The sequence below is a fragment of the Hippichthys cyanospilos genome, unplaced genomic scaffold (assembly GCF_059441005.1).
Source record: "Hippichthys cyanospilos isolate Australia breed blue-spotted pipefish unplaced genomic scaffold, RoL_Hcya_1.0 HiC_scaffold_26, whole genome shotgun sequence".
Taxonomy (NCBI): domain Eukaryota; kingdom Metazoa; phylum Chordata; class Actinopteri; order Syngnathiformes; family Syngnathidae; genus Hippichthys; species Hippichthys cyanospilos.
The window spans coordinates 289,988-434,166 of record NW_028283382.1 but is presented as its reverse complement, the minus strand read 5'-3'; positions in this window follow the sequence as shown (position 1 = coordinate 434,166).

Genomic DNA, 144,179 nt, shown 5'->3' with positions numbered 1-144,179 from the left:
TGCGCTCCACTCGGGCTGAAAACGCTGTTGGGGACATTTCATTAATGTTGACTATAAATCATAAACTAAGCATTTTTCAGCTGAAATAATGAATGTAGTCCTCTTAATTCTTGCTTCTAAAGCATACGCAAGCAGAAATTTCAATGTACAATGATGTTTTTAAAAAAACGGTCAAAATGTGCTCCACTCGGGCTGAAAACGCTTGTTTGGGACATTACATTAATGTTGACTATAAATCATAAACTAAGCATTTTTCAGCTGAAATAATGAATGTAGTCCTCTTAATTCTTGCTTCTAAAGCATACGCAAGCAGAAATTTCAATGTACAATGATGTTTTTAAAAAAACAGTCAAAATGTGCTCCACTCGGGCTGAAAACGCTTGTTTGGGACATGACATTAATGTTGACTATAAATCATAAACTAAGCATTTTTCAGCTGAAATAATGAATGTAGTCCTCTTAATTCTTGCTTCTAAAGCATACGCAAGCAGAAATTTCAATGTACAATGATGTTTTTAAAAAAACGGTCAAAATGTGCTCCACTCGGGCTGAAAACGCTTGTTCGGAACATTTCCTTAATGTTGACTATAAATCATAAACTAAGCATTTTTCAGCTGAAATAATGAATGTAGTCCTCTTAATTCTTGCTTCTAAAGCATACGCAAGCAGAAATTTCAATGTACAATGATGTTTTTAAAAAAAACAGTCAAAATGCGCTCCACTCGGGCTGAAAACGCTGTTGGGGACATTTCATTAATGTTGACTATAAATCATAAACTAAGCATTTTTCAGATGAAATAATGAATGTAGTCCTCTTAATTCTTGCTTCTAAAGCATACGCAAGCAGAAATTTCAATGTACAATGATGTTTTTAAAAAAACGGTCAAAATGTGCTCCACTCGGGCTGAAAACGCTTGTTCGGAACATTTCCTTAATGTTGACTATAAATCATAAACTAAGCATTTTTCAGCTGAAATAATGAATGTAGTCCTCTTAATTCTTGCTTCTAAAGCATACGCAAGCAGAAATTTCAATGTACAATGATGTTTTTAAAAAAAACAGTCAAAATGTGCTCCACTCGGGCTGAAAACGCTGTTGGGGACATTTCATTAATGTTGACTACAAATCAAAAACTAAGCATTTTTCAGCTGAAATAATGAATGTAGTCCTCTTAATTCTTGCTTCTAAAGCATTCGCAAGCAGAAATTTCAATGTACAATGATGTTTTTAAAAAAACAGTCAAAATGTGCTCCACTCGGGCTGAAAACGCTGTTGGGGACATTTCATTAATGTTGACTATAAATCATAAACTAAGCATTTTTCAGCTGAAATAATGAATGTAGTCCTCTTAATTCTTGCTTCTAAAGCATACGCAAGCAGAAATTTCAATGTACAATGATGTTTTTAAAAAAACAGTCAAAATGTGCTCCACTCGGGCTGAAAACGCTGTTGGGGACATTTCATTAATGTTGACTATAAATCATAAACTAAGCATTTTTCAGCTGAAATAATGAATGTAGTCCTCTTAATTCTTGCTTCTAAAGCATACGCAAGCAGAAATTTCAATGTACAATGATGTTTTTTAAAAAACGGTCAAAATGTGCTCCACTCGGGCTGAAAACGCTTGTTCGGAACATTTCCTTAATGTTGACTATAAATCATAAACTAAGCATTTTTCAGCTGAAATAATGAATGTAGTCCTCTTAATTCTTGCTTCTAAAGCATACGCAAGCAGAAATTTCAATGTACAATGATGTTTTTAAAAAAAACAGTCAAAATGCGCTCCACTCCGGCTGAAAACGCTGTTGGGGACATTTCATTAATGTTGACTACAAATCAAAAACTAAGCATTTTTCAGCTGAAATAATGAATGTAGTCCTCTTAATTCTTGCTTCTAAAGCATACGCAAGCAGAAATTTCAATGTACAATGATGTTTTTAAAAAAAGGGTCAAAATGTGCTCCACTCGGGCTGAAAACGCTTGTTTGGAACATTTCATTAATGTTGACTATAAATCATAAACTAAGCATTTTTCAGCTGAAATAATGAATGTAGTCCTCTTAATTCTTGCTTCCAAAGCATACGCAAGCAGAAATTTCAATGTACAATGATGTTTTTAAAAAAAACAGTCAAAATGTGCTCCACTCGGGCTGAAAACGCTGTTGGGGACATTTCATTAATGTTGACTACAAATCAAAAACTAAGCATTTTTCAGCTTAAATAATGAATGTAGTCCTCTTAATTCTTGCTTCTAAAGCATACGCAAGCAGAAATTTCAATGTACAATGATGTTTTTAAAAAAAACAGTCAAAATGCGCTCCACTCGGGCTGAAAACGCTGTTGGGGACATTTCATTAATGTTGACTATAAATCATAAACTAAGCATTTTTCAGCTGAAATAATGAATGTAGTCCTCTTAATTCTTGCTTCTAAAGCATACGCAAGCAGAAATTTCAATGTACAATGATGTTTTTAAAAAAAGGGTCAAAATGTGCTCCACTCGGGCTGAAAACGCTTGTTTGGAACATTTCATTAATGTTGACTATAAATCATAAACTAAGCATTTTTCAGCTGAAATAATGAATGTAGTCCTCTTAATTCTTGCTTCTAAAGCATACGCAAGCAGAAATTTCAATGTACAATGATGTTTTTAAAAAAACAGTCAAAATGTGCTCCACTCGGGCTGAAAACGCTTGTTTGGGACATGACATTAATGTTGACTATAAATCATAAACTAAGCATTTTTCAGCTGAAATAATGAATGTAGTCCTCTTAATTCTTGCTTCTAAAGCATACGCAAGCAGAAATTTCAATGTACAATGATGTTTTTAAAAAAAGGGTCAAAATGTGCTCCACTCGGGCTGAAAACGCTTGTTCGGAACATTTCCTTAATGTTGACTATAAATCATAAACTAAGCATTTTTCAGCTGAAATAATGAATGTAGTCCTCTTAATTCTTGCTTCTAAAGCATACGCAAGCAGAAATTTCAATGTACAATGATGTTTTTAAAAAAAACAGTCAAAATGCGCTCCACTCGGGCTGAAAACGCTGTTGGGGACATTTCATTAATGTTGACTATAAATCATAAACTAAGCATTTTTCAGCTGAAATAATGAATGTAGTCCTCTTAATTCTTGCTTCTAAAGCATACGCAAGCAGAAATTTCAATGTACAATGATGTTTTTAAAAAAACGGTCAAAATGTGCTCCACTCGGGCTGAAAACGCTTGTTCGGAACATTTCCTTAATGTTGACTATAAATCATAAACTAAGCATTTTTCAGCTGAAATAATGAATGTAGTCCTCTTAATTCTTGCTTCTAAAGCATACGCAAGCAGAAATTTCAATGTACAATGATGTTTTTAAAAAAAACAGTCAAAATGTGCTCCACTCGGGCTGAAAACGCTGTTGGGGACATTTCATTAATGTTGACTACAAATCAAAAACTAAGCATTTTTCAGCTGAAATAATGAATGTAGTCCTCTTAATTCTTGCTTCTAAAGCATACGCAAGCAGAAATTTCAATGTACAATGATGTTTTTAAAAAAACAGTCAAAATGTGCTCCACTCGGGCTGAAAACGCTTGTTTGGGACATGACATTAATGTTGACTATAAATCATAAACTAAGCATTTTTCAGCTGAAATAATGAATGTAGTCCTCTTAATTCTTGCTTCTAAAGCATACGCAAGCAGAAATTTCAATGTACAATGATGTTTTTAAAAAAACAGTCAAAATGTGCTCCACTCGGGCTGAAAACGCTTGTTTGGGACATTACATTAATGTTGACTATAAATCATAAACTAAGCATTTTTCAGCTGAAATAATGAATGTAGTCCTCTTAATTCTTGCTTCTAAAGCATACGCAAAAAGAAATTTCAATGTACAATGATGTTTTTTAAAAAACGGTCAAAATGTGCTCCACTCGGGCTGAAAACGCTTGTTCGGAACATTTCCTTAATGTTGACTATAAATCATAAACTAAGCATTTTTCAGCTGAAATAATGAATGTAGTCCTCTTAATTCTTGCTTCTAAAGCATACGCAAGCAGAAATTTCAATGTACAATGATGTTTTTAAAAAAACAGTCAAAATGTGCTCCACTCGGGCTGAAAACGCTTGTTTGGGACATGACATTAATGTTGACTATAAATCATAAACTAAGCATTTTTCAGCTGAAATAATGAATGTAGTCCTCTTAATTCTTGCTTCTAAAGCATACGCAAGCAGAAATTTCAATGTACAATGATGTTTTTAAAAAAACAGTCAAAATGTGCTCCACTCGGGCTGAAAACGCTTGTTTGGGACATTACATTAATGTTGACTATAAATCATAAACTAAGCATTTTTCAGCTGAAATAATGAATGTAGTCCTCTTAATTCTTGCTTCTAAAGCATACGCAAAAAGAAATTTCAATGTACAATGATGTTTTTTAAAAAACGGTCAAAATGTGCTCCACTCGGGCTGAAAACGCTGTTGGGGACATTTCATTAATGTTGACTACAAATCAAAAACTAAGCATTTTTCAGCTGAAATAATGAATGTAGTCCTCTTAATTCTTGCTTCTAAAGCATTCGCAAGCAGAAATTTCAATGTACAATGATGTTTTTAAAAAAACAGTCAAAATGTGCTCCACTCGGGCTGAAAACGCTGTTGGGGACATTTCATTAATGTTGACTATAAATCATAAACTAAGCATTTTTCAGCTGAAATAATGAATGTAGTCCTCTTAATTCTTGCTTCTAAAGCATACGCAAGCAGAAATTTCAATGTACAATGATGTTTTTAAAAAAACGGTCAAAATGTGCTCCACTCGGGCTGAAAACGCTTGTTTGGGACATTACATTAATGTTGACTATAAATCATAAACTAAGCATTTTTCAGCTGAAATAATGAATGTAGTCCTCTTAATTCTTGCTTCTAAAGCATACGCAAACAGAAATTTCAATGTACAATGATGTTTTTTAAAAAACGGTCAAAATGCTCCACTCGGGCTGAAAACGCTTGTTCGGAACATTTCCTTAATGTTGACTATAAATCATAAACTAAGCATTTTTCAGCTGAAATAATGAATGTAGTCCTCTTAATTCTTGCTTCTAAAGCATACGCAAGCAGAAATTTCAATGTACAATGATGTTTTTAAAAAAAGGGTCAAAATGTGCTCCACTCGGGCTGAAAACGCTTGTTTGGAACATTTCATTAATGTTGACTATAAATCATAAACTAAGCATTTTTCAGCTGAAATAATGAATGTAGTCCTCTTAATTCTTGCTTCTAAAGCATACGCAAGCAGAAATTTCAATGTACAATGATGTTTTTAAAAAAACAGTCAAAATGTGCTCCACTCGGGCTGAAAACGCTTGTTTGGGACATGACATTAATGTTGACTATAAATCATAAACTAAGCATTTTTCAGCTGAAATAATGAATGTAGTCCTCTTAATTCTTGCTTCTTAAGCATACGCAAGCAGAAATTTCAATGTACAATGATGTTTTTAAAAAAAGGGTCAAAATGTGCTCCACTCGGGCTGAAAACGCTTGTTTGGAACATTTCCTTAATGTTGACTATAAATCATAAACTAAGCATTTTTCAGCTGAAATAATGAATGTAGTCCTCTTAATTCTTGCTTCTAAAGCATACGCAAGCAGAAATTTCAATGTACAATGATGTTTTTAAAAAAACAGTCAAAATGTGCTCCACTCGGGCTGAAAACGCTTGTTTGGGACATGACATTAATGTTGACTATAAATCATAAACTAAGCATTTTTCAGCTGAAATAATGAATGTAGTCCTCTTAATTCTTGCTTCTAAAGCATACGCAAGCAGAAATTTCAATGTACAATGATGTTTTTAAAAAAACAGTCAAAATGTGCTCCACTCGGGCTGAAAACGCTGTTGGGGACATTTCATTAATGTTGACTATAAATCATAAACTAAGCATTTTTCAGCTGAAATAATGAATGTAGTCCTCTTAATTCTTGCTTCTAAAGCATACGCAAGCAGAAATTTCAATGTACAATGATGTTTTTAAAAAAACAGTCAAAATGTGCTCCACTCGGGCTGAAAACGCTTGTTTGGGACATTACATTAATGTTGACTATAAATCATAAACTAAGCATTTTTCAGCTGAAATAATGAATGTAGTCCTCTTAATTCTTGCTTCTAAAGCATACGCAAACAGAAATTTCAATGTACAATGATGTTTTTAAAAAAACGGTCAAAATGTGCTCCACTCGGGCTGAAAACGCTTGTTCGGAACATTTCCTTAATGTTGACTATAAATCATAAACTAAGCATTTTTCAGCTGAAATAATGAATGTAGTCCTCTTAATTCTTGCTTCTAAAGCATACGCAAGCAGAAATTTCAATGTACAATGATGTTTTTAAAAAAAACAGTCAAAATGCGCTCCACTCGGGCTGAAAACGCTGTTGGGGACATTTCATTAATGTTGACTATAAATCATAAACTAAGCATTTTTCAGCTGAAATAATGAATGTAGTCCTCTTAATTCTTGCTTCTAAAGCATACGCAAGCAGAAATTTCAATGTACAATGATGTTTTTAAAAAAACGGTCAAAATGTGCTCCACTCGGGCTGAAAACGCTTGTTCGGAACATTTCCTTAATGTTGACTATAAATCATAAACTAAGCATTTTTCAGCTGAAATAATGAATGTAGTCCTCTTAATTCTTGCTTCTAAAGCATACGCAAGCAGAAATTTCAATGTACAATGATGTTTTTAAAAAAACAGTCAAAATGTGCTCCACTCGGGCTGAAAACGCTGTTGGGGACATTTCATTAATGTTGACTACAAATCAAAAACTAAGCATTTTTCAGCTGAAATAATGAATGTAGTCCTCTTAATTCTTGCTTCTAAAGCATACGCAAGCAGAAATTTCAATGTACAATGATGTTTTTAAAAAAACAGTCAAAATGTGCTCCACTCGGGCTGAAAACGCTGTTGGGGACATTTCATTAATGTTGACTATAAATCATAAACTAAGCATTTTTCAGCTGAAATAATGAATGTAGTCCTCTTAATTCTTGCTTCTAAAGCATACGCAAGCAGAAATTTCAATGTACAATGATGTTTTTAAAAAAACGGTCAAAATGTGCTCCACTCGGGCTGAAAACGCTTGTTCGGAACATTTCCTTAATGTTGACTATAAATAATAAACTAAGCATTTTTCAGCTGAAATAATGAATGTAGTCCTCTTAATTCTTGCTTCTAAAGCATACGCAAGCAGAAATTTCAATGTACAATGATGTTTTTTAAAAAACGGTCAAAATGTGCTCCACTCGGGCTGAAAACGCTTGTTCGGAACATTTCCTTAATGTTGACTATAAATCATAAACTAAGCATTTTTCAGCTGAAATAATGAATGTAGTCCTCTTAATTCTTGCTTCTAAAGCATACGCAAGCAGAAATTTCAATGTACAATGATGTTTTTAAAAAAACGGTCAAAATGTGCTCCACTCGGGCTGAAAACGCTTGTTTGGGACATTACATTAATGTTGACTATAAATCATAAACTAAGCATTTTTCAGCTGAAATAATGAATGTAGTCCTCTTAATTCTTGCTTCTAAAGCATACGCAAGCAGAAATTTCAATGTACAATGATGTTTTTAAAAAAAACAGTCAAAATGTGCTCCACTCGGGCTGAAAACGCTGTTGGGGACATTTCATTAATGTTGACTACAAATCAAAAACTAAGCATTTTTCAGCTGAAATAATGAATGTAGTCCTCTTAATTCTTGCTTCTAAAGCATACGCAAGCAGAAATTTCAATGTACAATGATGTTTTTAAAAAAAACAGTCAAAATGCGCTCCACTCGGGCTGAAAACGCTGTTGGGGACATTTCATTAATGTTGACTATAAATCATAAACTAAGCATTTTTCAGCTGAAATAATGAATGTAGTCCTCTTAATTCTTGCTTCTAAAGCATACGCAAGCAGAAATTTCAATGTACAATGATGTTTTTAAAAAAACGGTCAAAATGTGCTCCACTCGGGCTGAAAACGCTTGTTTGGGACATTACATTAATGTTGACTATAAATCATAAACTAAGCATTTTTCAGCTGAAATAATGAATGTAGTCCTCTTAATTCTTGCTTCTAAAGCATACGCAAGCAGAAATTTCAATGTACAATGATGTTTTTAAAAAAACAGTCAAAATGTGCTCCACTCGGGCTGAAAACGCTTGTTTGGGACATGACATTAATGTTGACTATAAATCATAAACTAAGCATTTTTCAGCTGAAATAATGAATGTAGTCCTCTTAATTCTTGCTTCTAAAGCATACGCAAGCAGAAATTTCAATGTACAATGATGTTTTTAAAAAAACGGTCAAAATGTGCTCCATTCGGGCTGAAAACGCTTGTTCGGAACATTTCCTTAATGTTGACTATAAATCATAAACTAAGCATTTTTCAGCTGAAATAATGAATGTAGTCCTCTTAATTCTTGCTTCTAAAGCATACGCAAGCAGAAATTTCAATGTACAATGATGTTTTTAAAAAAAACAGTCAAAATGCGCTCCACTCGGGCTGAAAACGCTGTTGGGGACATTTCATTAATGTTGACTATAAATCATAAACTAAGCATTTTTCAGCTGAAATAATGAATGTAGTCCTCTTAATTCTTGCTTCTAAAGCATACGCAAGCAGAAATTTCAATGTACAATGATGTTTTTAAAAAAACGGTCAAAATGTGCTCCACTCGGGCTGAAAACGCTTGTTCGGAACATTTCCTTAATGTTGACTATAAATCATAAACTAAGCATTTTTCAGCTGAAATAATGAATGTAGTCCTCTTAATTCTTGCTTCTAAAGCATACGCAAGCAGAAATTTCAATGTACAATGATGTTTTTAAAAAAAACAGTCAAAATGTGCTCCACTCGGGCTGAAAACGCTGTTGGGGACATTTCATTAATGTTGACTACAAATCAAAAACTAAGCATTTTTCAGCTGAAATAATGAATGTAGTCCTCTTAATTCTTGCTTCTAAAGCATTCGCAAGCAGAAATTTCAATGTACAATGATGTTTTTAAAAAAACAGTCAAAATGTGCTCCACTCGGGCTGAAAACGCTGTTGGGGACATTTCATTAATGTTGACTATAAATCATAAACTAAGCATTTTTCAGCTGAAATAATGAATGTAGTCCTCTTAATTCTTGCTTCTAAAGCATACGCAAGCAGAAATTTCAATGTACAATGATGTTTTTAAAAAAACGGTCAAAATGTGCTCCACTCGGGCTGAAAACGCTTGTTTGGGACATTACATTAATGTTGACTATAAATCATAAACTAAGCATTTTTCAGCTGAAATAATGAATGTAGTCCTCTTAATTCTTGCTTCTAAAGCATACGCAAACAGAAATTTCAATGTACAATGATGTTTTTTAAAAAACGGTCAAAATGTGCTCCACTCGGGCTGAAAACGCTTGTTCGGAACATTTCCTTAATGTTGACTATAAATCATAAACTAAGCATTTTTCAGCTGAAATAATGAATGTAGTCCTCTTAATTCTTGCTTCTAAAGCATACGCAAGCAGAAATTTCAATGTACAATGATGTTTTTAAAAAAAACAGTCAAAATGCGCTCCACTCGGGCTGAAAACGCTGTTGGGGACATTTCATTAATGTTGACTATAAATCATAAACTAAGCATTTTTCAGCTGAAATAATGAATGTAGTCCTCTTAATTCTTGCTTCTAAAGCATACGCAAGCAGAAATTTCAATGTACAATGATGTTTTTAAAAAAACGGTCAAAATGTGCTCCACTCGGGCTGAAAACGCTTGTTTGGGACATTACATTAATGTTGACTATAAATCATAAACTAAGCATTTTTCAGCTGAAATAATGAATGTAGTCCTCTTAATTCTTGCTTCTAAAGCATACGCAAGCAGAAATTTCAATGTACAATGATGTTTTTAAAAAAACAGTCAAAATGTGCTCCACTCGGGCTGAAAACGCTTGTTTGGGACATGACATTAATGTTGACTATAAATCATAAACTAAGCATTTTTCAGCTGAAATAATGAATGTAGTCCTCTTAATTCTTGCTTCTAAAGCATACGCAAGCAGAAATTTCAATGTACAATGATGTTTTTAAAAAAACAGTCAAAATGTGCTCCACTCGGGCTGAAAACGCTTGTTTGGGACATTACATTAATGTTGACTATAAATCATAAACTAAGCATTTTTCAGCTGAAATAATGAATGTAGTCCTCTTAATTCTTGCTTCTAAAGCATACGCAAAAAGAAATTTCAATGTACAATGATGTTTTTTAAAAAACGGTCAAAATGTGCTCCACTCGGGCTGAAAACGCTTGTTCGGAACATTTCCTTAATGTTGACTATAAATCATAAACTAAGCATTTTTCAGCTGAAATAATGAATGTAGTCCTCTTAATTCTTGCTTCTAAAGCATACGCAAGCAGAAATTTCAATGTACAATGATGTTTTTAAAAAAAACAGTCAAAATGCGCTCCACTCGGGCTGAAAACGCTGTTGGGGACATTTCATTAATGTTGACTATAAATCATAAACTAAGCATTTTTCAGCTGAAATAATGAATGTAGTCCTCTTAATTCTTGCTTCTAAAGCATACGCAAGCAGAAATTTCAATGTACAATGATGTTTTTAAAAAAACGGTCAAAATGTGCTCCACTCGGGCTGAAAACGCTTGTTCGGAACATTTCCTTAATGTTGACTATAAATCATAAACTAAGCATTTTTCAGCTGAAATAATGAATGTAGTCCTCTTAATTCTTGCTTCTAAAGCATACGCAAGCAGAAATTTCAATGTACAATGATGTTTTTAAAAAAACAGTCAAAATGTGCTCCACTCGGGCTGAAAACGCTGTTGGGGACATTTCATTAATGTTGACTACAAATCAAAAACTAAGCATTTTTCAGCTGAAATAATGAATGTAGTCCTCTTAATTCTTGCTTCTAAAGCATACGCAAGCAGAAATTTCAATGTACAATGATGTTTTTAAAAAAACAGTCAAAATGTGCTCCACTCGGGCTGAAAACGCTGTTGGGGACATTTCATTAATGTTGACTATAAATCATAAACTAAGCATTTTTCAGCTGAAATAATGAATGTAGTCCTCTTAATTCTTGCTTCTAAAGCATACGCAAGCAGAAATTTCAATGTACAATGATGTTTTTAAAAAAACAGTCAAAATGTGCTCCACTCGGGCTGAAAACGCTGTTGGGGACATTTCATTAATGTTGACTATAAATCATAAACTAAGCATTTTTCAGCTGAAATAATGAATGTAGTCCTCTTAATTCTTGCTTCTAAAGCATACGCAAGCAGAAATTTCAATGTACAATGATGTTTTTAAAAAAACGGTCAAAATGTGCTCCACTCGGGCTGAAAACGCTTGTTCGGAACATTTCCTTAATGTTGACTATAAATCATAAACTAAGCATTTTTCAGCTGAAATAATGAATGTAGTCCTCTTAATTCTTGCTTCTAAAGCATACGCAAGCAGAAATTTCAATGTACAATGATGTTTTTTAAAAAACGGTCAAAATGTGCTCCACTCGGGCTGAAAACGCTTGTTCGGAACATTTCCTTAATGTTGACTATAAATCATAAACTAAGCATTTTTCAGCTGAAATAATGAATGTAGTCCTCTTAATTCTTGCTTCTAAAGCATACGCAAGCAGAAATTTCAATGTACAATGATGTTTTTAAAAAAAACAGTCAAAATGCGCTCCACTCGGGCTGAAAACGCTGTTGGGGACATTTCATTAATGTTGACTATAAATCATAAACTAAGCATTTTTCAGCTGAAATAATGAATGTAGTCCTCTTAATTCTTGCTTCTAAAGCATACGCAAGCAGAAATTTCAATGTACAATGATGTTTTTAAAAAAACGGTCAAAATGTGCTCCACTCGGGCTGAAAACGCTTGTTCGGAACATTTCCTTAATGTTGACTATAAATCATAAACTAAGCATTTTTCAGCTGAAATAATGAATGTAGTCCTCTTAATTCTTGCTTCTAAAGCATACGCAAGCAGAAATTTCAATGTACAATGATGTTTTTAAAAAAAACAGTCAAAATGTGCTCCACTCGGGCTGAAAACGCTGTTGGGGACATTTCATTAATGTTGACTACAAATCAAAAACTAAGCATTTTTCAGCTGAAATAATGAATGTAGTCCTCTTAATTCTTGCTTCTAAAGCATTCGCAAGCAGAAATTTCAATGTACAATGATGTTTTTAAAAAAACAGTCAAAATGTGCTCCACTCGGGCTGAAAACGCTGTTGGGGACATTTCATTAATGTTGACTATAAATCATAAACTAAGCATTTTTCAGCTGAAATAATGAATGTAGTCCTCTTAATTCTTGCTTCTAAAGCATACGCAAGCAGAAATTTCAATGTACAATGATGTTTTTAAAAAAACGGTCAAAATGTGCTCCACTCGGGCTGAAAACGCTTGTTTGGGACATTACATTAATGTTGACTATAAATCATAAACTAAGCATTTTTCAGCTGAAATAATGAATGTAGTCCTCTTAATTCTTGCTTCTAAAGCATACGCAAACAGAAATTTCAATGTACAATGATGTTTTTTAAAAAACGGTCAAAATGTGCTCCACTCGGGCTGAAAACGCTTGTTCGGAACATTTCCTTAATGTTGACTATAAATCATAAACTAAGCATTTTTCAGCTGAAATAATGAATGTAGTCCTCTTAATTCTTGCTTCTAAAGCATACGCAAGCAGAAATTTCAATGTACAATGATGTTTTTAAAAAAAACAGTCAAAATGCGCTCCACTCGGGCTGAAAACGCTGTTGGGGACATTTCATTAATGTTGACTATAAATCATAAACTAAGCATTTTTCAGCTGAAATAATGAATGTAGTCCTCTTAATTCTTGCTTCTAAAGCATACGCAAGCAGAAATTTCAATGTACAATGATGTTTTTAAAAAAACGGTCAAAATGTGCTCCACTCGGGCTGAAAACGCTTGTTTGGGACATTACATTAATGTTGACTATAAATCATAAACTAAGCATTTTTCAGCTGAAATAATGAATGTAGTCCTCTTAATTCTTGCTTCTAAAGCATACGCAAGCAGAAATTTCAATGTACAATGATGTTTTTAAAAAAACAGTCAAAATGTGCTCCACTCGGGCTGAAAACGCTTGTTTGGGACATGACATTAATGTTGACTATAAATCATAAACTAAGCATTTTTCAGCTGAAATAATGAATGTAGTCCTCTTAATTCTTGCTTCTAAAGCATACGCAAGCAGAAATTTCAATGTACAATGATGTTTTTAAAAAAACAGTCAAAATGTGCTCCACTCGGGCTGAAAACGCTTGTTTGGGACATTACATTAATGTTGACTATAAATCATAAACTAAGCATTTTTCAGCTGAAATAATGAATGTAGTCCTCTTAATTCTTGCTTCTAAAGCATACGCAAAAAGAAATTTCAATGTACAATGATGTTTTTTAAAAAACGGTCAAAATGTGCTCCACTCGGGCTGAAAACGCTTGTTCGGAACATTTCCTTAATGTTGACTATAAATCATAAACTAAGCATTTTTCAGCTGAAATAATGAATGTAGTCCTCTTAATTCTTGCTTCTAAAGCATACGCAAGCAGAAATTTCAATGTACAATGATGTTTTTAAAAAAAACAGTCAAAATGCGCTCCACTCGGGCTGAAAACGCTGTTGGGGACATTTCATTAATGTTGACTACAAATCAAAAACTAAGCATTTTTCAGCTGAAATAATGAATGTAGTCCTCTTAATTCTTGCTTCTAAAGCATACGCAAGCAGAAATTTCAATGTACAATGATCTTTTTAAAAAAAGGGTCAAAATGTGCTCCACTCGGGCTGAAAACGCTTGTTTGGAACATTTCATTAATGTTGACTATAAATCATAAACTAAGCATTTTTCAGCTGAAATAATGAATGTAGTCCTCTTAATTCTTGCTTCTAAAGCATACGCAAGCAGAAATTTCAATGTACAATGATGTTTTTAAAAAAACAGTCAAAATGTGCTCCACTCGGGCTGAAAACGCTTGTTTGGGACATGACATTAATGTTGACTATAAATCATAAACTAAGCATTTTTCAGCTGAAATAATGAATGTAGTCCTCTTAATTCTTGCTTCTAAAGCATACGCAAGCAGAAATTTCAATGTACAATGATGTTTTTAAAAAAAGGGTCAAAATGTGCTCCACTCGGGCTGAAAACGCTTGTTTGGAACATTTCATTAATGTTGACTATAAATCATAAACTAAGCATTTTTCAGCTGAAATAATGAATGTAGTCCTCTTAATTCTTGCTTCTAAAGCATACGCAAGCAGAAATTTCAATGTACAATGATGTTTTTAAAAAAACAGTCAAAATGTGCTCCACTCGGGCTGAAAACGCTTGTTTGGGACATGACATTAATGTTGACTATAAATCATAAACTAAGCATTTTTCAGCTGAAATAATGAATGTAGTCCTCTTAATTCTTGCTTCTTAAGCATACGCAAGCAGAAATTTCAATGTACAATGATGTTTTTAAAAAAAGGGTCAAAATGTGCTCCACTCGGGCTGAAAACGCTTGTTTGGAACATTTCCTTAATGTTGACTATAAATCATAAACTAAGCATTTTTCAGCTGAAATAATGAATGTAGTCCTCTTAATTCTTGCTTCTAAAGCATACGCAAGCAGAAATTTCAATGTACAATGATGTTTTTAAAAAAACAGTCAAAATGTGCTCCACTCGGGCTGAAAACGCTTGTTTGGGACATGACATTAATGTTGACTATAAATCATAAACTAAGCATTTTTCAGCTGAAATAATGAATGTAGTCCTCTTAATTCTTGCTTCTAAAGCATACGCAAGCAGAAATTTCAATGTACAATGATGTTTTTAAAAAAACAGTCAAAATGTGCTCCACTCGGGCTGAAAACGCTGTTGGGGACATTTCATTAATGTTGACTATAAATCATAAACTAAGCATTTTTCAGCTGAAATAATGAATGTAGTCCTCTTAATTCTTGCTTCTAAAGCATACGCAAGCAGAAATTTCAATGTACAATGATGTTTTTAAAAAAACAGTCAAAATGTGCTCCACTCGGGCTGAAAACGCTTGTTTGGGACATTACATTAATGTTGACTATAAATCATAAACTAAGCATTTTTCAGCTGAAATAATGAATGTAGTCCTCTTAATTCTTGCTTCTAAAGCATACGCAAACAGAAATTTCAATGTACAATGATGTTTTTAAAAAAACGGTCAAAATGTGCTCCACTCGGGCTGAAAACGCTTGTTCGGAACATTTCCTTAATGTTGACTATAAATCATAAACTAAGCATTTTTCAGCTGAAATAATGAATGTAGTCCTCTTAATTCTTGCTTCTAAAGCATACGCAAGCAGAAATTTCAATGTACAATGATGTTTTTAAAAAAAACAGTCAAAATGCGCTCCACTCGGGCTGAAAACGCTGTTGGGGACATTTCATTAATGTTGACTATAAATCATAAACTAAGCATTTTTCAGCTGAAATAATGAATGTAGTCCTCTTAATTCTTGCTTCTAAAGCATACGCAAGCAGAAATTTCAATGTACAATGATGTTTTTAAAAAAACGGTCAAAATGTGCTCCACTCGGGCTGAAAACGCTTGTTCGGAACATTTCCTTAATGTTGACTATAAATCATAAACTAAGCATTTTTCAGCTGAAATAATGAATGTAGTCCTCTTAATTCTTGCTTCTAAAGCATACGCAAGCAGAAATTTCAATGTACAATGATGTTTTTAAAAAAACAGTCAAAATGTGCTCCACTCGGGCTGAAAACGCTGTTGGGGACATTTCATTAATGTTGACTACAAATCAAAAACTAAGCATTTTTCAGCTGAAATAATGAATGTAGTCCTCTTAATTCTTGCTTCTAAAGCATACGCAAGCAGAAATTTCAATGTACAATGATGTTTTTAAAAAAACAGTCAAAATGTGCTCCACTCGGGCTGAAAACGCTGTTGGGGACATTTCATTAATGTTGACTATAAATCATAAACTAAGCATTTTTCAGCTGAAATAATGAATGTAGTCCTCTTAATTCTTGCTTCTAAAGCATACGCAAGCAGAAATTTCAATGTACAATGATGTTTTTAAAAAAACAGTCAAAATGTGCTCCACTCGGGCTGAAAACGCTGTTGGGGACATTTCATTAATGTTGACTATAAATCATAAACTAAGCATTTTTCAGCTGAAATAATGAATGTAGTCCTCTTAATTCTTGCTTCTAAAGCATACGCAAGCAGAAATTTCAATGTACAATGATGTTTTTAAAAAAACGGTCAAAATGTGCTCCACTCGGGCTGGAAACGCTTGTTCGGAACATTTCCTTAATGTTGACTATAAATCATAAACTAAGCATTTTTCAGCTGAAATAATGAATGTAGTCCTCTTAATTCTTGCTTCTAAAGCATACGCAAGCAGAAATTTCAATGTACAATGATGTTTTTTAAAAAACGGTCAAAATGTGCTCCACTCGGGCTGAAAACGCTTGTTCGGAACATTTCCTTAATGTTGACTATAAATCATAAACTAAGCATTTTTCAGCTGAAATAATGAATGTAGTCCTCTTAATTCTTGCTTCTAAAGCATACGCAAGCAGAAATTTCAATGTACAATGATGTTTTTAAAAAAACAGTCAAAATGTGCTCCACTCGGGCTGAAAACGCTTGTTTGGGACATGACATTAATGTTGACTATAAATCATAAACTAAGCATTTTTCAGCTGAAATAATGAATGTAGTCCTCTTAATTCTTGCTTCTAAAGCATACGCAAGCAGAAATTTCAATGTACAATGATGTTTTTAAAAAAAGGGTCAAAATGTGCTCCACTCGGGCTGAAAACGCTTGTTTGGAACATTTCATTAATGTTGACTATAAATCATAAACTAAGCATTTTTCAGCTGAAATAATGAATGTAGTCCTCCTAATTCTTGCTTCTAAAGCATACGCAAGCAGAAATTTCAATGTACAATGATGTTTTTAAAAAAAACAGTCAAAATGTGCTCCACTCGGGCTGAAAACGCTGTTGGGGACATTTCATTAATGTTGACTACAAATCAAAAACTAAGCATTTTTCAGCTGAAATAATGAATGTAGTCCTCTTAATTCTTGCTTCTAAAGCATACGCAAGCAGAAATTTCAATGTACAATGATGTTTTTAAAAAAAACAGTCAAAATGCGCTCCACTCGGGCTGAAAACGCTGTTGGGGACATTTCATTAATGTTGACTATAAATCATAAACTAAGCATTTTTCAGCTGAAATAATGAATGTAGTCCTCTTAATTCTTGCTTCTAAAGCATACGCAAGCAGAAATTTCAATGTACAATGATGTTTTTAAAAAAACGGTCAAAATGTGCTCCACTCGGGCTGAAAACGCTTGTTTGGGACATTACATTAATGTTGACTATAAATCATAAACTAAGCATTTTTCAGCTGAAATAATGAATGTAGTCCTCCTAATTCTTGCTTCTAAAGCATACGCAAGCAGAAATTTCAATGTACAATGATGTTTTTAAAAAAACAGTCAAAATGTGCTCCACTCGGGCTGAAAACGCTTGTTTGGGACATGACATTAATGTTGACTATAAATCATAAACTAAGCATTTTTCAGCTGAAATAATGAATGTAGTCCTCTTAATTCTTGCTTCTAAAGCATACGCAAGCAGAAATTTCAATGTACAATGATGTTTTTAAAAAAACGGTCAAAATGTGCTCCACTCGGGCTGAAAACGCTTGTTCGGAACATTTCCTTAATGTTGACTATAAATCATAAACTAAGCATTTTTCAGCTGAAATAATGAATGTAGTCCTCTTAATTCTTGCTTCTAAAGCATACGCAAGCAGAAATTTCAATGTACAATGATGTTTTTAAAAAAAACAGTCAAAATGCGCTCCACTCGGGCTGAAAACGCTGTTGGGGACATTTCATTAATGTTGACTATAAATCATAAACTAAGCATTTTTCAGCTGAAATAATGAATGTAGTCCTCTTAATTCTTGCTTCTAAAGCATACGCAAGCAGAAATTTCAATGTACAATGATGTTTTTAAAAAAACGGTCAAAATGTGCTCCACTCGGGCTGAAAACGCTTGTTCGGAACATTTCCTTAATGTTGACTATAAATCATAAACTAAGCATTTTTCAGCTGAAATAATGAATGTAGTCCTCTTAATTCTTGCTTCTAAAGCATACGCAAGCAGAAATTTCAATGTACAATGATGTTTTTAAAAAAAACAGTCAAAATGTGCTCCACTCGGGCTGAAAACGCTGTTGGGGACATTTCATTAATGTTGACTACAAATCAAAAACTAAGCATTTTTCAGCTGAAATAATGAATGTAGTCCTCTTAATTCTTGCTTCTAAAGCATTCGCAAGCAGAAATTTCAATGTACAATGATGTTTTTAAAAAAACAGTCAAAATGTGCTCCACTCGGGCTGAAAACGCTGTTGGGGACATTTCATTAATGTTGACTATAAATCATAAACTAAGCATTTTTCAGCTGAAATAATGAATGTAGTCCTCTTAATTCTTGCTTCTAAAGCATACGCAAGCAGAAATTTCAATGTACAATGATGTTTTTAAAAAAACAGTCAAAATGTGCTCCACTCGGGCTGAAAACGCTTGTTTGGGACATGACATTAATGTTGACTATAAATCATAAACTAAGCATTTTTCAGCTGAAATAATGAATGTAGTCCTCTTAATTCTTGCTTCTAAAGCATAGGCAAGCAGAAATTTCAATGTACAATGATGTTTTTAAAAAAACGGTCAAAATGTGCTCCACTCGGGCTGAAAACGCTTGTTCGGAACATTTCCTTAATGTTGACTATAAATCATAAAGTAAGCATTTTTCAGCTGAAATAATGAATGTAGTCCTCTTAATTCTTGCTTCTAAAGCATACGCAAGCAGAAATTTCAATGTACAATGATGTTTTTAAAAAAAACAGTCAAAATGCGCTCCACTCGGGCTGAAAACGCTGTTGGGGACATTTCATTAATGTTGACTATAAATCATAAACTAAGCATTTTTCAGCTGAAATAATGAATGTAGTCCTCTTAATTCTTGCTTCTAAAGCATACGCAAGCAGAAATTTCAATGTACAATGATGTTTTTAAAAAAACGGTCAAAATGTGCTCCACTCGGGCTGAAAACGCTTGTTCGGAACATTTCCTTAATGTTGACTATAAATCATAAACTAAGCATTTTTCAGCTGAAATAATGAATGTAGTCCTCTTAATTCTTGCTTCTAAAGCATACGCAAGCAGAAATTTCAATGTACAATGATGTTTTTAAAAAAAACAGTCAAAATGTGCTCCACTCGGGCTGAAAACGCTGTTGGGGACATTTCATTAATGTTGACTACAAATCAAAAACTAAGCATTTTTCAGCTGAAATAATGAATGTAGTCCTCTTAATTCTTGCTTCTAAAGCATTCGCAAGCAGAAATTTCAATGTACAATGATGTTTTTAAAAAAACAGTCAAAATGTGCTCCACTCGGGCTGAAAACGCTGTTGGGGACATTTCATTAATGTTGACTATAAATCATAAACTAAGCATTTTTCAGCTGAAATAATGAATGTAGTCCTCTTAATTCTTGCTTCTAAAGCATACGCAAGCAGAAATTTCAATGTACAATGATGTTTTTAAAAAAACGGTCAAAATGTGCTCCACTCGGGCTGAAAACGCTTGTTTGGGACATTACATTAATGTTGACTATAAATCATAAACTAAGCATTTTTCAGCTGAAATAATGAATGTAGTCCTCTTAATTCTTGCTTCTAAAGCATACGCAAACAGAAATTTCAATGTACAATGATGTTTTTTAAAAAACGGTCAAAATGTGCTCCACTCGGGCTGAAAACGCTTGTTCGGAACATTTCCTTAATGTTGACTATAAATCATAAACTAAGCATTTTTCAGCTGAAATAATGAATGTAGTCCTCTTAATTCTTGCTTCTAAAGCATACGCAAGCAGAAATTTCAATGTACAATGATGTTTTTAAAAAAAACAGTCAAAATGCGCTCCACTCGGGCTGAAAACGCTGTTGGGGACATTTCATTAATGTTGACTATAAATCATAAACTAAGCATTTTTCAGCTGAAATAATGAATGTAGTCCTCTTAATTCTTGCTTCTAAAGCATACGCAAGCAGAAATTTCAATGTACAATGATGTTTTTAAAAAAACGGTCAAAATGTGCTCCACTCGGGCTGAAAACGCTTGTTTGGGACATTACATTAATGTTGACTATAAATCATAAACTAAGCATTTTTCAGCTGAAATAATGAATGTAGTCCTCTTAATTCTTGCTTCTAAAGCATACGCAAGCAGAAATTTCAATGTACAATGATGTTTTTAAAAAAACAGTCAAAATGTGCTCCACTCGGGCTGAAAACGCTTGTTTGGGACATGACATTAATGTTGACTATAAATCATAAACTAAGCATTTTTCAGCTGAAATAATGAATGTAGTCCTCTTAATTCTTGCTTCTAAAGCATACGCAAGCAGAAATTTCAATGTACAATGATGTTTTTAAAAAAACGGTCAAAATGTGCTCCACTCGGGCTGAAAACGCTTGTTCGGAACATTTCCTTAATGTTGACTATAAATCATAAACTAAGCATTTTTCAGCTGAAATAATGAATGTAGTCCTCTTAATTCTTGCTTCTAAAGCATACGCAAGCAGAAATTTCAATGTACAATGATGTTTTTAAAAAAAACAGTCAAAATGTGCTCCACTCGGGCTGAAAACGCTGTTGGGGACATTTCATTAATGTTGACTACAAATCAAAAACTAAGCATTTTTCAGCTGAAATAATGAATGTAGTCCTCTTAATTCTTGCTTCTAAAGCATACGCAAGCAGAAATTTCAATGTACAATGATGTTTTTAAAAAAACAGTCAAAATGTGCTCCACTCGGGCTGAAAACGCTGTTGGGGACATTTCATTAATGTTGACTACAAATCAAAAACTAAGCATTTTTCAGCTGAAATAATGAATGTAGTCCTCTTAATTCTTGCTTCTAAAGCATTCGCAAGCAGAAATTTCAATGTACAATGATGTTTTTAAAAAAACAGTCAAAATGTGCTCCACTCGGGCTGAAAACGCTGTTGGGGACATTTCATTAATGTTGACTATAAATCATAAACTAAGCATTTTTCAGCTGAAATAATGAATGTAGTCCTCTTAATTCTTGCTTCTAAAGCATACGCAAGCAGAAATTTCAATGTACAATGATGTTTTTTAAAAAACGGTCAAAATGTGCTCCACTCGGGCTGAAAACGCTTGTTCGGAACATTTCCTTAAAGTTGACTATAAATCATAAACTAAGCATTTTTCAGCTGAAATAATGAATGTAGTCCTCTTAATTCTTGCTTCTAAAGCATACGCAAGCAGAAATTTCAATGTACAATGATGTTTTTAAAAAAAACAGTCAAAATGCGCTCCACTCGGGCTGAAAACGCTGTTGGGGACATTTCATTAATGTTGACTACAAATCAAAAACTAAGCATTTTTCAGCTGAAATAATGAATGTAGTCCTCTTAATTCTTGCTTCTAAAGCATACGCAAGCAGAAATTTCAATGTACAATGATGTTTTTAAAAAAAGGGTCAAAATGTGCTCCACTCGGGCTGAAAACGCTTGTTTGGAACATTTCATTAATGTTGACTATAAATCATAAACTAAGCATTTTTCAGCTGAAATAATGAATGTAGTCCTCTTAATTCTTGCTTCCAAAGCATACGCAAGCAGAAATTTCAATGTACAATGATGTTTTTAAAAAAAACAGTCAAAATGTGCTCCACTCGGGCTGAAAACGCTGTTGGGGACATTTCATTAATGTTGACTACAAATCAAAAACTAAGCATTTTTCAGCTGAAATAATGAATGTAGTCCTCTTAATTCTTGCTTCTAAAGCATACGCAAGCAGAAATTTCAATGTACAATGATGTTTTTAAAAAAAACAGTCAAAATGCGCTCCACTCGGGCTGAAAACGCTGTTGGGGACATTTCATTAATGTTGACTATAAATCATAAACTAAGCATTTTTCAGCTGAAATAATGAATGTAGTCCTCTTAATTCTTGCTTCTAAAGCATACGCAAGCAGAAATTTCAATGTACAATGATGTTTTTAAAAAAACGGTCAAAATGTGCTCCACTCGGGCTGAAAACGCTTGTTTGGGACATTACATTAATGTTGACTATAAATCATAAACTAAGCATTTTTCAGCTGAAATAATGAATGTAGTCCTCTTAATTCTTGCTTCTAAAGCATACGCAAGCAGAAATTTCAATGTACAATGATGTTTTTAAAAAAACAGTCAAAATGTGCTCCACTCGGGCTGAAAACGCTTGTTTGGGACATGACATTAATGTTGACTATAAATCATAAACTAAGCATTTTTCAGCTGAAATAATGAATGTAGTCCTCTTAATTCTTGCTTCTAAAGCATACGCAAGCAGAAATTTCAATGTACAATGATGTTTTTAAAAAAACGGTCAAAATGTGCTCCACTCGGGCTGAAAACGCTTGTTCGGAACATTTCCTTAATGTTGACTATAAATCATAAAGTAAGCATTTTTCAGCTGAAATAATGAATGTAGTCCTCTTAATTCTTGCTTCTAAAGCATACGCAAGCAGAAATTTCAATGTACAATGATGTTTTTAAAAAAAACAGTCAAAATGCGCTCCACTCGGGCTAAAAACGCTGTTGGGGACATTTCATTAATGTTGACTATAAATCATAAACTAAGCATTTTTCAGCTGAAATAATGAATGTAGTCCTCTTAATTCTTGCTTCTAAAGCATACGCAAGCAGAAATTTCAATGTACAATGATGTTTTTAAAAAAACGGTCAAAATGTGCTCCACTCGGGCTGAAAACGCTTGTTCGGAACATTTCCTTAATGTTGACTATAAATCATAAACTAAGCATTTTTCAGCTGAAATAATGAATGTAGTCCTCTTAATTCTTGCTTCTAAAGCATACGCAAGCAGAAATTTCAATGTACAATGATGTTTTTAAAAAAAACAGTCAAAATGTGCTCCACTCGGGCTGAAAACGCTGTTGGGGACATTTCATTAATGTTGACTACAAATCAAAAACTAAGCATTTTTCAGCTGAAATAATGAATGTAGTCCTCTTAATTCTTGCTTCTAAAGCATACGCAAGCAGAAATTTCAATGTACAATGATGTTTTTAAAAAAACAGTCAAAATGTGCTCCACTCGGGCTGAAAACGCTTGTTTGGGACATGACATTAATGTTGACTATAAATCATAAACTAAGCATTTTTCAGCTGAAATAATGAATGTAGTCCTCTTAATTCTTGCTTCTAAAGCATACGCAAGCAGAAATTTCAATGTACAATGATGTTTTTAAAAAAACAGTCAAAATGTGCTCCACTCGGGCTGAAAACGCTTGTTTGGGACATTACATTAATGTTGACTATAAATCATAAACTAAGCATTTTTCAGCTGAAATAATGAATGTAGTCCTCTTAATTCTTGCTTCTAAAGCATACGCAAAAAGAAATTTCAATGTACAATGATGTTTTTTAAAAAACGGTCAAAATGTGCTCCACTCGGGCTGAAAACGCTTGTTCGGAACATTTCCTTAATGTTGACTATAAATCATAAACTAAGCATTTTTCAGCTGAAATAATGAATGTAGTCCTCTTAATTCTTGCTTCTAAAGCATACGCAAGCAGAAATTTCAATGTACAATGATGTTTTTAAAAAAACAGTCAAAATGTGCTCCACTCGGGCTGAAAACGCTTGTTTGGGACATGACATTAATGTTGACTATAAATCATAAACTAAGCATTTTTCAGCTGAAATAATGAATGTAGTCCTCTTAATTCTTGCTTCTAAAGCATACGCAAGCAGAAATTTCAATGTACAATGATGTTTTTAAAAAAAAGGGTCAAAATGTGCTCCACTCGGGCTGAAAACGCTTGTTTGGAACATTTCATTAATGTTGACTATAAATCATAAACTAAGCATTTTTCAGCTGAAATAATGAATGTAGTCCTCTTAATTCTTGCTTCTAAAGCATACGCAAGCAGAAATTTCAATGTACAATGATGTTTTTAAAAAAACAGTCAAAATGTGCTCCACTCGGGCTGAAAACGCTTGTTTGGGACATGACATTAATGTTGACTATAAATCATAAACTAAGCATTTTTCAGCTGAAATAATGAATGTAGTCCTCTTAATTCTTGCTTCTAAAGCATACGCAAGCAGAAATTTCAATGTACAATGATGTTTTTAAAAAAACGGTCAAAATGTGCTCCACTCGGGCTGAAAACGCTTGTTCGGAACATTTCCTTAATGTTGACTATAAATCATAAACTAAGCATTTTTCAGCTGAAATAATGAATGTAGTCCTCTTAATTCTTGCTTCTAAAGCATACGCAAGCAGAAATTTCAATGTACAATGATGTTTTTAAAAAAAACAGTCAAAATGTGCTCCACTCGGGCTGAAAACGCTGTTGGGGACATTTCATTAATGTTGACTACAAATCAAAAACTAAGCATTTTTCAGCTGAAATAATGAATGTAGTCCTCTTAATTCTTGCTTCTAAAGCATACGCAAGCAGAAATTTCAATGTACAATGATGTTTTTAAAAAAACAGTCAAAATGTGCTCCACTCGGGCTGAAAACGCTGTTGGGGACATTTCATTAATGTTGACTACAAATCAAAAACTAAGCATTTTTCAGCTGAAATAATGAATGTAGTCCTCTTAATTCTTGCTTCTAAAGCATTCGCAAGCAGAAATTTCAATGTACAATGATGTTTTTAAAAAAACAGTCAAAATGTGCTCCACTCGGGCTGAAAACGCTGTTGGGGACATTTCATTAATGTTGACTATAAATCATAAACTAAGCATTTTTCAGCTGAAATAATGAATGTAGTCCTCTTAATTCTTGCTTCTAAAGCATACGCAAGCAGAAATTTCAATGTACAATGATGTTTTTTAAAAAACGGTCAAAATGTGCTCCACTCGGGCTGAAAACGCTTGTTCGGAACATTTCCTTAAAGTTGACTATAAATCATAAACTAAGCATTTTTCAGCTGAAATAATGAATGTAGTCCTCTTAATTCTTGCTTCTAAAGCATACGCAAGCAGAAATTTCAATGTACAATGATGTTTTTAAAAAAAACAGTCAAAATGCGCTCCACTCGGGCTGAAAACGCTGTTGGGGACATTTCATTAATGTTGACTACAAATCAAAAACTAAGCATTTTTCAGCTGAAATAATGAATGTAGTCCTCTTAATTCTTGCTTCTAAAGCATACGCAAGCAGAAATTTCAATGTACAATGATGTTTTTAAAAAAAGGGTCAAAATGTGCTCCACTCGGGCTGAAAACGCTTGTTTGGAACATTTCATTAATGTTGACTATAAATCATAAACTAAGCATTTTTCAGCTGAAATAATGAATGTAGTCCTCTTAATTCTTGCTTCCAAAGCATACGCAAGCAGAAATTTCAATGTACAATGATGTTTTTAAAAAAAACAGTCAAAATGTGCTCCACTCGGGCTGAAAACGCTGTTGGGGACATTTCATTAATGTTGACTACAAATCAAAAACTAAGCATTTTTCAGCTGAAATAATGAATGTAGTCCTCTTAATTCTTGCTTCTAAAGCATACGCAAGCAGAAATTTCAATGTACAATGATGTTTTTAAAAAAAACAGTCAAAATGCGCTCCACTCGGGCTGAAAACGCTGTTGGGGACATTTCATTAATGTTGACTATAAATCATAAACTAAGCATTTTTCAGCTGAAATAATGAATGTAGTCCTCTTAATTCTTGCTTCTAAAGCATACGCAAGCAGAAATTTCAATGTACAATGATGTTTTTAAAAAAACGGTCAAAATGTGCTCCACTCGGGCTGAAAACGCTTGTTTGGGACATTACATTAATGTTGACTATAAATCATAAACTAAGCATTTTTCAGCTGAAATAATGAATGTAGTCCTCTTAATTCTTGCTTCTAAAGCATACGCAAGCAGAAATTTCAATGTACAATGATGTTTTTAAAAAAACAGTCAAAATGTGCTCCACTCGGGCTGAAAACGCTTGTTTGGGACATGACATTAATGTTGACTATAAATCATAAACTAAGCATTTTTCAGCTGAAATAATGAATGTAGTCCTCTTAATTCTTGCTTCTAAAGCATACGCAAGCAGAAATTTCAATGTACAATGATGTTTTTAAAAAAACGGTCAAAATGTGCTCCACTCGGGCTGAAAACGCTTGTTCGGAACATTTCCTTAATGTTGACTATAAATCATAAACTAAGCATTTTTCAGCTGAAATAATGAATGTAGTCCTCTTAATTCTTGCTTCTAAAGCATACGCAAGCAGAAATTTCAATGTACAATGATGTTTTTAAAAAAAACAGTCAAAATGCGCTCCACTCGGGCTGAAAACGCTGTTGGGGACATTTCATTAATGTTGACTATAAATCATAAACTAAGCATTTTTCAGCTGAAATAATGAATGTAGTCCTCTTAATTCTTGCTTCTAAAGCATACGCAAGCAGAAATTTCAATGTACAATGATGTTTTTAAAAAAACGGTCAAAATGTGCTCCACTCGGGCTGAAAACGCTTGTTCGGAACATTTCCTTAATGTTGACTATAAATCATAAACTAAGCATTTTTCAGCTGAAATAATGAATGTAGTCCTCATAATTCTTGCTTCTAAAGCATACGCAAGCAGAAATTTCAATGTACAATGATGTTTTTAAAAAAAACAGTCAAAATGTGCTCCACTCGGGCTGAAAACGCTGTTGGGGACATTTCATTAATGTTGACTACAAATCAAAAACTAAGCATTTTTCAGCTGAAATAATGAATGTAGTCCTCTTAATTCTTGCTTCTAAAGCATACGCAAGCAGAAATTTCAATGTACAATGATGTTTTTAAAAAAACAGTCAAAATGTGCTCCACTCGGGCTGAAAACGCTTGTTTGGGACATGACATTAATGTTGACTATAAATCATAAACTAAGCATTTTTCAGCTGAAATAATGAATGTAGTCCTCTTAATTCTTGCTTCTAAAGCATACGCAAGCAGAAATTTCAATGTACAATGATGTTTTTAAAAAAACAGTCAAAATGTGCTCCACTCGGGCTGAAAACGCTTGTTTGGGACATTACATTAATGTTGACTATAAATCATAAACTAAGCATTTTTCAGCTGAAATAATGAATGTAGTCCTCTTAATTCTTGCTTCTAAAGCATACGCAAAAAGAAATTTCAATGTACAATGATGTTTTTTAAAAAACGGTCAAAATGTGCTCCACTCGGGCTGAAAACGCTTGTTCGGAACATTTCCTTAATGTTGACTATAAATCATAAACTAAGCATTTTTCAGCTGAAATAATGAATGTAGTCCTCTTAATTCTTGCTTCTAAAGCATACGCAAGCAGAAATTTCAATGTACAATGATGTTTTTAAAAAAACAGTCAAAATGTGCTCCACTCGGGCTGAAAACGCTTGTTTGGGACATGACATTAATGTTGACTATAAATCATAAACTAAGCATTTTTCAGCTGAAATAATGAATGTAGTCCTCTTAATTCTTGCTTCTAAAGCATACGCAAGCAGAAATTTCAATGTACAATGATGTTTTTAAAAAAAAGGGTCAAAATGTGCTCCACTCGGGCTGAAAACGCTTGTTTGGAACATTTCATTAATGTTGACTATAAATCATAAACTAAGCATTTTTCAGCTGAAATAATGAATGTAGTCCTCTTAATTCTTGCTTCTAAAGCATACGCAAGCAGAAATTTCAATGTACAATGATGTTTTTAAAAAAACAGTCAAAATGTGCTCCACTCGGGCTGAAAACGCTGTTGGGGACATTTCATTAATGTTGACTACAAATCAAAAACTAAGCATTTTTCAGCTGAAATAATGAATGTAGTCCTCTTAATTCTTGCTTCTAAAGCATTCGCAAGCAGAAATTTCAATGTACAATGATGTTTTTAAAAAAACAGTCAAAATGTGCTCCACTCGGGCTGAAAACGCTGTTGGGGACATTTCATTAATGTTGACTATAAATCATAAACTAAGCATTTTTCAGCTGAAATAATGAATGTAGTCCTCTTAATTCTTGCTTCTAAAGCATACGCAAGCAGAAATTTCAATGTACAATGATGTTTTTAAAAAAACGGTCAAAATGTGCTCCACTCGGGCTGAAAACGCTTGTTTGGGACATTACATTAATGTTGACTATAAATCATAAACTAAGCATTTTTCAGCTGAAATAATGAATGTAGTCCTCTTAATTCTTGCTTCTAAAGCATACGCAAGCAGAAATTTCAATGTACAATGATGTTTTTAAAAAAAACAGTCAAAATGCGCTCCACTCGGGCTGAAAACGCTGTTGGGGACATTTCATTAATGTTGACTATAAATCATAAACTAAGCATTTTTCAGCTGAAATAATGAATGTAGTCCTCTTAATTCTTGCTTCTAAAGCATACGCAAGCAGAAATTTCAATGTACAATGATGTTTTTAAAAAAACGGTCAAAATGTGCTCCACTCGGGCTGAAAACGCTGTTGGGGACATTTCATTAATGTTGACTACAAATCAAAAACTAAGCATTTTTCAGCTGAAATAATGAATGTAGTCCTCTTAATTCTTGCTTCTAAAGCATACGCAAGCAGAAATTTCAATGTACAATGATGTTTTTAAAAAAAGGGTCAAAATGTGCTCCACTCGGGCTGAAAACGCTTGTTTGGATTATTTCATTAATGTTGACTATAAATCATAAACTAAGCATTTTTCAGCTGAAATAATGAATGTAGTCCTCTTAATTCTTGCTTCTAAAGCATACGCAAGCAGAAATTTCAATGTACAATGATGTTTTTAAAAAAACGGTCAAAATGTGCTCCACTCGGGCTGAAAACGCTTGTTTGGGACATTACATTAATGTTGACTATAAATCATAAACTAAGCATTTTTCAGCTGAAATAATGAATGTAGTCCTCTTAATTCTTGCTTCTAAAGCATACGCAAACAGAAATTTCAATGTACAATGATGTTTTTTAAAAAACGGTCAAAATGCTCCACTCGGGCTGAAAACGCTTGTTCGGAACATTTCCTTAATGTTGACTATAAATCATAAACTAAGCATTTTTCAGCTGAAATAATGAATGTAGTCCTCTTAATTCTTGCTTCTAAAGCATACGCAAGCAGAAATTTCAATGTACAATGATGTTTTTAAAAAAAACAGTCAAAATGCGCTCCACTCGGGCTGAAAACGCTGTTGGGGACATTTCATTAATGTTGACTACAAATCAAAAACTAAGCATTTTTCAGCTGAAATAATGAATGTAGTCCTCTTAATTCTTGCTTCTAAAGCATACGCAAGCAGAAATTTCAATGTACAATGATGTTTTTAAAAAAAGGGTCAAAATGTGCTCCACTCGGGCTGAAAACGCTTGTTTGGAACATTTCATTAATGTTGACTATAAATCATAAACTAAGCATTTTTCAGCTGAAATAATGAATGTAGTCCTCTTAATTCTTGCTTCTAAAGCATACGCAAGCAGAAATTTCAATGTACAATGATGTTTTTAAAAAAACAGTCAAAATGTGCTCCACTCGGGCTGAAAACGCTTGTTTGGGACATGACATTAATGTTGACTATAAATCATAAACTAAGCATTTTTCAGCTGAAATAATGAATGTAGTCCTCTTAATTCTTGCTTCTAAAGCATACGCAAGCAGAAATTTCAATGTACAATGATGTTTTTAAAAAAACAGTCAAAATGTGCTCCACTCGGGCTGAAAACGCTTGTTTGGGACATTACATTAATGTTGACTATAAATCATAAACTAAGCATTTTTCAGCTGAAATAATGAATGTAGTCCTCTTAATTCTTGCTTCTAAAGCATACGCAAAAAGAAATTTCAATGTACAATGATGTTTTTTAAAAAACGGTCAAAATGTGCTCCACTCGGGCTGAAAACGCTTGTTCGGAACATTTCCTTAATGTTGACTATAAATCATAAACTAAGCATTTTTCAGCTGAAATAATGAATGTAGTCCTCTTAATTCTTGCTTCTAAAGCATACGCAAGCAAAAATTTCAATGTACAATGATGTTTTTAAAAAAAACAGTCAAAATGTGCTCCACTCGGGCTGAAAACGCTGTTGGGGACATTTCATTAATGTTGACTATAAATCATAAACTAAGCATTTTTCAGCTGAAATAATGAATGTAGTCCTCTTAATTCTTGCTTCTAAAGCATACGCAAGCAGAAATTTCAATGTACAATGATGTTTTTAAAAAAAACAGTCAAAATGCGCTCCACTCGGGCTGAAAACGCTGTTGGGGACATTTCATTAATGTTGACTATAAATCATAAACTAAGCATTTTTCAGCTGAAATAATGAATGTAGTCCTCTTAATTCTTGCTTCTAAAGCATACGCAAGCAGAAATTTCAATGTACAATGATGTTTTTAAAAAAACGGTCAAAATGTGCTCCACTCGGGCTGAAAACGCTTGTTCGGAACATTTCCTTAATGTTGACTATAAATCATAAACTAAGCATTTTTCAGCTGAAATAATGAATGTAGTCCTCATAATTCTTGCTTCTAAAGCATACGCAAGCAGAAATTTCAATGTACAATGATGTTTTTAAAAAAAACAGTCAAAATGTGCTCCACTCGGGCTGAAAACGCTGTTGGGGACATTTCATTAATGTTGACTACAAATCAAAAACTAAGCATTTTTCAGCTGAAATAATGAATGTAGTCCTCTTAATTCTTGCTTCTAAAGCATACGCAAGCAGAAATTTCAATGTACAATGATGTTTTTAAAAAAACAGTCAAAATGTGCTCCACTCGGGCTGAAAACGCTTGTTTGGGACATGACATTAATGTTGACTATAAATCATAAACTAAGCATTTTTCAGCTGAAATAATGAATGTAGTCCTCTTAATTCTTGCTTCTAAAGCATACGCAAGCAGAAATTTCAATGTACAATGATGTTTTTAAAAAAACAGTCAAAATGTGCTCCACTCGGGCTGAAAACGCTTGTTTGGGACATTACATTAATGTTGACTATAAATCATAAACTAAGCATTTTTCAGCTGAAATAATGAATGTAGTCCTCTTAATTCTTGCTTCTAAAGCATACGCAAAAAGAAATTTCAATGTACAATGATGTTTTTTAAAAAACGGTCAAAATGTGCTCCACTCGGGCTGAAAACGCTTGTTCGGAACATTTCCTTAATGTTGACTATAAATCATAAACTAAGCATTTTTCAGCTGAAATAATGAATGTAGTCCTCTTAATTCTTGCTTCTAAAGCATACGCAAGCAGAAATTTCAATGTACAATGATGTTTTTAAAAAAACAGTCAAAATGTGCTCCACTCGGGCTGAAAACGCTTGTTTGGGACATGACATTAATGTTGACTATAAATCATAAACTAAGCATTTTTCAGCTGAAATAATGAATGTAGTCCTCTTAATTCTTGCTTCTAAAGCATACGCAAGCAGAAATTTCAATGTACAATGATGTTTTTAAAAAAAAGGGTCAAAATGTGCTCCACTCGGGCTGAAAACGCTTGTTTGGAACATTTCATTAATGTTGACTATAAATCATAAACTAAGCATTTTTCAGCTGAAATAATGAATGTAGTCCTCTTAATTCTTGCTTCTAAAGCATACGCAAGCAGAAATTTCAATGTACAATGATGTTTTTAAAAAAACAGTCAAAATGTGCTCCACTCGGGCTGAAAACGCTGTTGGGGACATTTCATTAATGTTGACTACAAATCAAAAACTAAGCATTTTTCAGCTGAAATAATGAATGTAGTCCTCTTAATTCTTGCTTCTAAAGCATTCGCAAGCAGAAATTTCAATGTACAATGATGTTTTTAAAAAAACAGTCAAAATGTGCTCCACTCGGGCTGAAAACGCTGTTGGGGACATTTCATTAATGTTGACTATAAATCATAAACTAAGCATTTTTCAGCTGAAATAATGAATGTAGTCCTCTTAATTCTTGCTTCTAAAGCATACGCAAGCAGAAATTTCAATGTACAATGATGTTTTTAAAAAAACGGTCAAAATGTGCTCCACTCGGGCTGAAAACGCTTGTTTGGGACATTACATTAATGTTGACTATAAATCATAAACTAAGCATTTTTCAGCTGAAATAATGAATGTAGTCCTCTTAATTCTTGCTTCTAAAGCATACGCAAGCAGAAATTTCAATGTACAATGATGTTTTTAAAAAAAACAGTCAAAATGCGCTCCACTCGGGCTGAAAACGCTGTTGGGGACATTTCATTAATGTTGACTATAAATCATAAACTAAGCATTTTTCAGCTGAAATAATGAATGTAGTCCTCTTAATTCTTGCTTCTAAAGCATACGCAAGCAGAAATTTCAATGTACAATGATGTTTTTAAAAAAACGGTCAAAATGTGCTCCACTCGGGCTGAAAACGCTGTTGGGGACATTTCATTAATGTTGACTACAAATCAAAAACTAAGCATTTTTCAGCTGAAATAATGAATGTAGTCCTCTTAATTCTTGCTTCTAAAGCATACGCAAGCAGAAATTTCAATGTACAATGATGTTTTTAAAAAAAGGGTCAAAATGTGCTCCACTCGGGCTGAAAACGCTTGTTTGGATTATTTCATTAATGTTGACTATAAATCATAAACTAAGCATTTTTCAGCTGAAATAATGAATGTAGTCCTCTTAATTCTTGCTTCTAAAGCATACGCAAGCAGAAATTTCAATGTACAATGATGTTTTTAAAAAAACGGTCAAAATGTGCTCCACTCGGGCTGAAAACGCTTGTTTGGGACATTACATTAATGTTGACTATAAATCATAAACTAAGCATTTTTCAGCTGAAATAATGAATGTAGTCCTCTTAATTCTTGCTTCTAAAGCATACGCAAACAGAAATTTCAATGTACAATGATGTTTTTTAAAAAACGGTCAAAATGCTCCACTCGGGCTGAAAACGCTTGTTCGGAACATTTCCTTAATGTTGACTATAAATCATAAACTAAGCATTTTTCAGCTGAAATAATGAATGTAGTCCTCTTAATTCTTGCTTCTAAAGCATACGCAAGCAGAAATTTCAATGTACAATGATGTTTTTAAAAAAAACAGTCAAAATGCGCTCCACTCGGGCTGAAAACGCTGTTGGGGACATTTCATTAATGTTGACTACAAATCAAAAACTAAGCATTTTTCAGCTGAAATAATGAATGTAGTCCTCTTAATTCTTGCTTCTAAAGCATACGCAAGCAGAAATTTCAATGTACAATGATGTTTTTAAAAAAAGGGTCAAAATGTGCTCCACTCGGGCTGAAAACGCTTGTTTGGAACATTTCATTAATGTTGACTATAAATCATAAACTAAGCATTTTTCAGCTGAAATAATGAATGTAGTCCTCTTAATTCTTGCTTCTAAAGCATACGCAAGCAGAAATTTCAATGTACAATGATGTTTTTAAAAAAACAGTCAAAATGTGCTCCACTCGGGCTGAAAACGCTTGTTTGGGACATGACATTAATGTTGACTATAAATCATAAACTAAGCATTTTTCAGCTGAAATAATGAATGTAGTCCTCTTAATTCTTGCTTCTAAAGCATACGCAAGCAGAAATTTCAATGTACAATGATGTTTTTAAAAAAACAGTCAAAATGTGCTCCACTCGGGCTGAAAACGCTTGTTTGGGACATTACATTAATGTTGACTATAAATCATAAACTAAGCATTTTTCAGCTGAAATAATGAATGTAGTCCTCTTAATTCTTGCTTCTAAAGCATACGCAAAAAGAAATTTCAATGTACAATGATGTTTTTTAAAAAACGGTCAAAATGTGCTCCACTCGGGCTGAAAACGCTTGTTCGGAACATTTCCTTAATGTTGACTATAAATCATAAACTAAGCATTTTTCAGCTGAAATAATGAATGTAGTCCTCTTAATTCTTGCTTCTAAAGCATACGCAAGCAGAAATTTCAATGTACAATGATGTTTTAAAAAAAAACAGTCAAAATGCGCTCCACTCGGGCTGAAAACGCTGTTGGGGACATTTCATTAATGTTGACTACAAATCAAAAACTAAGCATTTTTCAGCTGAAATAATGAATGTAGTCCTCTTAATTCTTGCTTCTAAAGCATACGCAAGCAGAAATTTCAATGTACAATGATGTTTTTAAAAAAAGGGTCAAAATGTGCTCCACTCGGGCTGAAAACGCTTGTTTGGAACATTTCATTAATGTTGACTATAAATCATAAACTAAGCATTTTTCAGCTGAAATAATGAATGTAGTCCTCTTAATTCTTGCTTCTAAAGCATACGCAAGCAGAAATTTCAATGTACAATGATGTTTTTAAAAAAACAGTCAAAATGTGCTCCACTCGGGCTGAAAACGCTTGTTTGGGACATGACATTAATGTTGACTATAAATCATAAACTAAGCATTTTTCAGCTGAAATAATGAATGTAGTCCTCTTAATTCTTGCTTCTAAAGCATACGCAAGCAGAAATTTCAATGTACAATGATGTTTTTAAAAAAAGGGTCAAAATGTGCTCCACTCGGGCTGAAAACGCTTGTTTGGAACATTTCATTAATGTTGACTATAAATCATAAACTAAGCATTTTTCAGCTGAAATAATGAATGTAGTCCTCTTAATTCTTGCTTCTAAAGCATACGCAAGCAGAAATTTCAATGTACAATGATGTTTTTAAAAAAACGGTCAAAATGTGCTCCACTCGGGCTGAAAACGCTTGTTTGGGACATTACATTAATGTTGACTATAAATCATAAACTAAGCATTTTTCAGCTGAAATAATGAATGTAGTCCTCTTAATTCTTGCTTCTAAAGCATACGCAAGCAGAAATTTCAATGTACAATGATGTTTTTAAAAAAACAGTCAAAATGTGCTCCACTCGGGCTGAAAACGCTTGTTTGGGACATGACATTAATGTTGACTATAAATCATAAACTAAGCATTTTTCAGCTGAAATAATGAATGTAGTCCTCTTAATTCTTGCTTCTAAAGCATACGCAAGCAGAAATTTCAATGTACAATGATGTTTTTAAAAAAACGGTCAAAATGTGCTCCACTCGGGCTGAAAACGCTTGTTCGGAACATTTCCTTAATGTTGACTATAAATCATAAACTAAGCATTTTTCAGCTGAAATAATGAATGTAGTCCTCTTAATTCTTGCTTCTAAAGCATACGCAAGCAGAAATTTCAATGTACAATGATGTTTTTAAAAAAAACAGTCAAAATGCGCTCCACTCGGGCTGAAAACGCTGTTGGGGACATTTCATTAATGTTGACTATAAATCATAAACTAAGCATTTTTCAGCTGAAATAACGAATGTAGTCCTCTTAATTCTTGCTTCTAAAGCATACGCAAGCAGAAATTTCAATGTACAATGATGTTTTTAAAAAAACGGTCAAAATGTGCTCCACTCGGGCTGAAAACGCTTGTTCGGAACATTTCCTTAATGTTGACTATAAATCATAAACTAAGCATTTTTCAGCTGAAATAATGAATGTAGTCCTCTTAATTCTTGCTTCTAAAGCATACGCAAGCAGAAATTTCAATGTACAATGATGTTTTTAAAAAAAACAGTCAAAATGTGCTCCACTCGGGCTGAAAACGCTGTTGGGGACATTTCATTAATGTTGACTACAAATCAAAAACTAAGCATTTTTCAGCTGAAATAATGAATGTAGTCCTCTTAATTCTTGCTTCTAAAGCATTCGCAAGCAGAAATTTCAATGTACAATGATGTTTTTAAAAAAACAGTCAAAATGTGCTCCACTCGGGCTGAAAACGCTGTTGGGGACATTTCATTAATGTTGACTATAAATCATAAACTAAGCATTTTTCAGCTGAAATAATGAATGTAGTCCTCTTAATTCTTGCTTCTAAAGCATACGCAAGCAGAAATTTCAATGTACAATGATGTTTTTAAAAAAAGGGTCAAAATGTGCTCCACTCGGGCTGAAAACGCTTGTTTGGATTATTTCATTAATGTTGACTATAAATCATAAACTAAGCATTTTTCAGCTGAAATAATGAATGTAGTCCTCTTAATTCTTGCTTCTAAAGCATACGCAAGCAGAAATTTCAATGTACAATGATGTTTTTAAAAAAACAGTCAAAATGTGCTCCACTCGGGCTGAAAACGCTTGTTTGGGACATGACATTAATGTTGACTATAAATCATAAACTAAGCATTTTTCAGCTGAAATAATGAATGTAGTCCTCTTAATTCTTGCTTCTAAAGCATACGCAAGCAGAAATTTCAATGTACAATGATGTTTTTAAAAAAACAGTCAAAATGTGCTCCACTCGGGCTGAAAACGCTTGTTTGGGACATTACATTAATGTTGACTATAAATCATAAACTAAGCATTTTTCAGCTGAAATAATGAATGTAGTCCTCTTAATTCTTGCTTCTAAAGCATACGCAAAAAGAAATTTCAATGTACAATGATGTTTTTTAAAAAACGGTCAAAATGTGCTCCACTCGGGCTGAAAACGCTGTTGGGGACATTTCATTAATGTTGACTACAAATCAAAAACTAAGCATTTTTCAGCTGAAATAATGAATGTAGTCCTCTTAATTCTTGCTTCTAAAGCATTCGCAAGCAGAAATTTCAATGTACAATGATGTTTTTAAAAAAACAGTCAAAATGTGCTCCACTCGGGCTGAAAACGCTGTTGGGGACATTTCATTAATGTTGACTATAAATCATAAACTAAGCATTTTTCAGCTGAAATAATGAATGTAGTCCTCTTAATTCTTGCTTCTAAAGCATACGCAAGCAGAAATTTCAATGTACAATGATGTTTTTAAAAAAACGGTCAAAATGTGCTCCACTCGGGCTGAAAACGCTTGTTTGGGACATTACATTAATGTTGACTATAAATCATAAACTAAGCATTTTTCAGCTGAAATAATGAATGTAGTCCTCTTAATTCTTGCTTCTAAAGCATACGCAAACAGAAATTTCAATGTACAATGATGTTTTTTAAAAAACGGTCAAAATGCTCCACTCGGGCTGAAAACGCTTGTTCGGAACATTTCCTTAATGTTGACTATAAATCATAAACTAAGCATTTTTCAGCTGAAATAATGAATGTAGTCCTCTTAATTCTTGCTTCTAAAGCATACGCAAGCAGAAATTTCAATGTACAATGATGTTTTTAAAAAAAACAGTCAAAATGCGCTCCACTCGGGCTGAAAACGCTGTTGGGGACATTTCATTAATGTTGACTACAAATCAAAAACTAAGCATTTTTCAGCTGAAATAATGAATGTAGTCCTCTTAATTCTTGCTTCTAAAGCATACGCAAGCAGAAATTTCAATGTACAATGATGTTTTTAAAAAAAGGGTCAAAATGTGCTCCACTCGGGCTGAAAACGCTTGTTTGTAACATTTCATTAATGTTGACTATAAATCATAAACTAAGCATTTTTCAGCTGAAATAATGAATGTAGTCCTCTTAATTCTTGCTTCTAAAGCATACGCAAGCAGAAATTTCAATGTACAATGATGTTTTTAAAAAAACAGTCAAAATGTGCTCCACTCGGGCTGAAAACGCTTGTTTGGGACATGACATTAATGTTGACTATAAATCATAAACTAAGCATTTTTCAGCTGAAATAATGAATGTAGTCCTCTTAATTCTTGCTTCTAAAGCATACGCAAGCAGAAATTTCAATGTACAATGATGTTTTTAAAAAAACAGTCAAAATGTGCTCCACTCGGGCTGAAAACGCTTGTTTGGGACATTACATTAATGTTGACTATAAATCATAAACTAAGCATTTTTCAGCTGAAATAATGAATGTAGTCCTCTTAATTCTTGCTTCTAAAGCATACGCAAAAAGAAATTTCAATGTACAATGATGTTTTTTAAAAAACGGTCAAAATGTGCTCCACTCGGGCTGAAAACGCTTGTTCGGAACATTTCCTTAATGTTGACTATAAATCATAAACTAAGCATTTTTCAGCTGAAATAATGAATGTAGTCCTCTTAATTCTTGCTTCTAAAGCATACGCAAGCAGAAATTTCAATGTACAATGATGTTTTTAAAAAAAACAGTCAAAATGCGCTCCACTCGGGCTGAAAACGCTGTTGGGGACATTTCATTAATGTTGACTACAAATCAAAAACTAAGCATTTTTCAGCTGAAATAATGAATGTAGTCCTCTTAATTCTTGCTTCTAAAGCATACGCAAGCAGAAATTTCAATGTACAATGATCTTTTTAAAAAAAGGGTCAAAATGTGCTCCACTCGGGCTGAAAACGCTTGTTTGGAACATTTCATTAATGTTGACTATAAATCATAAACTAAGCATTTTTCAGCTGAAATAATGAATGTAGTCCTCTTAATTCTTGCTTCTAAAGCATACGCAAGCAGAAATTTCAATGTACAATGATGTTTTTAAAAAAACAGTCAAAATGTGCTCCACTCGGGCTGAAAACGCTTGTTTGGGACATGACATTAATGTTGACTATAAATCATAAACTAAGCATTTTTCAGCTGAAATAATGAATGTAGTCCTCTTAATTCTTGCTTCTAAAGCATACGCAAGCAGAAATTTCAATGTACAATGATGTTTTTAAAAAAAGGGTCAAAATGTGCTCCACTCGGGCTGAAAACGCTTGTTTGGAACATTTCATTAATGTTGACTATAAATCATAAACTAAGCATTTTTCAGCTGAAATAATGAATGTAGTCCTCTTAATTCTTGCTTCTAAAGCATACGCAAGCAGAAATTTCAATGTACAATGATGTTTTTAAAAAAACAGTCAAAATGTGCTCCACTCGGGCTGAAAACGCTTGTTTGGGACATGACATTAATGTTGACTATAAATCATAAACTAAGCATTTTTCAGCTGAAATAATGAATGTAGTCCTCTTAATTCTTGCTTCTTAAGCATACGCAAGCAGAAATTTCAATGTACAATGATGTTTTTAAAAAAAGGGTCAAAATGTGCTCCACTCGGGCTGAAAACGCTTGTTTGGAACATTTCCTTAATGTTGACTATAAATCATAAACTAAGCATTTTTCAGCTGAAATAATGAATGTAGTCCTCTTAATTCTTGCTTCTAAAGCATACGCAAGCAGAAATTTCAATGTACAATGATGTTTTTAAAAAAACAGTCAAAATGTGCTCCACTCGGGCTGAAAACGCTTGTTTGGGACATGACATTAATGTTGACTATAAATCATAAACTAAGCATTTTTCAGCTGAAATAATGAATGTAGTCCTCTTAATTCTTGCTTCTAAAGCATACGCAAGCAGAAATTTCAATGTACAATGATGTTTTTAAAAAAACAGTCAAAATGTGCTCCACTCGGGCTGAAAACGCTGTTGGGGACATTTCATTAATGTTGACTATAAATCATAAACTAAGCATTTTTCAGCTGAAATAATGAATGTAGTCCTCTTAATTCTTGCTTCTAAAGCATACGCAAGCAGAAATTTCAATGTACAATGATGTTTTTAAAAAAACAGTCAAAATGTGCTCCACTCGGGCTGAAAACGCTTGTTTGGGACATTACATTAATGTTGACTATAAATCATAAACTAAGCATTTTTCAGCTGAAATAATGAATGTAGTCCTCTTAATTCTTGCTTCTAAAGCATACGCAAACAGAAATTTCAATGTACAATGATGTTTTTAAAAAAACGGTCAAAATGTGCTCCACTCGGGCTGAAAACGCTTGTTCGGAACATTTCCTTAATGTTGACTATAAATCATAAACTAAGCATTTTTCAGCTGAAATAATGAATGTAGTCCTCTTAATTCTTGCTTCTAAAGCATACGCAAGCAGAAATTTCAATGTACAATGATGTTTTTAAAAAAAACAGTCAAAATGCGCTCCACTCGGGCTGAAAACGCTGTTGGGGACATTTCATTAATGTTGACTATAAATCATAAACTAAGCATTTTTCAGCTGAAATAATGAATGTAGTCCTCTTAATTCTTGCTTCTAAAGCATACGCAAGCAGAAATTTCAATGTACAATGATGTTTTTAAAAAAACGGTCAAAATGTGCTCCACTCGGGCTGAAAACGCTTGTTCGGAACATTTCCTTAATGTTGACTATAAATCATAAACTAAGCATTTTTCAGCTGAAATAATGAATGTAGTCCTCTTAATTCTTGCTTCTAAAGCATACGCAAGCAGAAATTTCAATGTACAATGATGTTTTTAAAAAAACAGTCAAAATGTGCTCCACTCGGGCTGAAAACGCTGTTGGGGACATTTCATTAATGTTGACTACAAATCAAAAACTAAGCATTTTTCAGCTGAAATAATGAATGTAGTCCTCTTAATTCTTGCTTCTAAAGCATACGCAAGCAGAAATTTCAATGTACAATGATGTTTTTAAAAAAACAGTCAAAATGTGCTCCACTCGGGCTGAAAACGCTGTTGGGGACATTTCATTAATGTTGACTATAAATCATAAACTAAGCATTTTTCAGCTGAAATAATGAATGTAGTCCTCTTAATTCTTGCTTCTAAAGCATACGCAAGCAGAAATTTCAATGTACAATGATGTTTTTAAAAAAACAGTCAAAATGTGCTCCACTCGGGCTGAAAACGCTGTTGGGGACATTTCATTAATGTTGACTATAAATCATAAACTAAGCATTTTTCAGCTGAAATAATGAATGTAGTCCTCTTAATTCTTGCTTCTAAAGCATACGCAAGCAGAAATTTCAATGTACAATGATGTTTTTAAAAAAACGGTCAAAATGTGCTCCACTCGGGCTGAAAACGCTTGTTCGGAACATTTCCTTAATGTTGACTATAAATCATAAACTAAGCATTTTTCAGCTGAAATAATGAATGTAGTCCTCTTAATTCTTGCTTCTAAAGCATACGCAAGCAGAAATTTCAATGTACAATGATGTTTTTTAAAAAACGGTCAAAATGTGCTCCACTCGGGCTGAAAACGCTTGTTCGGAACATTTCCTTAATGTTGACTATAAATCATAAACTAAGCATTTTTCAGCTGAAATAATGAATGTAGTCCTCTTAATTCTTGCTTCTAAAGCATACGCAAGCAGAAATTTCAATGTACAATGATGTTTTTAAAAAAACGGTCAAAATGTGCTCCACTCGGGCTGAAAACGCTTGTTTGGGACATTACATTAATGTTGACTATAAATCATAAACTAAGCATTTTTCAGCTGAAATAATGAATGTAGTCCTCTTAATTCTTGCTTCTAAAGCATACGCAAGCAGAAATTTCAATGTACAATGATGTTTTTAAAAAAAACAGTCAAAATGTGCTCCACTCGGGCTGAAAACGCTGTTGGGGACATTTCATTAATGTTGACTATAAATCAAAAACTAAGCATTTTTCAGCTGAAATAATGAATGTAGTCCTCTTAATTCTTGCTTCTAAAGCATACGCAAGCAGAAATTTCAATGTACAATGATGTTTTTAAAAAAAACAGTCAAAATGCGCTCCACTCGGGCTGAAAACGCTGTTGGGGACATTTCATTAATGTTGACTATAAATCATAAACTAAGCATTTTTCAGCTGAAATAATGAATGTAGTCCTCTTAATTCTTGCTTCTAAAGCATACGCAAGCAGAAATTTCAATGTACAATGATGTTTTTAAAAAAACGGTCAAAATGTGCTCCACTCGGGCTGAAAACGCTTGTTTGGGACATTACATTAATGTTGACTATAAATCATAAACTAAGCATTTTTCAGCTGAAATAATGAATGTAGTCCTCTTAATTCTTGCTTCTAAAGCATACGCAAGCAGAAATTTCAATGTACAATGATGTTTTTAAAAAAACAGTCAAAATGTGCTCCACTCGGGCTGAAAACGCTTGTTTGGGACATGACATTAATGTTGACTATAAATCATAAACTAAGCATTTTTCAGCTGAAATAATGAATGTAGTCCTCTTAATTCTTGCTTCTAAAGCATACGCAAGCAGAAATTTCAATGTACAATGATGTTTTTAAAAAAAACAGTCAAAATGCGCTCCACTCGGGCTGAAAACGCTGTTGGGGACATTTCATTAATGTTGACTATAAATCATAAACTAAGCATTTTTCAGCTGAAATAATGAATGTAGTCCTCTTAATTCTTGCTTCTAAAGCATACGCAAGCAGAAATTTCAATGTACAATGATGTTTTTAAAAAAACGGTCAAAATGTGCTCCACTCGGGCTGAAAACGCTTGTTCGGAACATTTCCTTAATGTTGACTATAAATCATAAACTAAGCATTTTTCAGCTGAAATAATGAATGTAGTCCTCTTAATTCTTGCTTCTAAAGCATACGCAAGCAGAAATTTCAATGTACAATGATGTTTTTAAAAAAAACAGTCAAAATGTGCTCCACTCGGGCTGAAAACGCTGTTGGGGACATTTCATTAATGTTGACTACAAATCAAAAACTAAGCATTTTTCAGCTGAAATAATGAATGTAGTCCTCTTAATTCTTGCTTCTAAAGCATTCGCAAGCAGAAATTTCAATGTACAATGATGTTTTTAAAAAAACAGTCAAAATGTGCTCCACTCGGGCTGAAAACGCTGTTGGGGACATTTCATTAATGTTGACTATAAATCATAAACTAAGCATTTTTCAGCTGAAATAATGAATGTAGTCCTCTTAATTCTTGCTTCTAAAGCATACGCAAGCAGAAATTTCAATGTACAATGATGTTTTTAAAAAAACGGTCAAAATGTGCTCCACTCGGGCTGAAAACGCTTGTTTGGGACATTACATTAATGTTGACTATAAATCATAAACTAAGCATTTTTCAGCTGAAATAATGAATGTAGTCCTCTTAATTCTTGCTTCTAAAGCATACGCAAACAGAAATTTCAATGTACAATGATGTTTTTTAAAAAACGGTCAAAATGTGCTCCACTCGGGCTGAAAACGCTTGTTCGGAACATTTCCTTAATGTTGACTATAAATCATAAACTAAGCATTTTTCAGCTGAAATAATGAATGTAGTCCTCTTAATTCTTGCTTCTAAAGCATACGCAAGCAGAAATTTCAATGTACAATGATGTTTTTAAAAAAAACAGTCAAAATGCGCTCCACTCGGGCTGAAAACGCTGTTGGGGACATTTCATTAATGTTGACTATAAATCATAAACTAAGCATTTTTCAGCTGAAATAATGAATGTAGTCCTCTTAATTCTTGCTTCTAAAGCATACGCAAGCAGAAATTTCAATGTACAATGATGTTTTTAAAAAAACGGTCAAAATGTGCTCCACTCGGGCTGAAAACGCTTGTTTGGGACATTACATTAATGTTGACTATAAATCATAAACTAAGCATTTTTCAGCTGAAATAATGAATGTAGTCCTCTTAATTCTTGCTTCTAAAGCATACGCAAGCAGAAATTTCAATGTACAATGATGTTTTTAAAAAAACAGTCAAAATGTGCTCCACTCGGGCTGAAAACGCTTGTTTGGGACATGACATTAATGTTGACTATAAATCATAAACTAAGCATTTTTCAGCTGAAATAATGAATGTAGTCCTCTTAATTCTTGCTTCTAAAGCATACGCAAGCAGAAATTTCAATGTACAATGATGTTTTTAAAAAAACAGTCAAAATGTGCTCCACTCGGGCTGAAAACGCTTGTTTGGGACATTACATTAATGTTGACTATAAATCATAAACTAAGCATTTTTCAGCTGAAATAATGAATGTAGTCCTCTTAATTCTTGCTTCTAAAGCATACGCAAAAAGAAATTTCAATGTACAATGATGTTTTTTAAAAAACGGTCAAAATGTGCTCCACTCGGGCTGAAAACGCTTGTTCGGAACATTTCCTTAATGTTGACTATAAATCATAAACTAAGCATTTTTCAGCTGAAATAATGAATGTAGTCCTCTTAATTCTTGCTTCTAAAGCATACGCAAGCAGAAATTTCAATGTACAATGATGTTTTTAAAAAAAACAGTCAAAATGCGCTCCACTCGGGCTGAAAACGCTGTTGGGGACATTTCATTAATGTTGACTATAAATCATAAACTAAGCATTTTTCAGCTGAAATAATGAATGTAGTCCTCTTAATTCTTGCTTCTAAAGCATACGCAAGCAGAAATTTCAATGTACAATGATGTTTTTAAAAAAACGGTCAAAATGTGCTCCACTCGGGCTGAAAACGCTTGTTTGGGACATTACATTAATGTTGACTATAAATCATAAACTAAGCATTTTTCAGCTGAAATAATGAATGTAGTCCTCTTAATTCTTGCTTCTAAAGCATACGCAAGCAGAAATTTCAATGTACAATGATGTTTTTAAAAAAACAGTCAAAATGTGCTCCACTCGGGCTGAAAACGCTTGTTTGGGACATGACATTAATGTTGACTATAAATCATAAACTAAGCATTTTTCAGCTGAAATAATGAATGTAGTCCTCTTAATTCTTGCTTCTAAAGCATACGCAAGCAGAAATTTCAATGTACAATGATGTTTTTAAAAAAAACAGTCAAAATGCGCTCCACTCGGGCTGAAAACGCTGTTGGGGACATTTCATTAATGTTGACTATAAATCATAAACTAAGCATTTTTCAGCTGAAATAATGAATGTAGTCCTCTTAATTCTTGCTTCTAAAGCATACGCAAGCAGAAATTTCAATGTACAATGATGTTTTTAAAAAAACGGTCAAAATGTGCTCCACTCGGGCTGAAAACGCTTGTTTGGGACATTACATTAATGTTGACTATAAATCATAAACTAAGCATTTTTCAGCTGAAATAATGAATGTAGTCCTCTTAATTCTTGCTTCTAAAGCATACGCAAGCAGAAATTTCAATGTACAATGATGTTTTTAAAAAAACAGTCAAAATGTGCTCCACTCGGGCTGAAAACGCTTGTTTGGGACATGACATTAATGTTGACTATAAATCATAAACTAAGCATTTTTCAGCTGAAATAATGAATGTAGTCCTCTTAATTCTTGCTTCTAAAGCATACGCAAGCAGAAATTTCAATGTACAATGATGTTTTTAAAAAAACAGTCAAAATGTGCTCCACTCGGGCTGAAAACGCTTGTTTGGGACATTACATTAATGTTGACTATAAATCATAAACTAAGCATTTTTCAGCTGAAATAATGAATGTAGTCCTCTTAATTCTTGCTTCTAAAGCATACGCAAAAAGAAATTTCAATGTACAATGATGTTTTTTAAAAAACGGTCAAAATGTGCTCCACTCGGGCTGAAAACGCTTGTTCGGAACATTTCCTTAATGTTGACTATAAATCATAAACTAAGCATTTTTCAGCTGAAATAATGAATGTAGTCCTCTTAATTCTTGCTTCTAAAGCATACGCAAGCAGAAATTTCAATGTACAATGATGTTTTTAAAAAAAACAGTCAAAATGCGCTCCACTCGGGCTGAAAACGCTGTTGGGGACATTTCATTAATGTTGACTACAAATCAAAAACTAAGCATTTTTCAGCTGAAATAATGAATGTAGTCCTCTTAATTCTTGCTTCTAAAGCATACGCAAGCAGAAATTTCAATGTACAATGATCTTTTTAAAAAAAGGGTCAAAATGTGCTCCACTCGGGCTGAAAACGCTTGTTTGGAACATTTCATTAATGTTGACTATAAATCATAAACTAAGCATTTTTCAGCTGAAATAATGAATGTAGTCCTCTTAATTCTTGCTTCTAAAGCATACGCAAGCAGAAATTTCAATGTACAATGATGTTTTTAAAAAAACAGTCAAAATGTGCTCCACTCGGGCTGAAAACGCTTGTTTGGGACATGACATTAATGTTGACTATAAATCATAAACTAAGCATTTTTCAGCTGAAATAATGAATGTAGTCCTCTTAATTCTTGCTTCTAAAGCATACGCAAGCAGAAATTTCAATGTACAATGATGTTTTTAAAAAAAGGGTCAAAATGTGCTCCACTCGGGCTGAAAACGCTTGTTTGGAACATTTCATTAATGTTGACTATAAATCATAAACTAAGCATTTTTCAGCTGAAATAATGAATGTAGTCCTCTTAATTCTTGCTTCTAAAGCATACGCAAGCAGAAATTTCAATGTACAATGATGTTTTTAAAAAAACAGTCAAAATGTGCTCCACTCGGGCTGAAAACGCTTGTTTGGGACATGACATTAATGTTGACTATAAATCATAAACTAAGCATTTTTCAGCTGAAATAATGAATGTAGTCCTCTTAATTCTTGCTTCTTAAGCATACGCAAGCAGAAATTTCAATGTACAATGATGTTTTTAAAAAAAGGGTCAAAATGTGCTCCACTCGGGCTGAAAACGCTTGTTTGGAACATTTCCTTAATGTTGACTATAAATCATAAACTAAGCATTTTTCAGCTGAAATAATGAATGTAGTCCTCTTAATTCTTGCTTCTAAAGCATACGCAAGCAGAAATTTCAATGTACAATGATGTTTTTAAAAAAACAGTCAAAATGTGCTCCACTCGGGCTGAAAACGCTTGTTTGGGACATGACATTAATGTTGACTATAAATCATAAACTAAGCATTTTTCAGCTGAAATAATGAATGTAGTCCTCTTAATTCTTGCTTCTAAAGCATACGCAAGCAGAAATTTCAATGTACAATGATGTTTTTAAAAAAACAGTCAAAATGTGCTCCACTCGGGCTGAAAACGCTGTTGGGGACATTTCATTAATGTTGACTATAAATCATAAACTAAGCATTTTTCAGCTGAAATAATGAATGTAGTCCTCTTAATTCTTGCTTCTAAAGCATACGCAAGCAGAAATTTCAATGTACAATGATGTTTTTAAAAAAACAGTCAAAATGTGCTCCACTCGGGCTGAAAACGCTTGTTTGGGACATTACATTAATGTTGACTATAAATCATAAACTAAGCATTTTTCAGCTGAAATAATGAATGTAGTCCTCTTAATTCTTGCTTCTAAAGCATACGCAAGCAGAAATTTCAATGTACAATGATGTTTTTAAAAAAACAGTCAAAATGTGCTCCACTCGGGCTGAAAACGCTGTTGGGGACATTTCATTAATGTTGACTATAAATCATAAACTAAGCATTTTTCAGCTGAAATAATGAATGTAGTCCTCTTAATTCTTGCTTCTAAAGCATACGCAAGCAGAAATTTCAATGTACAATGATGTTTTTAAAAAAACAGTCAAAATGTGCTCCACTCGGGCTGAAAACGCTTGTTTGGGACATTACATTAATGTTGACTATAAATCATAAACTAAGCATTTTTCAGCTGAAATAATGAATGTAGTCCTCTTAATTCTTGCTTCTAAAGCATACGCAAACAGAAATTTCAATGTACAATGATGTTTTTAAAAAAACGGTCAAAATGTGCTCCACTCGGGCTGAAAACGCTTGTTCGGAACATTTCCTTAATGTTGACTATAAATCATAAACTAAGCATTTTTCAGCTGAAATAATGAATGTAGTCCTCTTAATTCTTGCTTCTAAAGCATACGCAAGCAGAAATTTCAATGTACAATGATGTTTTTAAAAAAAACAGTCAAAATGCGCTCCACTCGGGCTGAAAACGCTGTTGGGGACATTTCATTAATGTTGACTATAAATCATAAACTAAGCATTTTTCAGCTGAAATAATGAATGTAGTCCTCTTAATTCTTGCTTCTAAAGCATACGCAAGCAGAAATTTCAATGTACAATGATGTTTTTAAAAAAACGGTCAAAATGTGCTCCACTCGGGCTGAAAACGCTTGTTCGGAACATTTCCTTAATGTTGACTATAAATCATAAACTAAGCATTTTTCAGCTGAAATAATGAATGTAGTCCTCTTAATTCTTGCTTCTAAAGCATACGCAAGCAGAAATTTCAATGTACAATGATGTTTTTAAAAAAACAGTCAAAATGTGCTCCACTCGGGCTGAAAACGCTGTTGGGGACATTTCATTAATGTTGACTACAAATCAAAAACTAAGCATTTTTCAGCTGAAATAATGAATGTAGTCCTCTTAATTCTTGCTTCTAAAGCATACGCAAGCAGAAATTTCAATGTACAATGATGTTTTTAAAAAAACAGTCAAAATGTGCTCCACTCGGGCTGAAAACGCTGTTGGGGACATTTCATTAATGTTGACTATAAATCATAAACTAAGCATTTTTCAGCTGAAATAATGAATGTAGTCCTCTTAATTCTTGCTTCTAAAGCATACGCAAGCAGAAATTTCAATGTACAATGATGTTTTTAAAAAAACAGTCAAAATGTGCTCCACTCGGGCTGAAAACGCTGTTGGGGACATTTCATTAATGTTGACTATAAATCATAAACTAAGCATTTTTCAGCTGAAATAATGAATGTAGTCCTCTTAATTCTTGCTTCTAAAGCATACGCAAGCAGAAATTTCAATGTACAATGATGTTTTTAAAAAAACGGTCAAAATGTGCTCCACTCGGGCTGAAAACGCTTGTTCGGAACATTTCCTTAATGTTGACTATAAATCATAAACTAAGCATTTTTCAGCTGAAATAATGAATGTAGTCCTCTTAATTCTTGCTTCTAAAGCATACGCAAGCAGAAATTTCAATGTACAATGATGTTTTTTAAAAAACGGTCAAAATGTGCTCCACTCGGGCTGAAAACGCTTGTTCGGAACATTTCCTTAATGTTGACTATAAATCATAAACTAAGCATTTTTCAGCTGAAATAATGAATGTAGTCCTCTTAATTCTTGCTTCTAAAGCATACGCAAGCAGAAATTTCAATGTACAATGATGTTTTTAAAAAAAACAGTCAAAATGCGCTCCACTCGGGCTGAAAACGCTGTTGGGGACATTTCATTAATGTTGACTATAAATCATAAACTAAGCATTTTTCAGCTGAAATAATGAATGTAGTCCTCTTAATTCTTGCTTCTAAAGCATACGCAAGCAGAAATTTCAATGTACAATGATGTTTTTAAAAAAACGGTCAAAATGTGCTCCACTCGGGCTGAAAACGCTTGTTCGGAACATTTCCTTAATGTTGACTATAAATCATAAACTAAGCATTTTTCAGCTGAAATAATGAATGTAGTCCTCTTAATTCTTGCTTCTAAAGCATACGCAAGCAGAAATTTCAATGTACAATGATGTTTTTAAAAAAAACAGTCAAAATGTGCTCCACTCGGGCTGAAAACGCTGTTGGGGACATTTCATTAATGTTGACTACAAATCAAAAACTAAGCATTTTTCAGCTGAAATAATGAATGTAGTCCTCTTAATTCTTGCTTCTAAAGCATTCGCAAGCAGAAATTTCAATGTACAATGATGTTTTTAAAAAAACAGTCAAAATGTGCTCCACTCGGGCTGAAAACGCTGTTGGGGACATTTCATTAATGTTGACTATAAATCATAAACTAAGCATTTTTCAGCTGAAATAATGAATGTAGTCCTCTTAATTCTTGCTTCTAAAGCATACGCAAGCAGAAATTTCAATGTACAATGATGTTTTTAAAAAAACGGTCAAAATGTGCTCCACTCGGGCTGAAAACGCTTGTTTGGGACATTACATTAATGTTGACTATAAATCATAAACTAAGCATTTTTCAGCTGAAATAATGAATGTAGTCCTCTTAATTCTTGCTTCTAAAGCATACGCAAACAGAAATTTCAATGTACAATGATGTTTTTTAAAAAACGGTCAAAATGTGCTCCACTCGGGCTGAAAACGCTTGTTCGGAACATTTCCTTAATGTTGACTATAAATCATAAACTAAGCATTTTTCAGCTGAAATAATGAATGTAGTCCTCTTAATTCTTGCTTCTAAAGCATACGCAAGCAGAAATTTCAATGTACAATGATGTTTTTAAAAAAAACAGTCAAAATGCGCTCCACTCGGGCTGAAAACGCTGTTGGGGACATTTCATTAATGTTGACTATAAATCATAAACTAAGCATTTTTCAGCTGAAATAATGAATGTAGTCCTCTTAATTCTTGCTTCTAAAGCATACGCAAGCAGAAATTTCAATGTACAATGATGTTTTTAAAAAAACGGTCAAAATGTGCTCCACTCGGGCTGAAAACGCTTGTTTGGGACATTACATTAATGTTGACTATAAATCATAAACTAAGCATTTTTCAGCTGAAATAATGAATGTAGTCCTCTTAATTCTTGCTTCTAAAGCATACGCAAGCAGAAATTTCAATGTACAATGATGTTTTTAAAAAAACAGTCAAAATGTGCTCCACTCGGGCTGAAAACGCTTGTTTGGGACATGACATTAATGTTGACTATAAATCATAAACTAAGCATTTTTCAGCTGAAATAATGAATGTAGTCCTCTTAATTCTTGCTTCTAAAGCATACGCAAGCAGAAATTTCAATGTACAATGATGTTTTTAAAAAAACAGTCAAAATGTGCTCCACTCGGGCTGAAAACGCTTGTTTGGGACATTACATTAATGTTGACTATAAATCATAAACTAAGCATTTTTCAGCTGAAATAATGAATGTAGTCCTCTTAATTCTTGCTTCTAAAGCATACGCAAAAAGAAATTTCAATGTACAATGATGTTTTTTAAAAAACGGTCAAAATGTGCTCCACTCGGGCTGAAAACGCTTGTTCGGAACATTTCCTTAATGTTGACTATAAATCATAAACTAAGCATTTTTCAGCTGAAATAATGAATGTAGTCCTCTTAATTCTTGCTTCTAAAGCATACGCAAGCAGAAATTTCAATGTACAATGATGTTTTTAAAAAAAACAGTCAAAATGCGCTCCACTCGGGCTGAAAACGCTGTTGGGGACATTTCATTAATGTTGACTACAAATCAAAAACTAAGCATTTTTCAGCTGAAATAATGAATGTAGTCCTCTTAATTCTTGCTTCTAAAGCATACGCAAAAAGAAATTTCAATGTACAATGATGTTTTTTAAAAAACGGTCAAAATGTGCTCCACTCGGGCTGAAAACGCTTGTTCGGAACATTTCCTTAATGTTGACTATAAATCATAAACTAAGCATTTTTCAGCTGAAATAATGAATGTAGTCCTCTTAATTCTTGCTTCTAAAGCATACGCAAGCAGAAATTTCAATGTACAATGATGTTTTTAAAAAAAACAGTCAAAATGCGCTCCACTCGGGCTGAAAACGCTGTTGGGGACATTTCATTAATGTTGACTACAAATCAAAAACTAAGCATTTTTCAGCTGAAATAATGAATGTAGTCCTCTTAATTCTTGCTTCTAAAGCATACGCAAGCAGAAATTTCAATGTACAATGATCTTTTTAAAAAAAGGGTCAAAATGTGCTCCACTCGGGCTGAAAACGCTTGTTTGGAACATTTCATTAATGTTGACTATAAATCATAAACTAAGCATTTTTCAGCTGAAATAATGAATGTAGTCCTCTTAATTCTTGCTTCTAAAGCATACGCAAGCAGAAATTTCAATGTACAATGATGTTTTTAAAAAAACAGTCAAAATGTGCTCCACTCGGGCTGAAAACGCTTGTTTGGGACATGACATTAATGTTGACTATAAATCATAAACTAAGCATTTTTCAGCTGAAATAATGAATGTAGTCCTCTTAATTCTTGCTTCTAAAGCATACGCAAGCAGAAATTTCAATGTACAATGATGTTTTTAAAAAAAGGGTCAAAATGTGCTCCACTCGGGCTGAAAACGCTTGTTTGGAACATTTCCTTAATGTTGACTATAAATCATAAACTAAGCATTTTTCAGCTGAAATAATGAATGTAGTCCTCTTAATTCTTGCTTCTAAAGCATACGCAAGCAGAAATTTCAATGTACAATGATGTTTTTAAAAAAACAGTCAAAATGTGCTCCACTCGGGCTGAAAACGCTTGTTTGGGACATGACATTAATGTTGACTATAAATCATAAACTAAGCATTTTTCAGCTGAAATAATGAATGTAGTCCTCTTAATTCTTGCTTCTAAAGCATACGCAAGCAGAAATTTCAATGTACAATGATGTTTTTAAAAAAACAGTCAAAATGTGCTCCACTCGGGCTGAAAACGCTGTTGGGGACATTTCATTAATGTTGACTATAAATCATAAACTAAGCATTTTTCAGCTGAAATAATGAATGTAGTCCTCTTAATTCTTGCTTCTAAAGCATACGCAAGCAGAAATTTCAATGTACAATGATGTTTTTAAAAAAACAGTCAAAATGTGCTCCACTCGGGCTGAAAACGCTTGTTTGGGACATTACATTAATGTTGACTATAAATCATAAACTAAGCATTTTTCAGCTGAAATAATGAATGTAGTCCTCTTAATTCTTGCTTCTAAAGCATACGCAAACAGAAATTTCAATGTACAATGATGTTTTTAAAAAAACGGTCAAAATGTGCTCCACTCGGGCTGAAAACGCTTGTTCGGAACATTTCCTTAATGTTGACTATAAATCATAAACTAAGCATTTTTCAGCTGAAATAATGAATGTAGTCCTCTTAATTCTTGCTTCTAAAGCATACGCAAGCAGAAATTTCAATGTACAATGATGTTTTTAAAAAAAACAGTCAAAATGCGCTCCACTCGGGCTGAAAACGCTGTTGGGGACATTTCATTAATGTTGACTATAAATCATAAACTAAGCATTTTTCAGCTGAAATAATGAATGTAGTCCTCTTAATTCTTGCTTCTAAAGCATACGCAAGCAGAAATTTCAATGTACAATGATGTTTTTAAAAAAACGGTCAAAATGTGCTCCACTCGGGCTGAAAACGCTTGTTCGGAACATTTCCTTAATGTTGACTATAAATCATAAACTAAGCATTTTTCAGCTGAAATAATGAATGTAGTCCTCTTAATTCTTGCTTCTAAAGCATACGCAAGCAGAAATTTCAATGTACAATGATGTTTTTAAAAAAACAGTCAAAATGTGCTCCACTCGGGCTGAAAACGCTGTTGGGGACATTTCATTAATGTTGACTACAAATCAAAAACTAAGCATTTTTCAGCTGAAATAATGAATGTAGTCCTCTTAATTCTTGCTTCTAAAGCATACGCAAGCAGAAATTTCAATGTACAATGATGTTTTTAAAAAAACAGTCAAAATGTGCTCCACTCGGGCTGAAAACGCTGTTGGGGACATTTCATTAATGTTGACTATAAATCATAAACTAAGCATTTTTCAGCTGAAATAATGAATGTAGTCCTCTTAATTCTTGCTTCTAAAGCATACGCAAGCAGAAATTTCAATGTACAATGATGTTTTTAAAAAAACAGTCAAAATGTGCTCCACTCGGGCTGAAAACGCTGTTGGGGACATTTCATTAATGTTGACTATAAATCATAAACTAAGCATTTTTCAGCTGAAATAATGAATGTAGTCCTCTTAATTCTTGCTTCTAAAGCATACGCAAGCAGAAATTTCAATGTACAATGATGTTTTTAAAAAAACGGTCAAAATGTGCTCCACTCGGGCTGAAAACGCTTGTTCGGAACATTTCCTTAATGTTGACTATAAATCATAAACTAAGCATTTTTCAGCTGAAATAATGAATGTAGTCCTCTTAATTCTTGCTTCTAAAGCATACGCAAGCAGAAATTTCAATGTACAATGATGTTTTTTAAAAAACGGTCAAAATGTGCTCCACTCGGGCTGAAAACGCTTGTTCGGAACATTTCCTTAATGTTGACTATAAATCATAAACTAAGCATTTTTCAGCTGAAATAATGAATGTAGTCCTCTTAATTCTTGCTTCTAAAGCATACGCAAGCAGAAATTTCAATGTACAATGATGTTTTTAAAAAAACAGTCAAAATGTGCTCCACTCGGGCTGAAAACGCTTGTTTGGGACATGACATTAATGTTGACTATAAATCATAAACTAAGCATTTTTCAGCTGAAATAATGAATGTAGTCCTCTTAATTCTTGCTTCTAAAGCATACGCAAGCAGAAATTTCAATGTACAATGATGTTTTTAAAAAAAGGGTCAAAATGTGCTCCACTCGGGCTGAAAACGCTTGTTTGGAACATTTCATTAATGTTGACTATAAATCATAAACTAAGCATTTTTCAGCTGAAATAATGAATGTAGTCCTCCTAATTCTTGCTTCTAAAGCATACGCAAGCAGAAATTTCAATGTACAATGATGTTTTTAAAAAAAACAGTCAAAATGTGCTCCACTCGGGCTGAAAACGCTGTTGGGGACATTTCATTAATGTTGACTACAAATCAAAAACTAAGCATTTTTCAGCTGAAATAATGAATGTAGTCCTCTTAATTCTTGCTTCTAAAGCATACGCAAGCAGAAATTTCAATGTACAATGATGTTTTTAAAAAAAACAGTCAAAATGCGCTCCACTCGGGCTGAAAACGCTGTTGGGGACATTTCATTAATGTTGACTATAAATCATAAACTAAGCATTTTTCAGCTGAAATAATGAATGTAGTCCTCTTAATTCTTGCTTCTAAAGCATACGCAAGCAGAAATTTCAATGTACAATGATGTTTTTAAAAAAACGGTCAAAATGTGCTCCACTCGGGCTGAAAACGCTTGTTTGGGACATTACATTAATGTTGACTATAAATCATAAACTAAGCATTTTTCAGCTGAAATAATGAATGTAGTCCTCCTAATTCTTGCTTCTAAAGCATACGCAAGCAGAAATTTCAATGTACAATGATGTTTTTAAAAAAACAGTCAAAATGTGCTCCACTCGGGCTGAAAACGCTTGTTTGGGACATGACATTAATGTTGACTATAAATCATAAACTAAGCATTTTTCAGCTGAAATAATGAATGTAGTCCTCTTAATTCTTGCTTCTAAAGCATACGCAAGCAGAAATTTCAATGTACAATGATGTTTTTAAAAAAACGGTCAAAATGTGCTCCACTCGGGCTGAAAACGCTTGTTCGGAACATTTCCTTAATGTTGACTATAAATCATAAACTAAGCATTTTTCAGCTGAAATAATGAATGTAGTCCTCTTAATTCTTGCTTCTAAAGCATACGCAAGCAGAAATTTCAATGTACAATGATGTTTTTAAAAAAAACAGTCAAAATGCGCTCCACTCGGGCTGAAAACGCTGTTGGGGACATTTCATTAATGTTGACTATAAATCATAAACTAAGCATTTTTCAGCTGAAATAATGAATGTAGTCCTCTTAATTCTTGCTTCTAAAGCATACGCAAGCAGAAATTTCAATGTACAATGATGTTTTTAAAAAAACGGTCAAAATGTGCTCCACTCGGGCTGAAAACGCTTGTTCGGAACATTTCCTTAATGTTGACTATAAATCATAAACTAAGCATTTTTCAGCTGAAATAATGAATGTAGTCCTCTTAATTCTTGCTTCTAAAGCATACGCAAGCAGAAATTTCAATGTACAATGATGTTTTTAAAAAAAACAGTCAAAATGTGCTCCACTCGGGCTGAAAACGCTGTTGGGGACATTTCATTAATGTTGACTACAAATCAAAAACTAAGCATTTTTCAGCTGAAATAATGAATGTAGTCCTCTTAATTCTTGCTTCTAAAGCATACGCAAGCAGAAATTTCAATGTACAATGATGTTTTTAAAAAAACGGTCAAAATGTGCTCCACTCGGGCTGAAAACGCTTGTTTGGGACATTACATTAATGTTGACTATAAATCATAAACTAAGCATTTTTCAGCTGAAATAATGAATGTAGTCCTCTTAATTCTTGCTTCTAAAGCATACGCAAACAGAAATTTCAATGTACAATGATGTTTTTTAAAAAACGGTCAAAATGTGCTCCACTCGGGCTGAAAACGCTTGTTCGGAACATTTCCTTAATGTTGACTATAAATCATAAACTAAGCATTTTTCAGCTGAAATAATGAATGTAGTCCTCTTAATTCTTGCTTCTAAAGCATACGCAAGCAGAAATTTCAATGTACAATGATGTTTTTAAAAAAAACAGTCAAAATGCGCTCCACTCGGGCTGAAAACGCTGTTGGGGACATTTCATTAATGTTGACTATAAATCATAAACTAAGCATTTTTCAGCTGAAATAATGAATGTAGTCCTCTTAATTCTTGCTTCTAAAGCATACGCAAGCAGAAATTTCAATGTACAATGATGTTTTTAAAAAAACGGTCAAAATGTGCTCCACTCGGGCTGAAAACGCTTGTTTGGGACATTACATTAATGTTGACTATAAATCATAAACTAAGCATTTTTCAGCTGAAATAATGAATGTAGTCCTCTTAATTCTTGCTTCTAAAGCATACGCAAGCAGAAATTTCAATGTACAATGATGTTTTTAAAAAAACAGTCAAAATGTGCTCCACTCGGGCTGAAAACGCTTGTTTGGGACATGACATTAATGTTGACTATAAATCATAAACTAAGCATTTTTCAGCTGAAATAATGAATGTAGTCCTCTTAATTCTTGCTTCTAAAGCATACGCAAGCAGAAATTTCAATGTACAATGATGTTTTTAAAAAAACGGTCAAAATGTGCTCCACTCGGGCTGAAAACGCTTGTTCGGAACATTTCCTTAATGTTGACTATAAATCATAAACTAAGCATTTTTCAGCTGAAATAATGAATGTAGTCCTCTTAATTCTTGCTTCTAAAGCATACGCAAGCAGAAATTTCAATGTACAATGATGTTTTTAAAAAAAACAGTCAAAATGTGCTCCACTCGGGCTGAAAACGCTGTTGGGGACATTTCATTAATGTTGACTACAAATCAAAAACTAAGCATTTTTCAGCTGAAATAATGAATGTAGTCCTCTTAATTCTTGCTTCTAAAGCATACGCAAGCAGAAATTTCAATGTACAATGATGTTTTTAAAAAAACAGTCAAAATGTGCTCCACTCGGGCTGAAAACGCTGTTGGGGACATTTCATTAATGTTGACTACAAATCAAAAACTAAGCATTTTTCAGCTGAAATAATGAATGTAGTCCTCTTAATTCTTGCTTCTAAAGCATTCGCAAGCAGAAATTTCAATGTACAATGATGTTTTTAAAAAAACAGTCAAAATGTGCTCCACTCGGGCTGAAAACGCTGTTGGGGACATTTCATTAATGTTGACTATAAATCATAAACTAAGCATTTTTCAGCTGAAATAATGAATGTAGTCCTCTTAATTCTTGCTTCTAAAGCATACGCAAGCAGAAATTTCAATGTACAATGATGTTTTTTAAAAAACGGTCAAAATGTGCTCCACTCGGGCTGAAAACGCTTGTTCGGAACATTTCCTTAAAGTTGACTATAAATCATAAACTAAGCATTTTTCAGCTGAAATAATGAATGTAGTCCTCTTAATTCTTGCTTCTAAAGCATACGCAAGCAGAAATTTCAATGTACAATGATGTTTTTAAAAAAAACAGTCAAAATGCGCTCCACTCGGGCTGAAAACGCTGTTGGGGACATTTCATTAATGTTGACTACAAATCAAAAACTAAGCATTTTTCAGCTGAAATAATGAATGTAGTCCTCTTAATTCTTGCTTCTAAAGCATACGCAAGCAGAAATTTCAATGTACAATGATGTTTTTAAAAAAAGGGTCAAAATGTGCTCCACTCGGGCTGAAAACGCTTGTTTGGAACATTTCATTAATGTTGACTATAAATCATAAACTAAGCATTTTTCAGCTGAAATAATGAATGTAGTCCTCTTAATTCTTGCTTCCAAAGCATACGCAAGCAGAAATTTCAATGTACAATGATGTTTTTAAAAAAAACAGTCAAAATGTGCTCCACTCGGGCTGAAAACGCTGTTGGGGACATTTCATTAATGTTGACTACAAATCAAAAACTAAGCATTTTTCAGCTGAAATAATGAATGTAGTCCTCTTAATTCTTGCTTCTAAAGCATACGCAAGCAGAAATTTCAATGTACAATGATGTTTTTAAAAAAAACAGTCAAAATGCGCTCCACTCGGGCTGAAAACGCTGTTGGGGACATTTCATTAATGTTGACTATAAATCATAAACTAAGCATTTTTCAGCTGAAATAATGAATGTAGTCCTCTTAATTCTTGCTTCTAAAGCATACGCAAGCAGAAATTTCAATGTACAATGATGTTTTTAAAAAAACGGTCAAAATGTGCTCCACTCGGGCTGAAAACGCTTGTTTGGGACATTACATTAATGTTGACTATAAATCATAAACTAAGCATTTTTCAGCTGAAATAATGAATGTAGTCCTCTTAATTCTTGCTTCTAAAGCATACGCAAGCAGAAATTTCAATGTACAATGATGTTTTTAAAAAAACAGTCAAAATGTGCTCCACTCGGGCTGAAAACGCTTGTTTGGGACATGACATTAATGTTGACTATAAATCATAAACTAAGCATTTTTCAGCTGAAATAATGAATGTAGTCCTCTTAATTCTTGCTTCTAAAGCATACGCAAGCAGAAATTTCAATGTACAATGATGTTTTTAAAAAAACGGTCAAAATGTGCTCCACTCGGGCTGAAAACGCTTGTTCGGAACATTTCCTTAATGTTGACTATAAATCATAAAGTAAGCATTTTTCAGCTGAAATAATGAATGTAGTCCTCTTAATTCTTGCTTCTAAAGCATACGCAAGCAGAAATTTCAATGTACAATGATGTTTTTAAAAAAAACAGTCAAAATGCGCTCCACTCGGGCTGAAAACGCTGTTGGGGACATTTCATTAATGTTGACTATAAATCATAAACTAAGCATTTTTCAGCTGAAATAATGAATGTAGTCCTCTTAATTCTTGCTTCTAAAGCATACGCAAGCAGAAATTTCAATGTACAATGATGTTTTTAAAAAAACGGTCAAAATGTGCTCCACTCGGGCTGAAAACGCTTGTTCGGAACATTTCCTTAATGTTGACTATAAATCATAAACTAAGCATTTTTCAGCTGAAATAATGAATGTAGTCCTCTTAATTCTTGCTTCTAAAGCATACGCAAGCAGAAATTTCAATGTACAATGATGTTTTTAAAAAAAACAGTCAAAATGTGCTCCACTCGGGTTGAAAACGCTGTTGGGGACATTTCATTAATGTTGACTACAAATCAAAAACTAAGCATTTTTCAGCTGAAATAATGAATGTAGTCCTCTTAATTCTTGCTTCTAAAGCATACGCAAGCAGAAATTTCAATGTACAATGATGTTTTTAAAAAAACAGTCAAAATGTGCTCCACTCGGGCTGAAAACGCTTGTTTGGGACATGACATTAATGTTGACTATAAATCATAAACTAAGCATTTTTCAGCTGAAATAATGAATGTAGTCCTCTTAATTCTTGCTTCTAAAGCATACGCAAGCAGAAATTTCAATGTACAATGATGTTTTTAAAAAAACAGTCAAAATGTGCTCCACTCGGGCTGAAAACGCTTGTTTGGGACATTACATTAATGTTGACTATAAATCATAAACTAAGCATTTTTCAGCTGAAATAATGAATGTAGTCCTCTTAATTCTTGCTTCTAAAGCATACGCAAAAAGAAATTTCAATGTACAATGATGTTTTTTAAAAAACGGTCAAAATGTGCTCCACTCGGGCTGAAAACGCTTGTTCGGAACATTTCCTTAATGTTGACTATAAATCATAAACTAAGCATTTTTCAGCTGAAATAATGAATGTAGTCCTCTTAATTCTTGCTTCTAAAGCATACGCAAGCAGAAATTTCAATGTACAATGATGTTTTTAAAAAAACAGTCAAAATGTGCTCCACTCGGGCTGAAAACGCTTGTTTGGGACATGACATTAATGTTGACTATAAATCATAAACTAAGCATTTTTCAGCTGAAATAATGAATGTAGTCCTCTTAATTCTTGCTTCTAAAGCATACGCAAGCAGAAATTTCAATGTACAATGATGTTTTTAAAAAAAAGGGTCAAAATGTGCTCCACTCGGGCTGAAAACGCTTGTTTGGAACATTTCATTAATGTTGACTATAAATCATAAACTAAGCATTTTTCAGCTGAAATAATGAATGTAGTCCTCTTAATTCTTGCTTCTAAAGCATACGCAAGCAGAAATTTCAATGTACAATGATGTTTTTAAAAAAAACAGTCAAAATGTGCTCCACTCGGGCTGAAAACGCTGTTGGGGACATTTCATTAATGTTGACTACAAATCAAAAACTAAGCATTTTTCAGCTGAAATAATGAATGTAGTCCTCTTAATTCTTGCTTCTAAAGCATACGCAAGCAGAAATTTCAATGTACAATGATGTTTTTAAAAAAACAGTCAAAATGTGCTCCACTCGGGCTGAAAACGCTGTTGGGGACATTTCATTAATGTTGACTACAAATCAAAAACTAAGCATTTTTCAGCTGAAATAATGAATGTAGTCCTCTTAATTCTTGCTTCTAAAGCATTCGCAAGCAGAAATTTCAATGTACAATGATGTTTTTAAAAAAACAGTCAAAATGTGCTCCACTCGGGCTGAAAACGCTGTTGGGGACATTTCATTAATGTTGACTATAAATCATAAACTAAGCATTTTTCAGCTGAAATAATGAATGTAGTCCTCTTAATTCTTGCTTCTAAAGCATACGCAAGCAGAAATTTCAATGTACAATGATGTTTTTTAAAAAACGGTCAAAATGTGCTCCACTCGGGCTGAAAACGCTTGTTCGGAACATTTCCTTAAAGTTGACTATAAATCATAAACTAAGCATTTTTCAGCTGAAATAATGAATGTAGTCCTCTTAATTCTTGCTTCTAAAGCATACGCAAGCAGAAATTTCAATGTACAATGATGTTTTTAAAAAAAACAGTCAAAATGCGCTCCACTCGGGCTGAAAACGCTGTTGGGGACATTTCATTAATGTTGACTACAAATCAAAAACTAAGCATTTTTCAGCTGAAATAATGAATGTAGTCCTCTTAATTCTTGCTTCTAAAGCATACGCAAGCAGAAATTTCAATGTACAATGATGTTTTTAAAAAAAGGGTCAAAATGTGCTCCACTCGGGCTGAAAACGCTTGTTTGGAACATTTCATTAATGTTGACTATAAATCATAAACTAAGCATTTTTCAGCTGAAATAATGAATGTAGTCCTCTTAATTCTTGCTTCCAAAGCATACGCAAGCAGAAATTTCAATGTACAATGATGTTTTTAAAAAAAACAGTCAAAATGTGCTCCACTCGGGCTGAAAACGCTGTTGGGGACATTTCATTAATGTTGACTACAAATCAAAAACTAAGCATTTTTCAGCTGAAATAATGAATGTAGTCCTCTTAATTCTTGCTTCTAAAGCATACGCAAGCAGAAATTTCAATGTACAATGATGTTTTTAAAAAAAACAGTCAAAATGCGCTCCACTCGGGCTGAAAACGCTGTTGGGGACATTTCATTAATGTTGACTATAAATCATAAACTAAGCATTTTTCAGCTGAAATAATGAATGTAGTCCTCTTAATTCTTGCTTCTAAAGCATACGCAAGCAGAAATTTCAATGTACAATGATGTTTTTAAAAAAACGGTCAAAATGTGCTCCACTCGGGCTGAAAACGCTTGTTTGGGACATTACATTAATGTTGACTATAAATCATAAACTAAGCATTTTTCAGCTGAAATAATGAATGTAGTCCTCTTAATTCTTGCTTCTAAAGCATACGCAAGCAGAAATTTCAATGTACAATGATGTTTTTAAAAAAACAGTCAAAATGTGCTCCACTCGGGCTGAAAACGCTTGTTTGGGACATGACATTAATGTTGACTATAAATCATAAACTAAGCATTTTTCAGCTGAAATAATGAATGTAGTCCTCTTAATTCTTGCTTCTAAAGCATACGCAAGCAGAAATTTCAATGTACAATGATGTTTTTAAAAAAACGGTCAAAATGTGCTCCACTCGGGCTGAAAACGCTTGTTCGGAACATTTCCTTAATGTTGACTATAAATCATAAAGTAAGCATTTTTCAGCTGAAATAATGAATGTAGTCCTCTTAATTCTTGCTTCTAAAGCATACGCAAGCAGAAATTTCAATGTACAATGATGTTTTTAAAAAAAACAGTCAAAATGCGCTCCACTCGGGCTGAAAACGCTGTTGGGGACATTTCATTAATGTTGACTATAAATCATAAACTAAGCATTTTTCAGCTGAAATAATGAATGTAGTCCTCTTAATTCTTGCTTCTAAAGCATACGCAAGCAGAAATTTCAATGTACAATGATGTTTTTAAAAAAACGGTCAAAATGTGCTCCACTCGGGCTGAAAACGCTTGTTCGGAACATTTCCTTAATGTTGACTATAAATCATAAACTAAGCATTTTTCAGCTGAAATAATGAATGTAGTCCTCTTAATTCTTGCTTCTAAAGCATACGCAAGCAGAAATTTCAATGTACAATGATGTTTTTAAAAAAAACAGTCAAAATGTGCTCCACTCGGGTTGAAAACGCTGTTGGGGACATTTCATTAATGTTGACTACAAATCAAAAACTAAGCATTTTTCAGCTGAAATAATGAATGTAGTCCTCTTAATTCTTGCTTCTAAAGCATACGCAAGCAGAAATTTCAATGTACAATGATGTTTTTAAAAAAACAGTCAAAATGTGCTCCACTCGGGCTGAAAACGCTTGTTTGGGACATGACATTAATGTTGACTATAAATCATAAACTAAGCATTTTTCAGCTGAAATAATGAATGTAGTCCTCTTAATTCTTGCTTCTAAAGCATACGCAAGCAGAAATTTCAATGTACAATGATGTTTTTAAAAAAACAGTCAAAATGTGCTCCACTCGGGCTGAAAACGCTTGTTTGGGACATTACATTAATGTTGACTATAAATCATAAACTAAGCATTTTTCAGCTGAAATAATGAATGTAGTCCTCTTAATTCTTGCTTCTAAAGCATACGCAAAAAGAAATTTCAATGTACAATGATGTTTTTTAAAAAACGGTCAAAATGTGCTCCACTCGGGCTGAAAACGCTTGTTCGGAACATTTCCTTAATGTTGACTATAAATCATAAACTAAGCATTTTTCAGCTGAAATAATGAATGTAGTCCTCTTAATTCTTGCTTCTAAAGCATACGCAAGCAGAAATTTCAATGTACAATGATGTTTTTAAAAAAACAGTCAAAATGTGCTCCACTCGGGCTGAAAACGCTTGTTTGGGACATGACATTAATGTTGACTATAAATCATAAACTAAGCATTTTTCAGCTGAAATAATGAATGTAGTCCTCTTAATTCTTGCTTCTAAAGCATACGCAAGCAGAAATTTCAATGTACAATGATGTTTTTAAAAAAAAGGGTCAAAATGTGCTCCACTCGGGCTGAAAACGCTTGTTTGGAACATTTCATTAATGTTGACTATAAATCATAAACTAAGCATTTTTCAGCTGAAATAATGAATGTAGTCCTCTTAATTCTTGCTTCTAAAGCATACGCAAGCAGAAATTTCAATGTACAATGATGTTTTTAAAAAAACAGTCAAAATGTGCTCCACTCGGGCTGAAAACGCTTGTTTGGGACATGACATTAATGTTGACTATAAATCATAAACTAAGCATTTTTCAGCTGAAATAATGAATGTAGTCCTCTTAATTCTTGCTTCTAAAGCATACGCAAGCAGAAATTTCAATGTACAATGATGTTTTTAAAAAAACGGTCAAAATGTGCTCCACTCGGGCTGAAAACGCTTGTTCGGAACATTTCCTTAATGTTGACTATAAATCATAAACTAAGCATTTTTCAGCTGAAATAATGAATGTAGTCCTCTTAATTCTTGCTTCTAAAGCATACGCAAGCAGAAATTTCAATGTACAATGATGTTTTTAAAAAAAACAGTCAAAATGTGCTCCACTCGGGCTGAAAACGCTGTTGGGGACATTTCATTAATGTTGACTACAAATCAAAAACTAAGCATTTTTCAGCTGAAATAATGAATGTAGTCCTCTTAATTCTTGCTTCTAAAGCATACGCAAGCAGAAATTTCAATGTACAATGATGTTTTTAAAAAAACAGTCAAAATGGCGCTCCACTCGGGCTGAAAACGCTGTTGGGGACATTTCATTAATGTTGACTACAAATCAAAAACTAAGCATTTTTCAGCTGAAATAATGAATGTAGTCCTCTTAATTCTTGCTTCTAAAGCATACGCAAGCAGAAATTTCAATGTACAATGATGTTTTTAAAAAAACAGTCAAAATGTGCTCCACTCGGGCTGAAAACGCTGTTGGGGACATTTCATTAATGTTGACTATAAATCATAAACTAAGCATTTTTCAGCTGAAATAATGAATGTAGTCCTCTTAATTCTTGCTTCTAAAGCATACGCAAGCAGAAATTTCAATGTACAATGATGTTTTTAAAAAAACAGTCAAAATGTGCTCCACTCGGGCTGAAAACGCTTGTTTGGGACATTACATTAATGTTGACTATAAATCATAAACTAAGCATTTTTCAGCTGAAATAATGAATGTAGTCCTCTTAATTCTTGCTTCTAAAGCATACGCAAACAGAAATTTCAATGTACAATGATGTTTTTTAAAAAACGGTCAAAATGTGCTCCACTCGGGCTGAAAACGCTTGTTCGGAACATTTCCTTAATGTTGACTATAAATCATAAACTAAGCATTTTTCAGCTGAAATAATGAATGTAGTCCTCTTAATTCTTGCTTCTAAAGCATACGCAAGCAGAAATTTCAATGTACAATGATGTTTTTAAAAAAACAGTCAAAATGTGCTCCACTCGGGCTGAAAACGCTTGTTTGGGACATGACATTAATGTTGACTATAAATCATAAACTAAGCATTTTTCAGCTGAAATAATGAATGTAGTCCTCTTAATTCTTGCTTCTAAAGCATACGCAAGCAGAAATTTCAATGTACAATGATGTTTTTAAAAAAAGGGTCAAAATGTGCTCCACTCGGGCTGAAAACGCTTGTTTGGAACATTTCATTAATGTTGACTATAAATCATAAACTAAGCATTTTTCAGCTGAAATAATGAATGTAGTCCTCTTAATTCTTGCTTCTAAAGCATACGCAAGCAGAAATTTCAATGTACAATGATGTTTTAAAAAAAAACAGTCAAAATGTGCTCCACTCGGGCTGAAAACGCTGTTGGGGACATTTCATTAATGTTGACTACAAATCAAAAACTAAGCATTTTTCAGCTGAAATAATGAATGTAGTCCTCTTAATTCTTGCTTCTAAAGCATACGCAAGCAGAAATTTCAATGTACAATGATGTTTTTAAAAAAAACAGTCAAAATGCGCTCCACTCGGGCTGAAAACGCTGTTGGGGACATTTCATTAATGTTGACTATAAATCATAAACTAAGCATTTTTCAGCTGAAATAATGAATGTAGTCCTCTTAATTCTTGCTTCTAAAGCATACGCAAGCAGAAATTTCAATGTACAATGATGTTTTTAAAAAAACGGTCAAAATGTGCTCCACTCGGGCTGAAAACGCTTGTTTGGGACATTACATTAATGTTGACTATAAATCATAAACTAAGCATTTTTCAGCTGAAATAATGAATGTAGTCCTCTTAATTCTTGCTTCTAAAGCATACGCAAGCAGAAATTTCAATGTACAATGATGTTTTTAAAAAAACAGTCAAAATGTGCTCCACTCGGGCTGAAAACGCTTGTTTGGGACATGACATTAATGTTGACTATAAATCATAAACTAAGCATTTTTCAGCTGAAATAATGAATGTAGTCCTCTTAATTCTTGCTTCTAAAGCATACGCAAGCAGAAATTTCAATGTACAATGATGTTTTTAAAAAAACGGTCAAAATGTGCTCCACTCGGGCTGAAAACGCTTGTTCGGAACATTTCCTTAATGTTGACTATAAATCATAAACTAAGCATTTTTCAGCTGAAATAATGAATGTAGTCCTCTTAATTCTTGCTTCTAAAGCATACGCAAGCAGAAATTTCAATGTACAATGATGTTTTTAAAAAAAACAGTCAAAATGCGCTCCACTCGGGCTGAAAACGCTGTTGGGGACATTTCATTAATGTTGACTATAAATCATAAACTAAGCATTTTTCAGCTGAAATAATGAATGTAGTCCTCTTAATTCTTGCTTCTAAAGCATACGCAAGCAGAAATTTCAATGTACAATGATGTTTTTAAAAAAACGGTCAAAATGTGCTCCACTCGGGCTGAAAACGCTTGTTCGGAACATTTCCTTAATGTTGACTATAAATCATAAACTAAGCATTTTTCAGCTGAAATAATGAATGTAGTCCTCTTAATTCTTGCTTCTAAAGCATACGCAAGCAGAAATTTCAATGTACAATGATGTTTTTAAAAAAAACAGTCAAAATGTGCTCCACTCGGGCTGAAAACGCTGTTGGGGACATTTCATTAATGTTGACTACAAATCAAAAACTAAGCATTTTTCAGCTGAAATAATGAATGTAGTCCTCTTAATTCTTGCTTCTAAAGCATTCGCAAGCAGAAATTTCAATGTACAATGATGTTTTTAAAAAAACAGTCAAAATGTGCTCCACTCGGGCTGAAAACGCTGTTGGGGACATTTCATTAATGTTGACTATAAATCATAAACTAAGCATTTTTCAGCTGAAATAATGAATGTAGTCCTCTTAATTCTTGCTTCTAAAGCATACGCAAGCAGAAATTTCAATGTACAATGATGTTTTTAAAAAAACAGTCAAAATGTGCTCCACTCGGGCTGAAAACGCTTGTTTGGGACATGACATTAATGTTGACTATAAATCATAAACTAAGCATTTTTCAGCTGAAATAATGAATGTAGTCCTCTTAATTCTTGCTTCTAAAGCATAGGCAAGCAGAAATTTCAATGTACAATGATGTTTTTAAAAAAACGGTCAAAATGTGCTCCACTCGGGCTGAAAACGCTTGTTCGGAACATTTCCTTAATGTTGACTATAAATCATAAACTAAGCATTTTTCAGCTGAAATAATGAATGTAGTCCTCTTAATTCTTGCTTCTAAAGCATACGCAAGCAGAAATTTCAATGTACAATGATGTTTTTAAAAAAAACAGTCAAAATGCGCTCCACTCGGGCTGAAAACGCTGTTGGGGACATTTCATTAATGTTGACTATAAATCATAAACTAAGCATTTTTCAGCTGAAATAATGAATGTAGTCCTCTTAATTCTTGCTTCTAAAGCATACGCAAGCAGAAATTTCAATGTACAATGATGTTTTTAAAAAAACGGTCAAAATGTGCTCCACTCGGGCTGAAAACGCTTGTTCGGAACATTTCCTTAATGTTGACTATAAATCATAAACTAAGCATTTTTCAGCTGAAATAATGAATGTAGTCCTCTTAATTCTTGCTTCTAAAGCATACGCAAGCAGAAATTTCAATGTACAATGATGTTTTTAAAAAAAACAGTCAAAATGTGCTCCACTCGGGCTGAAAACGCTGTTGGGGACATTTCATTAATGTTGACTACAAATCAAAAACTAAGCATTTTTCAGCTGAAATAATGAATGTAGTCCTCTTAATTCTTGCTTCTAAAGCATTCGCAAGCAGAAATTTCAATGTACAATGATGTTTTTAAAAAAACAGTCAAAATGTGCTCCACTCGGGCTGAAAACGCTGTTGGGGACATTTCATTAATGTTGACTATAAATCATAAACTAAGCATTTTTCAGGTGAAATAATGAATGTAGTCCTCTTAATTCTTGCTTCTAAAGCATACGCAAGCAGAAATTTCAATGTACAATGATGTTTTTAAAAAAACGGTCAAAATGTGCTCCACTCGGGCTGAAAACGCTTGTTTGGGACATTACATTAATGTTGACTATAAATCATAAACTAAGCATTTTTCAGCTGAAATAATGAATGTAGTCCTCTTAATTCTTGCTTCTAAAGCATACGCAAACAGAAATTTCAATGTACAATGATGTTTTTTAAAAAACGGTCAAAATGTGCTCCACTCGGGCTGAAAACGCTTGTTCGGAACATTTCCTTAATGTTGACTATAAATCATAAACTAAGCATTTTTCAGCTGAAATAATGAATGTAGTCCTCTTAATTCTTGCTTCTAAAGCATACGCAAGCAGAAATTTCAATGTACAATGATGTTTTTAAAAAAAACAGTCAAAATGCGCTCCACTCGGGCTGAAAACGCTGTTGGGGACATTTCATTAATGTTGACTACAAATCAAAAACTAAGCATTTTTCAGCTGAAATAATGAATGTAGTCCTCTTAATTCTTGCTTCTAAAGCATACGCAAGCAGAAATTTCAATGTACAATGATGTTTTTAAAAAAAGGGTCAAAATGTGCTCCACTCGGGCTGAAAACGCTTGTTTGGAACATTTCATTAATGTTGACTATAAATCATAAACTAAGCATTTTTCAGCTGAAATAATGAATGTAGTCCTCTTAATTCTTGCTTCTAAAGCATACGCAAGCAGAAATTTCAATGTACAATGATGTTTTTAAAAAAACAGTCAAAATGTGCTCCACTCGGGCTGAAAACGCTTGTTTGGGACATGACATTAATGTTGACTATAAATCATAAACTAAGCATTTTTCAGCTGAAATAATGAATGTAGTCCTCTTAATTCTTGCTTCTAAAGCATACGCAAGCAGAAATTTCAATGTACAATGATGTTTTTAAAAAAACAGTCAAAATGTGCTCCACTCGGGCTGAAAACGCTTGTTTGGGACATTACATTAATGTTGACTATAAATCATAAACTAAGCATTTTTCAGCTGAAATAATGAATGTAGTCCTCTTAATTCTTGCTTCTAAAGCATACGCAAAAAGAAATTTCAATGTACAATGATGTTTTTTAAAAAACGGTCAAAATGTGCTCCACTCGGGCTGAAAACGCTTGTTCGGAACATTTCCTTAATGTTGACTATAAATCATAAACTAAGCATTTTTCAGCTGAAATAATGAATGTAGTCCTCTTAATTCTTGCTTCTAAAGCATACGCAAGCAGAAATTTCAATGTACAATGATGTTTTTAAAAAAAACAGTCAAAATGCACTCCACTCGGGCTGAAAACGCTGTTGGGGACATTTCATTAATGTTGACTACAAATCAAAAACTAAGCATTTTTCAGCTGAAATAATGAATGTAGTCCTCTTAATTCTTGCTTCTAAAGCATACGCAAGCAGAAATTTCAATGTACAATGATGTTTTTAAAAAAAGGGTCAAAATGTGCTCCACTCGGGCTGAAAACGCTTGTTTGGAACATTTCATTAATGTTGACTATAAATCATAAACTAAGCATTTTTCAGCTGAAATAATGAATGTAGTCCTCTTAATTCTTGCTTCTAAAGCATACGCAAGCAGAAATTTCAATGTACAATGATGTTTTTAAAAAAACAGTCAAAATGTGCTCCACTCGGGCTGAAAACGCTTGTTTGGGACATGACATTAATGTTGACTATAAATCATAAACTAAGCATTTTTCAGCTGAAATAATGAATGTAGTCCTCTTAATTCTTGCTTCTAAAGCATACGCAAGCAGAAATTTCAATGTACAATGATGTTTTTAAAAAAAGGGTCAAAATGTGCTCCACTCGGGCTGAAAACGCTTGTTTGGAACATTTCATTAATGTTGACTATAAATCATAAACTAAGCATTTTTCAGCTGAAATAATGAATGTAGTCCTCTTAATTCTTGCTTCTAAAGCATACGCAAGCAGAAATTTCAATGTACAATGATGTTTTTAAAAAAACAGTCAAAATGTGCTCCACTCGGGCTGAAAACGCTTGTTTGGGACATGACATTAATGTTGACTATAAATCATAAACTAAGCATTTTTCAGCTGAAATAATGAATGTAGTCCTCTTAATTCTTGCTTCTAAAGCATACGCAAGCAGAAATTTCAATGTACAATGATGTTTTTAAAAAAAGGGTCAAAATGTGCTCCACTCGGGCTGAAAACGCTTGTTTGGAACATTTCCTTAATGTTGACTATAAATCATAAACTAAGCATTTTTCAGCTGAAATAATGAATGTAGTCCTCTTAATTCTTGCTTCTAAAGCATACGCAAGCAGAAATTTCAATGTACAATGATGTTTTTAAAAAAACAGTCAAAATGTGCTCCACTCGGGCTGAAAACGCTGTTGGGGACATTTCATTAATGTTGACTACAAATCAAAAACTAAGCATTTTTCAGCTGAAATAATGAATGTAGTCCTCTTAATTCTTGCTTCTAAAGCATTCGCAAGCAGAAATTTCAATGTACAATGATGTTTTTAAAAAAACAGTCAAAATGTGCTCCACTCGGGCTGAAAACGCTGTTGGGGACATTTCATTAATGTTGACTATAAATCATAAACTAAGCATTTTTCAGCTGAAATAATGAATGTAGTCCTCTTAATTCTTGCTTCTAAAGCATACGCAAGCAGAAATTTCAATGTACAATGATGTTTTTAAAAAAACGGTCAAAATGTGCTCCACTCGGGCTGAAAACGCTTGTTTGGGACATTACATTAATGTTGACTATAAATCATAAACTAAGCATTTTTCAGCTGAAATAATGAATGTAGTCCTCTTAATTCTTGCTTCTAAAGCATACGCAAACAGAAATTTCAATGTACAATGATGTTTTTTAAAAAACGGTCAAAATGTGCTCCACTCGGGCTGAAAACGCTTGTTCGGAACATTTCCTTAATGTTGACTTTAAATCATAAACTAAGCATTTTTCAGCTAAAATAATGAATGTAGTCCTCTTAATTCTTGCTTCTAAAGCATACGCAAGCAGAAATTTCAATGTACAATGATGTTTTTAAAAAAACAGTCAAAATGTGCTCCACTCGGGCTGAAAACGCTTGTTTGGGACATGACATTAATGTTGACTATAAATCATAAACTAAGCATTTTTCAGCTGAAATAATGAATGTAGTCCTCTTAATTCTTGCTTCTAAAGCATACGCAAGCAGAAATTTCAATGTACAATGATGTTTTTAAAAAAACAGTCAAAATGTGCTCCACTCGGGCTGAAAACGCTTGTTTGGGACATTACATTAATGTTGACTATAAATCATAAACTAAGCATTTTTCAGCTGAAATAATGAATGTAGTCCTCTTAATTCTTGCTTCTAAAGCATACGCAAACGAAAATTTCAATGTACAATGATGTTTTTAAAAAAACGGTCAAAATGTGCTCCACTCGGGCTGAAAACGCTTGTTTGGAACATTTCATTAATGTTGACTATAATTCATACACTAAGCATTTTTCAGCTGAAATAATGAATGTAGTCCTCTTAATTCTTGCTTCTAAAGCATACGCAAACAGAAATTTCAATGTACAATGATGTTTTTAAAAAAACAGTCAAAATGTGCTCCACTCGGGCTGAAAACGCTGTTGGGAACATTTCAATAATGTTGACTATAAATCAAAAACTAAGCATATTTCAGCTGAAATAATGAATGTAGTCCTCTTAATTCTTGCTTCTAAAGCATACGCAAACAGAAATTTCAATGTACAATGATGTTTTTAAAAAAAACAGTCAAAATGTGCTCCACTCGGGCTGAAAACGCTGTTGGGGACATTTCATTAATGTTGACTATAAATCATAAACTAAGCATTTTTCAGCTGAAATAATGAATGTAGTCCTCTTAATTCTTGCTTCTAAAGCATACGCAAGCAGAAATTTCAATGTACAATGATGTTTTTAAAAAAACAGTCAAAATGTGCTCCACTCGGGCTGAAAACGCTGTTGGGGACATTTCATTAATGTTGACTATAAATCATAAACTAAGCATTTTTCAGCTGAAATAATGAATGTAGTCCTCTTAATTCTTGCTTCTAAAGCATACACAAACAGAAATTTCAATGTACAATGATGTTTTTAAAAAAACGGTCAAAATGTGCTCCACTCGGGCTGAAAACGCTTGTTTGGAACATTTCATTAATGTTGACTATAAATCATAAACTAAGCATTTTTCAGCTGAAATAATGAATGTAGTCCTCTTAATTCTTGCTTCTAAAGCATATGTAAGCAGAAATTTCAATGTACAATGATGTTTAAAAAAAAAAACAGTCAAAATGTGCTCCACTCGGGCTGAAAACGCTGTTGGGGACATTTCATTAATGTTGACTATAAATCATAAACTAAGCATTTTTCAGCTGAAATAATGAATGTAGTCCTCTTAATTCTTGCTTCTAAAGCATACGCAAGCAGAAATTTCAATGTACAATGATGTTTTTAAAAAAAGGGTCAAAATGTGCTCCACTCGGGCTGAAAACGCTTGTTTGGAACATTTCATTAATGTTGACTATAAATCATAAACTAAGCATTTTTCAGCTGAAATAATGAATGTAGTCCTCTTAATTCTTGCTTCTAAAGCATACGCAAGCAGAAATTTCAATGTACAATGATGTTTTTAAAAAAACAGTCAAAATGTGCTCCACTCGGGCTGAAAACGCTTGTTTGGGACATGACATTAATGTTGACTATAAATCATAAACTAAGCATTTTTCAGCTGAAATAATGAATGTAGTCCTCTTAATTCTTGCTTCTAAAGCATACGCAAGCAGAAATTTCAATGTACAATGATGTTTTTAAAAAAAGGGTCAAAATGTGCTCCACTCGGGCTGAAAACGCTTGTTTGGAACATTTCCTTAATGTTGACTATAAATCATAAACTAAGCATTTTTCAGCTGAAATAATGAATGTAGTCCTCTTAATTCTTGCTTCTAAAGCATACGCAAGCAGAAATTTCAATGTACAATGATGTTTTTAAAAAAACAGTCAAAATGTGCTCCACTCGGGCTGAAAACGCTTGTTTGGGACATGACATTAATGTTGACTATAAATCATAAACTAAGGATTTTTCAGCTGAAATAATGAATGTAGTCCTCTTAATTCTTGCTTCTAAAGCATACGCAAGCAGAAATTTCAATGTACAATGATGTTTTTAAAAAAACAGTCAAAATGTGCTCCACTCGGGCTGAAAACGCTGTTGGGGACATTTCATTAATGTTGACTATAAATCATAAACTAAGCATTTTTCAGCTGAAATAATGAATGTAGTCCTCTTAATTCTTGCTTCTAAAGCATACGCAAGCAGAAATTTCAATGTACAATGATGTTTTTAAAAAAACAGTCAAAATGTGCTCCACTCGGGCTGAAAACGCTTGTTTGGGACATTACATTAATGTTGACTATAAATCATAAACTAAGCATTTTTCAGCTGAAATAATGAATGTAGTCCTCTTAATTCTTGCTTCTAAAGCATACGCAAACAGAAATTTCAATGTACAATGATGTTTTTAAAAAAACGGTCAAAATGTGCTCCACTCGGGCTGAAAACGCTTGTTCGGAACATTTCCTTAATGTTGACTATAAATCATAAACTAAGCATTTTTCAGCTGAAATAATGAATGTAGTCCTCTTAATTCTTGCTTCTAAAGCATACGCAAGCAGAAATTTCAATGTACAATGATGTTTTTAAAAAAAACAGTCAAAATGCGCTCCACTCGGGCTGAAAACGCTGTTGGGGACATTTCATTAATGTTGACTATAAATCATAAACTAAGCATTTTTCAGCTGAAATAATGAATGTAGTCCTCTTAATTCTTGCTTCTAAAGCATACGCAAGCAGAAATTTCAATGTACAATGATGTTTTTAAAAAAACGGTCAAAATGTGCTCCACTCGGGCTGAAAACGCTTGTTCGGAACATTTCCTTAATGTTGACTATAAATCATAAACTAAGCATTTTTCAGCTGAAATAATGAATGTAGTCCTCTTAATTCTTGCTTCTAAAGCATACGCAAGCAGAAATTTCAATGTACAATGATGTTTTTAAAAAAACAGTCAAAATGTGCTCCACTCGGGCTGAAAACGCTGTTGGGGACATTTCATTAATGTTGACTACAAATCAAAAACTAAGCATTTTTCAGCTGAAATAATGAATGTAGTCCTCTTAATTCTTGCTTCTAAAGCATACGCAAGCAGAAATTTCAATGTACAATGATGTTTTTAAAAAAACAGTCAAAATGTGCTCCACTCGGGCTGAAAACGCTGTTGGGGACATTTCATTAATGTTGACTATAAATCATAAACTAAGCATTTTTCAGCTGAAATAATGAATGTAGTCCTCTTAATTCTTGCTTCTAAAGCATACGCAAGCAGAAATTTCAATGTACAATGATGTTTTTAAAAAAACAGTCAAAATGTGCTCCACTCGGGCTGAAAACGCTGTTGGGGACATTTCATTAATGTTGACTATAAATCATAAACTAAGCATTTTTCAGCTGAAATAATGAATGTAGTCCTCTTAATTCTTGCTTCTAAAGCATACGCAAGCAGAAATTTCAATGTACAATGATGTTTTTAAAAAAACGGTCAAAATGTGCTCCACTCGGGCTGAAAACGCTTGTTCGGAACATTTCCTTAATGTTGACTATAAATCATAAACTAAGCATTTTTCAGCTGAAATAATGAATGTAGTCCTCTTAATTCTTGCTTCTAAAGCATACGCAAGCAGAAATTTCAATGTACAATGATGTTTTTAAAAAAAACAGTCAAAATGTGCTCCACTCGGGCTGAAAACGCTGTTGGGGACATTTCATTAATGTTGACTACAAATCAAAAACTAAGCATTTTTCAGCTGAAATAATGAATGTAGTCCTCTTAATTCTTGCTTCTAAAGCATACGCAAGCAGAAATTTCAATGTACAATGATGTTTTTAAAAAAACAGTCAAAATGTGCTCCACTCGGGCTGAAAACGCTGTTGGGGACATTTCATTAATGTTGACTATAAATCATAAACTAAGCATTTTTCAGCTGAAATAATGAATGTAGTCCTCTTAATTCTTGCTTCTAAAGCATACGCAAGCAGAAATTTCAATGTACAATGATGTTTTTAAAAAAACAGTCAAAATGTGCTCCACTCGGGCTGAAAACGCTTGTTTGGGACATTACATTAATGTTGACTATAAATCATAAACTAAGCATTTTTCAGCTGAAATAATGAATGTAGTCCTCTTAATTCTTGCTTCTAAAGCATACGCAAACAGAAATTTCAATGTACAATGATGTTTTTTAAAAAACGGTCAAAATGTGCTCCACTCGGGCTGAAAACGCTTGTTCGGAACATTTCCTTAATGTTGACTATAAATCATAAACTAAGCATTTTTCAGCTGAAATAATGAATGTAGTCCTCTTAATTTTTGCTTCTAAAGCATACGCAAGCAGAAATTTCAATGTACAATGATGTTTTTAAAAAAACAGTCAAAATGTGCTCCACTCGGGCTGAAAACGCTTGTTTGGGACATGACATTAATGTTGACTATAAATCATAAACTAAGCATTTTTCAGCTGAAATAATGAATGTAGTCCTCTTAATTCTTGCTTCTAAAGCATACGCAAGCAGAAATTTCAATGTACAATGATGTTTTTAAAAAAAGGGTCAAAATGTGCTCCACTCGGGCTGAAAACGCTTGTTTGGAACATGTCATTAATGTTGACTATAAATCATAAACTAAGCATTTTTCAGCTGAAATAATGAATGTAGTCCTCTTAATTCTTGCTTCTAAAGCATACGCAAGCAGAAATTTCAATGTACAATGATGTTTTTAAAAAAACAGTCAAAATGTGCTCCACTCGGGCTGAAAACGCTTGTTTGGGACATTACATTAATGTTGACTATAAATCATAAACTAAGCATTTTTCAGCTGAAATAATGAATGTAGTCCTCTTAATTCTTGCTTCTAAAGCATACGCAAACAGAAATTTCAATGTACAATGATGTTTTTAAAAAAACGGTCAAAATGTGCTCCACTCGGGCTGAAAACGCTTGTTCGGAACATTTCCTTAATGTTGACTATAAATCATAAACTAAGCATTTTTCAGCTGAAATAATGAATGTAGTCCTCTTAATTCTTGCTTCTAAAGCATACGCAAGCAGAAATTTCAATGTACAATGATGTTTTTAAAAAAAACAGTCAAAATGCGCTCCACTCGGGCTGAAAACGCTGTTGGGGACATTTCATTAATGTTGACTATAAATCATAAACTAAGCATTTTTCAGCTGAAATAATGAATGTAGTCCTCTTAATTCTTGCTTCTAAAGCATACGCAAGCAGAAATTTCAATGTACAATGATGTTTTTAAAAAAACGGTCAAAATGTGCTCCACTCGGGCTGAAAACGCTTGTTCGGAACATTTCCTTAATGTTGACTATAAATCATAAACTAAGCATTTTTCAGCTGAAATAATGAATGTAGTCCTCTTAATTCTTGCTTCTAAAGCATACGCAAGCAGAAATTTCAATGTACAATGATGTTTTTAAAAAAACAGTCAAAATGTGCTCCACTCGGGCTGAAAACGCTGTTGGGGACATTTCATTAATGTTGACTACAAATCAAAAACTAAGCATTTTTCAGCTGAAATAATGAATGTAGTCCTCTTAATTCTTGCTTCTAAAGCATACGCAAGCAGAAATTTCAATGTACAATGATGTTTTTAAAAAAACAGTCAAAATGTGCTCCACTCGGGCTGAAAACGCTGTTGGGGACATTTCATTAATGTTGACTATAAATCATAAACTAAGCATTTTTCAGCTGAAATAATGAATGTAGTCCTCTTAATTCTTGCTTCTAAAGCATACGCAAGCAGAAATTTCAATGTACAATGATGTTTTTAAAAAAACAGTCAAAATGTGCTCCACTCGGGCTGAAAACGCTGTTGGGGACATTTCATTAATGTTGACTATAAATCATAAACTAAGCATTTTTCAGCTGAAATAATGAATGTAGTCCTCTTAATTCTTGCTTCTAAAGCATACGCAAGCAGAAATTTCAATGTACAATGATGTTTTTAAAAAAACGGTCAAAATGTGCTCCACTCGGGCTGAAAACGCTTGTTCGGAACATTTCCTTAATGTTGACTATAAATCATAAACTAAGCATTTTTCAGCTGAAATAATGAATGTAGTCCTCTTAATTCTTGCTTCTAAAGCATACGCAAGCAGAAATTTCAATGTACAATGATGTTTTTAAAAAAAACAGTCAAAATGTGCTCCACTCGGGCTGAAAACGCTGTTGGGGACATTTCATTAATGTTGACTACAAATCAAAAACTAAGCATTTTTCAGCTGAAATAATGAATGTAGTCCTCTTAATTCTTGCTTCTAAAGCATACGCAAGCAGAAATTTCAATGTACAATGATGTTTTTAAAAAAACAGTCAAAATGTGCTCCACTCGGGCTGAAAACGCTGTTGGGGACATTTCATTAATGTTGACTATAAATCATAAACTAAGCATTTTTCAGCTGAAATAATGAATGTAGTCCTCTTAATTCTTGCTTCTAAAGCATACGCAAGCAGAAATTTCAATGTACAATGATGTTTTTAAAAAAACAGTCAAAATGTGCTCCACTCGGGCTGAAAACGCTTGTTTGGGACATTACATTAATGTTGACTATAAATCATAAACTAAGCATTTTTCAGCTGAAATAATGAATGTAGTCCTCTTAATTCTTGCTTCTAAAGCATACGCAAACAGAAATTTCAATGTACAATGATGTTTTTTAAAAAACGGTCAAAATGTGCTCCACTCGGGCTGAAAACGCTTGTTCGGAACATTTCCTTAATGTTGACTATAAATCATAAACTAAGCATTTTTCAGCTGAAATAATGAATGTAGTCCTCTTAATTTTTGCTTCTAAAGCATACGCAAGCAGAAATTTCAATGTACAATGATGTTTTTAAAAAAACAGTCAAAATGTGCTCCACTCGGGCTGAAAACGCTTGTTTGGGACATGACATTAATGTTGACTATAAATCATAAACTAAGCATTTTTCAGCTGAAATAATGAATGTAGTCCTCTTAATTCTTGCTTCTAAAGCATACGCAAGCAGAAATTTCAATGTACAATGATGTTTTTAAAAAAAGGGTCAAAATGTGCTCCACTCGGGCTGAAAACGCTTGTTTGGAACATGTCATTAATGTTGACTATAAATCATAAACTAAGCATTTTTCAGCTGAAATAATGAATGTAGTCCTCTTAATTCTTGCTTCTAAAGCATACGCAAGCAGAAATTTCAATGTACAATGATGTTTTTAAAAAAACAGTCAAAATGTGCTCCACTCGGGCTGAAAACGCTTGTTTGGGACATTACATTAATGTTGACTATAAATCATAAACTAAGCATTTTTCAGCTGAAATAATGAATGTAGTCCTCTTAATTCTTGCTTCTAAAGCATACGCAAACAGAAATTTCAATGTACAATGATGTTTTTAAAAAAACGGTCAAAATGTGCTCCACTCGGGCTGAAAACGCTTGTTCGGAACATTTCCTTAATGTTGACTATAAATCATAAACTAAGCATTTTTCAGCTGAAATAATGAATGTAGTCCTCTTAATTCTTGCTTCTAAAGCATACGCAAGCAGAAATTTCAATGTACAATGATGTTTTTAAAAAAAACAGTCAAAATGCGCTCCACTCGGGCTGAAAACGCTGTTGGGGACATTTCATTAATGTTGACTATAAATCATAAACTAAGCATTTTTCAGCTGAAATAATGAATGTAGTCCTCTTAATTCTTGCTTCTAAAGCATACGCAAGCAGAAATTTCAATGTACAATGATGTTTTTAAAAAAACGGTCAAAATGTGCTCCACTCGGGCTGAAAACGCTTGTTCGGAACATTTCCTTAATGTTGACTATAAATCATAAACTAAGCATTTTTCAGCTGAAATAATGAATGTAGTCCTCTTAATTCTTGCTTCTAAAGCATACGCAAGCAGAAATTTCAATGTACAATGATGTTTTTAAAAAAACAGTCAAAATGTGCTCCACTCGGGCTGAAAACGCTGTTGGGGACATTTCATTAATGTTGACTACAAATCAAAAACTAAGCATTTTTCAGCTGAAATAATGAATGTAGTCCTCTTAATTCTTGCTTCTAAAGCATACGCAAGCAGAAATTTCAATGTACAATGATGTTTTTAAAAAAACAGTCAAAATGTGCTCCACTCGGGCTGAAAACGCTGTTGGGGACATTTCATTAATGTTGACTATAAATCATAAACTAAGCATTTTTCAGCTGAAATAATGAATGTAGTCCTCTTAATTCTTGCTTCTAAAGCATACGCAAGCAGAAATTTCAATGTACAATGATGTTTTTAAAAAAACAGTCAAAATGTGCTCCACTCGGGCTGAAAACGCTGTTGGGGACATTTCATTAATGTTGACTATAAATCATAAACTAAGCATTTTTCAGCTGTAATAATGAATGTAGTCCTCTTAATTCTTGCTTCTAAAGCATACGCAAGCAGAAATTTCAATGTACAATGATGTTTTTAAAAAAACGGTCGAAATGTGCTCCACTCGGGCTGAAAACGCTTGTTCGGAACATTTCCTTAATGTTGACTATAAATCATAAACTAAGCATTTTTCAGCTGAAATAATGAATGTAGTCCTCTTAATTCTTGCTTCTAAAGCATACGCAAGCAGAAATTTCAATGTACAATGATGTTTTTAAAAAAAACAGTCAAAATGTGCTCCACTCGGGCTGAAAACGCTGTTGGGGACATTTCATTAATGTTGACTACAAATCAAAAACTAAGCATTTTTCAGCTGAAAAAATGAATGTAGTCCTCTTAATTCTTGCTTCTAAAGCATACGCAAGCAGAAATTTCAATGTACAATGATGTTTTTAAAAAAACAGTCAAAATGTGCTCCACTCGGGCTGAAAACGCTGTTGGGGACATTTCATTAATGTTGACTATAAATCATAAACTAAGCATTTTTCAGCTGAAATAATGAATGTAGTCCTCTTAATTCTTGCTTCTAAAGCATACGCAAGCAGAAATTTCAATGTACAATGATGTTTTTAAAAAAACAGTCAAAATGTGCTCCACTCGGGCTGAAAACGCTTGTTTGGGACATTACATTAATGTTGACTATAAATCATAAACTAAGCATTTTTCAGCTGAAATAATGAATGTAGTCCTCTTAATTCTTGCTTCTAAAGCATACGCAAACAGAAATTTCAATGTACAATGATGTTTTTTAAAAAACGGTCAAAATGTGCTCCACTCGGGCTGAAAACGCTTGTTCGGAACATTTCCTTAATGTTGACTATAAATCATAAACTAAGCATTTTTCAGCTGAAATAATGAATGTAGTCCTCTTAATTCTTGCTTCTAAAGCATACGCAAGCAGAAATTTCAATGTACAATGATGTTTTTAAAAAAACAGTCAAAATGTGCTCCACTCGGGCTGAAAACGCTTGTTTGGGACATGACATTAATGTTGACTATAAATCATAAACTAAGCATTTTTCAGCTGAAATAATGAATGTAGTCCTCTTAATTCTTGCTTCTAAAGCATACGCAAGCAGAAATTTCAATGTACAATGATGTTTTTAAAAAAAGGGTCAAAATGTGCTCCACTCGGGCTGAAAACGCTTGTTTGGAACATGTCATTAATGTTGACTATAAATCATAAACTAAGCATTTTTCAGCTGAAATAATGAATGTAGTCCTCTTAATTCTTGCTTCTAAAGCATACGCAAGCAGAAATTTCAATGTACAATGATGTTTTTAAAAAAACAGTCAAAATGTGCTCCACTCGGGCTGAAAACGCTTGTTTGGGACATTACATTAATGTTGACTATAAATCATAAACTAAGCATTTTTCAGCTGAAATAATGAATGTAGTCCTCTTAATTCTTGCTTCTAAAGCATACGCAAACAGAAATTTCAATGTACAATGATGTTTTTAAAAAAACGGTCAAAATGTGCTCCACTCGGGCTGAAAACGCTTGTTCGGAACATTTCCTTAATGTTGACTATAAATCATAAACTAAGCATTTTTCAGCTGAAATAATGAATGTAGTCCTCTTAATTCTTGCTTCTAAAGCATACGCAAGCAGAAATTTCAATGTACAATGATGTTTTTAAAAAAAACAGTCAAAATGCGCTCCACTCGGGCTGAAAACGCTGTTGGGGACATTTCATTAATGTTGACTATAAATCATAAACTAAGCATTTTTCAGCTGAAATAATGAATGTAGTCCTCTTAATTCTTGCTTCTAAAGCATACGCAAGCAGAAATTTCAATGTACAATGATGTTTTTAAAAAAACGGTCAAAATGTGCTCCACTCGGGCTGAAAACGCTTGTTCGGAACATTTCCTTAATGTTGACTATAAATCATAAACTAAGCATTTTTCAGCTGAAATAATGAATGTAGTCCTCTTAATTCTTGCTTCTAAAGCATACGCAAGCAGAAATTTCAATGTACAATGATGTTTTTAAAAAAACAGTCAAAATGTGCTCCACTCGGGCTGAAAACGCTGTTGGGGACATTTCATTAATGTTGACTACAAATCAAAAACTAAGCATTTTTCAGCTGAAATAATGAATGTAGTCCTCTTAATTCTTGCTTCTAAAGCATACGCAAGCAGAAATTTCAATGTACAATGATGTTTTTAAAAAAACAGTCAAAATGTGCTCCACTCGGGCTGAAAACGCTGTTGGGGACATTTCATTAATGTTGACTATAAATCATAAACTAAGCATTTTTCAGCTGAAATAATGAATGTAGTCCTCTTAATTCTTGCTTCTAAAGCATACGCAAGCAGAAATTTCAATGTACAATGATGTTTTTAAAAAAACAGTCAAAATGTGCTCCACTCGGGCTGAAAACGCTGTTGGGGACATTTCATTAATGTTGACTATAAATCATAAACTAAGCATTTTTCAGCTGTAATAATGAATGTAGTCCTCTTAATTCTTGCTTCTAAAGCATACGCAAGCAGAAATTTCAATGTACAATGATGTTTTTAAAAAAACGGTCGAAATGTGCTCCACTCGGGCTGAAAACGCTTGTTCGGAACATTTCCTTAATGTTGACTATAAATCATAAACTAAGCATTTTTCAGCTGAAATAATGAATGTAGTCCTCTTAATTCTTGCTTCTAAAGCATACGCAAGCAGAAATTTCAATGTACAATGATGTTTTTAAAAAAAACAGTCAAAATGTGCTCCACTCGGGCTGAAAACGCTGTTGGGGACATTTCATTAATGTTGACTACAAATCAAAAACTAAGCATTTTTCAGCTGAAAAAATGAATGTAGTCCTCTTAATTCTTGCTTCTAAAGCATACGCAAGCAGAAATTTCAATGTACAATGATGTTTTTAAAAAAACAGTCAAAATGTGCTCCACTCGGGCTGAAAACGCTGTTGGGGACATTTCATTAATGTTGACTATAAATCATAAACTAAGCATTTTTCAGCTGAAATAATGAATGTAGTCCTCTTAATTCTTGCTTCTAAAGCATACGCAAGCAGAAATTTCAATGTACAATGATGTTTTTAAAAAAACAGTCAAAATGTGCTCCACTCGGGCTGAAAACGCTTGTTTGGGACATTACATTAATGTTGACTATAAATCATAAACTAAGCATTTTTCAGCTGAAATAATGAATGTAGTCCTCTTAATTCTTGCTTCTAAAGCATACGCAAACAGAAATTTCAATGTACAATGATGTTTTTTAAAAAACGGTCAAAATGTGCTCCACTCGGGCTGAAAACGCTTGTTCGGAACATTTCCTTAATGTTGACTATAAATCATAAACTAAGCATTTTTCAGCTGAAATAATGAATGTAGTCCTCTTAATTCTTGCTTCTAAAGCATACGCAAGCAGAAATTTCAATGTACAATGATGTTTTTAAAAAAACAGTCAAAATGTGCTCCACTCGGGCTGAAAACGCTTGTTTGGGACATGACATTAATGTTGACTATAAATCATAAACTAAGCATTTTTCAGCTGAAATAATGAATGTAGTCCTCTTAATTCTTGCTTCTAAAGCATACGCAAGCAGAAATTTCAATGTACAATGATGTTTTTAAAAAAAGGGTCAAAATGTGCTCCACTCGGGCTGAAAACGCTTGTTTGGAACATTTCATTAATGTTGACTATAAATCATAAACTAAGCATTTTTCAGCTGAAATAATGAATGTAGTCCTCTTAATTCTTGCTTCTAAAGCATACGCAAGCAGAAATTTCAATGTACAATGATGTTTTAAAAAAAAACAGTCAAAATGTGCTCCACTCGGGCTGAAAACGCTGTTGGGGACATTTCATTAATGTTGACTACAAATCAAAAACTAAGCATTTTTCAGCTGAAATAATGAATGTAGTCCTCTTAATTCTTGCTTCTAAAGCATACGCAAGCAGAAATTTCAATGTACAATGATGTTTTTAAAAAAAACAGTCAAAATGCGCTCCACTCGGGCTGAAAACGCTGTTGGGGACATTTCATTAATGTTGACTATAAATCATAAACTAAGCATTTTTCAGCTGAAATAATGAATGTAGTCCTCTTAATTCTTGCTTCTAAAGCATACGCAAGCAGAAATTTCAATGTACAATGATGTTTTTAAAAAAACGGTCAAAATGTGCTCCACTCGGGCTGAAAACGCTTGTTTGGGACATTACATTAATGTTGACTATAAATCATAAACTAAGCATTTTTCAGCTGAAATAATGAATGTAGTCCTCTTAATTCTTGCTTCTAAAGCATACGCAAGCAGAAATTTCAATGTACAATGATGTTTTTAAAAAAAACAGTCAAAATGTGCTCCACTCGGGCTGAAAACGCTTGTTTGGGACATGACATTAATGTTGACTATAAATCATAAACTAAGCATTTTTCAGCTGAAATAATGAATGTAGTCCTCTTAATTCTTGCTTCTAAAGCATACGCAAGCAGAAATTTCAATGTACAATGATGTTTTTAAAAAAACGGTCAAAATGTGCTCCACTCGGGCTGAAAACGCTTGTTCGGAACATTTCCTTAATGTTGACTATAAATCATAAACTAAGCATTTTTCAGCTGAAATAATGAATGTAGTCCTCTTAATTCTTGCTTCTAAAGCATACGCAAGCAGAAATTTCAATGTACAATGATGTTTTTAAAAAAAACAGTCAAAATGCGCTCCACTCGGGCTGAAAACGCTGTTGGGGACATTTCATTAATGTTGACTATAAATCATAAACTAAGCATTTTTCAGCTGAAATAATGAATGTAGTCCTCTTAATTCTTGCTTCTAAAGCATACGCAAGCAGAAATTTCAATGTACAATGATGTTTTTAAAAAAACGGTCAAAATGTGCTCCACTCGGGCTGAAAACGCTTGTTCGGAACATTTCCTTAATGTTGACTATAAATCATAAACTAAGCATTTTTCAGCTGAAATAATGAATGTAGTCCTCTTAATTCTTGCTTCTAAAGCATACGCAAGCAGAAATTTCAATGTACAATGATGTTTTTAAAAAAAACAGTCAAAATGTGCTCCACTCGGGCTGAAAACGCTGTTGGGGACATTTCATTAATGTTGACTACAAATCAAAAACTAAGCATTTTTCAGCTGAAATAATGAATGTAGTCCTCTTAATTCTTGCTTCTAAAGCATTCGCAAGCAGAAATTTCAATGTACAATGATGTTTTTAAAAAAACAGTCAAAATGTGCTCCACTCGGGCTGAAAACGCTGTTGGGGACATTTCATTAATGTTGACTATAAATCATAAACTAAGCATTTTTCAGCTGAAATAATGAATGTAGTCCTCTTAATTCTTGCTTCTAAAGCATACGCAAGCAGAAATTTCAATGTACAATGATGTTTTTAAAAAAACAGTCAAAATGTGCTCCACTCGGGCTGAAAACGCTTGTTTGGGACATGACATTAATGTTGACTATAAATCATAAACTAAGCATTTTTCAGCTGAAATAATGAATGTAGTCCTCTTAATTCTTGCTTCTAAAGCATACGCAAGCAGAAATTTCAATGTACAATGATGTTTTTAAAAAAACGGTCAAAATGTGCTCCACTCGGGCTGAAAACGCTTGTTCGGAACATTTCCTTAATGTTGACTATAAATCATAAACTAAGCATTTTTCAGCTGAAATAATGAATGTAGTCCTCTTAATTCTTGCTTCTAAAGCATACGCAAGCAGAAATTTCAATGTACAATGATGTTTTTAAAAAAAACAGTCAAAATGCGCTCCACTCGGGCTGAAAACGCTGTTGGGGACATTTCATTAATGTTGACTATAAATCATAAACTAAGCATTTTTCAGCTGAAATAATGAATGTAGTCCTCTTAATTCTTGCTTCTAAAGCATACGCAAGCAGAAATTTCAATGTACAATGATGTTTTTAAAAAAACGGTCAAAATGTGCTCCACTCGGGCTGAAAACGCTTGTTCGGAACATTTCCTTAATGTTGACTATAAATCATAAACTAAGCATTTTTCAGCTGAAATAATGAATGTAGTCCTCTTAATTCTTGCTTCTAAAGCATACGCAAGCAGAAATTTCAATGTACAATGATGTTTTTAAAAAAAACAGTCAAAATGTGCTCCACTCGGGCTGAAAACGCTGTTGGGGACATTTCATTAATGTTGACTACAAATCAAAAACTAAGCATTTTTCAGCTGAAATAATGAATGTAGTCCTCTTAATTCTTGCTTCTAAAGCATTCGCAAGCAGAAATTTCAATGTACAATGATGTTTTTAAAAAAACAGTCAAAATGTGCTCCACTCGGGCTGAAAACGCTGTTGGGGACATTTCATTAATGTTGACTATAAATCATAAACTAAGCATTTTTCAGGTGAAATAATGAATGTAGTCCTCTTAATTCTTGCTTCTAAAGCATACGCAAGCAGAAATTTCAATGTACAATGATGTTTTTAAAAAAACGGTCAAAATGTGCTCCACTCGGGCTGAAAACGCTTGTTTGGGACATTACATTAATGTTGACTATAAATCATAAACTAAGCATTTTTCAGCTGAAATAATGAATGTAGTCCTCTTAATTCTTGCTTCTAAAGCATACGCAAACAGAAATTTCAATGTACAATGATGTTTTTTAAAAAACGGTCAAAATGTGCTCCACTCGGGCTGAAAACGCTTGTTCGGAACATTTCCTTAATGTTGACTATAAATCATAAACTAAGCATTTTTCAGCTGAAATAATGAATGTAGTCCTCTTAATTCTTGCTTCTAAAGCATACGCAAGCAGAAATTTCAATGTACAATGATGTTTTTAAAAAAAACAGTCAAAATGCGCTCCACTCGGGCTGAAAACGCTGTTGGGGACATTTCATTAATGTTGACTACAAATCAAAAACTAAGCATTTTTCAGCTGAAATAATGAATGTAGTCCTCTTAATTCTTGCTTCTAAAGCATACGCAAGCAGAAATTTCAATGTACAATGATGTTTTTAAAAAAAGGGTCAAAATGTGCTCCACTCGGGCTGAAAACGCTTGTTTGGAACATTTCATTAATGTTGACTATAAATCATAAACTAAGCATTTTTCAGCTGAAATAATGAATGTAGTCCTCTTAATTCTTGCTTCTAAAGCATACGCAAGCAGAAATTTCAATGTACAATGATGTTTTTAAAAAAACAGTCAAAATGTGCTCCACTCGGGCTGAAAACGCTTGTTTGGGACATGACATTAATGTTGACTATAAATCATAAACTAAGCATTTTTCAGCTGAAATAATGAATGTAGTCCTCTTAATTCTTGCTTCTAAAGCATACGCAAGCAGAAATTTCAATGTACAATGATGTTTTTAAAAAAACGGTCAAAATGTGCTCCACTCGGGCTGAAAACGCTTGTTTGGGACATTACATTAATGTTGACTATAAATCATAAACTAAGCATTTTTCAGCTGAAATAATGAATGTAGTCCTCTTAATTCTTGCTTCTAAAGCATACGCAAACGAAAATTTCAATGTACAATGATGTTTTTAAAAAAACGGTCAAAATGTGCTCCACTCGGGCTGAAAACGCTTGTTTGGAACATTTCATTAATGTTGACTATAATTCATAAACTAAGCATTTTTCAGCTGAAATAATGAATGTAGTCCTCTTAATTCTTGCTTCTAAAGCATACGCAAACAGAAATTTCAATGTACAATGATGTTTTTAAAAAAACAGTCAAAATGTGCTCCACTCGGGCTGAAAACGCTGTTGGGAACATTTCATTAATGTTGACTATAAATCAAAAACTAAGCATATTTCAGCTGAAATAATGAATGTAGTCCTCTTAATTCTTGCTTCTAAAGCATACGCAAACAGAAATTTCAATGTACAATGATGTTTTTAAAAAAAACAGTCAAAATGTGCTCCACTCGGGCTGAAAACGCTGTTGGGGACATTTCATTAATGTTGACTATAAATCATAAACTAAGCATTTTTCAGCTGAAATAATGAATGTAGTCCTCTTAATTCTTGCTTCTAAAGCATACGCAAGCAGAAATTTCAATGTACAATGATGTTTTTAAAAAAACAGTCAAAATGTGCTCCACTCGGGCTGAAAACGCTGTTGGGGACATTTCATTAATGTTGACTATAAATCATAAACTAAGCATTTTTCAGCTGAAATAATGAATGTAGTCCTCTTAATTCTTGCTTCTAAAGCATACACAAACAGAAATTTCAATGTACAATGATGTTTTTAAAAAAACGGTCAAAATGTGCTCCACTCGGGCTGAAAACGCTTGTTTGGAACATTTCATTAATGTTGACTATAAATCATAAACTAAGCATTTTTCAGCTGAAATAATGAATGTAGTCCTCTTAATTCTTGCTTCTAAAGCATATGTAAGCAGAAATTTCAATGTACAATGATGTTTAAAAAAAAAAACAGTCAAAATGTGCTCCACTCGGGCTGAAAACGCTGTTGGGGACATTTCATTAATGTTGACTATAAATCATAAACTAAGCATTTTTCAGCTGAAATAATGAATGTAGTCCTCTTAATTCTTGCTTCTAAAGCATACACAAACAGAAATTTCAATGTACAATGATGTTTTTAAAAAAACGGTCAAAATGTGCTCCACTCGGGCTGAAAACGCTTGTTTGGAACATTTCATTAATGTTGACTATAAATCATAAACTAAGCATTTTTCAGCTGAAATAATGAATGTAGTCCTCTTAATTCTTGCTTCTAAAGCATATGTAAGCAGAAATTTCAATGTACAATGATGTTTAAAAAAAAAAACAGTCAAAATGTGCTCCACTCGGGCTGAAAACGCTGTTGGGGACATTTCATTAATGTTGACTATAAATCATAAACTAAGCATTTTTCAGCTGAAATAATGAATGTAGTCCTCTTAATTCTTGCTTCTAAAGCATACGCAAGCAGAAATTTCAATGTACAATGATGTTTTTAAAAAAACGGTCAAAATGTGCTCCACTCAGGCTGAAAACGCTTGTTTGGAACATTTCATTAATGTTGACTATAAATCATAAACTAAGCATTTTTCAGCTGAAATAATGAATGTAGTCCTCTTAATTCTTGCTTCTAAAGCATACGCAAACAGAAATTTCAATGTACAATGATGTTTTTAAAAAAAACAGTCAAAATGTGCTCCACTCGGGCTGAAAACGCTGTTGGGGACATTTCATTAATGTTGACTACAAATCAAAAACTAAGCATTTTTCAGCTGAAATAATGAATGTAGTCCTCTTAATTCTTGCTTCTAAAGCATTCGCAAGCAGAAATTTCAATGTACAATGATGTTTTTAAAAAAACAGTCAAAATGTGCTCCACTCGGGCTGAAAACGCTGTTGGGGACATTTCATTAATGTTGACTATAAATCATAAACTAAGCATTTTTCAGCTGAAATAATGAATGTAGTCCTCTTAATTCTTGCTTCTAAAGCATACGCAAGCAGAAATTTCAATGTACAATGATGTTTTTAAAAAAACAGTCAAAATGTGCTCCACTCGGGCTGAAAACGCTTGTTTGGGACATGACATTAATGTTGACTATAAATCATAAACTAAGCATTTTTCAGCTGAAATAATGAATGTAGTCCTCTTAATTCTTGCTTCTAAAGCATACGCAAGCAGAAATTTCAATGTACAATGATGTTTTTAAAAAAACGGTCAAAATGTGCTCCACTCGGGCTGAAAACGCTTGTTCGGAACATTTCCTTAATGTTGACTATAAATCATAAACTAAGCATTTTTCAGCTGAAATAATGAATGTAGTCCTCTTAATTCTTGCTTCTAAAGCATACGCAAGCAGAAATTTCAATGTACAATGATGTTTTTAAAAAAAACAGTCAAAATGCGCTCCACTCGGGCTGAAAACGCTGTTGGGGACATTTCATTAATGTTGACTATAAATCATAAACTAAGCATTTTTCAGCTGAAATAATGAATGTAGTCCTCTTAATTCTTGCTTCTAAAGCATACGCAAGCAGAAATTTCAATGTACAATGATGTTTTTAAAAAAACGGTCAAAATGTGCTCCACTCGGGCTGAAAACGCTTGTTCGGAACATTTCCTTAATGTTGACTATAAATCATAAACTAAGCATTTTTCAGCTGAAATAATGAATGTAGTCCTCTTAATTCTTGCTTCTAAAGCATACGCAAGCAGAAATTTCAATGTACAATGATGTTTTTAAAAAAAACAGTCAAAATGTGCTCCACTCGGGCTGAAAACGCTGTTGGGGACATTTCATTAATGTTGACTACAAATCAAAAACTAAGCATTTTTCAGCTGAAATAATGAATGTAGTCCTCTTAATTCTTGCTTCTAAAGCATTCGCAAGCAGAAATTTCAATGTACAATGATGTTTTTAAAAAAACAGTCAAAATGTGCTCCACTCGGGCTGAAAACGCTGTTGGGGACATTTCATTAATGTTGACTATAAATCATAAACTAAGCATTTTTCAGGTGAAATAATGAATGTAGTCCTCTTAATTCTTGCTTCTAAAGCATACGCAAGCAGAAATTTCAATGTACAATGATGTTTTTAAAAAAACGGTCAAAATGTGCTCCACTCGGGCTGAAAACGCTTGTTTGGGACATTACATTAATGTTGACTATAAATCATAAACTAAGCATTTTTCAGCTGAAATAATGAATGTAGTCCTCTTAATTCTTGCTTCTAAAGCATACGCAAACAGAAATTTCAATGTACAATGATGTTTTTTAAAAAACGGTCAAAATGTGCTCCACTCGGGCTGAAAACGCTTGTTCGGAACATTTCCTTAATGTTGACTATAAATCATAAACTAAGCATTTTTCAGCTGAAATAATGAATGTAGTCCTCTTAATTCTTGCTTCTAAAGCATACGCAAGCAGAAATTTCAATGTACAATGATGTTTTTAAAAAAAACAGTCAAAATGCGCTCCACTCGGGCTGAAAACGCTGTTGGGGACATTTCATTAATGTTGACTACAAATCAAAAACTAAGCATTTTTCAGCTGAAATAATGAATGTAGTCCTCTTAATTCTTGCTTCTAAAGCATACGCAAGCAGAAATTTCAATGTACAATGATGTTTTTAAAAAAAGGGTCAAAATGTGCTCCACTCGGGCTGAAAACGCTTGTTTGGAACATTTCATTAATGTTGACTATAAATCATAAACTAAGCATTTTTCAGCTGAAATAATGAATGTAGTCCTCTTAATTCTTGCTTCTAAAGCATACGCAAGCAGAAATTTCAATGTACAATGATGTTTTTAAAAAAACAGTCAAAATGTGCTCCACTCGGGCTGAAAACGCTTGTTTGGGACATGACATTAATGTTGACTATAAATCATAAACTAAGCATTTTTCAGCTGAAATAATGAATGTAGTCCTCTTAATTCTTGCTTCTAAAGCATACGCAAGCAGAAATTTCAATGTACAATGATGTTTTTAAAAAAACGGTCAAAATGTGCTCCACTCGGGCTGAAAACGCTTGTTTGGGACATTACATTAATGTTGACTATAAATCATAAACTAAGCATTTTTCAGCTGAAATAATGAATGTAGTCCTCTTAATTCTTGCTTCTAAAGCATACGCAAACGAAAATTTCAATGTACAATGATGTTTTTAAAAAAACGGTCAAAATGTGCTCCACTCGGGCTGAAAACGCTTGTTTGGAACATTTCATTAATGTTGACTATAATTCATAAACTAAGCATTTTTCAGCTGAAATAATGAATGTAGTCCTCTTAATTCTTGCTTCTAAAGCATACGCAAACAGAAATTTCAATGTACAATGATGTTTTTAAAAAAACAGTCAAAATGTGCTCCACTCGGGCTGAAAACGCTGTTGGGAACATTTCATTAATGTTGACTATAAATCAAAAACTAAGCATATTTCAGCTGAAATAATGAATGTAGTCCTCTTAATTCTTGCTTCTAAAGCATACGCAAACAGAAATTTCAATGTACAATGATGTTTTTAAAAAAAACAGTCAAAATGTGCTCCACTCGGGCTGAAAACGCTGTTGGGGACATTTCATTAATGTTGACTATAAATCATAAACTAAGCATTTTTCAGCTGAAATAATGAATGTAGTCCTCTTAATTCTTGCTTCTAAAGCATACGCAAGCAGAAATTTCAATGTACAATGATGTTTTTAAAAAAACAGTCAAAATGTGCTCCACTCGGGCTGAAAACGCTGTTGGGGACATTTCATTAATGTTGACTATAAATCATAAACTAAGCATTTTTCAGCTGAAATAATGAATGTAGTCCTCTTAATTCTTGCTTCTAAAGCATACACAAACAGAAATTTCAATGTACAATGATGTTTTTAAAAAAACGGTCAAAATGTGCTCCACTCGGGCTGAAAACGCTTGTTTGGAACATTTCATTAATGTTGACTATAAATCATAAACTAAGCATTTTTCAGCTGAAATAATGAATGTAGTCCTCTTAATTCTTGCTTCTAAAGCATATGTAAGCAGAAATTTCAATGTACAATGATGTTTAAAAAAAAAAACAGTCAAAATGTGCTCCACTCGGGCTGAAAACGCTGTTGGGGACATTTCATTAATGTTGACTATAAATCATAAACTAAGCATTTTTCAGCTGAAATAATGAATGTAGTCCTCTTAATTCTTGCTTCTAAAGCATACACAAACAGAAATTTCAATGTACAATGATGTTTTTAAAAAAACGGTCAAAATGTGCTCCACTCGGGCTGAAAACGCTTGTTTGGAACATTTCATTAATGTTGACTATAAATCATAAACTAAGCATTTTTCAGCTGAAATAATGAATGTAGTCCTCTTAATTCTTGCTTCTAAAGCATATGTAAGCAGAAATTTCAATGTACAATGATGTTTAAAAAAAAAAACAGTCAAAATGTGCTCCACTCGGGCTGAAAACGCTGTTGGGGACATTTCATTAATGTTGACTATAAATCATAAACTAAGCATTTTTCAGCTGAAATAATGAATGTAGTCCTCTTAATTCTTGCTTCTAAAGCATACGCAAGCAGAAATTTCAATGTACAATGATGTTTTTAAAAAAACGGTCAAAATGTGCTCCACTCAGGCTGAAAACGCTTGTTTGGAACATTTCATTAATGTTGACTATAAATCATAAACTAAGCATTTTTCAGCTGAAATAATGAATGTAGTCCTCTTAATTCTTGCTTCTAAAGCATACGCAAACAGAAATTTCAATGTACAATGTTTTTAAAAAAACGGTCAAAATGTGCTCCACTCGGGCTGAAAACGCTTGTTTGGAACTTTTCATTAATGTTGACTATAATTCATAAACTAAGCATTTTTCAGCTGAAATAATGAATGTAGTCCTCTTAATTCTTGCTTCTAAAGCATACGCAAGCAGAAATTTCAATGTACAATGATGTTTTTAAAAAAAACAGTCAAAATGTGCTCCTTTAGGGCTGAAAACGCTGTTGGGGACATTTCATTAATGTTGACTATAAATCAAAAACTAAGCATTTTTCAGCTGAAATAATGAATGTAGTCCTCTTAATTCTTGCTTCTAAAGCATACGCAAGCAGAAATTTCAATGTACAATGATGTTTTTAAAAAAACAGTCAAAATGTGCTCCACTCGGGCTGAAAACGCTGTTGGGGACATTTCATTAATGTTGACTATAAATCATAAACTAAGCATTTTTCAGCTGAAATAATGAATGTAGTCCTCTTAATTCTTGCTTCTAAAGCATACGCAAACAGAAATTTCAATGTACAATGATGTTTTTAAAAAAACGGTCAAAATGTGCTCCACTCGGGCTGAAAACGCTTGTTTGGGACATTTCATTAATGTTGACTATAAATCATAAACTAAGCATTTTTCAGCTGAAATAATGAATGTAGTCCTCTTAATTCTTGCTTCTAAAGCATACGCAAACAGAAATTTCAATGTACAATGATGTTTTTAAAAAAACGGTCAAAATGTGCTCCACTCGGGCTGAAAACGCTTGTTTGGAACATTTCATTAATGTTGACTATAAATCATAAACTAAGCATTTTTCAGCTGAAATAATGAATGTAGTCCTCTTAATTCTTGCTTCTAAAGCATATGCAAGCAGAAATTTCAATGTACAATGATGTTTAAAAAAAAAACAGTCAAAATGTGCTCCACTCGGGCTGAAAACGCTGTTGGGGACATTTCATTAATGTTGACTATAAATCATAAAGTAAGCATTTTTCAGCTGAAATAATGAATGTAGTCCTCTTAATTCTTGCTTCTAAAGCATACGCAAGCAGAAATTTCAATGTACAATGATGTTTTTAAAAAAACGGTCAAAATGTGCTCCACTCGGGCTGAAAACGCTTGTTTGGAACATTTCATTAATGTTGACTATAAATCATAAACTAAGCATTTTTCAGCTGAAATAATGAATGTAGTCCTCTTAATTCTTGCTTCTAAAGCATACGCAAACAGAAATTTCAATGTACAATGATGTTTTTAAAAAAACGGTCATAATGTGCTCCACTCGGGCTGAAAACGCTTGTTTGGAACATTTCATTAATGTTGACTATAATTCATAAAACTAAGCATTTTTCAGCTGAAATAATGAATGTAGTCCTCTTAATTCTTGCTTCTAAAGCATACGCAAGCAGAAATTTCAATGTACAATGATGTTTTTAAAAAAACAGTCAAAATGTGCTCCACTCGGGCTGAAAACGCTGTTGGGGACATTTCATTAATGTTGACTATAAATCATAAACTAAGCATTTTTCAGCTGAAATAATGAATGTAGTCCTCTTAATTCTTGCTTCTAAAGCATACGCAAGCAGAAATTTCAATGTACAATGATGTTTTTAAAAAAACAGTCAAAATGTGCTCCACTCGGGCTGAAAACGCTGTTGGGGACATTTCATTAATGTTGACTATAAATCATAAACTAAGCATTTTACAGCTGAAATAATGAATGTAGTCCTCTTAATTCTTGCTTCTAAAGCATACGCAGGCAGAAATTTCAATGTACAATGATGTTTTTAAAAAAACAGTCAAAATGTGCTCCACTCGGGCTGAAAACGCTGTTGGGGACATTTCATTAATGTTGACTATAAATCATAAACTAAGCATTTTTCAGCTGAAATAATGAATGTAGTCCTCTTAATTCTTGCTTCTAAAGCATACGCAAGCAGAAATTTCAATGTACAATGATGTTTTTAAAAAAACAGTCAAAATGTGCTCCACTCGGGCTGAAAACGCTGTTGGGGACATTTCATTAATGTTGACTATAAATCATAAACTAAGCATTTTACAGCTGAAATAATGAATGTAGTCCTCTTAATTCTTGCTTCTAAAGCATACGCAGGCAGAAATTTCAATGTACAATGATGTTTTTAAAAAAACAGTCAAAATGTGCTCCACTCGGGCTGAAAACGCTGTTGGGGACATTTCATTAATGTTGACTATAAATCATAAACTAAGCATTTTTCAGCTGAAATAATGAATGTAGTCCTCTTAATTCTTGCTTCTAAAGCATACGCAAGCAGAAATTTCAATGTACAATGATGTTTTTAAAAAAAACAGTCAAAATGTGCTCCACTCGGGCTGAAAACGCTTGTTTGGGACATTACATTAATGTTGACTATAAATCATAAACTAAGCATTTTTCAGCTGAAATAATGAATGTAGTCCTCTTAATTCTTGCTTCTAAAGCATACGCAAACAGAAATTTCAATGTACAATGATGTTTTTAAAAAAACGGTCAAAATGTGCTCCACTCGGGCTGAAAACGCTTGTTTGGGACATTACATTAATGTTGACTATAAATCATAAACTAAGCATTTTTCAGCTGAAATAATGAATGTAGTCCTCTTAATTCTTGCTTCTAAAGCATACGCAAGCAGAAATTTCAATGTACAATGATGTTTTTAAAAAAACGGTCAAAATGTGCTCCACTCGGGCTGAAAACGCTTGTTTGGAACATTTCATTAATGTTGACTATAATTCATAAACTAAGCATTTTTCAGCTGAAATAATGAATGTAGTCCTCTTAATTCTTGCTTCTAAAGCATACGCAAACAGAAATTTCAATGTACAATGATGTTTTTAAAAAAACAGTCAAAATGTGCTCCACTCGGGCTGAAAACGCTGTTGGGGACATTTCATTAATGTTGACTATAAATCATAAACTAAGCATTTTTCAGCTGAAATAATGAATGTAGTCCTCTTAATTCTTGCTTCTAAAGCATACGCAAGCAGAAATTTCAATGTACAATGATGTTTTTAAAAAAACAGTCAAAATGTGCTCCACTCGGGCTGAAAACGCTGTTGGGGACATTTCATTAATGTTGACTATAAATCATAAACTAAGCATTTTACAGCTGAAATAATGAATGTAGTCCTCTTAATTCTTGCTTCTAAAGCATACGCAGGCAGAAATTTCAATGTACAATGATGTTTTTAAAAAAACAGTCAAAATGTGCTCCACTCGGGCTGAAAACGCTGTTGGGGACATTTCATTAATGTTGACTATAAATCATAAAGTAAGCATTTTTCAGCTGAAATAATGAATGTAGTCCTCTTAATTCTTGCTTCTAAAGCATACGCAAGCAGAAATTTCAATGTACAATGATGTTTTTAAAAAAAACAGTCAAAATGTGCTCCACTCGGGCTGAAAACGCTTGTTTGGGACATTACATTAATGTTGACTATAAATCATAAACTAAGCATTTTTCAGCTGAAATAATGAATGTAGTCCTCTTAATTCTTGCTTCTAAAGCATACGCAAGCAGAAATTTCAATGTACAATGATGTTTTTAAAAAAAACAGTCAAAATGTGCTCCACTCGGGCTGAAAACGCTTGTTTGGGACATTACATTAATGTTGACTATAAATCATAAACTAAGCATTTTTCAGCTGAAATAATGAATGTAGTCCTCTTAATTCTTGCTTCTAAAGCATACGCAAACAGAAATTTCAATGTACAATGATGTTTTTAAAAAAACGGTCAAAATGTGCTCCACTCGGGCTGAAAACGCTTGTTTGGGACATTACATTAATGTTGACTATAAATCATAAACTAAGCATTTTTCAGCTGAAATAATGAATGTAGTCCTCTTAATTCTTGCTTCTAAAGCATACGCAAGCAGAAATTTCAATGTACAATGATGTTTTTAAAAAAACAGTCAAAATGTGCTCCACTCGGGCTGAAAACGCTGTTGGGGACATTTCATTAATGTTGACTATAAATCATAAACTAAGCATTTTTCAGCTGAAATAATGAATGTAGTCCTCTTAATTCTTGCTTCTAAAGCATACGCAAGCAGAAATTTCAATGTACAATGATGTTTTTAAAAAAACAGTCAAAATGTGCTCCACTCGGGCTGAAAACGCTGTTGGGGACATTTCATTAATGTTGACTATAAATCATAAACTAAGCATTTTACAGCTGAAATAATGAATGTAGTCCTCTTAATTCTTGCTTCTAAAGCATACGCAGGCAGAAATTTCAATGTACAATGATGTTTTTAAAAAAACAGTCAAAATGTGCTCCACTCGGGCTGAAAACGCTGTTGGGGACATTTCATTAATGTTGACTATAAATCATAAACTAAGCATTTTTCAGCTGAAATAATGAATGTAGTCCTCTTAATTCTTGCTTCTAAAGCATACGCAAGCAGAAATTTCAATGTACAATGATGTTTTTAAAAAAAACAGTCAAAATGTGCTCCACTCGGGCTGAAAACGCTTGTTTGGGACATTACATTAATGTTGACTATAAATCATAAACTAAGCATTTTTCAGCTGAAATAATGAATGTAGTCCTCTTAATTCTTGCTTCTAAAGCATACGCAAACAGAAATTTCAATGTACAATGATGTTTTTAAAAAAACGGTCAAAATGTGCTCCACTCGGGCTGAAAACGCTTGTTTGGGACATTACATTAATGTTGACTATAAATCATAAACTAAGCATTTTTCAGCTGAAATAATGAATGTAGTCCTCTTAATTCTTGCTTCTAAAGCATACGCAAGCAGAAATTTCAATGTACAATGATGTTTTTAAAAAAAAAAAGTCAAAATGTGCTCCACTCGGGCTGAAAACGCTGTTGGGGACATTTCATTAATGTTGACTATAAATAATAAACTAAGCATTTTTCAGCTGAAATAATGAATGTAGTCCTCTTAATTCTTGCTTCTAAAGCATACGCAAGCAGAAATTTCAATGTACAATGATGTTTTTAAAAAAAACAGTCAAAATGTGCTCCTTTAGGGCTGAAAACGCTGTTGGGGACATTTCATTAATGTTGACTATAAATCAAAAACTAAGCATTTTTCAGCTGAAATAATGAATGTAGTCCTCTTAATTCTTGCTTCTAAAGCATACGCAAGCAGAAATTTCAATGTACAATGATGTTTTTAAAAAAACAGTCAAAATGTGCTCCACTCGGGCTGAAAACGCTGTTGGGGACATTTCATTAATGTTGACTATAAATCATAAACTAAGCATTTTTCAGCTGAAATAATGAATGTAGTCCTCTTAATTCTTGCTTCTAAAGCATACGCAAACAGAAATTTCAATGTACAATGATGTTTTTAAAAAAACGGTCAAAATGTGCTCCACTCGGGCTGAAAACGCTTGTTTGGGACATTTCATTAATGTTGACTATAAATCATAAACTAAGCATTTTTCAGCTGAAATAATGAATGTAGTCCTCTTAATTCTTGCTTCTAAAGCATACGCAAACAGAAATTTCAATGTACAATGATGTTTTTAAAAAAACGGTCAAAATGTGCTCCACTCGGGCTGAAAACGCTTGTTTGGAACATTTCATTAATGTTGACTATAAATCATAAACTAAGCATTTTTCAGCTGAAATAATGAATGTAGTCCTCTTAATTCTTGCTTCTAAAGCATATGCAAGCATAAATTTCAATGTACAATGATGTTTAAAAAAAAAACAGTCAAAATGTGCTCCACTCGGGCTGAAAACGCTGTTGGGGACATTTCATTAATGTTGACTATAAATCATAAAGTAAGCATTTTTCAGCTGAAATAATGAATGTAGTCCTCTTAATTCTTGCTTCTAAAGCATACGCAAGCAGAAATTTCAATGTACAATGATGTTTTTAAAAAAACGGTCAAAATGTGCTCCACTCGGGCTGAAAACGCTTGTTTGGAACATTTCATTAATGTTGACTATAAATCATAAACTAAGCATTTTTCAGCTGAAATAATGAATGTAGTCCTCTTAATTCTTGCTTCTAAAGCATACGCAAACAGAAATTTCAATGTACAATGATGTTTTTAAAAAAACGGTCAAAATGTGCTCCACTCGGGCTGAAAACGCTTGTTTGGAACATTTCATTAATGTTGACTATAATTCATAAAACTAAGCATTTTTCAGCTGAAATAATGAATGTAGTCCTCTTAATTCTTGCTTCTAAAGCATACGCAAGCAGAAATTTCAATGTACAATGATGTTTTTAAAAAAACAGTCAAAATGTGCTCCACTCGGGCTGAAAACGCTGTTGGGGACATTTCATTAATGTTGACTATAAATCATAAACTAAGCATTTTTCAGCTGAAATAATGAATGTAGTCCTCTTAATTCTTGCTTCTAAAGCATACGCAAGCAGAAATTTCAATGTACAATGATGTTTTTAAAAAAACAGTCAAAATGTGCTCCACTCGGGCTGAAAACGCTGTTGGGGACATTTCATTAATGTTGACTATAAATCATAAACTAAGCATTTTACAGCTGAAATAATGAATGTAGTCCTCTTAATTCTTGCTTCTAAAGCATACGCAGGCAGAAATTTCAATGTACAATGATGTTTTTAAAAAAACAGTCAAAATGTGCTCCACTCGGGCTGAAAACGCTGTTGGGGACATTTCATTAATGTTGACTATAAATCATAAACTAAGCATTTTTCAGCTGAAATAATGAATGTAGTCCTCTTAATTCTTGCTTCTAAAGCATACGCAAGCAGAAATTTCAATGTACAATGATGTTTTTAAAAAAAACAGTCAAAATGTGCTCCACTCGGGCTGAAAACGCTTGTTTGGGACATTACATTAATGTTGACTATAAATCATAAACTAAGCATTTTTCAGCTGAAATAATGAATGTAGTCCTCTTAATTCTTGCTTCTAAAGCATACGCAAACAGAAATTTCAATGTACAATGATGTTTTTAAAAAAACGGTCAAAATGTGCTCCACTCGGGCTGAAAACGCTTGTTTGGGACATTACATTAATGTTGACTATAAATCATAAACTAAGCATTTTTCAGCTGAAATAATGAATGTAGTCCTCTTAATTCTTGCTTCTAAAGCATACGCAAGCAGAAATTTCAATGTACAATGATGTTTTTAAAAAAACGGTCAAAATGTGCTCCACTCGGGCTGAAAACGCTTGTTTGGAACATTTCATTAATGTTGACTATAATTCATAAACTAAGCATTTTTCAGCTGAAATAATGAATGTAGTCCTCTTAATTCTTGCTTCTAAAGCATACGCAAACAGAAATTTCAATGTACAATGATGTTTTTAAAAAAACAGTCAAAATGTGCTCCACTCGGGCTGAAAACGCTGTTGGGGACATTTCATTAATGTTGACTATAAATCATAAACTAAGCATTTTTCAGCTGAAATAATGAATGTAGTCCTCTTAATTCTTGCTTCTAAAGCATACGCAAGCAGAAATTTCAATGTACAATGATGTTTTTAAAAAAACAGTCAAAATGTGCTCCACTCGGGCTGAAAACGCTTGTTTGGGACATTACATTAATGTTGACTATAAATCATAAACTAAGCATTTTTCAGCTGAAATAATGAATGTAGTCCTCTTAATTCTTGCTTCTAAAGCATACGCAAACAGAAATTTCAATGTACAATGATGTTTTTAAAAAAACGGTCAAAATGTGCTCCACTCGGGCTGAAAATGCTTGTTTGGAACATTTCATTAATGTTGACTATAAATCATAAACTAAGCATTTTTCAGCTGAAATAATGAATGTAGTCCTCTTAATTCTTGCTTCTAAAGCATACGCAAGCAGAAATTTCAATGTACAATGATGTTTTTAAAAAAAACAGTCAAAATGTGCTCCACTCGGGCTGAAAACGCTGTTGGGGACATTTCATTAATGTTGACTATAAATCATAAACTAAGCATTTTTCGGCTGAAATAATGAATGTAGTCCTCTTAATTCTTGCTTCTAAAGCATACGCAAGCAGAAATTTCAATGTACAATGATGTTTTTAAAAAAACAGTCAAAATGTGCTCCACTCGGGCTGAAAACGCTTGTTTGGGACATTACATTAATGTTGACTATAAATCATAAACTAAGCATTTTTCAGCTGAAATAATGAATGTAGTCCTCTTAATTCTTGCTTCTAAAGCATACGCAAACGAAAATTTCAATGTACAATGATGTTTTTAAAAAAACGGTCAAAATGTGCTCCACTCGGGCTGAAAACGCTTGTTTGGAACATTTCATAAATGTTGACTATAATTCATAAACTAAGCATTTTTCAGCTGAAATAATGAATGTAGTCCTCTTAATTCTTGCTTCTAAAGCATACGCAAACAGAAATTTCAATGTACAATGATGTTTTTAAAAAAACAGTCAAAATGTGCTCCACTCGGGCTGAAAACGCTGTTGGGGACATTTCATTAATGTTGACTATAAATCAAAAACTAAGCATATTTCAGCTGAAATAATGAATGTAGTCCTCTTAATTCTTGCTTCTAAAGCATACGCAAACAGAAATTTCAATGTACAATGATGTTTTTAAAAAAAACAGTCAAAATGTGCTCCACTCGGGCTGAAAACGCTGTTGGGGACATTTCATTAATGTTGACTATAAATCATAAACTAAGCATTTTACAGCTGAAATAATGAATGTAGTCCTCTTAATTCTTGCTTCTAAAGCATACGCAAGCAGAAATTTCAATGTACAATGATGTTTTTAAAAAAAACAGTCAAAATGTGCTCCTTTAGGGCTGAAAACGCTGTTGGGGACATTTCATTAATGTTGACTATAAATCAAAAACTAAGCATTTTTCAGCTGAAATAATGAATGTAGTCCTCTTAATTCTTGCTTCTAAAGCATACGCAAGCAGAAATTTCAATGTACAATGATGTTTTTAAAAAAACAGTCAAAATGTGCTCCACTCGGGCTGAAAACGCTGTTGGGGACATTTCATTAATGTTGACTATAAATCATAAACTAAGCATTTTTCAGCTGAAATAATGAATGTAGTCCTCTTAATTCTTGCTTCTAAAGCATACGCAAGCAGAAATTTCAATGTACAATGATGTTTTTAAAAAAACAGTCAAAATGTGCTCCACTCGGGCTGAAAACGCTGTTGGGGACATTTCATTAATGTTGACTATAAATCATAAACTAAGCATTTTTCAGCTGAAATAATGAATGTAGTCCTCTTAATTCTTGCTTCTAAAGCATACACAAACAGAAATTTCAATGTACAATGATGTTTTTAAAAAAACGGTCAAAATGTGCTCCACTCGGGCTGAAAACGCTTGTTTGGAACATTTCATTAATGTTGACTATAAATCATAAACTAAGCATTTTTCAGCTGAAATAATGAATGTAGTCCTCTTAATTCTTGCTTCTAAAGCATATGTAAGCAGAAATTTCAATGTACAATGATGTTTAAAAAAAAAAACAGTCAAAATGTGCTCCACTCGGGCTGAAAACGCTGTTGGGGACATTTCATTAATGTTGACTATAAATCATAAACTAAGCATTTTTCAGCTGAAATAATGAATGTAGTCCTCTTAATTCTTGCTTCTAAAGCATACGCAAGCAGAAATTTCAATGTACAATGATGTTTTTAAAAAAACGGTCAAAATGTGCTCCACTCGGGCTGAAAACGCTTGTTTGGAACATTTCATTAATGTTGACTATAAATCATAAACTAAGCATTTTTCAGCTGAAATAATGAATGTAGTCCTCTTAATTCTTGCTTCTAAAGCATACGCAAACAGAAATTTCAATGTACAATGATGTTTTTAAAAAAACGGTCAAAATGTGCTCCACTCGGGCTGAAAACGCTTGTTTGGAACTTTTCATTAATGTTGACTATAATTCATAAACTAAGCATTTTTCAGCTGAAATAATGAATGTAGTCCTCTTAATTCTTGCTTCTAAAGCATACGCAAGCAGAAATTTCAATGTACAATGATGTTTTTAAAAAAAACAGTCAAAATGTGCTCCTTTAGGGCTGAAAACGCTGTTGGGGACATTTCATTAATGTTGACTATAAATCAAAAACTAAGCATTTTTCAGCTGAAATAATGAATGTAGTCCTCTTAATTCTTGCTTCTAAAGCATACGCAGGCAGAAATTTCAATGTACAATGATGTTTTTAAAAAAACAGTCAAAATGTGCTCCACTCGGGCTGAAAACGCTGTTGGGGACATTTCATTAATGTTGACTATAAATCACAAACTAAGCATTTTTCAGCTGAAATAATGAATGTAGTCCTCTTAATTCTTGCTTCTAAAGCATACGCAAGCAGAAATTTCAATGTACAATGATGTTTTTAAAAAAAACAGTCAAAATGTGCTCCACTCGGGCTGAAAACGCTTGTTTGGAACATTTCATTAATGTTGACTATAATTCATAAACTAAGCATTTTTCAGCTGAAATAATGAATGTAGTCCTCTTAATTCTTGCTTCTAAAGCATACGCAAACAGAAATTTCAATGTACAATGATGTTTTTAAAAAAACAGTCAAAATGTGCTCCACTCGGGCTGAAAACGCTGTTGGGGACATTTCATTAATGTTGACTATAAATCAAAAACTAAGCATATTTCAGCTGAAATAATGAATGTAGTCCTCTTAATTCTTGCTTCTAAAGCATACGCAAACAGAAATTTCAATGTACAATGATGTTTTTAAAAAAAACAGTCAAAATGTGCTCCACTCGGGCTGAAAACGCTGTTGGGGACATTTCATTAATGTTGACTATAAATCATAAACTAAGCATTTTTCAGCTGAAATAATGAATGTAGTCCTCTTAATTCTTGCTTCTAAAGCATACGCAAGCAGAAATTTCAATGTACAATGATGTTTTTAAAAAAACAGTCAAAATGTGCTCCACTCGGGCTGAAAACGCTGTTGGGGACATTTCATTAATGTTGACTATAAATCATAAACTAAGCATTTTTCAGCTGAAATAATGAATGTAGTCCTCTTAATTCTTGCTTCTAAAGCATACGCAAGCAGAAATTTCAATGTACAATGATGTTTTTAAAAAAACAGTCAAAATGTGCTCCACTCGGGCTGAAAACGCTTGTTTGGGACATGACATTAATGTTGACTATAAATCATAAACTAAGCATTTTTCAGCTGAAATAATGAATGTAGTCCTCTTAATTCTTGCTTCTAAAGCATACGCAAACAGAAATTTCAATGTACAATGATGTTTTTTAAAAAACGGTCAAAATGTGCTCCACTCGGGCTGAAAACGCTTGTTCGGAACATTTCCTTAATGTTGACTATAAATCATAAACTAAGCATTTTTCAGCTGAAATAATGAATGTAGTCCTCTTAATTCTTGCTTCTAAAGCATACGCAAGCAGAAATTTCAATGTACAATGATGTTTTTAAAAAAACAGTCAAAATGTGCTCCACTCGGGCTGAAAACGCTTGTTTGGGACATGACATTAATGTTGACTATAAATCATAAACTAAGCATTTTTCAGCTGAAATAATGAATGTAGTCCTCTTAATTCTTGCTTCTAAAGCATACGCAAGCAGAAATTTCAATGTACAATGATGTTTTTAAAAAAAGGGTCAAAATGTGCTCCACTCGGGCTGAAAACGCTTGTTTGGAACATTTCATTAATGTTGACTATAAATCATAAACTAAGCATTTTTCAGCTGAAATAATGAATGTAGTCCTCTTAATTCTTGCTTCTAAAGCATACGCAAGCAGAAATTTCAATGTACAATGATGTTTTAAAAAAAAACAGTCAAAATGTGCTCCACTCGGGCTGAAAACGCTGTTGGGGACATTTCATTAATGTTGACTACAAATCAAAAACTAAGCATTTTTCAGCTGAAATAATGAATGTAGTCCTCTTAATTCTTGCTTCTAAAGCATACGCAAGCAGAAATTTCAATGTACAATGATGTTTTTAAAAAAAACAGTCAAAATGCGCTCCACTCGGGCTGAAAACGCTGTTGGGGACATTTCATTAATGTTGACTATAAATCATAAACTAAGCATTTTTCAGCTGAAATAATGAATGTAGTCCTCTTAATTCTTGCTTCTAAAGCATACGCAAGCAGAAATTTCAATGTACAATGATGTTTTTAAAAAAACGGTCAAAATGTGCTCCACTCGGGCTGAAAACGCTTGTTTGGGACATTACATTAATGTTGACTATAAATCATAAACTAAGCATTTTTCAGCTGAAATAATGAATGTAGTCCTCTTAATTCTTGCTTCTAAAGCATACGCAAGCAGAAATTTCAATGTACAATGATGTTTTTAAAAAAAACAGTCAAAATGTGCTCCACTCGGGCTGAAAACGCTGTTGGGGACATTTCATTAATGTTGACTATAAATCATAAACTAAGCATTTTTCAGCTGAAATAATGAATGTAGTCCTCTTAATTCTTGCTTCTAAAGCATACGCAAGCAGAAATTTCAATGTACAATGATGTTTTTAAAAAAACAGTCAAAATGTGCTCCACTCGGGCTGAAAACGCTGTTGGGGACATTTCATTAATGTTGACTATAAATCATAAACTAAGCATTTTTCAGCTGAAATAATGAATGTAGTCCTCTTAATTCTTGCTTCTAAAGCATACGCAAGCAGAAATTTCAATGTACAATGATGTTTTTAAAAAAACAGTCAAAATGTGCTCCACTCGGGCTGAAAACGCTTGTTTGGGACATGACATTAATGTTGACTATAAATCATAAACTAAGCATTTTTCAGCTGAAATAATGAATGTAGTCCTCTTAATTCTTGCTTCTAAAGCATACGCAAACAGAAATTTCAATGTACAATGATGTTTTTTAAAAAACGGTCAAAATGTGCTCCACTCGGGCTGAAAACGCTTGTTCGGAACATTTCCTTAATGTTGACTATAAATCATAAACTAAGCATTTTTCAGCTGAAATAATGAATGTAGTCCTCTTAATTCTTGCTTCTAAAGCATACGCAAGCAGAAATTTCAATGTACAATGATGTTTTTAAAAAAACAGTCAAAATGTGCTCCACTCGGGCTGAAAACGCTTGTTTGGGACATGACATTAATGTTGACTATAAATCATAAACTAAGCATTTTTCAGCTGAAATAATGAATGTAGTCCTCTTAATTCTTGCTTCTAAAGCATACGCAAGCAGAAATTTCAATGTACAATGATGTTTTTAAAAAAAGGGTCAAAATGTGCTCCACTCGGGCTGAAAACGCTTGTTTGGAACATTTCATTAATGTTGACTATAAATCATAAACTAAGCATTTTTCAGCTGAAATAATGAATGTAGTCCTCTTAATTCTTGCTTCTAAAGCATACGCAAGCAGAAATTTCAATGTACAATGATGTTTTAAAAAAAAACAGTCAAAATGTGCTCCACTCGGGCTGAAAACGCTGTTGGGGACATTTCATTAATGTTGACTACAAATCAAAAACTAAGCATTTTTCAGCTGAAATAATGAATGTAGTCCTCTTAATTCTTGCTTCTAAAGCATACGCAAGCAGAAATTTCAATGTACAATGATGTTTTTAAAAAAAACAGTCAAAATGCGCTCCACTCGGGCTGAAAACGCTGTTGGGGACATTTCATTAATGTTGACTATAAATCATAAACTAAGCATTTTTCAGCTGAAATAATGAATGTAGTCCTCTTAATTCTTGCTTCTAAAGCATACGCAAGCAGAAATTTCAATGTACAATGATGTTTTTAAAAAAACGGTCAAAATGTGCTCCACTCGGGCTGAAAACGCTTGTTTGGGACATTACATTAATGTTGACTATAAATCATAAACTAAGCATTTTTCAGCTGAAATAATGAATGTAGTCCTCTTAATTCTTGCTTCTAAAGCATACGCAAGCAGAAATTTCAATGTACAATGATGTTTTTAAAAAAACAGTCAAAATGTGCTCCACTCGGGCTGAAAACGCTTGTTTGGGACATGACATTAATGTTGACTATAAATCATAAACTAAGCATTTTTCAGCTGAAATAATGAATGTAGTCCTCTTAATTCTTGCTTCTAAAGCATACGCAAGCAGAAATTTCAATGTACAATGATGTTTTTAAAAAAACGGTCAAAATGTGCTCCACTCGGGCTGAAAACGCTTGTTCGGAACATTTCCTTAATGTTGACTATAAATCATAAACTAAGCATTTTTCGGCTGAAATAATGAATGTAGTCCTCTTAATTCTTGCTTCTAAAGCATACGCAAGCAGAAATTTCAATGTACAATGATGTTTTTAAAAAAAACAGTCAAAATGCGCTCCACTCGGGCTGAAAACGCTGTTGGGGACATTTCATTAATGTTGACTATAAATCATAAACTAAGCATTTTTCAGCTGAAATAATGAATGTAGTCCTCTTAATTCTTGCTTCTAAAGCATACGCAAGCAGAAATTTCAATGTACAATGATGTTTTTAAAAAAACGGTCAAAATGTGCTCCACTCGGGCTGAAAACGCTTGTTCGGAACATTTCCTTAATGTTGACTATAAATCATAAACTAAGCATTTTTCAGCTGAAATAATGAATGTAGTCCTCTTAATTCTTGCTTCTAAAGCATACGCAAGCAGAAATTTCAATGTACAATGATGTTTTTAAAAAAAACAGTCAAAATGTGCTCCACTCGGGCTGAAAACGCTGTTGGGGACATTTCATTAATGTTGACTACAAATCAAAAACTAAGCATTTTTCAGCTGAAATAATGAATGTAGTCCTCTTAATTCTTGCTTCTAAAGCATTCGCAAGCAGAAATTTCAATGTACAATGATGTTTTTAAAAAAACAGTCAAAATGTGCTCCACTCGGGCTGAAAACGCTGTTGGGGACATTTCATTAATGTTGACTATAAATCATAAACTAAGCATTTTTCAGCTGAAATAATGAATGTAGTCCTCTTAATTCTTGCTTCTAAAGCATACGCAAGCAGAAATTTCAATGTACAATGATGTTTTTAAAAAAACAGTCAAAATGTGCTCCACTCGGGCTGAAAACGCTTGTTTGGGACATGACATTAATGTTGACTATAAATCATAAACTAAGCATTTTTCAGCTGAAATAATGAATGTAGTCCTCTTAATTCTTGCTTCTAAAGCATAGGCAAGCAGAAATTTCAATGTACAATGATGTTTTTAAAAAAACGGTCAAAATGTGCTCCACTCGGGCTGAAAACGCTTGTTCGGAACATTTCCTTAATGTTGACTATAAATCATAAACTAAGCATTTTTCAGCTGAAATAATGAATGTAGTCCTCTTAATTCTTGCTTCTAAAGCATACGCAAGCAGAAATTTCAATGTACAATGATGTTTTTAAAAAAAACAGTCAAAATGCGCTCCACTCGGGCTGAAAACGCTGTTGGGGACATTTCATTAATGTTGACTATAAATCATAAACTAAGCATTTTTCAGCTGAAATAATGAATGTAGTCCTCTTAATTCTTGCTTCTAAAGCATACGCAAACAGAAATTTCAATGTACAATGATGTTTTTAAAAAAACGGTCAAAATGTGCTCCACTCGGGCTGAAAACGCTTGTTTGGAACTTTTCATTAATGTTGACTATAATTCATAAACTAAGCATTTTTCAGCTGAAATAATGAATGTAGTCCTCTTAATTCTTGCTTCTAAAGCATACGCAAGCAGAAATTTCAATGTACAATGATGTTTTTAAAAAAAACAGTCAAAATGTGCTCCTTTAGGGCTGAAAACGCTGTTGGGGACATTTCATTAATGTTGACTATAAATCAAAAACTAAGCATTTTTCAGCTGAAATAATGAATGTAGTCCTCTTAATTCTTGCTTCTAAAGCATACGCAAACAGAAATTTCAATGTACAATGATGTTTTTAAAAAAAACAGTCAAAATGTGCTCCACTCGGGCTGAAAACGCTGTTGGGGACATTTCATTAATGTTGACTATAAATCATAAACTAAGCATTTTTCAGCTGAAATAATGAATGTAGTCCTCTTAATTCTTGCTTCTAAAGCATACGCAAGCAGAAATTTCAATGTACAATGATGTTTTTTAAAAAACGGTCAAAATGTGCTCCACTCGGGCTGAAAACGCTTGTTCGGAACATTTCCTTAATGTTGACTATAAATCATAAACTAAGCATTTTTCAGCTGAAATAATGAATGTAGTCCTCTTAATTCTTGCTTCTAAAGCATACGCAAGCAGAAATTTCAATGTACAATGATGTTTTTAAAAAAAACAGTCAAAATGCGCTCCACTCGGGCTGAAAACGCTGTTGGGGACATTTCATTAATGTTGACTACAAATCAAAAACTAAGCATTTTTCAGCTGAAATAATGAATGTAGTCCTCTTAATTCTTGCTTCTAAAGCATACGCAAGCAGAAATTTCAATGTACAATGATGTTTTTAAAAAAAGGGTCAAAATGTGCTCCACTCGGGCTGAAAACGCTTGTTTGGGACATTACATTAATGTTGACTATAAATCATAAACTAAGCATTTTTCAGCTGAAATAATGAATGTAGTCCTCTTAATTCTTGCTTCTAAAGCATACGCAAGCAGAAATTTCAATGTACAATGATGTTTTTAAAAAAACAGTCAAAATGTGCTCCACTCGGGCTGAAAACGCTTGTTTGGGACATGACATTAATGTTGACTATAAATCATAAACTAAGCATTTTTCAGCTGAAATAATGAATGTAGTCCTCTTAATTCTTGCTTCTAAAGCATACGCAAGCAAAAATTTCAATGTACAATGATGTTTTTAAAAAAACGGTCAAAATGTGCTCCACTCGGGCTGAAAACGCTTGTTCGGAACATTTCCTTAATGTTGACTATAAATCATAAACTAAGCATTTTTCAGCTGAAATAATGAATGTAGTCCTCTTAATTCTTGCTTCTAAAGCATACGCAAGCAGAAATTTCAATGTACAATGATGTTTTTAAAAAAAACAGTCAAAATGCGCTCCACTCGGGCTGAAAACGCTGTTGGGGACATTTCATTAATGTTGACTATAAATCATAAACTAAGCATTTTTCAGCTGAAATAATGAATGTAGTCCTCTTAATTCTTGCTTCTAAAGCATACGCAAGCAGAAATTTCAATGTACAATGATGTTTTTAAAAAAACGGTCAAAATGTGCTCCACTCGGGCTGAAAACGCTTGTTCGGAACATTTCCTTAATGTTGACTATAAATCATAAACTAAGCATTTTTCAGCTGAAATAATGAATGTAGTCCTCTTAATTCTTGCTTCTAAAGCATACGCAAGCAGAAATTTCAATGTACAATGATGTTTTTAAAAAAAACAGTCAAAATGCGCTCCACTCGGGCTGAAAACGCTGTTGGGGACATTTCTTTAATGTTGACTATAAATCATAAACTAAGCATTTTTCAGCTGAAATAATGAATGTAGTCCTCTTAATTCTTGCTTCTAAAGCATACGCAAGCAGAAATTTCAATGTACAATGATGTTTTTAAAAAAACAGTCAAAATGTGCTCCACTCGGGCTGAAAACGCTTGTTTGGGACATGACATTAATGTTGACTATAAATCATAAACTAAGCATTTTTCAGCTGAAATAATGAATGTAGTCCTCTTAATTCTTGCTTCTAAAGCATACGCAAGCAGAAATTTCAATGTACAATGATGTTTTTAAAAAAAGGGTCAAAATGTGCTCCACTCGGGCTGAAAACGCTTGTTTGGAACATTTCATTAATGTTGACTATAAATCATAAACTAAGCATTTTTCAGCTGAAATAATGAATGTAGTCCTCTTAATTCTTGCTTCTAAAGCATACGCAAGCAGAAATTTCAATGTACAATGATGTTTTAAAAAAAAACAGTCAAAATGTGCTCCACTCGGGCTGAAAACGCTGTTGGGGACATTTCATTAATGTTGACTACAAATCAAAAACTAAGCATTTTTCAGCTGAAATAATGAATGTAGTCCTCTTAATTCTTGCTTCTAAAGCATACGCAAGCAGAAATTTCAATGTACAATGATGTTTTTAAAAAAAACAGTCAAAATGCGCTCCACTCGGGCTGAAAACGCTGTTGGGGACATTTCATTAATGTTGACTATAAATCATAAACTAAGCATTTTTCAGCTGAAATAATGAATGTAGTCCTCTTAATTCTTGCTTCTAAAGCATACGCAAGCAGAAATTTCAATGTACAATGATGTTTTTAAAAAAACGGTCAAAATGTGCTCCACTCGGGCTGAAAACGCTTGTTTGGGACATTACATTAATGTTGACTATAAATCATAAACTAAGCATTTTTCAGCTGAAATAATGAATGTAGTCCTCTTAATTCTTGCTTCTAAAGCATACGCAAGCAGAAATTTCAATGTACAATGATGTTTTTAAAAAAACAGTCAAAATGTGCTCCACTCGGGCTGAAAACGCTTGTTTGGGACATGACATTAATGTTGACTATAAATCATAAACTAAGCATTTTTCAGCTGAAATAATGAATGTAGTCCTCTTAATTCTTGCTTCTAAAGCATACGCAAGCAGAAATTTCAATGTACAATGATGTTTTTAAAAAAACGGTCAAAATGTGCTCCACTCGGGCTGAAAACGCTTGTTCGGAACATTTCCTTAATGTTGACTATAAATCATAAACTAAGCATTTTTCAGCTGAAATAATGAATGTAGTCCTCTTAATTCTTGCTTCTAAAGCATACGCAAGCAGAAATTTCAATGTACAATGATGTTTTTAAAAAAAACAGTCAAAATGCGCTCCACTCGGGCTGAAAACGCTGTTGGGGACATTTCATTAATGTTGACTATAAATCATAAACTAAGCATTTTTCAGCTGAAATAATGAATGTAGTCCTCTTAATTCTTGCTTCTAAAGCATACGCAAGCAGAAATTTCAATGTACAATGATGTTTTTAAAAAAACGGTCAAAATGTGCTCCACTCGGGCTGAAAACGCTTGTTCGGAACATTTCCTTAATGTTGACTATAAATCATAAACTAAGCATTTTTCAGCTGAAATAATGAATGTAGTCCTCTTAATTCTTGCTTCTAAAGCATACGCAAGCAGAAATTTCAATGTACAATGATGTTTTTAAAAAAAACAGTCAAAATGTGCTCCACTCGGGCTGAAAACGCTGTTGGGGACATTTCATTAATGTTGACTACAAATCAAAAACTAAGCATTTTTCAGCTGAAATAATGAATGTAGTCCTCTTAATTCTTGCTTCTAAAGCATTCGCAAGCAGAAATTTCAATGTACAATGATGTTTTTAAAAAAACAGTCAAAATGTGCTCCACTCGGGCTGAAAACGCTGTTGGGGACATTTCATTAATGTTGACTATAAATCATAAACTAAGCATTTTTCAGCTGAAATAATGAATGTAGTCCTCTTAATTCTTGCTTCTAAAGCATAGGCAAGCAGAAATTTCAATGTACAATGATGTTTTTAAAAAAACGGTCAAAATGTGCTCCACTCGGGCTGAAAATGCTTGTTTGGAACATTTCATTAATGTTGACTATAAATCATAAACTAAGCATTTTTCAGCTGAAATAATGAATGTAGTCCTCTTAATTCTTGCTTCTAAAGCATACGCAAGCAGAAATTTCAATGTACAATGATGTTTTTAAAAAAAACAGTCAAAATGTGCTCCACTCGGGCTGAAAACGCTGTTGGGGACATTTCATTAATGTTGACTATAAATCATAAACTAAGCATTTTTCGGCTGAAATAATGAATGTAGTCCTCTTAATTCTTGCTTCTAAAGCATACGCAAGCAGAAATTTCAATGTACAATGATGTTTTTAAAAAAACAGTCAAAATGTGCTCCACTCGGGCTGAAAACGCTTGTTTGGGACATTACATTAATGTTGACTATAAATCATAAACTAAGCATTTTTCAGCTGAAATAATGAATGTAGTCCTCTTAATTCTTGCTTCTAAAGCATACGCAAACGAAAATTTCAATGTACAATGATGTTTTTAAAAAAACGGTCAAAATGTGCTCCACTCGGGCTGAAAACGCTTGTTTGGAACATTTCATAAATGTTGACTATAATTCATAAACTAAGCATTTTTCAGCTGAAATAATGAATGTAGTCCTCTTAATTCTTGCTTCTAAAGCATACGCAAACAGAAATTTCAATGTACAATGATGTTTTTAAAAAAACAGTCAAAATGTGCTCCACTCGGGCTGAAAACGCTGTTGGGGACATTTCATTAATGTTGACTATAAATCAAAAACTAAGCATATTTCAGCTGAAATAATGAATGTAGTCCTCTTAATTCTTGCTTCTAAAGCATACGCAAACAGAAATTTCAATGTACAATGATGTTTTTAAAAAAAACAGTCAAAATGTGCTCCACTCGGGCTGAAAACGCTGTTGGGGACATTTCATTAATGTTGACTATAAATCATAAACTAAGCATTTTACAGCTGAAATAATGAATGTAGTCCTCTTAATTCTTGCTTCTAAAGCATACGCAAGCAGAAATTTCAATGTACAATGATGTTTTTAAAAAAAACAGTCAAAATGTGCTCCTTTAGGGCTGAAAACGCTGTTGGGGACATTTCATTAATGTTGACTATAAATCAAAAACTAAGCATTTTTCAGCTGAAATAATGAATGTAGTCCTCTTAATTCTTGCTTCTAAAGCATACGCAAGCAGAAATTTCAATGTACAATGATGTTTTTAAAAAAACAGTCAAAATGTGCTCCACTCGGGCTGAAAACGCTGTTGGGGACATTTCATTAATGTTGACTATAAATCATAAACTAAGCATTTTTCAGCTGAAATAATGAATGTAGTCCTCTTAATTCTTGCTTCTAAAGCATACGCAAGCAGAAATTTCAATGTACAATGATGTTTTTAAAAAAACAGTCAAAATGTGCTCCACTCGGGCTGAAAACGCTGTTGGGGACATTTCATTAATGTTGACTATAAATCATAAACTAAGCATTTTTCAGCTGAAATAATGAATGTAGTCCTCTTAATTCTTGCTTCTAAAGCATACACAAACAGAAATTTCAATGTACAATGATGTTTTTAAAAAAACGGTCAAAATGTGCTCCACTCGGGCTGAAAACGCTTGTTTGGAACATTTCATTAATGTTGACTATAAATCATAAACTAAGCATTTTTCAGCTGAAATAATGAATGTAGTCCTCTTAATTCTTGCTTCTAAAGCATATGTAAGCAGAAATTTCAATGTACAATGATGTTTAAAAAAAAAAACAGTCAAAATGTGCTCCACTCGGGCTGAAAACGCTGTTGGGGACATTTCATTAATGTTGACTATAAATCATAAACTAAGCATTTTTCAGCTGAAATAATGAATGTAGTCCTCTTAATTCTTGCTTCTAAAGCATACGCAAGCAGAAATTTCAATGTACAATGATGTTTTTAAAAAAACGGTCAAAATGTGCTCCACTCGGGCTGAAAACGCTTGTTTGGAACATTTCATTAATGTTGACTATAAATCATAAACTAAGCATTTTTCAGCTGAAATAATGAATGTAGTCCTCTTAATTCTTGCTTCTAAAGCATACGCAAACAGAAATTTCAATGTACAATGATGTTTTTAAAAAAACGGTCAAAATGTGCTCCACTCGGGCTGAAAACGCTTGTTTGGAACTTTTCATTAATGTTGACTATAATTCATAAACTAAGCATTTTTCAGCTGAAATAATGAATGTAGTCCTCTTAATTCTTGCTTCTAAAGCATACGCAAGCAGAAATTTCAATGTACAATGATGTTTTTAAAAAAAACAGTCAAAATGTGCTCCTTTAGGGCTGAAAACGCTGTTGGGGACATTTCATTAATGTTGACTATAAATCAAAAACTAAGCATTTTTCAGCTGAAATAATGAATGTAGTCCTCTTAATTCTTGCTTCTAAAGCATACGCAGGCAGAAATTTCAATGTACAATGATGTTTTTAAAAAAACAGTCAAAATGTGCTCCACTCGGGCTGAAAACGCTGTTGGGGACATTTCATTAATGTTGACTATAAATCACAAACTAAGCATTTTTCAGCTGAAATAATGAATGTAGTCCTCTTAATTCTTGCTTCTAAAGCATACGCAAGCAGAAATTTCAATGTACAATGATGTTTTTAAAAAAAACAGTCAAAATGTGCTCCACTCGGGCTGAAAACGCTTGTTTGGAACATTTCATTAATGTTGACTATAATTCATAAACTAAGCATTTTTCAGCTGAAATAATGAATGTAGTCCTCTTAATTCTTGCTTCTAAAGCATACGCAAACAGAAATTTCAATGTACAATGATGTTTTTAAAAAAACAGTCAAAATGTGCTCCACTCGGGCTGAAAACGCTGTTGGGGACATTTCATTAATGTTGACTATAAATCAAAAACTAAGCATATTTCAGCTGAAATAATGAATGTAGTCCTCTTAATTCTTGCTTCTAAAGCATACGCAAACAGAAATTTCAATGTACAATGATGTTTTTAAAAAAAACAGTCAAAATGTGCTCCACTCGGGCTGAAAACGCTGTTGGGGACATTTCATTAATGTTGACTATAAATCATAAACTAAGCATTTTTCAGCTGAAATAATGAATGTAGTCCTCTTAATTCTTGCTTCTAAAGCATACGCAAGCAGAAATTTCAATGTACAATGATGTTTTTAAAAAAACAGTCAAAATGTGCTCCACTCGGGCTGAAAACGCTGTTGGGGACATTTCATTAATGTTGACTATAAATCATAAACTAAGCATTTTTCAGCTGAAATAATGAATGTAGTCCTCTTAATTCTTGCTTCTAAAGCATACGCAAGCAGAAATTTCAATGTACAATGATGTTTTTAAAAAAACAGTCAAAATGTGCTCCACTCGGGCTGAAAACGCTTGTTTGGGACATGACATTAATGTTGACTATAAATCATAAACTAAGCATTTTTCAGCTGAAATAATGAATGTAGTCCTCTTAATTCTTGCTTCTAAAGCATACGCAAACAGAAATTTCAATGTACAATGATGTTTTTTAAAAAACGGTCAAAATGTGCTCCACTCGGGCTGAAAACGCTTGTTCGGAACATTTCCTTAATGTTGACTATAAATCATAAACTAAGCATTTTTCAGCTGAAATAATGAATGTAGTCCTCTTAATTCTTGCTTCTAAAGCATACGCAAGCAGAAATTTCAATGTACAATGATGTTTTTAAAAAAACAGTCAAAATGTGCTCCACTCGGGCTGAAAACGCTTGTTTGGGACATGACATTAATGTTGACTATAAATCATAAACTAAGCATTTTTCAGCTGAAATAATGAATGTAGTCCTCTTAATTCTTGCTTCTAAAGCATACGCAAGCAGAAATTTCAATGTACAATGATGTTTTTAAAAAAAGGGTCAAAATGTGCTCCACTCGGGCTGAAAACGCTTGTTTGGAACATTTCATTAATGTTGACTATAAATCATAAACTAAGCATTTTTCAGCTGAAATAATGAATGTAGTCCTCTTAATTCTTGCTTCTAAAGCATACGCAAGCAGAAATTTCAATGTACAATGATGTTTTAAAAAAAAACAGTCAAAATGTGCTCCACTCGGGCTGAAAACGCTGTTGGGGACATTTCATTAATGTTGACTACAAATCAAAAACTAAGCATTTTTCAGCTGAAATAATGAATGTAGTCCTCTTAATTCTTGCTTCTAAAGCATACGCAAGCAGAAATTTCAATGTACAATGATGTTTTTAAAAAAAACAGTCAAAATGCGCTCCACTCGGGCTGAAAACGCTGTTGGGGACATTTCATTAATGTTGACTATAAATCATAAACTAAGCATTTTTCAGCTGAAATAATGAATGTAGTCCTCTTAATTCTTGCTTCTAAAGCATACGCAAGCAGAAATTTCAATGTACAATGATGTTTTTAAAAAAACGGTCAAAATGTGCTCCACTCGGGCTGAAAACGCTTGTTTGGGACATTACATTAATGTTGACTATAAATCATAAACTAAGCATTTTTCAGCTGAAATAATGAATGTAGTCCTCTTAATTCTTGCTTCTAAAGCATACGCAAGCAGAAATTTCAATGTACAATGATGTTTTTAAAAAAAACAGTCAAAATGTGCTCCACTCGGGCTGAAAACGCTGTTGGGGACATTTCATTAATGTTGACTATAAATCATAAACTAAGCATTTTTCAGCTGAAATAATGAATGTAGTCCTCTTAATTCTTGCTTCTAAAGCATACGCAAGCAGAAATTTCAATGTACAATGATGTTTTTAAAAAAACAGTCAAAATGTGCTCCACTCGGGCTGAAAACGCTGTTGGGGACATTTCATTAATGTTGACTATAAATCATAAACTAAGCATTTTTCAGCTGAAATAATGAATGTAGTCCTCTTAATTCTTGCTTCTAAAGCATACGCAAGCAGAAATTTCAATGTACAATGATGTTTTTAAAAAAACAGTCAAAATGTGCTCCACTCGGGCTGAAAACGCTTGTTTGGGACATGACATTAATGTTGACTATAAATCATAAACTAAGCATTTTTCAGCTGAAATAATGAATGTAGTCCTCTTAATTCTTGCTTCTAAAGCATACGCAAACAGAAATTTCAATGTACAATGATGTTTTTTAAAAAACGGTCAAAATGTGCTCCACTCGGGCTGAAAACGCTTGTTCGGAACATTTCCTTAATGTTGACTATAAATCATAAACTAAGCATTTTTCAGCTGAAATAATGAATGTAGTCCTCTTAATTCTTGCTTCTAAAGCATACGCAAGCAGAAATTTCAATGTACAATGATGTTTTTAAAAAAACAGTCAAAATGTGCTCCACTCGGGCTGAAAACGCTTGTTTGGGACATGACATTAATGTTGACTATAAATCATAAACTAAGCATTTTTCAGCTGAAATAATGAATGTAGTCCTCTTAATTCTTGCTTCTAAAGCATACGCAAGCAGAAATTTCAATGTACAATGATGTTTTTAAAAAAAGGGTCAAAATGTGCTCCACTCGGGCTGAAAACGCTTGTTTGGAACATTTCATTAATGTTGACTATAAATCATAAACTAAGCATTTTTCAGCTGAAATAATGAATGTAGTCCTCTTAATTCTTGCTTCTAAAGCATACGCAAGCAGAAATTTCAATGTACAATGATGTTTTAAAAAAAAACAGTCAAAATGTGCTCCACTCGGGCTGAAAACGCTGTTGGGGACATTTCATTAATGTTGACTACAAATCAAAAACTAAGCATTTTTCAGCTGAAATAATGAATGTAGTCCTCTTAATTCTTGCTTCTAAAGCATACGCAAGCAGAAATTTCAATGTACAATGATGTTTTTAAAAAAAACAGTCAAAATGCGCTCCACTCGGGCTGAAAACGCTGTTGGGGACATTTCATTAATGTTGACTATAAATCATAAACTAAGCATTTTTCAGCTGAAATAATGAATGTAGTCCTCTTAATTCTTGCTTCTAAAGCATACGCAAGCAGAAATTTCAATGTACAATGATGTTTTTAAAAAAACGGTCAAAATGTGCTCCACTCGGGCTGAAAACGCTTGTTTGGGACATTACATTAATGTTGACTATAAATCATAAACTAAGCATTTTTCAGCTGAAATAATGAATGTAGTCCTCTTAATTCTTGCTTCTAAAGCATACGCAAGCAGAAATTTCAATGTACAATGATGTTTTTAAAAAAACAGTCAAAATGTGCTCCACTCGGGCTGAAAACGCTTGTTTGGGACATGACATTAATGTTGACTATAAATCATAAACTAAGCATTTTTCAGCTGAAATAATGAATGTAGTCCTCTTAATTCTTGCTTCTAAAGCATACGCAAGCAGAAATTTCAATGTACAATGATGTTTTTAAAAAAACGGTCAAAATGTGCTCCACTCGGGCTGAAAACGCTTGTTCGGAACATTTCCTTAATGTTGACTATAAATCATAAACTAAGCATTTTTCGGCTGAAATAATGAATGTAGTCCTCTTAATTCTTGCTTCTAAAGCATACGCAAGCAGAAATTTCAATGTACAATGATGTTTTTAAAAAAAACAGTCAAAATGCGCTCCACTCGGGCTGAAAACGCTGTTGGGGACATTTCATTAATGTTGACTATAAATCATAAACTAAGCATTTTTCAGCTGAAATAATGAATGTAGTCCTCTTAATTCTTGCTTCTAAAGCATACGCAAGCAGAAATTTCAATGTACAATGATGTTTTTAAAAAAACGGTCAAAATGTGCTCCACTCGGGCTGAAAACGCTTGTTCGGAACATTTCCTTAATGTTGACTATAAATCATAAACTAAGCATTTTTCAGCTGAAATAATGAATGTAGTCCTCTTAATTCTTGCTTCTAAAGCATACGCAAGCAGAAATTTCAATGTACAATGATGTTTTTAAAAAAAACAGTCAAAATGTGCTCCACTCGGGCTGAAAACGCTGTTGGGGACATTTCATTAATGTTGACTACAAATCAAAAACTAAGCATTTTTCAGCTGAAATAATGAATGTAGTCCTCTTAATTCTTGCTTCTAAAGCATTCGCAAGCAGAAATTTCAATGTACAATGATGTTTTTAAAAAAACAGTCAAAATGTGCTCCACTCGGGCTGAAAACGCTGTTGGGGACATTTCATTAATGTTGACTATAAATCATAAACTAAGCATTTTTCAGCTGAAATAATGAATGTAGTCCTCTTAATTCTTGCTTCTAAAGCATACGCAAGCAGAAATTTCAATGTACAATGATGTTTTTAAAAAAACAGTCAAAATGTGCTCCACTCGGGCTGAAAACGCTTGTTTGGGACATGACATTAATGTTGACTATAAATCATAAACTAAGCATTTTTCAGCTGAAATAATGAATGTAGTCCTCTTAATTCTTGCTTCTAAAGCATAGGCAAGCAGAAATTTCAATGTACAATGATGTTTTTAAAAAAACGGTCAAAATGTGCTCCACTCGGGCTGAAAACGCTTGTTCGGAACATTTCCTTAATGTTGACTATAAATCATAAACTAAGCATTTTTCAGCTGAAATAATGAATGTAGTCCTCTTAATTCTTGCTTCTAAAGCATACGCAAGCAGAAATTTCAATGTACAATGATGTTTTTAAAAAAAACAGTCAAAATGCGCTCCACTCGGGCTGAAAACGCTGTTGGGGACATTTCATTAATGTTGACTATAAATCATAAACTAAGCATTTTTCAGCTGAAATAATGAATGTAGTCCTCTTAATTCTTGCTTCTAAAGCATACGCAAACAGAAATTTCAATGTACAATGATGTTTTTAAAAAAACGGTCAAAATGTGCTCCACTCGGGCTGAAAACGCTTGTTTGGAACTTTTCATTAATGTTGACTATAATTCATAAACTAAGCATTTTTCAGCTGAAATAATGAATGTAGTCCTCTTAATTCTTGCTTCTAAAGCATACGCAAGCAGAAATTTCAATGTACAATGATGTTTTTAAAAAAAACAGTCAAAATGTGCTCCTTTAGGGCTGAAAACGCTGTTGGGGACATTTCATTAATGTTGACTATAAATCAAAAACCAAGCATTTTTCAGCTGAAATAATGAATGTAGTCCTCTTAATTCTTGCTTCTAAAGCATACGCAAACAGAAATTTCAATGTACAATGATGTTTTTAAAAAAAACAGTCAAAATGTGCTCCACTCGGGCTGAAAACGCTGTTGGGGACATTTCATTAATGTTGACTATAAATCATAAACTAAGCATTTTTCAGCTGAAATAATGAATGTAGTCCTCTTAATTCTTGCTTCTAAAGCATACGCAAGCAGAAATTTCAATGTACAATGATGTTTTTTAAAAAACGGTCAAAATGTGCTCCACTCGGGCTGAAAACGCTTGTTCGGAACATTTCCTTAATGTTGACTATAAATCATAAACTAAGCATTTTTCAGCTGAAATAATGAATGTAGTCCTCTTAATTCTTGCTTCTAAAGCATACGCAAGCAGAAATTTCAATGTACAATGATGTTTTTAAAAAAAACAGTCAAAATGCGCTCCACTCGGGCTGAAAACGCTGTTGGGGACATTTCATTAATGTTGACTACAAATCAAAAACTAAGCATTTTTCAGCTGAAATAATGAATGTAGTCCTCTTAATTCTTGCTTCTAAAGCATACGCAAGCAGAAATTTCAATGTACAATGATGTTTTTAAAAAAAGGGTCAAAATGTGCTCCACTCGGGCTGAAAACGCTTGTTTGGGACATTACATTAATGTTGACTATAAATCATAAACTAAGCATTTTTCAGCTGAAATAATGAATGTAGTCCTCTTAATTCTTGCTTCTAAAGCATACGCAAGCAGAAATTTCAATGTACAATGATGTTTTTAAAAAAACAGTCAAAATGTGCTCCACTCGGGCTGAAAACGCTTGTTTGGGACATGACATTAATGTTGACTATAAATCATAAACTAAGCATTTTTCAGCTGAAATAATGAATGTAGTCCTCTTAATTCTTGCTTCTAAAGCATACGCAAGCAAAAATTTCAATGTACAATGATGTTTTTAAAAAAACGGTCAAAATGTGCTCCACTCGGGCTGAAAACGCTTGTTCGGAACATTTCCTTAATGTTGACTATAAATCATAAACTAAGCATTTTTCAGCTGAAATAATGAATGTAGTCCTCTTAATTCTTGCTTCTAAAGCATACGCAAGCAGAAATTTCAATGTACAATGATGTTTTTAAAAAAAACAGTCAAAATGCGCTCCACTCGGGCTGAAAACGCTGTTGGGGACATTTCATTAATGTTGACTATAAATCATAAACTAAGCATTTTTCAGCTGAAATAATGAATGTAGTCCTCTTAATTCTTGCTTCTAAAGCATACGCAAGCAGAAATTTCAATGTACAATGATGTTTTTAAAAAAACGGTCAAAATGTGCTCCACTCGGGCTGAAAACGCTTGTTCGGAACATTTCCTTAATGTTGACTATAAATCATAAACTAAGCATTTTTCAGCTGAAATAATGAATGTAGTCCTCTTAATTCTTGCTTCTAAAGCATACGCAAGCAGAAATTTCAATGTACAATGATGTTTTTAAAAAAAACAGTCAAAATGCGCTCCACTCGGGCTGAAAACGCTGTTGGGGACATTTCTTTAATGTTGACTATAAATCATAAACTAAGCATTTTTCAGCTGAAATAATGAATGTAGTCCTCTTAATTCTTGCTTCTAAAGCATACGCAAGCAGAAATTTCAATGTACAATGATGTTTTTAAAAAAACAGTCAAAATGTGCTCCACTCGGGCTGAAAACGCTTGTTTGGGACATGACATTAATGTTGACTATAAATCATAAACTAAGCATTTTTCAGCTGAAATAATGAATGTAGTCCTCTTAATTCTTGCTTCTAAAGCATACGCAAGCAGAAATTTCAATGTACAATGATGTTTTTAAAAAAAGGGTCAAAATGTGCTCCACTCGGGCTGAAAACGCTTGTTTGGAACATTTCATTAATGTTGACTATAAATCATAAACTAAGCATTTTTCAGCTGAAATAATGAATGTAGTCCTCTTAATTCTTGCTTCTAAAGCATACGCAAGCAGAAATTTCAATGTACAATGATGTTTTAAAAAAAAACAGTCAAAATGTGCTCCACTCGGGCTGAAAACGCTGTTGGGGACATTTCATTAATGTTGACTACAAATCAAAAACTAAGCATTTTTCAGCTGAAATAATGAATGTAGTCCTCTTAATTCTTGCTTCTAAAGCATACGCAAGCAGAAATTTCAATGTACAATGATGTTTTTAAAAAAAACAGTCAAAATGCGCTCCACTCGGGCTGAAAACGCTGTTGGGGACATTTCATTAATGTTGACTATAAATCATAAACTAAGCATTTTTCAGCTGAAATAATGAATGTAGTCCTCTTAATTCTTGCTTCTAAAGCATACGCAAGCAGAAATTTCAATGTACAATGATGTTTTTAAAAAAACGGTCAAAATGTGCTCCACTCGGGCTGAAAACGCTTGTTTGGGACATTACATTAATGTTGACTATAAATCATAAACTAAGCATTTTTCAGCTGAAATAATGAATGTAGTCCTCTTAATTCTTGCTTCTAAAGCATACGCAAGCAGAAATTTCAATGTACAATGATGTTTTTAAAAAAACAGTCAAAATGTGCTCCACTCGGGCTGAAAACGCTTGTTTGGGACATGACATTAATGTTGACTATAAATCATAAACTAAGCATTTTTCAGCTGAAATAATGAATGTAGTCCTCTTAATTCTTGCTTCTAAAGCATACGCAAGCAGAAATTTCAATGTACAATGATGTTTTTAAAAAAACGGTCAAAATGTGCTCCACTCGGGCTGAAAACGCTTGTTCGGAACATTTCCTTAATGTTGACTATAAATCATAAACTAAGCATTTTTCAGCTGAAATAATGAATGTAGTCCTCTTAATTCTTGCTTCTAAAGCATACGCAAGCAGAAATTTCAATGTACAATGATGTTTTTAAAAAAAACAGTCAAAATGCGCTCCACTCGGGCTGAAAACGCTGTTGGGGACATTTCATTAATGTTGACTATAAATCATAAACTAAGCATTTTTCAGCTGAAATAATGAATGTAGTCCTCTTAATTCTTGCTTCTAAAGCATACGCAAGCAGAAATTTCAATGTACAATGATGTTTTTAAAAAAACGGTCAAAATGTGCTCCACTCGGGCTGAAAACGCTTGTTCGGAACATTTCCTTAATGTTGACTATAAATCATAAACTAAGCATTTTTCAGCTGAAATAATGAATGTAGTCCTCTTAATTCTTGCTTCTAAAGCATACGCAAGCAGAAATTTCAATGTACAATGATGTTTTTAAAAAAAACAGTCAAAATGTGCTCCACTCGGGCTGAAAACGCTGTTGGGGACATTTCATTAATGTTGACTACAAATCAAAAACTAAGCATTTTTCAGCTGAAATAATGAATGTAGTCCTCTTAATTCTTGCTTCTAAAGCATTCGCAAGCAGAAATTTCAATGTACAATGATGTTTTTAAAAAAACAGTCAAAATGTGCTCCACTCGGGCTGAAAACGCTGTTGGGGACATTTCATTAATGTTGACTATAAATCATAAACTAAGCATTTTTCAGCTGAAATAATGAATGTAGTCCTCTTAATTCTTGCTTCTAAAGCATACGCAAGCAGAAATTTCAATGTACAATGATGTTTTTAAAAAAACAGTCAAAATGTGCTCCACTCGGGCTGAAAACGCTTGTTTGGGACATGACATTAATGTTGACTATAAATCATAAACTAAGCATTTTTCAGCTGAAATAATGAATGTAGTCCTCTTAATTCTTGCTTCTAAAGCATAGGCAAGCAGAAATTTCAATGTACAATGATGTTTTTAAAAAAACGGTCAAAATGTGCTCCACTCGGGCTGAAAACGCTTGTTCGGAACATTTCCTTAATGTTGACTATAAATCATAAACTAAGCATTTTTCAGCTGAAATAATGAATGTAGTCCTCTTAATTCTTGCTTCTAAAGCATACGCAAGCAGAAATTTCAATGTACAATGATGTTTTTAAAAAAAACAGTCAAAATGCGCTCCACTCGGGCTGAAAACGCTGTTGGGGACATTTCATTAATGTTGACTATAAATCATAAACTAAGCATTTTTCAGCTGAAATAATGAATGTAGTCCTCTTAATTCTTGCTTCTAAAGCATACGCAAGCAGAAATTTCAATGTACAATGATGTTTTTAAAAAAACGGTCAAAATGTGCTCCACTCGGGCTGAAAACGCTTGTTTGGAACATTTCATTAATGTTGACTATAAATCATAAACTAAGCATTTTTCAGCTGAAATAATGAATGTAGTCCTCTTAATTCTTGCTTCTAAAGCATACGCAAACAGAAATTTCAATGTACAATGATGTTTTTAAAAAAACGGTCAAAATGTGCTCCACTCGGGCTGAAAACGCTTGTTTGGAACTTTTCATTAATGTTGACTATAATTCATAAACTAAGCATTTTTCAGCTGAAATAATGAATGTAGTCCTCTTAATTCTTGCTTCTAAAGCATACGCAAGCAGAAATTTCAATGTACAATGATGTTTTTAAAAAAAACAGTCAAAATGTGCTCCTTTAGGGCTGAAAACGCTGTTGGGGACATTTCATTAATGTTGACTATAAATCAAAAACTAAGCATTTTTCAGCTGAAATAATGAATGTAGTCCTCTTAATTCTTGCTTCTAAAGCATACGCAAACAGAAATTTCAATGTACAATGATGTTTTTAAAAAAAACAGTCAAAATGCGCTCCACTCGGGCTGAAAACGCTGTTGGGGACATTTCATTAATGTTGACTATAAATCATAAACTAAGCATTTTTCAGCTGAAATAATGAATGTAGTCCTCTTAATTCTTGCTTCTAAAGCATACGCAAGCAGAAATTTCAATGTACAATGATGTTTTTAAAAAAACGGTCAAAATGTGCTCCACTCGGGCTGAAAACGCTTGTTTGGAACATTTCATTAATGTTGACTATAAATCATAAACTAAGCATTTTTCAGCTGAAATAATGAATGTAGTCCTCTTAATTCTTGCTTCTAAAGCATACGCAAACAGAAATTTCAATGTACAATGATGTTTTTAAAAAAACGGTCAAAATGTGCTCCACTCGGGCTGAAAACGCTTGTTTGGAACTTTTCATTAATGTTGACTATAATTCATAAACTAAGCATTTTTCAGCTGAAATAATGAATGTAGTCCTCTTAATTCTTGCTTCTAAAGCATACGCAAGCAGAAATTTCAATGTACAATGATGTTTTTAAAAAAAACAGTCAAAATGTGCTCCTTTAGGGCTGAAAACGCTGTTGGGGACATTTCATTAATGTTGACTATAAATCAAAAACTAAGCATTTTTCAGCTGAAATAATGAATGTAGTCCTCTTAATTCTTGCTTCTAAAGCATACGCAAACAGAAATTTCAATGTACAATGATGTTTTTAAAAAAAACAGTCAAAATGTGCTCCACTCGGGCTGAAAACGCTGTTGGGGACATTTCATTAATGTTGACTATAAATCATAAACTAAGCATTTTTCAGCTGAAATAATGAATGTAGTCCTCTTAATTCTTGCTTCTAAAGCATACGCAAGCAGAAATTTCAATGTACAATGATGTTTTTTAAAAAACGGTCAAAATGTGCTCCACTCGGGCTGAAAACGCTTGTTCGGAACATTTCCTTAATGTTGACTATAAATCATAAACTAAGCATTTTTCAGCTGAAATAATGAATGTAGTCCTCTTAATTCTTGCTTCTAAAGCATACGCAAGCAGAAATTTCAATGTACAATGATGTTTTTAAAAAAAACTGTCAAAATGCGCTCCACTCGGGCTGAAAACGCTGTTGGGGACATTTCATTAATGTTGACTACAAATCAAAAACTAAGCATTTTTCAGCTGAAATAATGAATGTAGTCCTCTTAATTCTTGCTTCTAAAGCATACGCAAGCAGAAATTTCAATGTACAATGATGTTTTTAAAAAAAGGGTCAAAATGTGCTCCACTCGGGCTGAAAACGCTTGTTTGGAACATTTCATTAATGTTGACTATAAATCATAAACTAAGCATTTTTCAGCTGAAATAATGAATGTAGTCCTCTTAATTCTTGCTTCTAAAGCATACGCAAGCAGAAATTTCAATGTACAATGATGTTTTTAAAAAAACAGTCAAAATGTGCTCCACTCGGGCTGAAAACGCTTGTTTGGGACATGACATTAATGTTGACTATAAATCATAAACTAAGCATTTTTCAGCTGAAATAATGAATGTAGTCCTCTTAATTCTTGCTTCTAAAGCATACGCAAGCAGAAATTTCAATGTACAATGATGTTTTTAAAAAAACAGTCAAAATGTGCTCCACTCGGGCTGAAAACGCTTGTTTGGGACATTACATTAATGTTGACTATAAATCATAAACTAAGCATTTTTCAGCTGAAATAATGAATGTAGTCCTCTTAATTCTTGCTTCTAAAGCATACGCAAAAAGAAATTTCAATGTACAATGATGTTTTTTAAAAAACGGTCAAAATGTGCTCCACTCGGGCTGAAAACGCTTGTTCGGAACATTTCCTTAATGTTGACTATAAATCATAAACTAAGCATTTTTCAGCTGAAATAATGAATGTAGTCCTCTTAATTCTTGCTTCTAAAGCATACGCAAGCAGAAATTTCAATGTACAATGATGTTTTTAAAAAAAACAGTCAAAATGCGCTCCACTCGGGCTGAAAACGCTGTTGGGGACATTTCATTAATGTTGACTACAAATCAAAAACTAAGCATTTTTCAGCTGAAATAATGAATGTAGTCCTCTTAATTCTTGCTTCTAAAGCATACGCAAGCAGAAATTTCAATGTACAATGATGTTTTTAAAAAAAGGGTCAAAATGTGCTCCACTCGGGCTGAAAACGCTTGTTTGGAACATTTCATTAATGTTGACTATAAATCATAAACTAAGCATTTTTCAGCTGAAATAATGAATGTAGTCCTCTTAATTCTTGCTTCTAAAGCATACGCAAGCAGAAATTTCAATGTACAATGATGTTTTTAAAAAAACAGTCAAAATGTGCTCCACTCGGGCTGAAAACGCTTGTTTGGGACATGACATTAATGTTGACTATAAATCATAAACTAAGCATTTTTCAGCTGAAATAATGAATGTAGTCCTCTTAATTCTTGCTTCTAAAGCATACGCAAGCAGAAATTTCAATGTACAATGATGTTTTTAAAAAAAGGGTCAAAATGTGCTCCACTCGGGCTGAAAACGCTTGTTTGGAACATTTCATTAATGTTGACTATAAATCATAAACTAAGCATTTTTCAGCTGAAATAATGAATGTAGTCCTCTTAATTCTTGCTTCTAAAGCATACGCAAGCAGAAATTTCAATGTACAATGATGTTTTTAAAAAAACAGTCAAAATGTGCTCCACTCGGGCTGAAAACGCTTGTTTGGGACATGACATTAATGTTGACTATAAATCATAAACTAAGCATTTTTCAGCTGAAATAATGAATGTAGTCCTCTTAATTCTTGCTTCTAAAGCATACGCAAGCAGAAATTTCAATGTACAATGATGTTTTTAAAAAAAGGGTCAAAATGTGCTCCACTCGGGCTGAAAACGCTTGTTTGGAACATTTCCTTAATGTTGACTATAAATCATAAACTAAGCATTTTTCAGCTGAAATAATGAATGTAGTCCTCTTAATTCTTGCTTCTAAAGCATACGCAAGCAGAAATTTCAATGTACAATGATGTTTTTAAAAAAACAGTCAAAATGTGCTCCACTCGGGCTGAAAACGCTGTTGGGGACATTTCATTAATGTTGACTACAAATCAAAAACTAAGCATTTTTCAGCTGAAATAATGAATGTAGTCCTCTTAATTCTTGCTTCTAAAGCATTCGCAAGCAGAAATTTCAATGTACAATGATGTTTTTAAAAAAACAGTCAAAATGTGCTCCACTCGGGCTGAAAACGCTGTTGGGGACATTTCATTAATGTTGACTATAAATCATAAACTAAGCATTTTTCAGCTGAAATAATGAATGTAGTCCTCTTAATTCTTGCTTCTAAAGCATACGCAAGCAGAAATTTCAATGTACAATGATGTTTTTAAAAAAACGGTCAAAATGTGCTCCACTCGGGCTGAAAACGCTTGTTTGGGACATTACATTAATGTTGACTATAAATCATAAACTAAGCATTTTTCAGCTGAAATAATGAATGTAGTCCTCTTAATTCTTGCTTCTAAAGCATACGCAAACAGAAATTTCAATGTACAATGATGTTTTTTAAAAAACGGTCAAAATGTGCTCCACTCGGGCTGAAAACGCTTGTTCGGAACATTTCCTTAATGTTGACTTTAAATCATAAACTAAGCATTTTTCAGCTAAAATAATGAATGTAGTCCTCTTAATTCTTGCTTCTAAAGCATACGCAAGCAGAAATTTCAATGTACAATGATGTTTTTAAAAAAACAGTCAAAATGTGCTCCACTCGGGCTGAAAACGCTTGTTTGGGACATGACATTAATGTTGACTATAAATCATAAACTAAGCATTTTTCAGCTGAAATAATGAATGTAGTCCTCTTAATTCTTGCTTCTAAAGCATACGCAAGCAGAAATTTCAATGTACAATGATGTTTTTAAAAAAACAGTCAAAATGTGCTCCACTCGGGCTGAAAACGCTTGTTTGGGACATTACATTAATGTTGACTATAAATCATAAACTAAGCATTTTTCAGCTGAAATAATGAATGTAGTCCTCTTAATTCTTGCTTCTAAAGCATACGCAAAGGAAATTTTCAATGTACAATGATGTTTTTAAAAAAACGGTCAAAATGTGCTCCACTCGGGCTGAAAACGCTTGTTTGGAACATTTCATTAATGTTGACTATAAATCATAAACTAAGCATTTTTCAGCTGAAATAATGAATGTAGTCCTCTTAATTCTTGCTTCTAAAGCATACGCAAAGGAAATTTTCAATGTACAATGATGTTTTTAAAAAAACGGTCAAAATGTGCTCCACTCGGGCTGAAAACGCTTGTTTGGAACATTTCATTAATGTTGACTATAATTCATAAACTAAGCATTTTTCAGCTGAAATAATGAATGTAGTCCTCTTAATTCTTGCTTCTAAAGCATACGCAAACAGAAATTTCAATGTACAATGATGTTTTTAAAAAAACAGTCAAAATGTGCTCCACTCGGGCTGAAAACGCTGTTGGGAACATTTCATTAATGTTGACTATAAATCAAAAACTAAGCATATTTCAGCTGAAATAATGAATGTAGTCCTCTTAATTCTTGCTTCTAAAGCATACGCAAACAGAAATTTCAATGTACAATGATGTTTTTAAAAAAAACAGTCAAAATGTGCTCCACTCGGGCTGAAAACGCTGTTGGGGACATTTCATTAATGTTGACTATAAATCATAAACTAAGCATTTTTCAGCTGAAATAATGAATGTAGTCCTCTTAATTCTTGCTTCTAAAGCATACGCAAGCAGAAATTTCAATGTACAATGATGTTTTTAAAAAAACAGTCAAAATGTGCTCCACTCGGGCTGAAAACGCTGTTGGGGACATTTCATTAATGTTGACTATAAATCATAAACTAAGCATTTTTCAGCTGAAATAATGAATGTAGTCCTCTTAATTCTTGCTTCTAAAGCATACACAAACAGAAATTTCAATGTACAATGATGTTTTTAAAAAAACGGTCAAAATGTGCTCCACTCGGGCTGAAAACGCTTGTTTGGAACATTTCATTAATGTTGACTATAAATCATAAACTAAGCATTTTTCAGCTGAAATAATGAATGTAGTCCTCTTAATTCTTGCTTCTAAAGCATATGTAAGCAGAAATTTCAATGTACAATGATGTTTAAAAAAAAAAACAGTCAAAATGTGCTCCACTCGGGCTGAAAACGCTGTTGGGGACATTTCATTAATGTTGACTATAAATCATAAACTAAGCATTTTTCAGCTGAAATAATGAATGTAGTCCTCTTAATTCTTGCTTCTAAAGCATACGCAAGCAGAAATTTCAATGTACAATGATGTTTTTAAAAAAACGGTCAAAATGTGCTCCACTCGGGCTGAAAACGCTTGTTTGGAACATTTCATTAATGTTGACTATAAATCATAAACTAAGCATTTTTCAGCTGAAATAATGAATGTAGTCCTCTTAATTCTTGCTTCTAAAGCATACGCAAACAGAAATTTCAATGTACAATGATGTTTTTAAAAAAACGGTCAAAATGTGCTCCACTCGGGCTGAAAACGCTTGTTTGGAACTTTTCATTAATGTTGACTATAATTCATAAACTAAGCATTTTTCAGCTGAAATAATGAATGTAGTCCTCTTAATTCTTGCTTCTAAAGCATACGCAAGCAGAAATTTCAATGTACAATGATGTTTTTAAAAAAAACAGTCAAAATGTGCTCCTTTAGGGCTGAAAACGCTGTTGGGGACATTTCATTAATGTTGACTATAAATCAAAAACTAAGCATTTTTCAGCTGAAATAATGAATGTAGTCCTCTTAATTCTTGCTTCTAAAGCATACGCAAGCAGAAATTTCAATGTACAATGATGTTTTTAAAAAAACAGTCAAAATGTGCTCCACTCGGGCTGAAAACGCTGTTGGGGACATTTCATTAATGTTGACTATAAATCATAAACTAAGCATTTTTCAGCTGAAATAATGAATGTAGTCCTCTTAATTCTTGCTTCTAAAGCATACGCAAACAGAAATTTCAATGTACAATGATGTTTTTAAAAAAACGGTCAAAATGTGCTCCACTCGGGCTGAAAACGCTTGTTTGGGACATTTCATTAATGTTGACTATAAATCATAAACTAAGCATTTTTCAGCTGAAATAATGAATGTAGTCCTCTTAATTCTTGCTTCTAAAGCATACGCAAACAGAAATTTCAATGTACAATGATGTTTTTAAAAAAAACGGTCAAAATGTGCTCCACTCGGGCTGAAAACGCTTGTTTGGAACATTTCATTAATGTTGACTATAAATCATAAACTAAGCATTTTTCAGCTGAAATAATGAATGTAGTCCTCTTAATTCTTGCTTCTAAAGCATATGCAAGCAGAAATTTCAATGTACAATGATGTTTAAAAAAAAAACAGTCAAAATGTGCTCCACTCGGGCTGAAAACGCTGTTGGGGACATTTCATTAATGTTGACTATAAATCATAAAGTAAGCATTTTTCAGCTGAAATAATGAATGTAGTCCTCTTAATTCTTGCTTCTAAAGCATACGCAAGCAGAAATTTCAATGTACAATGATGTTTTTAAAAAAACGGTCAAAATGTGCTCCACTCGGGCTGAAAACGCTTGTTTGGAACATTTCATTAATGTTGACTATAAATCATAAACTAAGCATTTTTCAGCTGAAATAATGAATGTAGTCCTCTTAATTCTTGCTTCTAAAGCATACGCAAACAGAAATTTCAATGTACAATGATGTTTTTAAAAAAACGGTCAAAATGTGCTCCACTCGGGCTGAAAACGCTTGTTTGGAACATTTCATTAATGTTGACTATAATTCATAAAACTAAGCATTTTTCAGCTGAAATAATGAATGTAGTCCTCTTAATTCTTGCTTCTAAAGCATACGCAAGCAGAAATTTCAATGTACAATGATGTTTAAAAAAAAAACAGTCAAAATGTGCTCCACTCGGGCTGAAAACGCTTGTTTGGAACTTTTCATTAATGTTGACTATAATTCATAAACTAAGCATTTTTCAGCTGAAATAATGAATGTAGTCCTCTTAATTCTTGCTTCTAAAGCATACGCAAGCAGAAATTTCAATGTACAATGATGTTTTTAAAAAAAACAGTCAAAATGTGCTCCTTTAGGGCTGAAAACGCTGTTGGGGACATTTCATTAATGTTGACTATAAATCAAAAACTAAGCATTTTTCAGCTGAAATAATGAATGTAGTCCTCTTAATTCTTGCTTCTAAAGCATACGCAAACGAAAATTTCAATGTACAATGATGTTTTTAAAAAAACGGTCAAAATGTGCTCCACTCGGGCTGAAAACGCTTGTTTGGAACATTTCATTAATGTTGACTATAATTCATAAACCAAGCATTTTTCAGCTGAAATAATGAATGTAGTCCTCTTAATTCTTGCTTCTAAAGCATACGCAAACAGAAATTTCAATGTACAATGATGTTTTTAAAAAAAAAGTCAAAATGTGCTCCACTCGGGCTGAAAACGCTGTTGGGAACATTTCATTAATGTTGACTATAAATCAAAAACTAAGCATATTTCAGCTGAAATAATGAATGTAGTCCTCTTAATTCTTGCTTCTAAAGCATACGCAAACAGAAATTTCAATGTACAATGATGTTTTTAAAAAAAACAGTCAAAATGTGCTCCACTCGGGCTGAAAACGCTGTTGGGGACATTTCATTAATGTTGACTATAAATCATAAACTAAGCATTTTTCAGCTGAAATAATGAATGTAGTCCTCTTAATTCTTGCTTCTAAAGCATACGCAAGCAGAAATTTCAATGTACAATGATGTTTTTAAAAAAACAGTCAAAATGTGCTCCACTCGGGCTGAAAACGCTGTTGGGGACATTTCATTAATGTTGACTATAAATCATAAACTAAGCATTTTTCAGCTGAAATAATGAATGTAGTCCTCTTAATTCTTGCTTCTAAAGCATACACAAACAGAAATTTCAATGTACAATGATGTTTTTAAAAAAACGGTCAAAATGTGCTCCACTCGGGCTGAAAACGCTTGTTTGGAACATTTCATTAATGTTGACTATAAATCATAAACTAAGCATTTTTCAGCTGAAATAATGAATGTAGTCCTCTTAATTCTTGCTTCTAAAGCATACGCAAGCAGAAATTTCAATGTACAATGATGTTTTTAAAAAAACAGTCAAAATGTGCTCCACTCGGGCTGAAAACGCTGTTGGGGACATTTCATTAATGTTGACTATAAATCATAAACTAAGCATTTTTCAGCTGAAATAATGAATGTAGTCCTCTTAATTCTTGCTTCTAAAGCATACGCAAACGAAAATTTCAATGTACAATGATGTTTTTAAAAAAACGGTCAAAATGTGCTCCACTCGGGCTGAAAACGCTTGTTTGGAACATTTCATTAATGTTGACTATAATTCATAAACTAAGCATTTTTCAGCTGAAATAATGAATGTAGTCCTCTTAATTCTTGCTTCTAAAGCATATGCAAGCAGAAATTTCAATGTACAATGATGTTTTTAAAAAAACAGTCAAAATGTGCTCCACTCGGGCTGAAAACGCTGTTGGGGACATTTCATTAATGTTGACTATAAATCATAAAGTAAGCATTTTTCAGCTGAAATAATGAATGTAGTCCTCTTAATTCTTGCTTCTAAAGCATACGCAAGCAGAAATTTCAATGTACAATGATGTTTTTAAAAAAACGGTCAAAATGTGCTCCACTCGGGCTGAAAACGCTTGTTTGGAACATTTCATTAATGTTGACTATAAATCATAAACTAAGCATTTTTCAGCTGAAATAATGAATGTAGTCCTCTTAATTCTTGCTTCTAAAGCATACGCAAACAGAAATTTCAATGTACAATGATGTTTTTAAAAAAACGGTCAAAATGTGCTCCACTCGGGCTGAAAACGCTTGTTTGGAACATTTCATTAATGTTGACTATAATTCATAAAACTAAGCATTTTTCAGCTGAAATAATGAATGTAGTCCTCTTAATTCTTGCTTCTAAAGCATACGCAAGCAGAAATTTCAATGTACAATGATGTTTTTAAAAAAACAGTCAAAATGTGCTCCACTCGGGCTGAAAACGCTGTTGGGGACATTTCATTAATGTTGACTATAAATCATAAACTAAGCATTTTTCAGCTGAAATAATGAATGTAGTCCTCTTAATTCTTGCTTCTAAAGCATACGCAAGCAGAAATTTCAATGTACAATGATGTTTTTAAAAAAACAGTCAAAATGTGCTCCACTCGGGTTGAAAACGCTGTTGGGGACATTTCATTAATGTTGACTATAAATCATAAACTAAGCATTTTACAGCTGAAATAATGAATGTAGTCCTCTTAATTCTTGCTTCTAAAGCATACGCAGGCAGAAATTTCAATGTACAATGATGTTTTTAAAAAAACAGTCAAAATGTGCTCCACTCGGGCTGAAAACGCTGTTGGGGACATTTCATTAATGTTGACTATAAATCATAAACTAAGCATTTTTCAGCTGAAATAATGAATGTAGTCCTCTTAATTCTTGCTTCTAAAGCATACGCAAGCAGAAATTTCAATGTACAATGATGTTTTTAAAAAAAACAGTCAAAATGTGCTCCACTCGGGCTGAAAACGCTTGTTTGGGACATTACATTAATGTTGACTATAAATCATAAACTAAGCATTTTTCAGCTGAAATAATGAATGTAGTCCTCTTAATTCTTGCTTCTAAAGCATACGCAAACAGAAATTTCAATGTACAATGATGTTTTTAAAAAAACGGTCAAAATGTGCTCCACTCGGGCTGAAAACGCTTGTTTGGGACATTACATTAATGTTGACTATAAATCATAAACTAAGCATTTTTCAGCTGAAATAATGAATGTAGTCCTCTTAATTCTTGCTTCTAAAGCATACGCAAGCAGAAATTTCAATGTACAATGATGTTTTTAAAAAAAAAAGTCAAAATGTGCTCCACTCGGGCTGAAAACGCTGTTGGGGACATTTCATTAATGTTGACTATAAATAATAAACTAAGCATTTTTCAGCTGAAATAATGAATGTAGTCCTCTTAATTCTTGCTTCTAAAGCATACGCAAGCAGAAATTTCAATGTACAATGATGTTTTAAAAAAAACAGTCAAAATGTGCTCCACTCGGGCTGAAAACGCTTGTTTGGGACATTACATTAATGTTGACTATAAATCATAAACTAAGCATTTTTCAGCTGAAATAATGAATGTAGTCCTCTTAATTCTTGCTTCTAAAGCATACGCAAACAGAAATTTCAATGTACAATGATGTTTTTAAAAAAACGGTCAAAATGTGCTCCACTCGGGCTGAAAATGCTTGTTTGGAACATTTCATTAATGTTGACTATAAATCATAAACTAAGCATTTTTCAGCTGAAATAATGAATGTAGTCCTCTTAATTCTTGCTTCTAAAGCATACGCAAGCAGAAATTTCAATGTACAATGATGTTTTTAAAAAAACAGTCAAAATGTGCTCCACTCGGGCTGAAAACGCTGTTGGGGACATTTCATTAATGTTGACTATAAATCATAAACTAAGCATTTTTCGGCTGAAATAATGAATGTAGTCCTCTTAATTCTTGCTTCTAAAGCACACGCAAGCAGAAATTTCAATGTACAATGATGTTTTTAAAAAAACAGTCAAAATGTGCTCCACTCGGGCTGAAAACGCTTGTTTGGGACATTACATTAATGTTGACTATAAATCATAAACTAAGCATTTTTCAGCTGAAATAATGAATGTAGTCCTCTTAATTCTTGCTTCTAAAGCATACGCAAACGAAAATTTCAATGTACAATGATGTTTTTAAAAAAACGGTCAAAATGTGCTCCACTCGGGCTGAAAACGCTTGTTTGGAACATTTCATTAATGTTGACTATAATTCATAAACTAAGCATTTTTCAGCTGAAATAATGAATGTAGTCCTCTTAATTCTTGCTTCTAAAGCATACGCAAACAGAAATTTCAATGTACAATGATGTTTTTAAAAAAACAGTCAAAATGTGCTCCACTCGGGCTGAAAACGCTGTTGGGGACATTTCATTAATGTTGACTATAAATCAAAAACTAAGCATATTTCAGCTGAAATAATGAATGTAGTCCTCTTAATTCTTGCTTCTAAAGCATACGCAAACAGAAATTTCAATGTACAATGATGTTTTTAAAAAAAACAGTCAAAATGTGCTCCACTCGGGCTGAAAACGCTGTTGGGGACATTTCATTAATGTTGACTATAAATCATAAACTAAGCATTTTTCAGCTGAAATAATGAATGTAGTCCTCTTAATTCTTGCTTCTAAAGCATACGCAAGCAGAAATTTCAATGTACAATGATGTTTTTAAAAAAACAGTCAAAATGTGCTCCACTCGGGCTGAAAACGCTGTTGGGGACATTTCATTAATGTTGACTATAAATCATAAACTAAGCATTTTTCAGCTGAAATAATGAATGTAGTCCTCTTAATTCTTGCTTCTAAAGCATACGCAAACGAAAATTTCAATGTACAATGATGTTTTTAAAAAAACGGTCAAAATGTGCTCCACTCGGGCTGAAAACGCTTGTTTGGAACATTTCATTAATGTTGACTATAATTCATAAACTAAGCATTTTTCAGCTGAAATAATGAATGTAGTCCTCTTAATTCTTGCTTCTAAAGCATATGCAAGCAGAAATTTCAATGTACAATGATGTTTTTAAAAAAACAGTCAAAATGTGCTCCACTCGGGCTGAAAACGCTGTTGGGGACATTTCATTAATGTTGACTATAAATCATAAACTAAGCATTTTTCAGCTGAAATAATGAATGTAGTCCTCTTAATTCTTGCTTCTAAAGCATACGCAAGCAGAAATTTCAATGTACAATGATGTTTTTAAAAAACAGTCAAAATGTGCTCCACTCGGGCTGAAAACGCTTGTTTGGAACATTACATTAATGTTGACTATAAATCATAAACTAAGCATTTTTCAGCTGAAATAATGAATGTAGTCCTCTTAATTCTTGCTTCTAAAGCATACGCAAGCAGAAATTTCAATGTACAATGATGTTTTTAAAAAAACAGTCAAAATGTGCTCCACTCGGGCTGAAAACGCTGTTGGGGACATTTCATTAATGTTGACTATAAATCATAAACTAAGCATTTTTCAGCTGAAATAATGAATGTAGTCCTCTTAATTCTTGCTTCTAAAGCATACGCAAGCAGAAATTTCAATGTACAATGATGTTTTTAAAAAAACGGTCAAAATGTGCTCCACTCGGGCTGAAAACGCTTGTTTGGGACATTACATTAATGTTGACTATAAATCATAAACTAAGCATTTTTCAGCTGAAATAATGAATGTAGTCGTCTTAATTCTTGCTTCTAAAGCATACGCAAACAGAAATTTCAATGTACAATGATGTTTTTAAAAAAACGGTCAAAATGTGCTCCACTCGGGCTGAAAACGCTTGTTTGGAACATTTCATTAATGTTGACTATAATTCATAAACTAAGCATTTTTCAGCTGAAATAATGAATGTAGTCCTCTTAATTCTTGCTTCTAAAGCATACGCAAGCAGAAATTTCAATGTACAATGATGTTTTTAAAAAAACGGTCAAAATGTGCTCCACTCGGGCTGAAAATGCTGTTGGGGACATTTCATTAATATTGACTATAAATCATAAACTAAGCATTTTTCAGCTGAAATAATGAATGTAGTCCTCTTAATTCTTGCTTCTAAAGCATACGCAAGCAGAAATTTCAATGTACAATGATGTTTTTAAAAAAACAGTCAAAATGTGCTCCACTCGGGCTGAAAACGCTGTTGGGGACATTTCATTAATGTTGACTATAAATCATAAACTAAGCATTTTACAGCTGAAATAATGAATGTAGTCCTCTTAATTCTTGCTTCTAAAGCATACGCAGGCAGAAATTTCAATGTACAATGATGTTTTTAAAAAAACAGTCAAAATGTGCTCCACTCGGGCTGAAAACGCTGTTGGGGACATTTCATTAATGTTGACTATAAATCATAAACTAAGCATTTTTCAGCTGAAATAATGAATGTAGTCCTCTTAATTCTTGCTTCTAAAGCATACGCAAGCAGAAATTTCAATGTACAATGATGTTTTTAAAAAAAACAGTCAAAATGTGCCCCACTCGGGCTGAAAACGCTTGTTTGGAACATTTCATTAATGTTGACTATAAATCATAAACTAAGCATTTTTCAGCTGAAATAATGAATGTAGTCCTCTTAATTCTTGCTTCTAAAGCATATGCAAGCAGAAATTTCAATGTACAATGATGTTTAAAAAAAAAACAGTCAAAATGTGCTCCACTCGGGCTGAAAACGCTGTTGGGGACATTTCATTAATGTTGACTATAAATCATAAACTAAGCATTTTTCAGCTGAAATAATGAATGTAGTCCTCTTAATTCTTGCTTCTAAAGCATACACAAGCAGAAATTTCAATGTACAATGATGTTTTTAAAAAAAACAGTCAAAATGTGCTCCACTCGGGCTGAAAACGCTTGTTTGGAACATTTCATTAATGTTGACTATAATTCATAAACTAAGCATTTTTCAGCTGAAATAATGAATGTAGTCCTCTTAATTCTTGCTTCTAAAGCATACGCAAACAGAAATTTCAATGTACAATGATGTTTTTAAAAAAACAGTCAAAATGTGCTCCACTCGGGCTGAAAACGCTGTTGGGGACATTTCATTAATGTTGACTATAAATCAAAAACTAAGCATATTTCAGCTGAAATAATGAATGTAGTCCTCTTAATTCTTGCTTCTAAAGCATACGCAAACAGAAATTTCAATGTACAATGATGTTTTTAAAAAAAACAGTCAAAATGTGCTCCACTCGGGCTGAAAACGCTGTTGGGGACATTTCATTAATGTTGACTATAAATCATAAACTAAGCATTTTTCAGCTGAAATAATGAATGTAGTCCTCTTAATTCTTGCTTCTAAAGCATACGCAAGCAGAAATTTCAATGTACAATGATGTTTTTAAAAAAACAGTCAAAATGTGCTCCACTCGGGCTGAAAACGCTGTTGGGGACATTTCATTAATGTTGACTATAAATCATAAACTAAGCATTTTTCAGCTGAAATAATGAATGTAGTCCTCTTAATTCTTGCTTCTAAAGCATACGCAAACGAAAATTTCAATGTACAATGATGTTTTTAAAAAAACGGTCAAAATGTGCTCCACTCGGGCTGAAAACGCTTGTTTGGAACATTTCATTAATGTTGACTATAATTCATAAACTAAGCATTTTTCAGCTGAAATAATGAATGTAGTCCTCTTAATTCTTGCTTCTAAAGCATATGCAAGCAGAAATTTCAATGTACAATGATGTTTTTAAAAAAACAGTCAAAATGTGCTCCACTCGGGCTGAAAACGCTGTTGGGGACATTTCATTAATGTTGACTATAAATCATAAACTAAGCATTTTTCAGCTGAAATAATGAATGTAGTCCTCTTAATTCTTGCTTCTAAAGCATACGCAAGCAGAAATTTCAATGTACAATGATGTTTTTAAAAAACAGTCAAAATGTGCTCCACTCGGGCTGAAAACGCTTGTTTGGGACATTACATTAATGTTGACTATAAATCATAAACTAAGCATTTTTCAGCTGAAATAATGAATGTAGTCCTCTTAATTCTTGCTTCTAAAGCATACGCAAGCAGAAATTTCAATGTACAATGATGTTTTTAAAAAAAACAGTCAAAATGTGCTCCACTCGGGCTGAAAACGCTGTTGGGGACATTTCATTAATGTTGACTATAAATCATAAACTAAGCATTTTTCAGCTGAAATAATGAATGTAGTCCTCTTAATTCTTGCTTCTAAAGCATACGCAAGCAGAAATTTCAATGTACAATGATGTTTTTAAAAAAACAGTCAAAATGTGCTCCACTCGGGCTGAAAACGCTGTTGGGGACATTTCATTAATGTTGACTATAAATCATAAACTAAGCATTTTTCAGCTGAAATAATGAATGTAGTCCTCTTAATTCTTGCTTCTAAAGCATACGCAAACGAAAATTTCAATGTACAATGATGTTTTTAAAAAAACGGTCAAAATGTGCTCCACTCGGGCTGAAAACGCTTGTTTGGAACATTTCATTAATGTTGACTATAATTCATAAACTAAGCATTTTTCAGCTGAAATAATGAATGTAGTCCTCTTAATTCTTGCTTCTAAAGCATATGCAAGCAGAAATTTCAATGTACAATGATGTTTTTAAAAAAACAGTCAAAATGTGCTCCACTCGGGCTGAAAACGCTGTTGGGGACATTTCATTAATGTTGACTATAAATCATAAACTAAGCATTTTTCAGCTGAAATAATGAATGTAGTCCTCTTAATTCTTGCTTCTAAAGCATACGCAAGCAGAAATTTCAATGTACAATGATGTTTTTAAAAAACAGTCAAAATGTGCTCCACTCGGGCTGAAAACGCTTGTTTGGGACATTACATTAATGTTGACTATAAATCATAAACTAAGCATTTTTCAGCTGAAATAATGAATGTAGTCCTCTTAATTCTTGCTTCTAAAGCATACGCAAGCAGAAATTTCAATGTACAATGATGTTTTTAAAAAAACAGTCAAAATGTGCTCCACTCGGGCTGAAAACGCTGTTGGGGACATTTCATTAATGTTGACTATAAATCATAAACTAAGCATTTTTCAGCTGAAATAATGAATGTAGTCCTCTTAATTCTTGCTTCTAAAGCATACGCAAGCAGAAATTTCAATGTACAATGATGTTTTTAAAAAAACGGTCAAAATGTGCTCCACTCGGGCTGAAAACGCTTGTTTGGGACATTACATTAATGTTGACTATAAATCATAAACTAAGCATTTTTCAGCTGAAATAATGAATGTAGTCGTCTTAATTCTTGCTTCTAAAGCATACGCAAACAGAAATTTCAATGTACAATGATGTTTTTAAAAAAACGGTCAAAATGTGCTCCACTCGGGCTGAAAACGCTTGTTTGGAACATTTCATTAATGTTGACTATAATTCATAAACTAAGCATTTTTCAGCTGAAATAATGAATGTAGTCCTCTTAATTCTTGCTTCTAAAGCATACGCAAGCAGAAATTTCAATGTACAATGATGTTTTTAAAAAAACGGTCAAAATGTGCTCCACTCGGGCTGAAAATGCTGTTGGGGACATTTCATTAATGTTGACTATAAATCATAAACTAAGCATTTTTCAGCTGAAATAATGAATGTAGTCCTCTTAATTCTTGCTTCTAAAGCATACGCAAGCAGAAATTTCAATGTACAATGATGTTTTTAAAAAAACAGTCAAAATGTGCTCCACTCGGGCTGAAAACGCTGTTGGGGACATTTCATTAATGTTGACTATAAATCATAAACTAAGCATTTTACAGCTGAAATAATGAATGTAGTCCTCTTAATTCTTGCTTCTAAAGCATACGCAGGCAGAAATTTCAATGTACAATGATGTTTTTAAAAAAACAGTCAAAATGTGCTCCACTCGGGCTGAAAACGCTGTTGGGGACATTTCATTAATGTTGACTATAAATCATAAACTAAGCATTTTTCAGCTGAAATAATGAATGTAGTCCTCTTAATTCTTGCTTCTAAAGCATACGCAAGCAGAAATTTCAATGTACAATGATGTTTTTAAAAAAAACAGTCAAAATGTGCCCCACTCGGGCTGAAAACGCTTGTTTGGAACATTTCATTAATGTTGACTATAAATCATAAACTAAGCATTTTTCAGCTGAAATAATGAATGTAGTCCTCTTAATTCTTGCTTCTAAAGCATATGCAAGCAGAAATTTCAATGTACAATGATGTTTAAAAAAAAAACAGTCAAAATGTGCTCCACTCGGGCTGAAAACGCTGTTGGGGACATTTCATTAATGTTGACTATAAATCATAAACTAAGCATTTTTCAGCTGAAATAATGAATGTAGTCCTCTTAATTCTTGCTTCTAAAGCATACGCAAGCAGAAATTTCAATGTACAATGATGTTTTTAAAAAAACAGTCAAAATGTGCTCCACTCGGGCTGAAAACGCTGTTGGGGACATTTCATTAATGTTGACTATAAATCATAAACTAAGCATTTTACAGCTGAAATAATGAATGTAGTCCTCTTAATTCTTGCTTCTAAAGCATACGCAGGCAGAAATTTCAATGTACAATGATGTTTTTAAAAAAACAGTCAAAATGTGCTCCACTCGGGCTGAAAACGCTGTTGGGGACATTTCATTAATGTTGACTATAAATCATAAACTAAGCATTTTTCAGCTGAAATAATGAATGTAGTCCTCTTAATTCTTGCTTCTAAAGCATACGCAAGCAGAAATTTCAATGTACAATGATGTTTTTAAAAAAAACAGTCAAAATGTGCCCCACTCGGGCTGAAAACGCTTGTTTGGAACATTTCATTAATGTTGACTATAAATCATAAACTAAGCATTTTTCAGCTGAAATAATGAATGTAGTCCTCTTAATTCTTGCTTCTAAAGCATACGCAAACAGAAATTTCAATGTACAATGATGTTTTTAAAAAAACGGTCAAAATGTGCTCCACTCGGGCTGAAAACGCTTGTTTGGAACATTTCATTAATGTTGACTATAATTCATAAACTAAGCATTTTTCAGCTGAAATAATGAATGTAGTCCTCTTAATTCTTGCTTCTAAAGCATACGCAAGCAGAAATTTCAATGTACAATGATGTTTTTAAAAAAAACAGTCAAAATGTGCTCCTTTAGGGCTGAAAACGCTGTTGGGGACATTTCATTAATGTTGACTATAAATCAAAAACTAAGCATTTTTCAGCTGAAATAATGAATGTAGTCCTCTTAATTCTTGCTTCTAAAGCATACGCAAGCAGAAATTTCAATGTACAATGATGTTTTTAAAAAAACAGTCAAAATGTGCTCCACTCGGGCTGAAAACGCTGTTGGGGACATTTCATTAATGTTGACTATAAATCATAAACTAAGCATTTTTCAGCTGAAATAATGAATGTAGTCCTCTTAATTCTTGCTTCTAAAGCATACGCAAACAGAAATTTCAATGTACAATGATGTTTTTAAAAAAACGGTCAAAATGTGCTCCACTCGGGCTGAAAACGCTTGTTTGGGACATTTCATTAATGTTGACTATAAATCATAAACTAAGCATTTTTCAGCTGAAATAATGAATGTAGTCCTCTTAATTCTTGCTTCTAAAGCATACGCAAACAGAAATTTCAATGTACAATGATGTTTTTAAAAAAACGGTCAAAATGTGCTCCACTCGGGCTGAAAACGCTTGTTTGGAACATTTCATTAATGTTGACTATAATTCATAAACTAAGCATTTTTCAGCTGAAATAATGAATGTAGTCCTCTTAATTCTTGCTTCTAAAGCATACGCAAGCAGAAATTTCAATGTACAATGATGTTTTTAAAAAAAACAGTCAAAATGTGCTCCTTTAGGGCTGAAAACGCTGTTGGGGACATTTCATTAATGTTGACTATAAATCAAAAACTAAGCATTTTTCAGCTGAAATAATGAATGTAGTCCTCTTAATTCTTGCTTCTAAAGCATACGCAAGCAGAAATTTCAATGTACAATGATGTTTTTAAAAAAACAGTCAAAATGTGCTCCACTCGGGCTGAAAACGCTGTTGGGGACATTTCATTAATGTTGACTATAAATCATAAACTAAGCATTTTTCAGCTGAAATAATGAATGTAGTCCTCTTAATTCTTGCTTCTAAAGCATACGCAAACAGAAATTTCAATGTACAATGATGTTTTTAAAAAAACGGTCAAAATGTGCTCCACTCGGGCTGAAAACGCTTGTTTGGGACATTTCATTAATGTTGACTATAAATCATAAACTAAGCATTTTTCAGCTGAAATAATGAATGTAGTCCTCTTAATTCTTGCTTCTAAAGCATACGCAAACAGAAATTTCAATGTACAATGATGTTTTTAAAAAAACGGTCAAAATGTGCTCCACTCGGGCTGAAAACGCTTGTTTGGAACATTTCATTAATGTTGACTATAAATCATAAACCAAGCATTTTTCAGCTGAAATAATGAATGTAGTCCTCTTAATTCTTGCTTCTAAAGCATATGCAAGCAGAAATTTCAATGTACAATGATGTTTAAAAAAAAAACAGTCAAAATGTGCTCCACTCGGGCTGAAAACGCTGTTGGGGACATTTCATTAATGTTGACTATAAATCATAAAGTAAGCATTTTTCAGCTGAAATAATGAATGTAGTCCTCTTAATTCTTGCTTCTAAAGCATACGCAAGCAGAAATTTCAATGTACAATGATGTTTTTAAAAAAACGGTCAAAATGTGCTCCACTCGGGCTGAAAACGCTTGTTTGGAACTTTTCATTAATGTTGACTATAAATCATAAACTAAGCATTTTTCAGCTGAAATAATGAATGTAGTCCTCTTAATTCTTGCTTCTAAAGCATACGCA